The 130,850-nt window shown below is 38.7% G+C and overlaps 20 protein-coding genes and 2 long non-coding RNA genes across 32 annotated transcripts; 9 read left to right on the top strand and 13 right to left on the bottom strand.

The window, feature by feature from the left end:
* Positions 1–4,982: 4,982 nt before the first annotated feature.
* Positions 4,983–6,018, bottom strand: LOC133739553 (fasciclin-like arabinogalactan protein 3). Its single transcript, XM_062167338.1, has one exon. It carries the CDS (start codon positions 5,943–5,945, stop codon positions 5,118–5,120), a length of 828 nt encoding a protein of 275 aa, XP_062023322.1. The 5' UTR covers positions 5,946–6,018; the 3' UTR covers positions 4,983–5,117.
* A 15,685-nt stretch (positions 6,019–21,703) lies between these two features.
* Positions 21,704–23,503, top strand: LOC133738024 (uncharacterized). Its single transcript, XM_062165464.1, has one exon. It carries the CDS (start codon positions 21,704–21,706, stop codon positions 23,501–23,503), a length of 1,800 nt encoding a protein of 599 aa, XP_062021448.1.
* Positions 23,504–24,390: 887 nt separating this feature from the next.
* LOC133735442 (uncharacterized) lies at positions 24,391–25,142 on the top strand. Its single transcript, XM_062162843.1, has one exon. The coding sequence runs from the start codon at positions 24,392–24,394 to the stop codon at positions 25,094–25,096; it is 705 nt and encodes a 234-aa protein (XP_062018827.1). The 5' UTR covers position 24,391; the 3' UTR covers positions 25,097–25,142.
* Positions 25,143–34,933: 9,791 nt separating this feature from the next.
* Positions 34,934–37,695, bottom strand: LOC133739107 (uncharacterized). The gene is made up of 4 exons (XM_062166829.1): positions 37,310–37,695; positions 36,589–36,682; positions 36,117–36,176; positions 34,934–35,299 (listed from the first exon to the last, which is right to left on the bottom strand). Exons 1-4 carry the CDS (start codon positions 37,594–37,596, stop codon positions 35,219–35,221), a joined length of 522 nt encoding a protein of 173 aa, XP_062022813.1. The 5' UTR covers positions 37,597–37,695; the 3' UTR covers positions 34,934–35,218.
* A 1,271-nt stretch (positions 37,696–38,966) lies between these two features.
* LOC133740153 (glycosyltransferase BC10-like) lies at positions 38,967–43,001 on the bottom strand. Of its 4 annotated transcripts, none has more exons than XM_062168071.1 (11): positions 42,854–43,001; positions 42,064–42,532; positions 41,520–41,618; positions 41,315–41,439; positions 41,138–41,209; positions 40,959–41,049; positions 40,154–40,234; positions 39,956–40,015; positions 39,726–39,848; positions 39,601–39,639; positions 38,967–39,359 (listed from the first exon to the last, which is right to left on the bottom strand). In XM_062168071.1, the coding sequence occupies exons 2-11, from the start codon at positions 42,466–42,468 to the stop codon at positions 39,231–39,233; spliced, it is 1,224 nt and encodes a 407-aa protein (XP_062024055.1). In that variant the 5' UTR covers positions 42,469–42,532; positions 42,854–43,001; the 3' UTR covers positions 38,967–39,230. The 4 variants fall into 4 exon arrangements, with proteins under 4 accessions (XP_062024055.1, XP_062024056.1, XP_062024058.1 ...); XM_062168072.1 differs by having other exon boundaries at positions 42,064–42,539; XM_062168074.1 differs by having other exon boundaries at positions 41,315–41,415; positions 42,854–42,996.
* A 3,705-nt stretch (positions 43,002–46,706) lies between these two features.
* LOC133738476 (probable plastid-lipid-associated protein 8, chloroplastic) lies at positions 46,707–48,628 on the top strand. The gene is made up of 4 exons (XM_062166030.1): positions 46,707–47,018; positions 47,224–47,347; positions 47,778–47,957; positions 48,202–48,628. Exons 1-4 carry the CDS (start codon positions 46,722–46,724, stop codon positions 48,399–48,401), a joined length of 801 nt encoding a protein of 266 aa, XP_062022014.1. The 5' UTR covers positions 46,707–46,721; the 3' UTR covers positions 48,402–48,628.
* Positions 48,608–49,446, bottom strand: LOC133738025 (uncharacterized). The gene is made up of 2 exons (XM_062165465.1): positions 49,204–49,446; positions 48,608–49,026 (listed from the first exon to the last, which is right to left on the bottom strand). The coding sequence occupies exons 1-2, from the start codon at positions 49,444–49,446 to the stop codon at positions 48,853–48,855; spliced, it is 417 nt and encodes a 138-aa protein (XP_062021449.1). The 3' UTR covers positions 48,608–48,852.
* A 53-nt stretch (positions 49,447–49,499) lies between these two features.
* Positions 49,500–52,169, top strand: LOC133738477 (putative RNA methyltransferase At5g10620). 3 transcript variants are annotated; one of them, XM_062166031.1, is made up of 9 exons: positions 49,500–49,635; positions 49,954–50,005; positions 50,107–50,138; positions 50,226–50,368; positions 50,600–50,666; positions 51,034–51,111; positions 51,269–51,414; positions 51,514–51,586; positions 52,033–52,169. In XM_062166031.1, exons 2-8 carry the CDS (start codon positions 49,954–49,956, stop codon positions 51,551–51,553), a joined length of 558 nt encoding a protein of 185 aa, XP_062022015.1. In that variant the 5' UTR covers positions 49,500–49,635; the 3' UTR covers positions 51,554–51,586; positions 52,033–52,169. The 3 variants fall into 3 exon arrangements, with proteins under 3 accessions (XP_062022015.1, XP_062022016.1, XP_062022017.1); XM_062166032.1 differs by having other exon boundaries at positions 49,541–49,635; positions 49,894–50,005; XM_062166033.1 differs by lacking the exon at positions 49,500–49,635 and adding an exon at positions 49,671–49,796.
* Positions 52,170–52,437: 268 nt separating this feature from the next.
* Positions 52,438–56,530, top strand: LOC133738474 (cryptochrome DASH, chloroplastic/mitochondrial). Its single transcript, XM_062166029.1, has 13 exons — positions 52,438–52,840; positions 52,989–53,128; positions 53,231–53,428; positions 53,524–53,649; positions 53,783–53,857; positions 53,974–54,090; positions 54,180–54,226; positions 54,501–54,577; positions 54,811–54,886; positions 55,027–55,096; positions 55,242–55,365; positions 55,544–55,593; positions 55,923–56,530. The coding sequence occupies exons 1-13, from the start codon at positions 52,447–52,449 to the stop codon at positions 56,139–56,141; spliced, it is 1,713 nt and encodes a 570-aa protein (XP_062022013.1). The 5' UTR covers positions 52,438–52,446; the 3' UTR covers positions 56,142–56,530.
* Positions 56,531–56,727: 197 nt separating this feature from the next.
* On the top strand, positions 56,728–61,204 carry LOC133738970 (pentatricopeptide repeat-containing protein At5g24830). 3 transcript variants are annotated; one of them, XM_062166675.1, is made up of 7 exons: positions 56,728–56,991; positions 57,075–57,220; positions 57,334–57,519; positions 58,149–59,746; positions 60,106–60,291; positions 60,401–60,542; positions 60,655–61,204. In XM_062166675.1, exons 1-4 carry the CDS (start codon positions 56,986–56,988, stop codon positions 59,584–59,586), a joined length of 1,776 nt encoding a protein of 591 aa, XP_062022659.1. In that variant the 5' UTR covers positions 56,728–56,985; the 3' UTR covers positions 59,587–59,746; positions 60,106–60,291; positions 60,401–60,542; positions 60,655–61,204. The 3 variants fall into 3 exon arrangements, with proteins under 3 accessions (XP_062022659.1, XP_062022657.1, XP_062022658.1); XM_062166673.1 differs by having other exon boundaries at positions 56,731–56,991; positions 57,325–57,519; XM_062166674.1 differs by having other exon boundaries at positions 56,731–56,991; positions 57,325–57,519; positions 60,157–60,291.
* Positions 61,205–62,152: 948 nt separating this feature from the next.
* Positions 62,153–66,153, top strand: LOC133739166 (uncharacterized protein At2g24330-like). Its single transcript, XM_062166896.1, has 6 exons — positions 62,153–62,405; positions 62,494–62,773; positions 62,983–63,127; positions 64,294–64,403; positions 64,829–65,252; positions 65,424–66,153. Exons 2-6 carry the CDS (start codon positions 62,507–62,509, stop codon positions 65,714–65,716), a joined length of 1,239 nt encoding a protein of 412 aa, XP_062022880.1. The 5' UTR covers positions 62,153–62,405; positions 62,494–62,506; the 3' UTR covers positions 65,717–66,153.
* Positions 66,154–66,553: 400 nt separating this feature from the next.
* LOC133739165 (ubiquitin carboxyl-terminal hydrolase 26) lies at positions 66,554–74,097 on the top strand. The gene is made up of 15 exons (XM_062166895.1): positions 66,554–66,786; positions 67,182–67,279; positions 67,376–67,972; positions 68,522–68,777; positions 69,023–69,765; positions 70,148–70,256; positions 70,482–70,660; positions 70,870–71,154; positions 71,222–71,429; positions 71,917–71,988; positions 72,294–72,524; positions 72,620–72,883; positions 73,033–73,174; positions 73,391–73,601; positions 73,771–74,097. Exons 2-14 carry the CDS (start codon positions 67,200–67,202, stop codon positions 73,483–73,485), a joined length of 3,261 nt encoding a protein of 1,086 aa, XP_062022879.1. The 5' UTR covers positions 66,554–66,786; positions 67,182–67,199; the 3' UTR covers positions 73,486–73,601; positions 73,771–74,097.
* Positions 73,769–75,125, bottom strand: LOC133739168 (guanine nucleotide-binding protein subunit gamma 2-like). Its single transcript, XM_062166897.1, has 4 exons — positions 74,797–75,125; positions 74,640–74,692; positions 74,496–74,540; positions 73,769–74,407 (listed from the first exon to the last, which is right to left on the bottom strand). Exons 1-4 carry the CDS (start codon positions 74,983–74,985, stop codon positions 74,326–74,328), a joined length of 369 nt encoding a protein of 122 aa, XP_062022881.1. The 5' UTR covers positions 74,986–75,125; the 3' UTR covers positions 73,769–74,325.
* A 1,467-nt stretch (positions 75,126–76,592) lies between these two features.
* On the bottom strand, positions 76,593–79,380 carry LOC133741426 (cysteine-rich repeat secretory protein 38-like). Of its 2 annotated transcripts, none has more exons than XM_062169322.1 (5): positions 78,139–79,380; positions 77,690–77,875; positions 77,388–77,476; positions 77,009–77,216; positions 76,593–76,866 (listed from the first exon to the last, which is right to left on the bottom strand). In XM_062169322.1, exons 1-5 carry the CDS (start codon positions 78,989–78,991, stop codon positions 76,622–76,624), a joined length of 1,581 nt encoding a protein of 526 aa, XP_062025306.1. In that variant the 5' UTR covers positions 78,992–79,380; the 3' UTR covers positions 76,593–76,621. The 2 variants fall into 2 exon arrangements, with proteins under 2 accessions (XP_062025306.1, XP_062025307.1); XM_062169323.1 differs by having other exon boundaries at positions 76,711–76,866; positions 77,047–77,216.
* A 1,470-nt stretch (positions 79,381–80,850) lies between these two features.
* Positions 80,851–83,219, top strand: LOC133738625 (uncharacterized). Its single transcript, XM_062166200.1, has 4 exons — positions 80,851–81,307; positions 81,392–81,700; positions 82,266–82,458; positions 82,644–83,219. Exons 1-4 carry the CDS (start codon positions 80,954–80,956, stop codon positions 83,069–83,071), a joined length of 1,284 nt encoding a protein of 427 aa, XP_062022184.1. The 5' UTR covers positions 80,851–80,953; the 3' UTR covers positions 83,072–83,219.
* A 2,172-nt stretch (positions 83,220–85,391) lies between these two features.
* LOC133741447 (cell division control protein 48 homolog C-like) lies at positions 85,392–90,632 on the bottom strand. Its single transcript, XM_062169339.1, has 10 exons — positions 90,415–90,632; positions 89,800–90,320; positions 89,476–89,613; positions 89,079–89,189; positions 88,848–88,952; positions 86,597–86,662; positions 86,412–86,476; positions 86,133–86,328; positions 85,846–85,992; positions 85,392–85,743 (listed from the first exon to the last, which is right to left on the bottom strand). Exons 1-10 carry the CDS (start codon positions 90,545–90,547, stop codon positions 85,645–85,647), a joined length of 1,581 nt encoding a protein of 526 aa, XP_062025323.1. The 5' UTR covers positions 90,548–90,632; the 3' UTR covers positions 85,392–85,644.
* Positions 90,633–102,682: 12,050 nt separating this feature from the next.
* Positions 102,683–106,097, bottom strand: LOC133735938 (uncharacterized). Of its 2 annotated transcripts, none has more exons than XM_062163380.1 (3): positions 105,485–106,097; positions 103,355–105,243; positions 102,683–103,007 (listed from the first exon to the last, which is right to left on the bottom strand). In XM_062163380.1, the coding sequence occupies exons 1-2, from the start codon at positions 105,838–105,840 to the stop codon at positions 103,362–103,364; spliced, it is 2,238 nt and encodes a 745-aa protein (XP_062019364.1). In that variant the 5' UTR covers positions 105,841–106,097; the 3' UTR covers positions 102,683–103,007; positions 103,355–103,361. The 2 variants fall into 2 exon arrangements, with proteins under 2 accessions (XP_062019364.1, XP_062019365.1); XM_062163381.1 differs by having other exon boundaries at positions 102,683–103,016.
* A 1,012-nt stretch (positions 106,098–107,109) lies between these two features.
* On the bottom strand, positions 107,110–115,442 carry LOC133736535 (protein arginine N-methyltransferase 1.5). 2 transcript variants are annotated; one of them, XM_062164058.1, is made up of 23 exons: positions 115,213–115,440; positions 112,954–113,071; positions 112,324–112,433; positions 112,068–112,157; positions 111,911–111,976; positions 111,730–111,809; positions 111,563–111,638; positions 111,366–111,452; positions 110,892–110,976; positions 110,466–110,557; positions 110,310–110,345; positions 110,142–110,210; positions 109,982–110,050; positions 109,825–109,878; positions 109,636–109,710; positions 109,372–109,464; positions 109,175–109,278; positions 109,000–109,048; positions 108,824–108,910; positions 108,606–108,711; positions 107,951–108,038; positions 107,610–107,703; positions 107,110–107,531 (listed from the first exon to the last, which is right to left on the bottom strand). In XM_062164058.1, the coding sequence occupies exons 1-23, from the start codon at positions 115,348–115,350 to the stop codon at positions 107,448–107,450; spliced, it is 1,950 nt and encodes a 649-aa protein (XP_062020042.1). In that variant the 5' UTR covers positions 115,351–115,440; the 3' UTR covers positions 107,110–107,447. The 2 variants fall into 2 exon arrangements, with proteins under 2 accessions (XP_062020042.1, XP_062020043.1); XM_062164059.1 differs by lacking the exons at positions 107,110–107,531; positions 107,610–107,703 and having other exon boundaries at positions 108,016–108,145; positions 115,213–115,442.
* A 408-nt stretch (positions 115,443–115,850) lies between these two features.
* LOC133740146 (uncharacterized) lies at positions 115,851–118,035 on the bottom strand. Its single transcript, XM_062168064.1, has 4 exons — positions 117,877–118,035; positions 117,700–117,793; positions 116,962–117,176; positions 115,851–116,386 (listed from the first exon to the last, which is right to left on the bottom strand). The coding sequence occupies exons 2-4, from the start codon at positions 117,787–117,789 to the stop codon at positions 116,086–116,088; spliced, it is 606 nt and encodes a 201-aa protein (XP_062024048.1). The 5' UTR covers positions 117,790–117,793; positions 117,877–118,035; the 3' UTR covers positions 115,851–116,085.
* A 3,660-nt stretch (positions 118,036–121,695) lies between these two features.
* On the bottom strand, positions 121,696–122,764 carry LOC133738044 (uncharacterized). The gene is made up of 4 exons (XR_009859927.1): positions 122,704–122,764; positions 122,518–122,602; positions 122,310–122,408; positions 121,696–121,820 (listed from the first exon to the last, which is right to left on the bottom strand). It is a non-coding gene; the product is annotated as an uncharacterized LOC133738044 (long non-coding RNA).
* A 193-nt stretch (positions 122,765–122,957) lies between these two features.
* On the bottom strand, positions 122,958–125,765 carry LOC133741433 (uncharacterized). Its single transcript, XR_009861916.1, has 8 exons — positions 125,615–125,765; positions 124,861–125,039; positions 124,597–124,709; positions 124,330–124,500; positions 123,682–123,810; positions 123,450–123,550; positions 123,251–123,368; positions 122,958–123,038 (listed from the first exon to the last, which is right to left on the bottom strand). It is a non-coding gene; the product is annotated as an uncharacterized LOC133741433 (long non-coding RNA).
* A 1,939-nt stretch (positions 125,766–127,704) lies between these two features.
* LOC133738026 (uncharacterized) lies at positions 127,705–129,525 on the bottom strand. Its single transcript, XM_062165466.1, has 3 exons — positions 129,433–129,525; positions 128,556–128,770; positions 127,705–127,981 (listed from the first exon to the last, which is right to left on the bottom strand). The coding sequence occupies exons 1-3, from the start codon at positions 129,523–129,525 to the stop codon at positions 127,705–127,707; spliced, it is 585 nt and encodes a 194-aa protein (XP_062021450.1).
* Positions 129,526–130,850: the final 1,325 nt, after the last annotated feature.

Consider the following 130,850-nt stretch of genomic DNA (forward strand, 5'->3'; position numbering starts at 1 on the left):
GAGTCTGAAATTTTGAGATGTTGATGTCAGTTGCTTGTTCTAGAGAGTCAGTGAGTCTCTGAATTGATCTGTTTAGCTTTACTGGAGATGATATTGTTGGTTACTTTTACTATTATCAAGGAATGAGTGACTCCGATTTCGTGTCTGTTTACTTGATTTTACTTTTCAATAGGCTATGCGTTTGTTTATGTGATCTGCAATTTTGGTCTTCAGTTTTAATTGTGAAAACTTGTGTTATGGTTCAATTGTGAAGATTCTTTGCATTGTGATTTAATTCCTTATCTCAGTGGACATTTAAGTTTTCATAAATGTGTTTATGATTGAACTGCGATACTGTGGTGATTGTTAAATCAAATTGACTACATGAGTGACTTATGTTCATATGTTGTTGTTGATAAGGAAGAAGGTTGAAGAAGTTCAGAGGGTTAATTGAATCTATGCCTTATCTTCTCCAGCAAATATTGTCGTGTCCTGAATGTGAACACTACTTCTTTGGTCAAATAGAAACCATTGGTCTTGAAAACTCTGAAACTCGGAGGTGTTAGCTCTCCTGCCTCTCAGTAATCTCTATTTTCTGATTTATATTTTGATATGTGAATTCAGGTAATTATTTACATGTTAGATGTAACTTTTTCATATTTAGTTTATGGGTAAATCCAAAATTTGTTGTTTGATTGTTGATTTTTCTGATATTTGTTCAAGTCAGGGTGTCAGTGTAAGATCTTAAAAGTTGTCTTTTGTAATTCATCAAGTGTTATTCTACAGAAGTGGGACTGGAGATCTGTTGAAAGAAAAGCTATAGGATTTTTCTAGTGAAATTCATGAATACTTATTCCTCTCTCAACTATCACTTAACTAGTATTAAACTTATGAAACTTAAACTTTTTCATACAACTATATTAGGTTACTTGTCACTATCTTCGTTGTTTTTTATCATATATGTAGGCAACCTATTGAGATTCAGCTATGTGCAGTTTCTGGGAAGGACTACTAGTTGGCCAGTAACAAGAATGTCTTAGCTATTTGATTCTTCGTCTTATATTGTCTATATGTATGCACTATTTGTTATGCCTTTAGGTAATCACCCCCCTTCTTGCTGTTTAGTTTATTGATTTGGTTAAATACTTTAGGTATCAAGATACTTGTTTTCGGCTCTTGTGTCTTGCTAGGATGTGGTATCAGCTCCTAGACCGAGTTGCCCTCATATTAGGAGAATAACAGCTACAAGAGATAAGGAGGATAATGCATTGGAATATGGATTGCCATCTTCTCACACTATATACACAGTTTGCTTGTCTAGGTGTGTACTTTTTATCTTGTCACATAAATTCAGCTACGGAAACTAAGCAGCACATTATAGAAAGCTCTGCTTTGATCATAGACCTTTAGGCATACTTATTGATCAAACTATTCAAATTTCATTTGACATTATATGTAGGCTGCTGCTTGCTCATGAAAGTTTTGGGTATATTTTCTGAGGAGTCTGGAAAATAGCTTGTTTTGGAGATAAATTATCGATACGTGTATATGCAAATTTGAACGATTGCTATATGAGTTACTTTACTGTCATGTATATACTAAACATTTGCTCATGGATGGTGGTTGCAGATACCTTTTGCATTGCATCCTATCTTATGCTCAGAATGAAGAGGCCTATGTGAAATTTGCTAGATTTGCTCTTGTTTGCTTGCTCGTTGGTCTCATTGGTTTGGGTAAGTTTATCATCCTTTTACTAGTTTATGGCATCTTCTTTAATTATTTTATCTCAAACCAAAACTGAACTCATTTTCCCTTAATATTAAGAATTTATCTTGGCATGCACAGTCCTGTTGATATCATTGGTGGGCTTGCTGTTGGTTGGCTGATCCTTTCCTTTTGGCTTACTGTTCATGAATATGTCGATAGTTTTGTAGTCTCGGGACAAAATGGTATGGCACACTCCTAGTGATTTAATTACTATTATATATATCTATTATATATATGCTCTTGATAGCTTGATTGTTACAACCTAGAATGCAAAAGGACCTAAATTTAGAAGAACTAAATAATTCAAAAAGAAGCTAAAACACTGTTGGATGGCAGCCAAAAGTGGTGACCACAAAAATTGGAAGACATGCATTTTATACTCAATCTAGCTCCTTATATTAATGTATTCTTATTCAATTTTTTAATAATAGCTTGCAAGGTGAGCTTTGGGGCTGTACACGTTTCTACATTGGTGTGGCTGCTGTTGGGATTGAATGCATGAATCCCCTTTTCTTTTTGGTTTAAGATTCAATGTTCAAGCTTTGTGAACCCTTTTTAGGTTATGATGACTACTTTGGTTTAGATTGTTATTAGCTTACTTTGTGTCTTTTCCAGCTAGCTCACCTTCTGACAATACTTAAATATGAGGGAAGTACATGCCCTTGTTTTGAATTGGTTGAAGGATCATGGGCTTGCCACCTAGCCTGTTTCATATGCTTTCAGGGGTGTAATACTTTCAACTACTTTGTTGGATTGGAAGGATCTGTTACCTAGGTGTTTGTTAATCTTACTGCTCTGTTTACTTATTTATTTATTTATTGTTGCTCCTACTCAGTCTCATGCTTTTCTTTTCTTTTTTCAACTTATTTTCTTTGTGGACTCCTTGCTGCTGATTTTATATAGGTACTCTTTTTTTTTCATTTTATTTAGCATAAGTCTCTTTCACTCCTCAAAACAAAAAATATAACGATGAAAAACGTTTCTCTATCTTCTAATTGAACATGCAGTCATCATGTTGAGTCTTGTATGAAAATGGTATTCGCTTTTGCTGTGTCTTGTATCTAGTTCTCAGGCAGAGGATTGAACACTTGGTCTTCTATCAACAAAACAGAAAGAAACAAATGTATTAATACTCAAATAGGTATTTGTTTAGTGACATGACAGGTATATATGGAGATGTCCAGGTATATATGGCCTACACATTTGTATTTGGAAAAGTACATTGATCCCAGAACAGTGCTTAACTACAAATACTTTCTGTTTCTGATTTCAGCTAGCTTGTTATGCGCTTGCTGAAGCTGCTCTGGCAACAACTAATTGAATGGATTGTGTTTATTCTGACCACAGCACTGGATTATGTCAGGAAAGTCCAAAATGCTTGAAATTTTGGTTGCTTGAAACTTTTTTTTTTTTTTATGACATGGTTGCTTGAAACTTTGGTTGCTATTGTTTTGCATGTATTTTGGTGAATGTCATATATCTAATTTTGGTTGCTGTTGGTTGCTTGGATTATGCTTATTGAAATTTTGGTTGTCAATTACTAAGTGGCATATATGTAATGCTCAAATTACAAATTTTTGTCAAGGTTGTCCAGAATACATAATGTACAATGACAACTATAGATTCTTTTCTGCAATTTTGTCCATTATTAAGTGCAAACCATTTTGTTTTAGTGGGAGAGAAGAGGAAGGCAGCATATCCCAGGAAGATATGGATGTGGGAGTGGGCAAAATTTATGGTCAAGACATATATGTAAGCATTGTGCTGGACATATACATATATATATATATATATATGTATATGTCCAGCACAATGCTTACATATATGTCTTGACCATAAATTTTGCCCACTCCTTGACCATATATATATATATATATTTTTAGTTCAGTTGAGACTTAATTTGTTCTTTAGATTTGGTTGGACATGAGTTGGTGCTAGTACTTTGAATTGATAATGTAAGATTTGTGAGAATGATGTATGAGAATGTAGCAAATGACATTGGAACTTCGAATTTCATATCTGCCTATTACCATATCAATTGTGCAGATTCAATTCCAACAACATTTATTGGATTAGTAACTGCTGTTGTAGTGCAAACTATCACACAACACAAAAGTTCAAAAAGGCATTACACATATTGTCTGAGGAAAATTCAGACAACACTTTTATCTAGCAACTTGTCATATTAAAGCTATTCGGACAACAAGAAGGAAAAATAAGTGTGGTATGAGATTCATTCAAGGCAACAAATGCATCAAAGTCAATGTTATCTTAAATAATATTCAGACAACATTAACATCCTCAAAAATGTTATATAACGTTAAATTCAGACGACAAGAAAAAACAATGTGTGGTTTGAAATTTATCCAAGACAACACATGGATCCTAAATATTGTCATATGAATTGCATTTCAGACAACACTGAAATCCAGATAACTGTTATCTTAAATGAAATTTAGACAACATAAGGAAACTAGAAGTGTAGTCTTCGGTTCATGCAAGACAACACCATCTTCGAACAAGTTGATATTTGAACAGCACTTGACACAACATCAGGTAATCAAAAATGCTTGTTTGAGTTTTACTTCACACATCATATTTCTTACATTATTGTCGTTGGAGATTTTTAACAGACAACACAGCCTTGGAAAGATTGATGTGCTTGATGAATTTCACTCAACACCCAACCAATAAGCTGTTGTCTGATTTCATACACGACAACAGACTACCGCCATGAATCAAAATTTGGTAAATTTAGACAACATATATTTAGGTACACATGTTGTGTGAATGACCAGAGAGACAATTAAAAAAGAATGTTGTCTGATGGGGGAGATCAGACGTCATGCCAGTTTACAACATCTCCATTTTCATTCAGACAACAGGCTTTTGACTGTTGTCTGATTCACTTTGTGTAGTAGTGTCTTGTCATACATTATTGACGAATGTTAAAAAGCAAATGAGTTTCTTGTATGTTGTTGTTATAATGTTATTCCTTTGTTTCAAAAATCTAAAAAGAGAGTTCATGAGGGAAGAAATCATCTTTAAGGGACCATGAAATGCCCAGTATGTGTTCAGGATGCGTTCGAGCAAATGTGCTTACGTTTTTCTTTTGTTTCTTCTGGTGTTATAGAGGTGCATCGAAACCTAGTGTATGCATCATAGTATTATTATCATACTACGTCCATTGTGGTTTGAAGTTTGGTTTGTTTGTTTGTTATGTATTGTACGAGCAATTAATGAATTAAACGCCTTCTTCCATTTCTATGTCTTGAGAAAAGTTGCATTTGCCTTCTAAAACATAATTCTTGCATGAAAACAAGGTACGTTCTCTTCCCGTTTTCTTCTCAATTTACGGGGAGGACCTCAATTTAAGCCAAAAGTGAAGCCAAACCCATTACGAGCCCGGCACCAAGAGCCATCTCGACACGCGAAGCAGCCGAGGGAGCAGGAGCAGTAGCAGATGGTTTCTCTTTCTCTGGTGCTTTCTCTGGTGATTTCTCTGGTGCATTCTCTGGTGCTTCTGTTGGTGAGTCTTCGGGCTCTGGTGGCGATGAGAAGTCTGTTTCGTCATCTTCAGATGGTGCCGGAGCAGCAGTGTCATCATCTTCAGATGGTGCCGGAGCAGCAGTGTCATCATCTTCAGATGGTGATGGAGCCTTCTTGGGGGCGCTTGCAGAACCAAGGTCAGGAATCTCAATAAGAGAACTGACTTTAAGCACAGAGATGTCAGAAGGCTGAGAAGTGACAGACTTAATAAGCTTGGAATCCAGGTTAGCACCCTTGACTGCTGACCCAAAAGCGATCTCTCCTTTGACGAGGCCGAGTTTAATGAATCCCTGTTGGTTCTGAGCCTTGCCTGTGGCTTGGAGCATTGTGGTCACGGTTATGGGCTCTTTTTTGACCGTTCCTTTTAGCTTCTGCTCATCGAAGTAGTCGAGCACCACGTGGGCGCTCAAGAGCATCTTGACCTCATCGGGGGACACATTGGAGAGGGCGGAGACACCACCATTGCCAACTGCGAGGACTGTGATGGATTTGCGTTTGTTGATTTCATCGGCGAGTTTGGTTTCCTTAAGGAGCTTGCTGAACTCGCTTAGCTCGGAGTCCTTCTGGAGGAGCTTCAGGATGTCGAAGGCCGAGGCCGATGCAACCAAACAGAAAGCGAGGAAGATGATGGAAGAGGCTTTCCTGTCCATCTTTAATTTGTGATGGCTTCCCCTGCTTTATTTGGTGCTTTGAAAGATGAGGTTTAGCGTTTTCTTTCAAAGCCTGGTTACTGCAGAGGGGTTTGGGGGGAGTTAAATATACTCCAAAACAATGGGTGGGCGTTAGAGATCAAGAGTTTAGGAGGGAATTTCTCCTTTCCATTCAAAACTAGCCAATATTAGACATGCATTGTCCAACAAAGCTGCTAAATGCTATCCTTTCTAAATATGGATACCAGTAATCATTAAGAAGGTTTGTTTTCTCTGCAAGTTTTTCGCATATACTAAAAAAAACCATTTGATCAACATACATAAAATTTAATGAAACTTAGTTGATCCAATGATATTTCTCTCTCCACAAGAAATTAAGTTTCAATTTTTCCTCCTCAAAAAAAGAAAAGAAAAAGGAAATACCTAAAAGTTATTCATGTTCAAGTAAATCCAGAATATGTGTCTGGCTCAAACTCAAGTAACCTTGACCTAGTTGTAATAGAGTTTAGAATTAGAGATATTCTGGGAAATATTCATAGATATCCGATTAATTGTTCGATTATCTTTCCTTATTCTGGGAAATATTCATAGAGAATTGAGTTATCCTTTCATTGAGTTATCCGATTAATTGTTCGATTATCTTTCCTTGTACAACTCTGATTCTATGTCTTGTAATGCTCTATATAAAGAGGTCCCTGTTATCAATGAAAGGATAACTCAATTCTCTCCAAAATTTGGTTTTCCTTAAACACGTTATCAGCACGAAGCCCTAACCTTGAAACCCTAAATTCGTAGCCTTCAAACCCTATCAGACAAAGCCTCATATATTGAAGCCCTCAATCCCAGGATTCTAGAACCTGGGGCGGAACTACCAGAACTGGTCGGAAAACCACCGAACCGGCCACCGGAAGTATCTAACCAGCCTTCCAAGAAGAAAAAAAGGGATCCCTGCACCGGTTCACCACCTTCCGGACCTCCGATAGCGACCAAATTTTGCCACCAGCAGCGCCTCGATCCCAAGATCCAGGAATCGGAAACAGAACTCTAAAAACCAGTCTAAAAGCTGTTGAACCGGACTGCAGAAAAACCGGCAGAAGAAAGAAAAAAAAGGAAAAGAAGGCAGCCCAAAGGCCCACTGCCATGTCATCACCGGATCCGCTGCCACATCAGCATGGACCCCACTTCCACGTCAGCAGCCAGACCCCACTGCCACGTCAGCAGCGGACCCCAGCGCCACATCAACATCGGTTGACCGTTTCCGGTCAACTTTCCGGCGACTTTTCCGGTCAAATTTTCCAGCGACCTATTTCAAGGTATTTTTTACTAAAAGTTCCCGTTTTTGAAGTTTTTATTTCTTTTCTCTTTTTTTCTCGGGGACTTGCAAACTCCCTTCTTCTACCTCCCTTTCTTCATCATAGGGGAGACCTAATTAAGTCGAACTGTGGGGGTTCATGCTCACTCCAAGCTTGGAGCTTGTTGAGATCCAAACTTAGAGTTTGTAGCGAATTTATGATCGACTACTTATGTCATTGTTTCGATCTAATCTAATACCTCTTGGAATTGAATTTCTTGGAAGCGATTATGCTCAGAAATTCCTAATTTCTTGGAAGCGATTACGCTCAGGAATTTTATATGTTTTCGTGGTAGCTTTTTCGCTCTGAAACTAACCATTTTTCTTGTTCTCTTTCAGGATGAGTAACCTGAACAAATTGGACTTTGCTTCATTGGGAACAACTGGCTCTGGATATCACAGGTGGGTTCGTGATGTCCGCCAGCATCTCAAGGCAGATGGAATCCTGGATATGATTCTCGAGCCTAGCCAGGACGTGCTAACTGTTGAGCAAGCTCAAGCTTTGAAAGCAAATAGAGCAGCCTTCAAGGAAAATAAGGCGAAAACCATCATCCTAATGACTCGTCATATGGATGAGTCGCTCCAGTACGAGTGTATGAATGAAGAAGACCCCAAAAGGATGTGGGTCTCACTCGAAGAAAGATTTGGCAAAGTCCGTGACTCCCTGCTTCCTGACCTAGAAGTGAGATGGCATAGCCTCCGCTTCTGTGATTTCAAGTCAGTTCTTGACTACAACTCGGAAGCACTTCGCATTAAATCCTTAATGGAATTCTGTGGTAAAGAGATCACAGATGCGATGTTGATTGAGAAGACTCTCTCTACCTTCCCTGTCTCTGCATTAGTGGTTGCTAAGAACTATCGAATCGATGTTACTGCAGGACGGATCACAAGGTTTCATGAGCTTATTGGAGCTATGAATGTCGCTGAAAAGCATGACAACATCCTTGTGAAGAACTATAATTCGAGATCCGTAGAAACAGAGCTTATTCTGGAATCCAATTCTAGTCGCACCCCTAAGAGATGGAGCCAAGAGCGAAACCCTAATCTTAGGGATACTTCTGGACGTTCTGGTCCATATAATCGCTCTACTTGGGAAGGTAACTGCCAAAATAGGCGAACACGAAACCGAAGAGATCAACGTGGAAAGAGAGAGGGAGGCAACGCCTCTGGCCATGTTGGTGGCGCCACCAACACTAGGAGCCATCTAAATGACGCTTTCAAAGCTCCTCAATCAATGGAGTCTGAGCGAAGAGATGTATGTTCTCGATGTGGAGTATCCGATCATTAGGCACACATTTGTAGAGCTCGTGAAAAAATTGTCACCGCCTACAAAACATATTGTGAAGCAAGAGAAGCTCACTATGTGGAACAAGAAGATCAAGAAGATGATCTAGAGTGAAGGGTTGAAGACTACAAATCTGGCTGGGATCAATAGATCGTCAATTCTGTTTAAGTCTTTATTTTTCTAAGAGATGTAATAGGCAATTGCCATATACTTTGTAGTAAATGCCATTGGTTTAGTTTTTCTTCACATAGGCTCATCCAAAATAAGTATGATGTCTAGGAAGGTTTTGAGATAAGTGGTACTTAAGCGAGCTTTGCTCCACCGACATCTCTCTACTCACCTGGTCATATTTATTTTAGAGTTACCGAAAGAAGTCAAACGACTACCTTTGTTTTGCATTAGCTAGCATTTGGATTAGATTCTCCTAATGGTTAAGAGACAATGATGTACTCTGTTGGCTTATGAATAAAATTTCGAGTTCTTTTCATTATGACTCCATTTTGATTCTGAGCATATTAGTTTGTGACTACGATGGTGTAGTACCCCGGAAATTCATTATTATTTTTTGAGAATTTTCCGGAATTTAATTAGTGGTTATTGGACTGTTTCATGGCTCGTGGATGGAGCGGAAATGTTTCGGGCGAATAATTATTCAAGAAGCGTCATTTTAGGAGGGGCGCAAGGGTTGACTTTTTATTCATTGAGTTTCTTCGAAAACTTCATTCACAAAAGTCATAGAGCGCGTCGATACGAGTTCGTGGACATGCGGAACACGGAAATCAGAGTTCATATGAAGAAGTTATGGGCTTCGGAAAATTTTTCCATTTTAATATAAAGGACGAATTTTTGCAAAAATTGCAAAGAAGGATAGATTTCCAAATCTGGAAACACGCCCCTCTTTCTCTCTCCCCTTCGCCGGCGTCGTTCTCCACCTTCCGGCCACCATAGGACATAAAAAAAAGTGGGTTTTCTTCGCCTCGATCTCCTCTACAAGTTTGTGGAAGAAATTCACCGAGATTCGAGCTGTGGAAGGGGAATCATTGATGAGAAGAAGCCGCGGCGGAGCTGAAATAGCCTTGATTGGAGTCGACGATTCCGGCCACCATAGCAGGTGTTTCTTGAGGGGTTTTGTAGCCCAGAGGCTGGGGAAGGTTTCTCTCAAGGTGGGTTGCAGCGATTTCACTTGTGGAGGACGAATCGAAGCTTTGAAGATCTAGGGTTCAATCGGCTCTGATTTGTTCTAAGGTAAAATTCGATCGATTGGCTTATTATTTGACTTTGGTGTAGTTATGAAAGTTGTAATTGGAGTTGAGATGAAGAACTTTTATGTTGGAAGTTTTGTTAAATTCTGACTTTGGGCCGACGGCGGCGCCGCCACTGTGGCGGTGTTTTCCGGCAGGTTCCGGCCACCTCTGGGGCAGTTTCTGCTCATTGTGATCTACTCGTCGATACGAGCATTTCGACATGTAGATTGTAATTTTTGGAGATCGTATGAGCATGTTAGGGTTTTTACAGTTTCGAACCGTTCGATTATTCGATCCGTGAGGATTTGAGTGTTCGATCGACTTGTGGATTTGACATATCAATTGTAGAAATATTTCGGAGACTTTGGGTGGTCTCCGATGTGGTTTCGCCTCTATTGGCGTCACTTTTGTGGTTTTAGTTCAAAACGGGGGTTCGGACTTTAATCACTTTGTGATTCGTGCACTGAATCGAGACCGTATGTGTTTAGGTACTTGACAGGCTTGTGTTGAGCGGATTGCGGCGATTTGTGCTTGTCTTGGTTAGCGTGTGAAGACTCAAAGGGATTCAGAGGTGAGTAAATCTCACGATATTCGTTGTGAGCATAATTACCATATTGTCTTAGAGTTATTAGGTTAACTATGACTATAGTTGGTATTAGTGGCATTCCTGAGTGGATGACTACGTATATATATATTTACGTGAAATATATATATATATATATATATATATATATATATATATATATATGTATTGGTAGCTTCGTTGTGATGTGAATAATAATTTAAATGAGTTCATTATTGCTCGAGAATGGTGAAATTGTGTTTTGAGTTGTGATTGTAGAATTTCATGTGTTGAGATACCATGAGTCTAGTATGACCATCTTAATTGAGATTTAAGATATGGTAGCTTGTGTAGGAACATCTGTGTGATGAATCGATGACATTAGTGTGATGAATCTCTGTGATGATTGTCATATAAAGCTTGTGTAGGAACATCTGTGTGATGAATCGATGACATCAGTGTGATGATTGTCATGTAAAGCTTGTGTAGGAACATTTGTGTAATGAATCGATGACATCAGTGTGATGAATCTTTGTGATGATTGTCATGTAAAGCTTGTGTAGGAACATTTGTGTGATGAATCGATGACAACATTGTGATGAATCTTTGTGATGATTGTAATGTAAAGCTTGTGTAGGAACATCTGTGTAATGAATCGATGACATCAGTGTGATGAATCGTTGTGATGATTGTCATGTAAAGCTTGTGTAGGAATATCTGTGTAATGAATCGATGACATCAGTGCGATGAATCTTTGTGATGATTGCTATCTGTGTGATGACTGGCGAAATCTGTGTGATGATCAGTTGGATGATTGCTATCTGTGTGATGACCGGCGAAATCTGTGTGATGATCAGTTGGATGATTGCTATCTGTGTGATGACCGGCCAAATCTGTGTGATGATCAGTTTGACGATTGCTATCTGTGTAATGACCAGCGAAATCTGTGTGATGATCAGTAGGATGATGTTTATCTGTGTGATGACCGGTGAGATCTGTGTGATGACTGCTCGGTAGCGGAGTTGAATTGTTATTAAGTTAACAAAGATCGAGAGGATTGCTGTGATGGTCGGAGCTACCTACGGATGTCAGAGTGTGGGGTTATGATGATTACTATGACGTGACCCCTATTATCAATGAAATGATGACTCAATTCTCTCCCAATTTTGGTTTTCCTTAAACAATTCCATCTTTTTTTATTCTTTTTCGGCCAAATGATACATAAAATTGGCTAGCACCATTTGGTCTAGTGGCATAAGTCTCCCCTTTGTAAGTGGGAGGTCGTGAGTTCGACTCACAATAGACTAGTTGTTGTATCTGATCCAAAAAAAAGTGACACATAAAATTATTCCGGCAGATTACCAAGATGTGTCGCATAAAAATGACACAAGAAGTTGTGTTTGTTTTTAAGTTTCTACGAACAGTTGAGCATTTGTTAAAATAACGCTAGAAATGTGTGTGCATTTTCCGTTAATCTGCACTAATAATGAATATGTCAATGTTCCAAAGGTCACTCAAAACCTATTCTCTAAACATAGTATTTCCGTTGTTGTCTTCTCCACTATCCCTCTCTACATCTTTTAGTCTTCTTCCACATTATAAACCAAGCTAAGTTGTTAATTTTCAAACTCAGATAAATAGAAAAATGAGTGCAAAAGGCTCTTCTTCCATCCTCCTGGCTCTATTCCTTGCCTTCATGATCTCGGCAACCACAGCGTCCTTCAATGAAGATCGCATCAAAAGCAATTCCATTGAGCAATCATCCACTCATGAAGAACTCGTCAAAAGCAAAATCACTGAAACCTTGTCCAATCAAGATCTCCTCAAAGATCAAATGCATAGAATTGCCGGAGTGCCAGCGGCAAATGCACCAAAGATTGATGATGCAGTAGCCGGATTTTTCAAGTCTACTTCGGCACCTCCCACATTGCCTGGTTCCGAACTTGATGATTATGAAGAGATCTACCCTCCTAAGGCTTCGCCACCTAAGGATTCATCGAGTCAGGTAGCTTCAAGCGTCCTGAGTTTGGGGGTGGTGATTGGGCACATCACATTTTTGGTGGCTTTGTAAGGTATATAAATACTATATATGATATTATAAAATAGAAATGGTACAAAAAGGAGACGGGGTGAGAATTGAGAGAGCCTCATTCCCCCAAACTGAAAGGGACTTTATATAATGTTCATCCTTGATGAACATAATACATAGACAGTTACTGTTCAATGTGATCACTACAGTATTTCTGTAAGAGAGTCATTATTCCTAACAAGGATGAACTATATATATCCTCTCATAAGAGGACATCAACCACATAGCACATTCAAAAATGATCTACAGCATTCAAATGAATCAATTTACTTGTGAAGGAAATCTTCTCACATTTCCAAGGGTATAATAGTTTCCCATCTCTGATACATGTAAAGCATAATCAACTCTAGAATCAAACACAGAGGCAGCATATATAGAACCACAAAGATTGGGAACTAGATTTGAATATCATACTATATATAAAAGTATCCCCATCTCTAGTACTTGATTGCCTTCACGCACTAAAAAAAAGGTATGAATGAATTATCCTAAATGTACTTGTTTGCAATGGCTAATCATCTGAGCCTCTCAAAATTGACCAGACCAATGCCCCACCAGCCGTTAGAAAAGGGCAAGAACAATTAATGCAGATGATCAGGAGATCGATCAGTAGTATAAATTTTCTACTTTCAATGCAGCAAATCAAACTTGCTTACAACAAAAATTTATTTCCATTCTGATATACAACTCCACTGGTATGCAATGCTTCACCTCATTCATTAGAGTGCAGTTGCAGCTGCAACAACCGCCTCCACGTCTAGATCCTCCAAGTCTTGATATGGTTCCTTCATGTCCTGCAAAAGAAAACCAATAAATTACACAACTCAGAACAGGTAAAAAATTTCATAAGCCAATAACATAATAGTCAATCAACAAAATGGCCGTTGTAACCTGCGACTGCTTTAAGGTCATGAATTTCTAGGGTTTCGTTGACTGCACTTCACATGGCTGCCACATCTGTGATCTGTCCTTGGACTTTCTTGGATGAAGGGGCCTCAACAAAGAGATCCTACGCATCTGTGGTTCGCCCGTCTTCCATTCCCATTGTGGATTTACCAGCGCCGGTTGTACAGGATGGGAAGACTACTGTTATGATATCTGAGGAAGCCTATCAGTCTGGGCTGGATAAGTGTAAGCACATGTTGCTTGGTCGCCTGCAATTAGCCTTCGGGGATAAGCCGTATTCTCCACCCGATCTGCAGCGTAAGCTTGGGGTTATTTGGAGTGGTCTAGGTAGTTGGACGATCATCCCAATGGAGAAGGGATATTACTCGTTCAATTTTGCCTCTGCAGATTCACTGGCTAGGGTTTGGGCACAAGGTGCTATCGCTCTCAAGACTGGTACGTTGAGGTTTATGAAATGGGTTCCGAATTTCTCCCCGGCGAGTCAAAAGAACACGAATGCGCAGGTGTGGGTTAGATTTTGGAATCTAGGGCTGGAATTCTGGGAAGCACGGACGTTATCTGAGATTGCTAGTGGTATTGGCGCTCCCGTGAAAATTGACCCCAACACTTTGGAACGCAAATATGGTCTGTTTGCTAGGGTTCTTGTGGACGTTGATCTCTCTGCTGACCTTCCTTTGGAGGTTGTGAACAAGCGTAAGAATGGAGAAATTTTTGTGCAAGCGGTGGATTATGAGAAGCTTCCTGACCTTTGTTCCCATTGTGGTAATGTGGGACATCGTATCACAGATTGCAAATTTGTACTAAATCCCTCTGCCAATGAATCTAATGATTCAAGGTATGTTCGCGGACGGTCTCGAAGGCGTGGAGCTAAACAGTCCCGAAAGAGGGTTGTTTCCCAGGTGTATGTTCTGAAGCAGCGCCCCAGTAAGGAGATTATTGTTCAGGCCACTCCTACTCCGATTATGGACGATGGTGAAGGCCCTTCTTTTGTGCAGAAGTCGCCAATTGTTCAGGAAAATCATGATACGGATGGCGTGGATAAGTCGTTGTGTGATGAGATTTTAGCACAACCTAATGAGGTTAGGTCAGCTGTGAACTCACTTTTGCAGCTTCCTCTTGAGCAAGAGGACGCACTGATTTCCGCTCCCGAAGGTTGCATGAGAGATGAGGCTAGTGGGATGGAGCTGGTTGTTAGTACTGTGAGTGTACCTATTGAGGGTGCAACACTGCAGGTGGTGGATAATGTGGTTCCCCAGGTTGGTGATCTTCAGGAAACCAGAGGTTTTTCTCCGCAAAGAGGAGCCACGGGAGGGGGAACTCTACTTGATAGTTGGTTTGATGAAATTGAACGGGATGTTCAGGAGGGTGAGTTTACAGTGGTTCAGTCTAAAGCTCAAAAGAAAAACCAGAAGAGACAAGCGGCTTTGGCTTCCAACAGAGAAGCTTATCTTCATCGTTCTAAAAGTGTTCCTCAATGAAGATTCTCTATTGGAATTTGCGGGGTATTTTTAATGACCCCACTCAAAATGCTCTTAGAAAGTTTGTTATGGATAATAATCCTGATGTGTTGTGTATTTCGGAGCCTTTTGTCTCTTTTGATTCGATTCCGCTTAGTTTTTGGAGGTCTCTGAATTTGGTAGCGGTGTGTACAAATGACAGGGGTTCTTCTATTCCTAATTTGTGGGTTCTCTGCAAATCTTCTATACATCATGTGGTTAACGTGCTTTCTAGGTCTGATCAACAAGTCTCTATTCAGGTGACATTTGATTAAGTTAATTGTGTGCTAACCTCTGTCTATGCTCGTACAAGTATGGAGGATCAGCGTCGTCTCTGGATTGATATTGCTTCTATTAAGGATAACTTTGTTTCTGGACCTTGGATTGTATTTGGTGATTTCAATGCAATTCTTGGGGCTCATGAGAAAAAGGGTGGTGCGCCAATTTTTCAGCGATCTTGTGAGGAGTTCCAAGCTATGTCTGATATCTGTGAACTTATTCATATTGACTCTAAAGGGGCTGAATTTACTTGGGTTCGTCGGAGAGGTGTTAGGGGGAATGTAGAGGTAAGACTTGATTGTTGTCTAGCAAATCTCGCTTGGATGGATAGCTGGGATACGTTTGATTGCTGCACCTTACCACAGATATGCTCTGATCATAATCCATTACTTATGTCTTTTTCTAATGTTTTTGGGGCACATCAAAGTCTATTTCGGTTTCGGAGAATGTGGTTAGAGCATGGTAGCTTTAATGGGTTTGTCAAGCAATGTTGGGATGCAATTACTATGCACGGATGCCCTCTTACAATTTTGCAACATAAATTGAGAGTTTTGCGTCGAGCACTTCGGTCTTGGAATTGGGAAGTTTTTGGTAATGTTCACAGGCGTGTTGATTCGGACCTTGCAGATCTAGGTGCTCTTCAAGAACATATTTCTATTACTGGGGGTTCTGATGCAGATTTTACCAAGGAATGTGAGCTTCAGGCAAACTTGACTGAGTCCATGCGTTTACAAGAGATGTTTTGGAAGGAGAAATCTCGGTTGCGTTGGCTATCAGAGGGCGATCATAACTCATCTTTCTTCCATGCTATGTGTCGGGTGTGACTCTCTCATTCTTCCATCACTCTACTTAGAGATGGTGATCAGTTTTTCAGGATCCACTTGCTATTCAGAATCATATTGTAGATTTTTATTCGAACCTCTTTGCTAATCATGCAGATTGTTATGATTCGGGTCTCATTAGCCGTGGCATTCCTTCTTTAGTAACTGTTGAGGAAAATGAGGCGCTAACAGCTATTCCATCACCAGAGGAAATCTTCTTGGCAATGAAGAATATGGACCCAGACAGTGCACCTGGACCTGACGGTTTTAATGGACATTTCTTTGTTTCTTGTTGGGAGATCGTGGGTGCATGTGTAATTGAGGCAGTTCAGTCTTTTTTCGAGCATGGTTCATTGCCACCTTCTTTTAATTCAAGCTTGATTATTCTTATTCCCAAGATGGATCATGCAGACTCTATTAAGCAATTTCGGCCTATTGCATTGGCCAATTTTGTATTCAAGATTATCCCAAAGATTATCTCTATCCGGCTAGCTTCCATTGCTTCACGGATTATTTCTCCTCAACAACATGCTTTCGTTCCAGGGCGGAACATAGCGGCCTGCATTATTACTACTTCAGAGGGTATTAATCTATTGGACTCCAAATGTCATGGTGGAAATGTTGCAATTAAAATGGATATTGCCAAAGCCTTTGATACTCTTTCCTGGGATTTCATTTTGAAGGTTTTGGAGGCCTTTGGCTTTCACCCTATTTTTGTGCATTGGGTTAAGGTTTTATTGAATTCGGCAAAACTCTCTCTGTTAATTAATGGGAGGTCGGTGGGTTATTTTTCTTGTGGCCGTGGAGTGCGCCAAGGATCCTTTGTCCCCTCTTCTTTTCTGCTTGGCAGAAGAGGTTCTTAGTAGGGGTCTCTCTGAGTTGTTGAGTAGTGGTCGGTTGCACCCTATTTCTTCCCCAAGGGGGGCATTGGCTCCTTCACATGTTTTATTTGCTGATGATGTGATAGTTTTCTGTCGAGGAGATAAACGCAGTTTGGAGTTGGTTATGACTTTCTTTGAGGAGTATGGGGTTAATTCAGGGCAAAGAATTAACAAGTCTATGTCTCAGGCTTTTCTTAGCAGACACATTCTTTACCGAAGGCATTCTATTAGTAGTTCTCTCAGCATTCCTATTGGGGAGTTTCCTTTCTCTTATCTAGGTGTGCCTATTTTCCGTGGGAAGCCTCGTGTCTCATATTTCCGGCCTTTGGTGGATAAAATTCGGGTGCGTCTCTCTAGTTGGATGGGTTCTCTACTCTCTATGGCAGGCCGTCTTCAATTGTTAAAATCGGTTTTTAACAGCATGCTTGTTTATAGTTTCCAAGTGTATGAATGGCCTATTTCTTTGTTGCGTCGGATGGAAGTCTGGTGTCGCAATTACCTATGGTCTGGCTCTATTGATAAGCGTGGTATCCCTTTAATTGCTTGGAAAACTTGTTGTTCACCGGTGGAGGAGGGTGGGCTAGGCCTTAAGCAGTTGATTGTTCTTAATTGCTCTCTCCTTCTTAAGCGGAGTTGGGAGGTTTTTTCTTCTCCTTCATTGGGTAGTTCTTTTCTTCGAGGTCGGTTTTGCCGTAATGGAGTTTTGCGTCGTTCATATGCTAGTTCCTCTATCTGGCCGGGTGTGAGGCGCTTCTGGGATCTAATTCAGGAGAACTCAAGGTGGATTATTGCCTCGGGTGAGAAAATTTCTTTCTAGCGAGACAATTTTTTGGGAAAGCCTCTTCTCCATTTTTTTGAGCCTCACACAAATATGTCTACTATTGCTGATGGGTTGGTGGCAGATTTTATTCATAATGGAGCTTGGAGTTTTCCTGCGTTACTCCAAAATCATTTTTCTGACTTGTGTGAGTTAATTAGAGCAATGCCTGTTGCTATGGTTCCTAACAAACCTGACAAGTTGATTTGGTCTCCATCCTCTTCTGGTGAGCTAACAACGAAGGAGGCTTTTCATTTCCTACGCCCACATCTTCCGCTCACAGATTGGGTAAGCTTATTTGGACAAAATTTATTATTCCTAGAATCTCTCTTCATGTGTGGAAGGTCTTACGGGGTAGGGTGTTGTCAGAGGACTTGTTGCAGCGTCGTGGTATTTGTTTGGCTTCTCGCTGTGTTCTTTGTGGTTTAAATAAAGAGTCGTTGATTCATATTTTTATGACTTGTCCATTCTCTGCTTCGTTATGGGATAGCTGGGTGGCAGTTTTTAATTTGTCCTATATGCCAGCTTCATTGTTGGATTTATTAAACCTGGGGTGTGTTGGTCGTAGCTCCCAAGTAAAGGAAGTTTGGCTTATTTGTTTTACCACTACTTTGTGGTTTATATGGAGAGCTAGAAACAAAATGAAGCATGCTAATTGTGTGGTTACTGTGGATCGAGGCCACGAAGAGGTTAATTATGGGTCATGTTCAAGCTGCTAGTAAACTAGCCACAGGGAGTATGTATAATTCAGTGGTTGAGCTTCAAATCTTAAAATTTTTTGGGCTTAGTTGTTGTCCTCGTCAGACTCCAAGGATTGTTGAGGTTAATTGGATTCCTCCAATTATGGGCTGGGTGAAGATTAATACAGATGGTGCATGGCAACGTGTTTCGGGAAGAGCAGGTTGCGGTGGAGTGTTTAGGGACTATCAGGGCTCTTTTATGGGTGCTTTTGCTTCTAATCTTGAGATTCCTAGTTCCGTCGATGCGGAGATCATGGTGGTTATTCAGGCAATTGAGCTTGCTTAATTGGGTTAGGGAGTGGAAGCACATTTGCCTTGAAGTTGATTCAGCTATGGTACTTAATTTCCTTCGTGCACCCCATCTTGTTCCATGGAGGTTCCGTGTTGCTTGGGATAATTGTTTGCACCGTATCTCGCAAATGCAATTTAAATATTCTCATATTTTTAGAGAGGGAAATCAGGTGGCAGATGCGCTTGCTAATGTTGGTTTGTCATCGTTAGGCTTGGTGTGGTGGAATGAGGCTCCTCCTTTTCTTCTGGATCTTTGTCGACAAGACTCACTTGGTCTTCCCAATTTTCGGTTTATTTGAGTTGTAGTTTTCTTGTCGCTTTTCATCTGTTGATCGACTAGGGGTTAGAACTTAGAACCTCTTTAGCATAGCTTTTCTATTTTTTGGCTAGGGGTATGGGCGATGTCCTCCCTTCTTCTGTTTGTATCATCCAGCTCTTTTAATAAATTAGGTTGGGAGGCTCTGCTCTCTCCAATCATATTTTAGCCAAAAATAAAATAAAATAATAATAAAACCATCCCCATTCACAAAAAATTTGGATGTTATCTGTTACTTATTAGTTTAGTTTCTAGGGTCAATTTTGTTTCTGTATCTATATTTTCTCCATTATTATCATGAAGTCTCTGAGTCCAGCTGAGCTTTAAGCTTCACCGTCGCTCATCCCACGTGTCATACTTGGTTCGAGCACCAACTACTTCCCGTACTTCAAAGGAAGTCAAAAGTCAACCTTGTCTGAGCATAGTTGATCAAACTTGACTCGAGATTTATTCAAACCAAGCTTAAGCACTCTAGTACTTGATTTATTTCATTCAAATCCTACTTAACTAGTTCATGTTCATGCATATCTTTTCCTCCTCTACGAACACAACCCAACACCAATTGTCACATGGTAGATTGTTTTAAAAGCCCAGCCTACTACAAGGATAAATATTCACTGTGGGTTTATTAAACCATGCCTATGGTTGAAGAATATCGCTATCTTTTCTTTTCATTAGCATCCAGAAGAATTCAATTATTATCAACATTTTTATCATGCCTCTCTTGTAGGATGGAAAAACATATACCAAAATATTATGAGGATCCTCAAAAATATACAAAAAGTCTGGAAAGGAAGATGCATAAATAAGAACTCAAAAGCATTTAGAAATATAATTCTCTAATAATAGGGTGGTGTAAGAATTACCATAAGATGGATGATTCCAGCACCAACTACTTCCCGTACTTCAAAGCAACCCCTTCTTGGCTTCTTCTTTCCAAAAAAAAAAAAAACATTTCCTTCTTATCTATTCCTTTAGAAAAAGAAAAAAAGGTTAATTCACTAATAATGCCTCATTCGATTAATTTTTTATTTTTTTTTAGAAATAGATAACTTCATTAATTTATCCATGGCCAGAAGGCACATACATCACATGTTGTTTCATACCAACCGTACTAGATGGCACAAACCGCTAAACAAATGACAAATGACCCTCATTGTAGAATACGCACACTTATATTTATGTGCCTAGACAAATGAAACAAAATCCAAACTATCTAAGTTCTTGCTATAGCAACCCTAATCGCCTAGAGACCTCAATTGGTGTACAACTAGAGAAGCTAACTTACATAGCACCATACTCTAACTCAAATGCTAGTCACAAAAGCAGGAAACTAGAGTTTCCTTTTGCCCTTTTCTTTAGGGCAAGCCTCTTGAAAATTGAGCAGAAATTCAACCACAATGTCTCCTGGATCCCAAATCCAACTCATAGGAGAAGTTAAACCCAACATATGGGCTAAGTTGGGCCCAGCAGCATCCCAGAGTCCCGTTGCAGTCGTCGGCCATCGCCGAATACAGTTGTCATCCGTACATAGTACAGCCACCATACCAACTATCTCCAAACAGCCAAACCAGCGATTCCGAGCAGCCAAAAAAGCGACTCTGAATAGCCAAGCCAGCGCTACCAGCAAATCAACCCAAAATCCAAGCAACTCCGGCGCCACATGCATCCAGACCACCATCGTTGACCACACCAGCAGGTTCGGCATCAAACTCCTCAGAGCTATCCACCGAAGCAGGACTTTGCCACCGCTCTGCAGCGCAGCCACCAGCAACCTTGTCCCACCATCAAAGACCTGCCAAACCCTAAAGGAATGATGCCCCGATCCATACCAGATCCTAGATCTCCTCCTCAGACTATTCACGAAGCCGTTTACGTCTCGGCCGGATAATGAAGAGGATCGCTGCTGCACAAACCGCAACCCACCAATCCTTGCACCGAAAATGGAACCGATCCGCCGCAAGGCAAAATCATTGAGAGCAGGGGCGTAGCTACAGTAGGGCCAGAAGGGTCAATTGACCCTTCTCAATTTTCCAAACTAAGACATGATTGGTTGATCATTATCACATATACATATATATATCATATTTTAATCAATTGATTGACCCTTCTGACAAGGAAAAAAAAAGTTTGTTTAAATATTATGGAAAATTCTGCTATGCAGATCTGTGAAGAGAGACAAAGTGGACTAGCACGTGCTTGAGAAGTGAAGGATGGGAATCATTTTCAACCGCAGGATGTGAAGTAGAGGGCAATGAATGGTGGCTAAGCAATCTGCATAGCATGCAGATCTGCACGGCAGCCAAATCCAAATATTACATCAACTTGGACACAGTTTCCTTACCGAAAAAACCTTGGACACAGTTCTCCTACTCCTAGTCACCCACGTTCTCCTATTTTTTAATACATCTTTCTAAATTCCTAATCCCTTCTTGATTGGTTTCTCCCATTACTGTCCCAATTTGGACAGAATTCTATCTCCCACGTTCTACATATATTTTAATATATTTTCCTATTCAATTATTGTTTTCTCCAACATATGTCTATATATATTTGGCCTTGTATAGTTTTTTTTTTTGTCTCGTGGTCATGCTCTCAAGTTGTTTCCTTTCATAATCATCTCCCTCAATTTTCTCCCTACGAACGGCAAGCGAAGTCTCCATAATTGAAAATTTGGAATATGAAAGCCTTTTTAGAGAGGTATCATAAGAGAAAAGCAACCGAACAGTTGACACCACCTGAAGCTCCTCAAATAAGAAACACATCCAATGATGGTACTTCAGAACATCATTCTGAAGAATTGAACTTGACAAATCAGTTGGCACCCCCTCAATTCCATCGGACAAATAATGCATCTGAAGATATTGGTACTTCAAAATATTCTGTCAATGAGATTAATATAGAAGATCTTCCTGGAGATCCTGGACTTCGAACTCCGATTTTAGAGTACCATCCTAATGTTCGAGATCGAGTGCGAAGACATTATTTACTGCAAGGTCCTTGTCAACCAAAAAACTATAATTTTCCTCAAACAGAATTTAGTGGTGTTAAGCGAAGGTTTAACGTCAATTGGTTTAAGGATCATCCTAGTTGGTTGGAGTATAGTATAGAAAATGATGCTACATATTGTTTGCATTGTTATCTTTTTAAACCAAATATTGGAGACCAAGCAGGTGGTGATGTATTTGTTGGTACGGGGTTTAATAATTGGAAGAAAAAAGACAAGCTTAAAGATCATGTTGGAGGGATCAATAGCGCTCACAACAATGATAGAAGAATGTGTGAAGTTTTATTAAATCAAAGACAGCATGTTGATACAGTTTTGGTGAACCAAACACAACAAGATCGGATTAACTATCGCACTCGTTTGAATGCATCAGTTGATTGTGCTCGTTTTCTACTACGACAAGGATTGCCATTTCGTGGTCATGATGAATCTGATTATTCAAATAACCAAGGAAATTTTAGAGAGCTTTTGAAGTGGCATTCTGATAAAGTTGATGATATAAAAAAGGTTGTCTTGAAAAATGCTCCAAGAAATCATCAATTAACATCACCTGATATTCAACATGATATTGTCAAGGCTGCTGCAACTGAAACTCTCAATGTCATAATTAGTGACATTGGTGACGCATTATTCTCTATTCTTGTTGACGAGTCTCGTGATGTATCAGGAAAAGAGCAAATGGCAATTGTATTGCGATATGTGAGCAAAGGACAAGTAATTGAGCGTTTTGTCGGTGTTAAACATGTCACTGATACTACTTCTGCATCACTGAAGGCAGCCATTGATCAATTCTTTTCAGAGAATGGATTAAGCATATCTAGCCTCCGTGGTCAAGGTTATGATGGAGCTAGTAATATGAGAGGAGAATTCAATGGTCTAAAAGCACTTATTTTAAAGGAGAATGGATCAGCTTTTTATGTTCATTGCTTTGCTCACCAGCTTCAGCTGGCTATTGTGGCTGTAGCAAAAAATCATATCTTAATCTCTAATCTCTTCATGTTTGTTAGTAATCTGGTGAATGTTGCTGGAAGCTCATGTAAACGTCGTGATTCTCTTCGAGAGAAACAAGTCGCCAAGATTATCGAAGAACTTAATATTGGTTCTATTTTAAGTGGGAGGGGCTTGAATCAGGAAACCACCCTAAAGCGAGCTGGTGATACAAGATGGAGCTCACATTATGGTACTTTGATTAGTATCATCAACTTATTTCCATCTTTAGTTGAATTGCTTGAAGAAATAAAAGAGGATGGATCATCTACAGATCAGAAACAAGATGCAAGCAGATTATTAGACTCATTGGAATCATTCGACTTTGTATTTAGTCTGCATTTGATGAAGGTTTTGTTGGGGACTACAAATCAATTATCACAGGCATTGCAAAGAAGAGACCAAGATATTGTGAATGCAATGAACTTAGGGGGGTGTATTCAATTAAGAGTCTACAAGATTTGTTTGTATTTTAGAAGTCTATAGGTATTCAATTGAGATTTTAAACAGTCCTTTAAAATCTTGATGTATTCAATTAAGATTTAAAATTATCCATTTAAATCTATTGATATTCAAAAGTATACGGATTTTTAAGGATTTCATTAAATGCTGGATTTTGGAGGATTTTATAGTGCTTTTTATACATATCAAAACTCAAAAACAATCCAACCACTTCCCAAAAGATTTTGATGGATTCTTTCTCACTCAAAAAATGAAGAACTTCTTCACCCAAAAAAACTAAAAAAATAAAAAGCAGGTCTCAATAGGTGACACTCATCCATTTTGTCCTAGACCTATTTTCCCACTATCTTCCTCTGCCTCTGCTCTCATCTAATAATTTTTTATTTATTTTTATCACTATAGCTCTAGAAGCCTTAATCCTTCTAGCTAATGAAGCTCACTTTCAATGGTATTATTAAGATGATACATACACACATGATTCTTTTGTAAATTAGATATGAAATAAATTATGTCATTAGTTTACTACTTTATTTTTTGTGTAACATTTTGACTCATTAATTTTCTCTTATTGTTCATATATCATTATACACAACATAAAGAATGGTAGATTGCCATACTTTCTTGTCATTGATATAGCATTATAGTTGGATCCATACATGCATCCATTGCTTAATTAAAGAAGAAGAAGAAGAAGAAAAAAATAATTAACCTACCAAAAACATCATAATGATTTGTAAAATCTAAACAAATACTAGTAAATCAATCCATTAAAATCAATCAGAGTCCATATAGAATTTAAACAATCCGTGGATTAAGTAAATCCATGGATTATAAAAACTCAAACAAAGTCTTTTAAAATCTGAATTGAATACACCCCCCTTAGTTAAAGTGTGTAAGGAGCAATTGCAAAATATGAGAGACAATGGATGGGATTCTCTTCTTAGTCAAGTTGTTTCATTTTGTGAAAAACAGGAGATTGATGTTCCTAACATGGATGATGTTCCTTTTATTCCAGGAAAATCACGGCGTAGAGCTCCAAAGGTCACTAATCTGCATAGGTATCGAGTTGAATTATTTTGTGCAGTCATAGATATGCAACTTCAAGAGCTAAATGATCATTTTACAGAGACTACTACCGAGCTACTTCTCTGTATGGCATGTCTTAATCCATCTAATTCATTCTCAGCTTTTAGCAAAGAAAAATTGATTCGGCTTGCTCAGTTTTATCCTAAAGATTTTTCTGCAGTATCTCTCTTGGCTCTTGAAGATGAATTGGACACTTATATATCTGATATGCGAAGCAGTAGTGTGTTTACACAATTGAAAGGAATTAGTGACCTTGGAGAAAAAATGGTTGAGACACAGAAGGACAAGGTTTATCCATTAGTTTACTTGCTCATAACATTGACGCTAATTCTTCCAGTTGCAACTGCCACTGTAGAAAGAGCATTTTCTGCCATGAAGATCATAAAAAGTGATTTGCGAAACCGAATGGGAGACATGTGGATGAATAGCAGCATGATTACATATATCGAGAAAGAAATATTTGATGGTATTGATAATGAAACCATCATGAAAAGATTTCAAAATATGAGCAATCGTCGTGGACAATTGTAATTGTTTTAGAGAGACTTAATATTTTTAAGTATTATAATGATTTATAATTTTATATTATTTGATGAAGTTTATGTTTGTTTAATATTATTATTTAATTTCTGACCCTCCTAACTAAGATTTCTGGCTACGCCACTGATTGAGAGGAACCTTGAACTGGAGGTGCCGAAGACCTCCCTGGAAGCAGCCTACGGGAGGCTAGGGTTTTGAGAGGGCATGCTCTCGCTATAACATATACTCGGCTTTTTTTACCTACATTAATGGGGCTAGTACTCAGCAACTCCGCCTCATTCGATTAATATATGATAACTCATTGGGATGAAAAAACATTAGTCCTGGACATGCAATTACTATTTTGCTAGTAATGATCGATATTGTATAATTTCAATTTGCAGATGCTGAGAACCAAATGATGGTGCAAGTACTTATAAGATCATAGTTCACGCCGTCAGCATAGTTCTACTGCCTTGTGCATTAGCTTCCAAATATTTCCTTAAACTAAACATTTTCATATCCAATAGGAGAATAGCAGTATACAAAGCAAATTTGTGCACGTATCAAACCCGGTTTATCCCCCGTTTCTTATTACATGAGTAAAAGATTGCCAAATTCTAACATACAATTTGTGGCCAGAATTAATGCCATTCAGAAAACATACCTTAGTATCTATTTTCACATTCCATCCAGGACCAAACTCCAAAGCAGCTTTCAACTCATGTTCTCATCAGCCCTGGCCTTGAATAAGTCACTGGAATGCTTGCTAGAAAAAAGAAAAAGGAAACAAAAATAGTTCAAAAGGACGATACCATGCAAGTAGCAAAATCCAAGTAAAAAAAACAACAGCCAAGTGCAAGAGTCCCTACTAGTGCAGGGAAAATGGTGAAGCCTGTTTCCCCATTTCCCTAAGTAGCAACCCACACAATCTGACCCTCATACACATAGTATTCATATATAGCAAGACAGTATAATATCAAGTATCAAATTGAAACTTCAGTTATCCTATCAGAGCTAGAAATTGTTATAAGCATAAGGCCATTAGTTTTTGCTGTCTAGAGGATGGGATCATAGGTTCAGTAAATCAAAGTGTTTCCAGCAATGAGACTAGTCCATGAATACAAAATAAAACATATAGCAACAACACTTCAGTTTCTAATTGTATTTAATCACTGGTTTCTCTCGCTAACTGTTCGATTTAGAAGCTCTATCACAGTCCTGCAACAGTCATGCTTGTAAATATTTAGATGTGCACAAGTACAATGATAGGAGCATTATATGCGACGTTTTAAGTGATAATCTCTCTACATTTTACTTAGTTATTCTCCTAACATTATCATTTCTAACTTAGTTTTTGTTTTTAGGTAGTTTTGAGTTTATAAAGGCAGGCAAGGAGTAAATGGCGCAGAAATGAACAAGAAATTGAGAAATGAAGTTTTCTCAATCCTACTAGGAGAAGGAATCCTGAGTCAACTAGTAGGAGTGAGCTCGTGGAAATGATGACATAAAATGACAAATGACAGAATCTCAGTTGGATAAGGAAACCCATTCCTACCAGGAAAAGAAAACCTAACATGACTAGGAATACCTGTTACACAAGGAGAGCTTAGGAAGGTTCCAGAACGTCTCAGAAATGAAGAGTCCTAATTGGACTAGGAAACCTGTTGGCATTATAAGTCCTGATGATACTAGGATATGACTCAAGAATGTACAAGAATGTTCTAGAATATCAAGAGTTGGCGTCATAAACAAATAATGGGCTTTGAAGCGTCCAAGTGAAGAAGCCTGGTTCAAAGATTGAAGCATGTGACTTTCATGTGACCTTCTAGAATGCTCTTGAAGTTATTGAGGAATCCTAGTCCCATATTTATTTGTTTTGCCATGCAATATAGAGGAATATTCATGAAGAATTCGGCAATGAGTCATAAAGAGAGAGTTTCTAGGAAAATCAACTCTGTGTGCAATTTAGAAAAAAAAAAAAAAAAGAGAATAATTATCAATTTGGGTTTCCTGATTGTATATGAGTTGAACGAAGACCTCTTCCTTCAATGTTACATAGAGGAATTTCGGCAAACATATTCAAAGAAGATTCAAGATTGTTCTCTACTTCTCACGGAATATTACTATTGGTTGAATGATGTAATTGAAGTAGAAATTAATTAAGACTCTATGCTATGCCGTCCCCTATATATAGAGGCATTGTGAAGACGTATTACACATCACAAAATTCAGAATCAAAATCGCAATGCCTCCCCTTTCTCTCTCAAAGTTTCGGCAATCTTCCATCCTCCAAAGTTTGAAGCCGTGAAGCATCATCATCTTCCATAGCCGTATTCATCCTCCGTTCAAGCGTCCTTGCTGTAGCCATCATTCAAGTTTCCACCACCTTTGAAGCTTCTTGCGTCTTTAAAAAATTCATAAGTGTAACCATGACCATCTCTATTTTGTTTTCGATTTTCTTACTTTGTAAAACAATTTCGATTTTTATTTCTGTTTTAATTCAATGGATGTTGCGATTTCATGTGAGATTGAAAGTATGAATATGGATGTTTAATTTTCGAATACTATGAAGCATGTTTTAGGTTTTAAGTTTTCAAAACAAAAATTGAGATTTCAATATTGTTATGCATGTTTGTTGGTTTTGTGCGAATAACCCACCATTTACTTGTTTATTAATCTTTAGATGCATACTTATTGATGAGTATGTAATTGAATCCATATTAAGATATGCTAGCGTTCTAGTCTTAATAATTTAAACGGAAAACCTATAGTTCCTTAGGTTTTTTTTTTAATAATAATAATAATAATGTGTTTCATCAGTATAATTCCGTCTCATACCCTCAATTATACACATCCGAAGTGTTTCATCTTATATTCTGAAAAAAAATATAGCAATAATAATAATAATAACTTTTTCATCTCCATAGTTCCATCCCATGAAAATCCAAATTGTCATGCTCCACCCTCAATTTCTTGGTTGCCCTGCGTTCATTTTCACTTTGAACCACCAAGTCTCTCACATGATTATTCATAATGCTTTTCGTCCGAAGGCTCAAAGATTGAAAGGAGCCCTATGTATGCCACCAAGCTGTTCTGCAGCATCAGAAAGTGATGAGCCATGCGTTCCAGATTTGCTTCCTTCAGCTCCCTCTTCTTCATCATTTCCTTTTTCTCCTCCTGTTTCTTCCGCCACGCCTCGTGGACCTCCTTCTGGCGAGCGGCACTCTCTGTGGCCAGCTGCAGCGTGTCATCCTGGATTGCCACGCCCTCACCGGCAATCAGGACGCCGACGAAGGAAATCACAGTGGCTGGCTCCCAGAAGTTGGAATCCAGCACGAACGTTTTGATTGAAGCCGCAGTAGAACCAAGACGCGACATTGGGCTACGAGAGGGAGAGGGTTTACGAGAGCGACCTATAGTTCCTTAGGTAAATCAACAATGACCTTTGCATATAAGATTAGTGCTCTAACTTGTTATCTTTGCTTGAATTGATCAAACTTCCATGTGTGCTTAATGCTTTAAAAGTGTTTTTGTTAGTGATTAGCTACTACTCGTAATTGCATGCTTAATAGGGTTAACTATAGTGCGTTCATCTAGTTAATTTAATTAAGGGAAGTAAAAAGGATTTTGTATGCGTTCATCTCCGTTCTTGATTGATTCCTTGCTATTACATGTTTTGATTAGTGATTGATGTTTTGAAACCTTGCCAAAATGTTAATAGTGGTTAATTACATCTTTATTTCGTTCCATTCATCTTTATCTACTTGATTCTGTGTTTTGATGTGTCACTTGTATATTATTTAGTTGTTAGAAATACAAATTCTTCATCCCCTTATTTTTCGTAAATAACTTTGTGAATATCTATACTTTGTTTTATTTTATCTAACGTTTATTTTGTAGGAAGAACTCAAAAGTGTAACCATGACCATCTCTGTTTTGTTTTCGGTTTTCTTACTTTGTAAAACAATTTCGATTTTAGTTTTTGTTTTAATTCAATGGATGTTGCGATTTCATGTGAGATTGAAAGTATGAATATGGATGTTTAAATTTCAAATACTATGAAGCATATTTTAGGTTTTAGGTTTTCAAAACAAAAATTGCGATTTCAAATATTGTTATGCATGTTTGTTGGTTTTATGCGAATAACTCATCATTTACTTGTTTATTAATCTTTGGATGCATACTTTGATTGATGAGCATGTAATTGAATTCATATTAAGATATGCTAGCGTTCTAGTCTTAATAATTTAAGCGGAAAACCTATAGTTCCTTAGGTAAATCAACAATGAGCTTTGCATGATGAGAATTGAGATTAGCATTCTAACTTGTTATCTTTGCTTGAATTGATCAAACTTTCATGTGTGCTTAATGTGTTAAAAGTGTTTTTGTTAATGATTAGCTACCACTAGTAATTGCATGCTTAATAGGTTTAACTATGGTGCGTTCATCTAGTTAATTTAATTAAGGGAAGTAACAAGGACTTTGTATACGTTCATCGATATCTGTTCTTGATTAATTCCTTGCTATGACATGTTTTGATTCGTGATTGATATTTTGAAACCTTGTCAACATGTTAATAGTGGTTAATTACATCTTTATTTTGTTCCATTCATCTTTATCTACTCGATTTTGTGTTTTGATATGTCACTTGTATATTATTTAGTTGTTAGAAATACAAATGAATATCTATACTTTGTTTTATTTTATCTAACGTTTATTTTGCAGGAATAAATTCCCTTAATCATTCCCGATTGAGAAGTTTATTTTGGGTGGAAAAAAGTTTCTCTCTCTAGGAAAACCCTAAAGTCCTTTCGGCTGCGAGATCGTTTTCTCGTTCGGTGGCGCCGGACGTCCTGGCTGGCTTTGCCGGACCCTACGACGTTTGCTGGCTGCTGCCGAACGGGATGATTGATGGTATTTGTCCTGGGCTCCCATGAATAGGTGCTCGGGCTTGAGGTTTTTGTAGGATGGAGGGCCGGATCGGGGGGACGACACTGCAGCGCGGGGCTGTGTTTGCACGGGTCTGGTGGACCTCGTTGATGGTGGTGGAAGGTGCTACAGACGGCGGCATGGGTCGGGGTGCTGAATCGAATGGTTTGGCATCGTGGCGGCATGGGTCGAGGGGCTTCGTGGTGGCCAGGTTTTCGTGGGCGCTGGATCGACTGGGCGGCTTCACGGTGGCATGGGTCGGGATGAGTGTGGTTCGGCGGATTGTGGCAGCGGAGTCGGGCGGCGCCGTATCAGGGCTGCAGAATGGCTTCCGGGCGGGTCGGAGTTACCTTCTAGGCCTACTTTCCTGCTGGGCCTAAGTTTGGGTTCTTATTTGTTTGGCTGCTAGGCTTTCATTTGGGCTAGGGCTTTGGCCCTTGGTCCAACTCTATGTTTTTAGCCTTATTGTCTAATTACAATAATTTCCTTGTATTAGGAACCTAGTTTTCTAGCACCTCCAGCGTAGTACCAATGGAGGAAGCCGCTACCTCTACGAATTTGAATGTATAATGGGTAGGTCTATTTCTATGTATCACCGTGGGTACTACCACTATCTTCTTGTCTGTCTATTTAAATGGCAGCGGAACGGTATGTAACGGCCTATTCTGGCTTGTGATGAATGACAATCATTGATCGATTGATTCAAATAAAAAAAATCATTCCCGATTGAGAACGATACCCTACTTGCTCTTACTACATTGATAGGGTTTTAAATTGTGCGCTAACTTTGTTGCAGTCATACAAGTTCTTTATAGCTATAAAACAAGATGAAACAGTTCACTTCTTTTCATTTGGTTTCCTACAATTTCTTAGCAACCAAACAGAAGAACAAAAGATATGCATTGAAAAGTTCTAAATGCTCTTGGATGTATTTTCCCTTCAGCTAATCAACAAATGTTACTGACCAATTCGCAAGTAGTCCACCATGATCTTTCATTTCGTGTGAAAAGGCATTAGTGGCAAGAAGTAAGAAATTTTAAGGAGTGAAATGCAGTCTAAAAGAAATCAAGAGAAGAAAAATTGGGAAGCTAAAACAAAATAAGGTTGGCAGGTAATATTGGTTCGAATAGCAGTTGTGCCTATCAATGTTCGGCTGAGAAAGTCATGATCACCAAGATGTTAATGGAAAAGTAATCAATTTGTTTTTATTGCCTGATCTTCACCATTTCCAGGGTAGACTAGATTCTCATTCTCACATCCAATACATAATCTCACATCCAATACATATAAATCATAATAAACTGTAACGTCTCGATTCGCACCTCACTGAATCAACCACGTTACTGTGCCGCGGACCTTAGGATCATAGGCTAGGTGTGATCCTAGAGATACGCAAGGCATTGAAAATAAAGAGTTAGAATAAGCAAGTAGTACTTTTTCAAAATATATGAAATTAGAGTTGAAACGGAAGTGTTAACTAAAATTTTTGAGGTGATTTTAAGTCAAAAAACTTTTCAACGAAAACTGACAGAGTACCGAACAACCAAAATAAAGTATGATTGAATTACATTTAAGAGTGCAAGAAATCGGAACCTGAAAAATATTACAAATAAGTTATACATAAAATAAGTTGTTCGGCCCACCCAGCTCATTCCAATATTGTCCCGTTCACGTGCACAGTACCTGCATCCAAAACTGTTGTAGGGGTGAGTTTTCGTCCTCAATACTCAATAGGGCATTCACCTCGGCTAGATTTAAAAACACGTAAAAATGTGTGTGTGTGTGTGTGTGTGTATATTTCTGGCCAGTATTTGAAAACTATGTACATAGGTAAAAGTAAAGATCAAATCATAAATCATAGGATTAGTTTCGAAAACATATATGCAGGTCCAGAAAACGCAAACCTGATGACCGATCTCTATGCCAACTACACCCTTACCAAGATTAATTTCATAAACGGCAAGGAGTAGCGAGAGTGTCCATTTACGCCGTATCACCTAGAAATGGGGTCACACCTCACAGGATGTAAGACACCATACCGTCCATACAGCCCCTCCGGAGGTTTAGGGGATCGAAACCCAAGGTAGTCGCTATGCTCATCTCACTCTCAGGTCATCACAGGATACAGAAAACCATTGAAAACAAGCATGGCAATAAAATATCAAATCCTTCAAATTCATTATCATAGCATGCGATATCATTTATATATAAAAAAAATCATAACCGAGAGAGTCCCGAGTCACTCTACCTGAAATTTAAGCAGCTTTGACTCCATTTGTTTTTCTTAGGCCAACACAGAGGCGGAGGGAGGCAGGGGCCCAGTGGGTCCCGTGCCCCACTCACAGTTTCACCAAAAAGTTAATATATATATATATAGTATTAGTATTATATTAATATCAGGTTTTTAATACAGTTTCTACCTGAAATTTAAGCAGCTTTGACTCCATTTGTTTTTCTTAGGCCAACACAGAGGCGGAGGGAGGCAGGGGCCCAGTGGGTCCCGTGCCCCACTCACAGTTTCACCAAAAAGTTAATATATATATATATAGTATTAGTATTATATTAATATCAGGTTTTTAATATATGTTTGTATATTATTTTTTTTCACTTTCAGAAGCACTTCACGTGCTCTTCTTTGTTTTCTTTGTTGGGATTGTAGATTGTTTGAGGAAGAAAACGTGGGCTCCCACGTATTATTAAAAAAAAAATTCTATTATATCAATAACAGTGTGTGTATGTGTGTGTATATATATATATCGTCAAGTAACAATTCTCAATCAATTCTTTTGTGAAGAGTACTTCTTTTGATTCTTACTACTACTCTATTCTTCATTCAAATATGTTAAGATACTTTAAAAGAAAAGAAAATTCTGTTGCAGAGGAGTCATCGGGTATAAATACCTCATTAGATTCATCTCCCGCAAAAAAAAAACAAAGAATGATAGTAATTTAGAGAAGCCTTGTCCTGAAATTAATGAAACATATCATTCTGATCATAGAAATCGTCCTCCAATTTCAACTTATCATCCTAATGTTCAAAATGAAGTACGCAGATATTATCTACAAAAAGGTCCTTGTCAACCTAGAGCTCACGAGTTTACTGATGATTGCTTGATTTCATATATTGAGAAAGACATTTTTACTAGCATAGATAATGAGACTATCATGCAAGGATTTCAAAATATGAAATTTCATCGAGGGCAATTACCATTGTAATAAATAGAAATTACATTAAATATATATTTTGTTTTTTTTTTTTTTTTTGGTGCTCCAGTGAACCTAAATTCCTGACTCCGCCACTGGGCCAACACCACCAAATTTTCACGTTCCCGTCCTAATCCGACAATAATCATGTTAGAGTGGTAGAATAGAATTCAATGACTCTTAACAAATATTACCAAGTCCTTTTGGTTAATTTATTCCAAAAGTGAATTCCTTTTCTTTTTGGGTGCAATCCCTTCTTATTATTCTGGGCACCCAAAACCATAATCTATTAATCATTCTTCAATTCAAGCCAGACTTGCACTCCAGCAACCGAACTTTACTAGTTCATGCTTAAAGGAGATGTACCCAGACTAATTAATGACCACTTACTAATTTGCACCTGCACTTTAGTTGGTTTTTCAACCGGTCTTTGATTCAAGGTCAAGCTTAGACTTTGGCAGGTTCGTTATCATACAAAATACACAACCTTAGTTGCAGAAGTATTGCTTCAGCCATCCAACACCAACTTCTACCGTAGTTGGATTGGTATTGGTCCCAAACAATCAACTGACTTTCTGTAACAAAATTATAATCAACACACCAACCCAAAATTCTCAACAACTTAACACTTGGCGTATCATATATCAAATTTCAGAACATTACCTTTGTTGAGAATCATCAAGATAAATCCTTGTCCAATTTCTGATTTGAGCTTCCAAAGGTTCCAAATACATATTCAACGTTGCAGAACATGCAGATATTGAATTGCTCTTCTTGGTTACCCGAACAGAGAAGACCCAATGCCACTGTTTTCATCCTACTTCACAAGTTCTGCCATTATTCACAACCAAGCGTCAATATGAATTGAGGAACACACTTTATGCTTCAAACTAAGTAAGCGACAGCCAGATACAAGCCATTAATCACCCAAGTCGCCGTTGTGCACAGTGATACGAGCGGTGGCCGTTCGAACCCAAATCACCAATTTCCCAAATGATAACCGAAACTGACATGCAAGTATATATTCTTGTAGAGCTCAACGAGAAGATAAAGTTTCATACACTCAGTTGTCATGGTCGGTGATCGGAGTCGCCGGAAAATGTACCAAAACCGTTGGAACTTTCGGGATTCATTTTGCTATCGTGACGATTTGGTTGAGCAAGCCAAGTCCACTTTCAGCTTCTCGCCATCGAGTTGAGGAGAACGATCCGTGCGACACCGTGAATCGACCGGAAGGTGGAGATACGACCGGGTCGCCTTTTCGGGTGAACGGGTTGAAGAAATGGATTGACTGTATCGAGGTTTCTGGGTTAATCAATCTGGCTTGGGCATTTATATATCCCTCAATCAAATTAAAATCAAATGGTGGATAGCGTACGGTCCAGATTGCCCAACGTGATTTTTCTCTTCCTTTTCTTTATTTCTTGAACTTCCAAAATTCATAAGAAATTGTTCATGTGTCAAAAAAAAATTTAACAAAAATTTCTACAGACTCATCTCGATATGCACTTTAATAACAAGCCTCAAACTAGACATTTCCTCTCAAGAAAATTTCTGAAAAATATGTCCCAAATATCCTTAACCATTACCAATATAATAAAATTAATCACAAACAACTCTAATTCAACTTCTTCAAATTTTACGGGGTCTCACATAAACTCTATTTGGGAAAAAAGTTTAGACTAAAGCAAAGAGGGAGCATAGAATCAAAGATTGGAAACTAAATTTGGATATGATCATACTATTAAAGCACCTCTAGTACTTGATTTCCTTGGAGCACTAACAAAAGGTATGATCATAGATATCCTAAATGTACTTGTTAACAATGGCTAATGATTTGAGCCTCAACATTACAAAATCAATGCCCCACCGACCGTTAGAAAATGACTAAATGAAAACGATAGGATTAGTAGTTTGAAGTTTCTACTTTCAATGCAGCAAATGAAACTTGCTTACAACAAAACGATATTTCTACTTGCATGCCATGCATCACCTCATTCATTGGATCTTCTGAATTATATTGTCAATGACTTCCTGCATGTTCAGATCCTTCAGTGGTTTAAATGGTCGCTTCATGTCCTACAAAAGAAAACCCGTAAATTCAACTCAGAACAGGTACAGTTCTCCATAAGCTAATAAAAGAATGTTTGATCATCTAAACATGATAAGCCTGTCCCCATGCAAAAGAAGAATAGGATCACTCCTCAATTCATAAACATAAATGTAGTAACTCATCACCAAAGATAATACAAAAGGCAGATTATTATGTTTCCATTTCTGAAAGGCATCTAGAATCAGGATTGGTAAGAAAAAACCTGGACGAGTTACACAAGCAAAAGACTTAAATCTAATGAGCATTATATGGGATAGTCTTCATTCTGCTTATTCAGTCATCATTACTATTATTAAAGATGACCCCATTGGGATACAATTCTAGTTCTGCCAATGCACACAGATAGAAAAGCGTGCAGATTACGTGGATAAGTCTGCTGCAACACACAGTGATACAGCTTGACCGTAGAACATGTATCATGCAAAATAGCAGGACAGAAAACTCAATTCACATGTCATTCTATAGTATACATCTATCACATGAGTTAAGATAGAATAAAGCCTATGCTATTGGGATTCATTATCAGTATTAAACTATTTCTATAATTGAATAATATCTGTCTTTTCTTTTTATTAGCATCCGGAGAAGTTCAAATATTATCAACAATTTACATGATTCCTCTTCCCTAAGAGATCTCCTTTTAGAATGGACGAGCTCACTACCAGAATATAATGAGGATCCTCAAAAATGTACTAAAATTTTTATAGGAAAAAACATGAGCAATAATTTATGAGCATTTACAAATACTCTAATAATAGGATGGTGCAAGTCTGTAAGAGTTACCAAAAGACTGATGAACGTCTCAACACCTTCTTCCCGTATTTCAAAGCAACCCCTTCTTGGCTATTCCACAGGAAAAAAGAAAAAGAAAAGAGTAAGTTAGCTCACTAAATTGTCAGTACTTCGTTTCTCATTAGTGTATAATAAATCACGGAAATGAACAAACAGTTGGTCTCAGACATGCATTTACTACTTTGCTAGTGATAAACTGTATTGTATAACTTAAGCTGTACATGGTGCGAAGCACATGATGGCACGAAGATAAAAAAAAGTTTATACAATCAGCTTAAGCCCTACTGTTTTTAATGCATTAGCTTCCATATAGTTCCAGTACTTTTAGAAGTTGAAACTAAAAGCAAGTGTACAAAGCAAATCTACATGCATAACAAACTGAATTTATCACCCGATAAGGAAAAGATTGCCAAATTCTATTATACAACTTGTGGCCAGAGTTAATACCCTTCATCAATCATACCTTAACAGGATTAATTGTCACTCTGATGCCAGGCAGACCCTCCAGACTAGCTCTCACCTGATCAGCCCTTGTCTTGAATGAATTGCATTGCGTGCTAGAAAAAGAAAAGGACAATGTAAGTAGCTAGCAAAGGTAAAGCACCAATTGAAAGAAAAAAGGCTGTCAAGTGTACAAGGCCCTCGCTAGTGCAGGGTTAATGGATAAGCCTATCAAATTCCCCAGATATACAATTCAAGCAGCCCTTTGGGCTAAAGCCATAATGCTGTGTCAAAGCACACCCTCATACAAATAGTTTTCACATATAGCAAGTGAAACCTTTAGGTCTCATATAACAATTAAGCATCAAGCCGTCCATCAAGTATCAAATCGAAACCTTCACCTCACATGCATAATCAAAATCAAACAGCCCTGACATTTTCAAACCGAAGCAAACAAACCAAAATTCTAACCGTAACCCTTACCACACCATGTTCCTGACTTATATTCATTTCATGAACAAGAAATAAATCCGGTGATGCCCTATAAATAGGAAGAAGCCATACAAAATTGGGAAGGAATTTTATATGAAATTCCCCTAATTTTTTTTTTTTTTATAAGCATAAATTAAATCTGAAATTACTGTATGAACAAAATTAAAATAAAATACCGAATGTAATTTCTACAATTTTACCGATCTTTTTTCAGCAAAAATTCAAAAAACGAAGGGATAGAAATGCCTCACCAGCGCTCAATCACAATAGTCTTCATGTTCACCTCGTCGCCTTCTTCAGACTTGGCCACCTCGCCTTGCTCCGATTCGGCCTCCTCTTTCTTCTTGCTCTTCTTCCTCGCCGCCACAGCCGGTTTCCGAGGAACCGGTTTCACACTCTTACCATGACCTCCCTGAGTGGAGCTCCGAGTCTGCCGCCGAGCTGCGGCGTCTGAGGCACGAGTCACCATCCGAGTTGACTCGGCGGGGCTCTTGGCCGGCTCGGTTTCCTCGTCAGCCTTGCGTTTCTTCGGCGCCATAGTCACAGCTCGCAAACCCTAGCAGGCAAGGAGAGAAAGAGAGAGGTGGGGTGCTCAGCGTTTTGGGTCTGTTTGGCTGTTACTGTGTCTATCTCTCTCTCTCTCAGCGGAGGCGTGGTTCGTCCAGTTTATATATTTTTAATTTTTTTTATTATTGGGCTGGCCAAAAGATATTTTTTTTTAGTTTCCCGCGCTTTTGGGAGGGGGAGGTTGGACGAACGGCTAGGATTGGTTGCAACGGTGTTGGGATTGCCACTGTCGCCAAAGGGGTGTGGAGGGAGATGGAAAAGCCTTTTTTAGGGTTTTGGAGGCCAAAGTTAAAAAAAAAAAAAAAAAAGAGTGAATTCCGACCTCCTCTCGTATGGTGAGAATCTACTCCATAATTTTATTTTATTTTTGGCAATAAGGAGAAGGCAACGAGGCCCCATTGAACCACCACGTACTAAGAGAGTAAGAGCGCAATATAAAATCTCAATCCAAGCAGTTGGACCGCTTGCAAATTATGGAGGCTACAGACCCCGCTTGTCCCAAAATTTCCCACCTTAAAAAACTCGTAGGCATTCGCTGATGACTGCTTCTGGGCCGGTATATATTGCTCTCTTCTGCTTGTCAGTGTACTAGTAGAGTACTCATGAGCTAGCTCCACTGTATTTTCCGATAATGGATCCACAAGTACGTGTTAACCCGATTACTTACCTACAGAGACTCTTGAGATTGTTAGAGCTTGAACTTGGGTGGGGGTTCCACTCAAGCACTGGCTTTGCCAACCCCATGGCCGGTGACTCCATAACTTTCAAAGTCTTAATTTTATAGAACCGACATGCATGGCTCAACGCTATTAAACGAACAAACTAAAACTTTTACTTTGGCATGCATATGACGATGACCAAAGTATTTAAATCGAAAGCACATGCATAAACTAATTATAAGTATAACGCACCTCAATTGAAACTAGCTAGATGTATATTACCATGTAGACATGCATTATTCATCCAAGTTAACCGCAATTTCTATTCCTCTTTGATAAGCATGCAACTTTACAAGATTTTAGTGATCATATTGATAACTGTTTGATCATCCAACTTTATTCTTTAAGTATGTCCGCAAATTTGAATACAGTTAAGCACTTAAGCTCACTATACATGCATGAGCTCTCTCCTGGTCTATTGTGGGAGAGATTTTTTTTCCCTTCAAAGGCCCTATTGAATTCACTGCTAGCTTGTTCTTGTTTAGTAATTTCGGACCTTTAAGCCTACTTATTACCAAATGAAACAAAAATGGAGGCAAACAAAAAAACAAATTAAGTCGATCAGTTTCAAGAAGCTGAGCTGCTGAGGACTTGTATCAGAGTGGGATTAAGACTCTTGCTGTTTGGACACAAAAAATACAGTTTCATACTTTCATATATAACTTTTTCCTCTTTTTACAGATATATAAACATGAAATTGAATGCAATTCTAGTAATGCTAACAAGAAAAGGTGAACCAATCTACAAGAAGAAGCAGCAGTCTCTTTACCACCAATCCCGAGCCATACCCTGATAGCTTCGCTGACATGGCAAAATATTCGCAGCGAGGATCCAAAATGTCCGGCCACATGGCATGGTATAATTGGCCGACAGAGAAGAAAGAAATTCAAACTTTCGTATAATTGGAGAAAAGGTGTATCAGTTTCCCCAGAGTTTCAGGATAGAACTTTCTGGCAAATAAGAAACAGGGTCGCTTCATCCCATTCCACAGGCAAGGAGTCCTCAATACTGTTTTCTGCAGTAGTAAAATACAATACCAATGAAATTTTCAAGTTGGGATCACCCCAAAGGCATTGCCACAAGCTAGAAAAAAAAAAAAAAAAAACTTACCAACGCATAAGGGGCGTATACACCTTTTGTCTCACGATGCAAGCATCTGACACAGAAGGTGTATAAACCCGCTATATAAGTAAGTTTTTTTCTCAGCAAGCAAATCAACTTATTTGAATCAGTTTTTTCAGAAAGGTTAGTTGTACCGTTGCATCACTTGTCACATGTGTGCTATCAGCGATAGACTGAAATGGGGGCGAAAATGTGTTAATGAATGAATGGCATGTCACAGGAAGAATGAAGTTGAGAAAAGGGGTTCTTGAAACTATACCGTGATGTTCCTAAGAAGATCATAAGTAACATCCTGAGTCCTAAATGCTCTTGGATGCCATTTCCCTTCAGACCAATCAACAAATGTTACCGACCAATTTGCAAGACCAGCAGGATCTTTCATCTGCAAAGGCGTTAATTACTGGCAAGCATGAAATGGTAGGGCAGAGAAATTTTAGGGAGTAAGATGCAGATTTAACTGGAACCAAGAGAACAATAATTGGTGCTAACCCGAAAGAAGGTTGGCAGGTAATGCTCGTCCGAATAGCAGTTGCGGCCGTCCATGTTCGGCTGAAAAAGTCAAAAACATCATCACCAAGATGTTGACTTTAAAATAATCTTTTTCTTGTGACTCTATTAGTGAATACACATACAGGCTAAGACATGCACAGAAGCAAGAATTTAGTGTAGATAAAAAGAATAGATTACCCTGCAGTGAAGCTTGAACTTGGTATAGTATAGACTGTCTGCCATCATGACAATAGCATGTTGCCTCTTCATAGTGAACCACTGCAATAGAAAAGCGCGTTAGAACATTCCCTGTGATGATAAATCTGAACTGTCCTACCAGAACCTACGTCTGATGAATTAGCATAAAAAGTAAACAAATAAAGAGAAGCTCAGGTAACTTGGAAAGAACAGGCGAAAAGATTCTACGAAATAGAAGTATGCAATAAGAACTGCTTTTACAGCAATTGCCTAGTGTACTTCACTGCAAAACAAGTAAACAGATTCAGTAATTTCTGGTTTAATGAGGAGCTGCTGACAAAAAACATAATCCCCCATTCAGTAATATTCCCGACTCAAAATAAATTACACTTCACAATTACAGCCAGATCAAAATTGTAGCCAATTTAAAGTTCTGCAAGGGTCAAATCCTTTGTGTCTGACATAGGTCCCAGGTCACATAGATTCCTAAAATCCATTCTATGATGAGAGATATACGCATGATAAGTAATTTACAAATGAATTGGTAATTTAATGGAAAACTGCTTGTAAAGCAAGTAGTACATGCAAGCTTCTTTTATGGTTCCATATGGAGTCTGAAAAGGAATTATATATATATATATATATCCCCATCAATTAAGCATAAAAAAGGGATACAGATTATATAAAGTTTATAAGCCGTGAATGAATGTTTCATTGGAGCTCCATATATGCAGCAGTTCCAGAACTTAATAGATGATCAAATTTGCTCTCTTACTTGTGCATACGTTGAGGTAAGACAAAATACCTGTGAACCCTTTCGAAATTCGTGCTTTTCAACTTCGGGCATCATTTGCTCAGCATACCGTCCAGTTCCATGTGGACCGGGATCCACAAAACTAGAGGGAGAGAAATATGATAAATCAGATCAAAGTAAATACAAATTATCAACTACACCAGAATAAGAGCTTAGTATAGTTTGCTTACCAGTCTATAAAGCTGACATTCGTGTACATGAGATAATTATATACATAATCAAAGCTATGCAGTGGTATGCAGCTGGAAGGAAAATGTAAAACACAATCAATGAAAGGAACTTGCGCAATTTCATTATAACATCATCATGTAAAAGTTCGAAATGTTAACAGTTGACGATAAAATTACCTGTCAGACAGCAGAACGAAGTGTTGGTTATCAGGGTCTAAAAGTGCATTGGCCAAGAGTCTCTTTTCTGCCTCAACCATTGAAAATTTTCCCCAAACTACCTGATAATTTATTATCAAAGGCATCTATAAAGATTAAAGACATCCATCTAGCGATAAAGGACAAACTTTTGCTGAACTGTAACAATGCAGTGAGAGACTCCTACCTGTTCACTATGTATGTCTCTATCAACAAAATAGCGGCTCACATGTATTGGTTTCTGCTTAGATGCATGTACATAAACACTGAATTTGTCCTCATGGCCCTGGAAACCATTTCATTCTTGTTAGACTTTGAAAAAGCAAGTATGAAAACTGCACTTATATTTTACCATATAAAAAGTTGAACCTTTCTTTAACCAAACGCTAGATCATACTTCCAGTTCTCAGTACTAGATAGTGGAGAATATAATTCCATTAATTATCTTTGAATAGTAAAGGAGTAGCAGGACAGAGTATAGCCAGGAACACTATCTGTACCTTATACATATGTGTGTGACGTAAAGACAAGCTTCACAAATCATTCTTAATTAGGCCTTAACTTTATCTAGGCCATTATTGAAGTTTCCATATGCACATTCCACATTAAGCATGAGAAATGGAGTTTCAAGAGCTATGCATAGATACAAATGAACCGTGTTGTTTGTATTTAAGAGTTCAAAGCTCCTACCACCTGTCTATAATATAACACACAAGAGCCAGGAGCCTTACTTGAAAGAAATTTTCCCATAACTCCTCGAAAGGTAACGTGCCCGGAGTCAAAAACATGAAAGCGATTTTCGGGTTCTTCGACTGAAGAGGAGGCGTATTAAGAATTTCCTTAACTACAACTGAAGATGCAGTCTCATCGTCAGTTAGTTCCCTTGCAGGACTAGGTGGAGTCTTTCCAAATATCCCATCACAATTAGGAGATGAGAAGAGATAGCATGTCGTAGAGCTTTCCGACGGATAGAAATAAGCAGTAATCAGAAAAACGCAGAGAATACAAACCAATGCAATAATCCATCTTGGTCTTTTCATTTGTGAACGAGACCTTGACTTGGACATGACCATAATGTCTTTGAACAATTGTGGCCTCCATGCGCCACCTTTTTTCAATTGGGTTGAAGGCAACATCAAGGCACTTTTCGCATCCTCTGTTTTATTGTTCCCAAATTATACAACAAACTTAACCAATAACCTGAAAACTTGCAACACACAGACGCATGTCATCAAATACTTTCAGATTATAAAAACAACAATCACGTAATTAAATTAACTCATAAATTGATCACTACCCTTTTCACAATTTGTCTCAAAATCGATTCATTAACGTGGGTATCTAGCATTAATTTTGCATCAAAATGACCACATTCACATACCAAAATCTATGTCTATCAACCAAAAACAGAGAAGGGCAAAAACATAATGATCATACCTATTGAACCAAGCCAATGAATTGGGTACCAACAAAAACCAAAAAAAAGAAGCAATCTTTGAGAAGATGGGAGAAAATCAAAACCTGGGTTTGTACTTGGTGTGATCAAACTTCAAATGCAGATGATTGAGCGGGTTCGGCGGGTGTACGTGAATAAAATTTTGAGGCGATGCAAAATGAGGTGAGGCATTGTATTAGTATATGAATGATTTGATGATTATAATGACTACGCGTGAATCTCTGGCTCTAGATAATTGAACAATTTGGATGGTTCGAGGCCATGAACACTTCAACCAGCGATTTATGGCAACTTTCACACGTAATAGTAGTTTAATTAATATGGTTAAATTCCTAAATTGGGATTTGGGACTCTACTAACTCTCTTAAGTGTCTAATCTGTGATCCAAAAATGCATGTAAGATTGAGATTTTGGCAACGTTGTCAATTTCCTAGAATGGGATCGGACATTGGCAACTTACTTTCCTTCCAAGAATACCTTTGGACTAGGCCCAGGCTGTCCAATTAATCCAAATGTGACTTCATAGGAAATATATATTTGGTACACATACATGTGAATCATATCCAAATAGGAATTTGATTTATAATGTTAAATGTGAATGATATCCTAATCTGTATCAATGAGTCAGATCTCTGTTGTTAAATGTAAATCCTATACTAATACAACTGTTCTTTGTCACACTCCAACATTCAAGGTCAAATTGACTTTCCGATATTAATGAATGATGATATTAATTGTCACTATAGGAACGTGAACCCTCCATAAAGGCATAAATGACGTGGATCATTTTGTTTATAATTTATTATATCTGTTACCTTTTTTGAAGAATCTGTTGGATCACGGGATGAAATCTGCTGTCCCCAAAAATACTGTGCCAAACCAGTCCCCATGCATTCATTGGTCCACAAAGAATAAAATATGGAACAAAATATTAAGAAAATATTTTCTTAATCTTTATGGACCAATGAATGCATGGGGACAGGTTTGGCACAGGGTATTAGGGACAGCAGATTTCTTCCCGTTGGATCACTTGATGGTTAATTAGTAGTGGTATGGGTGAACTTTTCATGGAGAGGTTATTAGTTTGATTATTGTAATTGTCTATCAACAAGAAGATTGGCCTTGTAGAAAAATGTAGTAAAAATAAGATCCCGTCGTAAAGAGGAATAGGAAGATGTAGAAGAAAAAGAAGAGGAAGTGGTAGAAGAAAAAGATGACCACTGTTATTATAAATCAACTCCAACCTAACATAACTTGGCTCTAACATACTCAATAAAAGTGTAGCGTTTGAACTAAACTCAAAGTAATTTACTAAAATTGACAATGAGCTATGGTTACATATTTGTGGCACGTGAAAAGTACGTCTCAAATCACTATGTTGATTACATTGAATCTAACCTATTTTAGTTCCTAGTTGAAATTTACTAGGATTACAAATGTGTCGTTATTTTACTTAGCATGTGAAAACGTTCGAGGACAACACAATCTTACTAATTAACTTTATTATGACCAGCATGAGTTCCTAATGGTACATTAATACATCATTATCTCTCAATCAAAACCAACTAAGTAATAAAGTTTGAGGCAATGCAATGCAATGCGAACATAATATTTGGTGATTCCACCCCTAGCCTTCTTCAAACAATTATCTAATAAATTCACAAAACAATCAAAGAGTGTAACGTAGAATCATATATAATTCTTAACCGGCCCCTAAAGTTGGAAACTCTATTTTGACGAAGTTCAAGGGTTTATACACATAGTTTATAAAGAAAACAGGGTGGATGTATATATACAGGGTTGATGTATATATACTAAAGCATTTGTCTGCTTGTGCCAGAAACTTTATATGGTCGGGAGACTTAGCCACTAAGAAAATTGTAACGGTTTCCTGGCAACAAGTTTGTGCTCCAAAGATAGAGGGTGGTCTTGGGTTGCGAAGGCTGCAGTCCCTTAACAAAGCAGCTCTTTTGAGCTTGGGTTGGGCACTATCACATCAGCATCGCTATGGGAATATTTTTCTTGTCAACGGTTCTCTATATGTCATCAAATGCGGTATCGATATTTTGCCTCTTCTATCTGGCATGGTCTTAAAATTGCTCTTCCTCTAATTTTTCAACATTCTAGATGGTTAATTGGAGATGGAAAGTCAGTCATGTTTTGGTCAGATAAGTGGCTTGATATTCCTATTATTGATAAGCTTCAGGTTCATAATTTCCCTGTTCCTTTAAAGACTAAGGTTGAGTTGTTTATCTCTAATCAGCAATGGGTTTTGCCTTATGGATTTTCAAATATTTTTCTTGGTTTGGCGGTTGACATTACCAACCTTCCCCTTCCATTTGAACCGGAGAAGGATATTTTAATTTGCGAAAAATCAAGCTCAGGTACTTTCTCTTTTTCTGAGGGATATAATGTGGTTCGCTAATGTTTTGCTTCAATTGCCGATTTCACTACTATATGGAGACACTTTATTCCTCCCCGCTATTCCATGCTTGCCTGGCGTCTTTTTCATAATAGAATTCCTACCGATGAGCAACTTCAAAAAAGAGGCATCCTTACAGTTTCAGTCTGTCAGCTTTGCTCTTTCAGGTTTGTTGAAGACTCCACCCACTTGTTTGTGTCTTGTTCCTTTGCTCAACATGTATGGCAATGGTTGGCATGTTGCTTTGGTTGCTCCTTGCCATCTCATGGTACAATTGTTGATTTATGGAATAAAATCAAAGGTAAAACATTCTCACCTCAATTGAAGAATCTTTGGATAGCCAACTGTCTTTATGCACTCATGGCAATTTGGAAAGCGCGTAACAAGCTTCCCTTTGACAATAAGATTCCTTCTTTATTACGTGTTTTTCGCTCCATTAAAGCATGGCTTCGATTTATCGCACCCCATACACCAGGACACACAGTTGGTCTGTTGGATTCTCAGTTGCTTGTGGGTTTGGGTATTCACCCGATTTCACGAAGACGAGTAGCTCCTCGCTTGGTTCTTTGGCATCCACCAATTACTCCATGAATCAAACTCAACACAGACGGCTTAGCTAAGGGTAACCCTGGACCAGCTGCATGTGGTGGAGTTTTTAGGGATGAGAATGGTCGTTATCTTGGTGGATTTTGTCAAGGACTTGGTCATCAGACAACTTTTTTCGCTGAACTAATGGGTGTCATTATTGGAATTGAATTTTCTTTTCGTTTTGGATGGAATAACATATGGCTTGAAAGTGACTCCACTAGTACTGTTCTTGCTTGCATTGTCTCTTCTTCATTTGTCCCTCCTTGGCCTCTACGGATTGCTTGGTTGACTTGTTTAGCGCGTATCCGCTCGTTGACCTTTCATTGCTCTCATGTGCTCCGTGAAGGGAATACTGTTGCTGATAGGTTGACAAACATGGGTTTAGCATCCACTGCATTAGTTTGGTACGCAACCGCACCATCTACTCTATCTCATTTCTTGCTTAGGGATGATATGGGCATTCATGATCAGCGTAATGCTTGATTGGATTTGTGCTTTATTTGTTTCTCTTGTATTCCGGGGTAAGGTTTATGTCCCCCCCCTCATCTTTGTATTTTTTTTATTAATAAAATAAGAATAGGGAGACGAGCGGTAGGTTCCCAGAGTGTGGTAGATCATTCTTTTTCGGGATTGAGGGTGAGACTTGTTCTCTACATCGTCTGCTTCCGAGGAACTAATATCGCCTAATCATTTATTTGATTAAAAAAAAAAAAATACACATAGTTAATAGTTGTGTTTAGGGAGAGAAGAAAGAAGGATTAGTTTTACCCGCCAAAAAAGAGGTTTGTTTAGTACCTGTAACGATCAGATAAGGCTAAGGAATTTTAAGTTTTCAGACGTGGCCTAACCTCCACCAATAGCCAAAGCCAAACGGGTCCGACATTGATTCCGCAAGCCCACGTGGCATAATCTCATCAATTATCATGTACTCTGCCCCTGCAAAACCCAATCTGGTTTGGAAGCTCAGCATCATCAACTTCATGGCTGCTGCTCTCGCTTCTTCACTAGCCTTATCGTGCTCAACACTCAGAGGTGGCTCCGATCCCTCAAAACCCAGGTTCCCTAATCTCTGCGCAAAGCCCACTAATTTGGGTTTAGCTGTTTCGCCTCACTCTCATTCTCGTAATCGCAAAACGTTGAGAATCTCGGCTACTGTCTCGGTCTCTAACCCGGAATTACGGACCGGTCCCGATGAGCTCGCTGCTTCTATTCTCTCCAAGGTATGGACTCTCTTCAATCTCTTTTCGTCAATTACTTAGGTATGTAAATTAGATGTACGTAGGTTTAAAATGGCGGGTATTGTTCAGGTTGGTAGTTATGGAAACTCAATTCCAAGGTTGTTATGATTCTGCTTTTGAAGATTAGGAGGATTATGTTGATGGCTTTTTTTGCTAAGGTTTTTATAACTGGCGTCATTATGATCAGGTGATAGATTCGGACAGAGGAGTTTTGCTGGAAAAGGAACAACATAAGGAGGTAGCTCAAGTGGCCGAGGCATTGCAGAACTACTGTGTTAGTGAACCAGTGAAATGCCCTCTAATTTTCGGAGGTAAAATCCCTTGAGGTGTGGAGTTCTTCGTTGAAGTAAGACTAAGTAACTTTATGTCTACTGTATATATGCTGCTTTTATAAAGATGTATTCCACCTAGAAATCCTGATAACTGTCTAGGATTCTAAATTGATACAAATTAGTGGGAGAAGAGTAGAAGAGAAAGTTGGGAACTTTGGAGGGCTTCTGAAATATCTGTGTTTATGAACCCTTCCATGTGCAAACAGTTTAATATATGATGCATATGCTTTTCAGTCATGCCCGACTTCAACTTCTTTTAATCCATTGGTAGTTGTTCTGAAACATATGCCTAACTATTTGGTTAGTAACAAAATGGTACTGGTCATTACTATTAAAACCAGGGTATGCATTTTTCTGTTACTGGTATTCTTGTTGATCTCAGGATGAGTTTACCATGGTACTTTTGCAGATTGGGATGTGCTGTACTGTTCAGTGCCAACATCGCCTGGGGGTGGCTATAGGAGTACACTGGGCCGTCTTGTTTTTAAAACAAAGGAGATGATTCAAGTTATTGAAGCTCCTGACATTGTTAAAAACAAGGTGTCCTTCTCTGCTTTTGGGTTCTTGGATGGAGAAGTCTCTTTAACAGGTAGGCTGCTTGTAAGTATGTCATTCAACTGACCTTGTAGATTCAGTTACTAGTTTGATTTTCCGAGTGAATAGCTAGATAAAGGCTCAGTAACTAGGATCATTATGCCAGTAAATCCGAGGCAAATGTTTAACCTAGAGATGAAATTCTCTAAATAGAAGCGTCATATTTCCTACATTTTATGTTGGTCCTTTTCCCATTTGTTTTCTGCATAGATTGAGTGCTCTCATATCTGCATGAGCAGGAAAGTTGAAGGCTCTGGATGATAAATGGGTTCAAGTTATTTTTGAGCCACCAGAATTGAAGGTTGGAGCTTTGGGGTTCCGATATGGCGGTGAAAGTGAGGTGAAACTCCAGATCACATATATAGATGAGAACGTCAGGCTGGGGAAAGGCTCTAGAGGTTCACTGTTTGTTTTCAGAAGACGAGGTAAATCTAATTGAAGGGATCAAGAATCATTCTCCATGTAAATTAAATTGCTTCAATGCTGGTGGTATCAATGTTATTCAGTGTATAAAACTATAGCTTTTTCACAATTGCATTGCATTCAGCTGCAGAGCATGAAGATAATATGTCCAGTAGGATTCAGTGGTCGCTACAAAAAAATAACCGACAGGTTAAAGCAGACGCAGTTCAGTGTATCGATAAATGTAGGACCTTATGTTACTAATAGTCTTGCGCAATCTAGTTTTGTAGTTTGTTTTCTTCAATTTAAGCATTGCGAATCATGATCTTTCCTCAAGAGAGATGTCATGTTGTAATCAACATGACCAAGTGAGCATCCTAAACAAATCCTTACTTCTCATACAGATCTCTTGACAAAGCAATTTTCACTTCCAATTCTGATAATCAGAATACAATATTTTCAGCCGAACTGAAAATGCAGAAGGGATGTTAACCAGGGCCTACTTTGGGGATGTCGTAATGCTCAGATAGGTTAGCCAGATACTGATTGAATTCCTGAACCCGATCACGATGCGATTTCTTGGCCATTTGGGCAAGCCTTTGAGCTTGAAGCCTCTCTGCCTGCTCGAGATATCGGCTCTCCGATCCGCCGGTGTCATCTGATCAAAAACTCCAGCCTTCCCTATGTCGTCATCACCATCATTCTCAAATTGATCTATTGCATCTCCACCTATCATATCACCCTCCAAAAACAAAGGTATTGAATCTCCATTAGCAATACAAGATGTTGGAAACTTTGTTTACCTAGCTATAAATGTTAATACTAAACCCAAATCAGTTCCTCGTTTCTAAAACCTTCTTCTTCTTTTTGATCCCACCTTTCACGTTCAAGGCTTTGCCTTTCAGCTTCAGCTTCCCAATCACCACGTTATCTCGTAAGCAGACATTTTGCCAATCCCGAAAATACAATCGTCTATCTATTAGTTGTGCGAGTATATTATATATATTATATAGACAAGACAAGAGCCGGATCGAGGTTCTAGAACCGAGTCGAACTGTCTCCTCCGAGAACCGGTCAGTCATGGGCCTCTATTTCAATGGTCCATTGGGCCTCACTTATTATCCTTTTCGTTCAACCCAAAAGCGTTTCCAACGGCTACGCTCCAAACGTACAAGAGCAATCCGGAAATTCCAAGTGAAATTTTGCAGTCTTCTCGGCGGCGAAAAGCCAACTCGTAGAGCCAAATAAAGCTAAGCTACCAAAGAAGAGAGGTAAGTCCGGGTTTCAGTGTTCTAGTTTCTATATATTCTTAATTATGGTGGGCATGGATTATTTGAAAGCATAGAAAATTATTGTAATTTATAATATTTGCTATTGCTAGAGGCAGTTCCTGTGAATAAGGCACAGTAAATTTTCGTATGTAAAAACGCAGGTATTTTGTGTTGTATGAAATGAAAGAATGAACAATGCTCACATTTTTTTGAGCGAGGGACGCTTGCATATAGTACATTGTCTTCCTTTTTTTCCAGGGTTATTGTTGAAATTAGAGCTTTTAAGTACCGGTTTTTGCCTCTTTTTCGTTGTTACAGATGGTTGTGGTGCTTAGTGCCTCTGCTACCAATTTCTCTGCACTTCCTTCAGGTTACTGTTTTCTCGAAAGCCTTGCAGCAACTCTATCCTTCCTTATATACTTTATGAGTTTGGCAGGCATTTACAAACTTGATTTTGTTTCGGATTTTCAGGTAAAGGTTGCAAGTACACAGGTCAAGCAGTGGTGAGCTATCTCCATCTCAGTCCTGTTAATCCTAGTATCTGTTGGTTACTAGTTTTTGTTTCACTAAATGTGACCTGTGTTTGGCAGAGAGCACTTCCTATACGCATCATATCGGTGGGGAAAAAGAGATCACAAGGTGTACAACTCGTTGTGGATGACTACATTCAAAGGCTTAAGTTATACTGTAGTGTTGAGGATGTTCACATAAAGAACAATCCTAAGAATGCAAGGTACTTTCCATCTCTTTAGGGTTTAGATCTACAATCATCATAATCCTTGCAGTTAACTTAAACAGCTAGTTAAACAGATATCTCATAGATATTATAGGCCTCTTTTCAGCGAAGTTGATGTTAAGAAAGTGATAAAGTAATGGACACATGGAGGAAATAATCATATGTGCATGATTTCATTTGATCTTACATGTTTTTAGAGTTTAAATAGTTATCGTCTGTGGTTTTTAGTGATTGGAGGGCTCAGGTAGATCATGAAGACAGTGCTGTCATGGATCTTATCAGGTCCGATGATTGGGTACGGTCTCAGCATACGATTTGTCAAATAAATTTGTGTTGCTGTATTACTCCATTGTCCTACTATTACCCTTGACTAGGTCTTCTACTGACTACTGAGCCCAAACCAACCAAACTCTACTACCCTTTCTACTCATAAATTTATATGTCCACCTCATTGCAACAACTCATGTAGGATTCGAGAAAACAAAATTTCCAACTTAAATTATGTTAAAAGGTTGAATTTCTTTTACTAAATGTTCCTTTCTCAGATGCTTTGTAAAAAGAAACTGGGGCCATTCCATTTCTGTGTTATTCTTGAAAACTGCTATGACATATAAGCTAAAACGATTATACTTGTTTCTACATCATCAATCTTGTGGTCATAGGTGGTGTTGTTGGATGAGCGTGGGAAAGACATAGGTTCCATGCAGATGGCTGAGCTGATCGGAGATGCAGGGAATACGGTATGAATTATCTGTCATTAGTGATTTTCAAGAATGTTTTCTTTTTATATACTTGAAAGCTTTCCATTCTCAATGTATGTTGACCTGGCATGCTTAGCAGGACATTTTCTTAGGAACCTTGTTTTATAGGCCTTTTTCCCCCCTTGCTATTCTGTAGGGAGCTTCAAGACTATCATTCTGTGTTGGTGGACCTTATGGACATGGAAAACAATTGCGAGAGCGAGCTAACATATCTATCAAGTTGTCTTCTATGGTATTGAATCATCAAATTGCTATACTTGTTCTCGTAGAACAACTATATAGGTAACAGTACTTTGATCTGTTGCTGCATATGTTGACTAGCTCCCATATCATGGGGTTCCTGTTTAATAAAATGCTGGCATGTTTATTGGTTAACTTCAGGTCATGGACCATTCTGAAAGGTCAGAACTATCATCGCTAGCTTTCTTTTCCTGATCTGCACACTGCCACATAGGTATCATTTTCTTCTTATGCCACAGATATGAGTTCTAAAAGACCTTGTCTGCTTTTCTATGATTGTTTGTATGCTGTCTTGTTTTCTCCCATTAACTTTAAATAGCCGGTTTCCTTAAGTTACTAATTGATTGTTAATACAACTAAGTAGAAGCATTTGCCTAGGATATAGATCTTAGGGCAGTAAAAAAATTGGTTTCATTTGCTTCTTTTATGACTTAACTTGGTTCAATCTTCTCTTTTCTTCATTCAGTTTATCACATATGCATCTGTTGTGAACTGAGACAGGGTGATTAAAGCTTTTTAGACTTTCCATGGTGTTGTAGAATGTTCAGTTCTTAGATCTTGTATAACTTGATCTCAAAGAGATAGGGGTCGTGCTTTGGTTTATCTTTAGAACAGTGATTGCATTATGGAGCTTGACGAGTATTCCACATTGATTTTTAGGTAAAAGTATAGCCAGCTGCCAGGAGGAGCATTTCTTCCTAATCTTCAGACTAATAGATGTATTCAGATGTTCGACTGCGGCAACATAGAATGATCATTTTCGGTGTCTCCTTTCATCCCAGTTCAGCTGCCCCCAGTCATTCACTCACTTATTAAGTTTTGTATTTTGAATAGGTACTTGAATGAATGAAGAAGTTTCATGATAGTTAATTTCTCCAAATTTGATCATTCACGTTTTGAAATCGGAAACAGAGCGAAAGCCGTAAAATAAATATAGACTTACTGCCTCTATTAACGGAAATAACTGTCATTTCCCTCCACGGCTAACAAACATCCACGTTCCAAACTCTCCACTCTCTGCCACGTGTCAGCTTCCCAACTGCTCAAAACTCTCTGCAACCAACTCCATATGCCATGGCTGTTCTTCACTCCTCGCTCGCTCCGTACTCTCTCAAAAAGCTCATTCTTATCCCACATCTGAAACCCAGAAAAATCTGTCATTTCCAAGCCATGAGCTCCAGCTCCAGCTCCAGACCCGAACCCACTGCCTTAGTCCACAAGGTTCCGGGTCTGAACCCGGACGAAATGGACCGTGTCTCGGACCAAACCTTTCAGAGGTACACCTCCTCTTCTGTTAAGAGAAACGGCAATGGGGTCGCCATTGTTTGGTTTCGAAACGATCTGAGGGTTCTGGACAATGAGGCTCTCTATAAGGCTTGGCTTTCGTCCCGGGAGGTTTTACCTGTCTATTGCATCGATCCCAGGCTTTTTGGCTCTACCTATTACTTTGGTTTTCCTAAAACTGGAGGTACCAATTTTAATCTATCAAAATTGTTTCATCTTTCGGTTTCGTCCTTGAAATTTACTCATTTTGGTTTCAGCATTGATGTCATTACTTTTTAATGTGATATGAATCATGTGAGCTGAAAATGTTGTGCAATTTGGGTGTTTGGCAGCGTTGAGAGCCCAATTTCTTGTTGAATCCTTGGCTGACTTGAAGAAGAATTTAACGAAGCGGGGTCTTAACTTGCTCATTCAATATGGGAAGCCTGAGGAGGTTCTGCCTTCTCTTGCAAAAACTTACGGAGCTCACACAGTTGAGTGATTTCCACACTATTTGATTTAGTAGAATGATTTCACTGTGATTTTTCGACTTATTAAAGCAGTAGAGTGTTGGTATGTAATCTAATCTACTTAGGTATATGCCCAAAAAGAAACTTGCAGTGAGGAGCTGAGTGTCGAAAGATCAGTCAGCAAAGGTCTGCGGCGAGTGGTTTTACAGAGTCCTGCGAATAATCCCAATTTACAACTTATATGGGGCACCACTATGTACCACATAGATGACCTCCCGTTTGATACCAGTAGTTTACCGGATGTGTATACTCAGTTTCGCAAGGCATGGATATATCTGTCTAGTTCGTTGTACTTTGATTCAATTAAGTGATAGAGGTTTTCTTTGCTAGCTGTTATTGATGATCCAACAACTTGCAGTCTGTTGAAGCGAAATGCACAGTTCGTTGCTGCATTAGAATGCCAGCATCTCTGGGGCCAGCACCCAGCATTGAGGACTGGGGATGTGTTCCTTCATTGGATCAGTTTGGACTTCAACATCAAAATGTAGGTGTGATCCAGTATAGACAAAAATGTACATGGATAGGTCTAGTTTATGAAGAATGTGAGCTCTTTAAATGCAAAATTGAGACATGAAAATGACAATTTTTCCCTTTTGTTTCCTCTCGATGTGATGCAGGTAAGTTTAGGAATGAAGTTTGTTGGGGGTGAAAGTGCAGCATTGGGCAGAATAAATGAGTATTTCTGGAAGAAGGCAAGAGAACTCTATAAGTTATATCTATTAATGCTCCAGAAACCTTACATACTTAAAGGAACATTGATTATTGAGTAATTTGGTCTTCTTCTTAATCTCATGATCATGCATTGCAGCATCTGCTAAGTATATATAAAAAGACCAGAAATGGGATGTTAGGACCTGATTATTCAACAAAGTTTTCTCCTTGGCTTGCTTCAGGAAGCCTTTCTCCTCGTCTCGTACATGAAGAGGTAGAAATCCTTGATTTAGTTTCTTCTTTTGACTATATTACGCCAAACTGAGACTAGTTTTTGCATGTGATTTTAATTTATTCCTTAAGGTAAAGAGGTATGAAAAAGAAAGGCAAGCAAATGATTCCACTTACTGGTAATTCTCTTTCTCTCTCTAATAGAATGTACTCGTCTTGTTTGGATGAGAAAGTACCTGCCACTTTTCTCACTCTAGTGTTGTCAATTTAATAACTGATGATTCATTTTTGTTTGACGGAAGTAGAAATGTCTTGATACAAATTTATTGAACTGTCAATATGTCTCTCTCTCTTGGAGTGGTGATATAGATTCCATTTAACACACTATAAACCACTCTGCTGTTTTGAACTTTAGATCATCTTTCTTTCTTTAATCTATGTTAAATGTGACAGGGTATTGTTTGAACTGATATGGAGGGATTACTTCAGGTTTCTATCAGTAAAATATGGGAATTCTCTTTTCCATCCAGGTAATGATAGACTTTAGTTTATTGTTTTGACATTCAATCATGTAAAAGGATCAAGAAGTGGGAAAAATAAGTAGAGTTCTGTAACTTCTTTTAAGCGAAGAGCTCATTGCTGTGTAGCACAAGTGATCACTTGCTTGAACATATTATTGTAGTTACACTTCACATTACTTCTCTTTATTGGTACTCATGTCATTCTTTTGTCTTTTTTCTTTTTCATCTTTGCTTGGCTAAAGGTGGCCCAAGAAAATTGGAGCATAGATGGAGCCAAGAAAAGACTTTATTTGAGACCTGGAGAGATGGCCATACAGGGTACATTGTTTTGTTAGAGATTTAGATGTTTCATATTTGTGTGTACATGATCTGAAATAGAAATAAAGAATTCTTTGTCTACTAGGCTGTTGTAATTCTTGGACATTGGTAATGATATACAGAGCTTGTTGAACCTCTAGGTACCCACTCATAGATGCGAACATGAAAGAGCTGTCAGCCACTGGATTCATGTCAAATCGGGGAAGACAGGTAATTCAAAGTAAAGTTGCCATTACATACATTAGATTTCTGCATTAATACATCACAGCATCTTATTTCAGTCTTAATGTTATGATTTCCTGCAAATGTTGAATTAGTCTCGATGCTAACTAATAGTTCATCTATTATTGTACAGATTGTATGTTCCTTTCTGGTTCGAGATATGGGTATTGACTGGCGCATGGGAGCTGAATGGTTTGAGACATGCCTTTTGGATTATGACCCTTGTTCCAATTATGGTAATTGGACCTATGGAGCAGGTATTTCAAGTTCATCGTTTCATTTACCAATATTCATGATTGTTTCTCTTAATGCTGCCTGGATTAGTATTCCTCTATGTATGACCTACCATCTTAACCACCTTCTTCTTTTAAACTACACTCGGATGACCATGAATTATAAAACTAATCATCATTCTATTGTATTTATCTTGTTTAGGAGTTGGAAATGACCCCAGGGAAGATCGTTACTTCAGCATTCCGAAACAAGTAAGTACACTACTACATCGCTTCCTTTAATTTTTAACAAAGACTAAAGTAAGACCAAACTTTGAATGTCCACGCATACTGAAGAGATGCTTGAAATTTATGAGTCAATCTGGAGTGATCGAAGAAAATATTGGTATTCTTCCTTCTAACAGGGAAGAAATACAATACGGACACATTAGCTATAGTGACTATTTTCTTTCACTACTGTCTGACAGAAGACTGCATGAATCTAATGTGCTTGTGAGGTTTCAGATATTCAAGTCATTATGCTCCTAAGAAATGCTCCTGAATGCTTTAAGTACCTAAGAAATGCTCTTATATCTCTTCAGGCCCAGAATTATGATCCTGAAGGCGAGTATGTAGCTTACTGGCTTCCACAGCTACAATCATTTCCAAAAGATAAAAGGCACTTCCCTGGAATGGCATATATCAAGCAGGTTGTCCCTCTCAAGTTTGGTAATGCCGGTAAGTATCAAAACCACGACAAGACCTCGACTGCCAGAGGCAAAAACTTTGGAGGAAGACAAGCAAAAGGGTCCAGGAGATGAATCTGTGAAGATGGAAAAATATTGCACTACCTTATCCTTTTCAAAGAAAGAGAGAAATGAGGGTAATAGGGATTCTTTCTATTTCTGAATTTGGAGTAGGTTCACATATGGACGCATGCAAAATTGCTACAAAGTTTCAAGATTTGTATGGCATTATACTTATTTGTCATAGGGGAGTGATTTTGGCCTTCACTTCACACTTGCACCCTACTTTTCAAGTAAGTAAAAGTAGAACGCAAGTGGTAAGATATGTCGCTCGCCTAGCATATATGTTAGCTTTTATTTTGTGAAGAGTAATTATTTTTATTTTTTATTTTTTACACTTTCGTAGTTCTGACCATCACATAATACTCTGATCTAATATATTGCAAGTTGATTTGATTATTAGATGTGAGACATCTTACGAGAAAGAGTTAACCTATAAATTCAAGTGACACGATAAAGTTACTCTTTATTTTAACCCGACTGACACAATAACACGATATCTAGTCTTTATCGGATTGTATCATACTATAATTTTCTTTTTTACTTGAAAAATAAACAAAGTGAAAGTGAAACCAAAAGGGTAAAAATTGATGTGGCAGACTCGCACGGATTAATATATCGGAGTGGATCCAAAGGTCAGTATCGTTTTGGCGAACACCAACGCCGCCGGCTAGGGCTCTCTCTCTCTCTCTCTCTAAACGGCGTCGCATGGAGTAGAATATAATCCGAAGCTCACCCAGTCAGTAAGGTGATGAAGGAAGAAGAAGAAGAAGAAGAATCTGAAGCTCAGTAATAAACCAATCCCACATCCCACATCTTCTTCTTCTTCTTCCTCAAGAATCTTCACAGAAAGCCTACAATGGCGGTAAGTCTAATCTCGAATCTCTCTCTGCTTAACTTCATTTTGTACTTCATTTACATGGGCGATTGTTTGCTTGGGTGTAACAGTGTGCAATTGTGTGCGGAGAATCATCGCCGTCCCACATTACGCTTTTCCGATGCTTGAATCGAACCCTGGACTCTATCAAGGACAATATCGCTATCATCTTCGCTAACATTTTGGGCTGCCAAGCTAACACCGATGAAAATTTCAGGTAACTCACCATTTGGTTGCTTAGAAACTGAGCACTTTTTTTTTTTTTTTTGGTGTGATATGTATCTGATATTTTTTTTGTGCTTTTGTAATGTTTATATGAAGGAATTGTAGGAGTGAGGATCTAGTTCCATCTAGTTTCGAGGAATTGCTGGCAAAATGGGGTGAGGATAACCACTTGATTGATCAGGATTGGTTTTCGAGGAAGAAGAATGCCGGCAATGATCAGGATCCGCAGGCAGAGTTCAATGTGTTGGATACAATGCTGAAGGATAGTTTGGAGCGTCTGAAAACAATGAGGTCGAATCTAAATTTTGAGATTTTTATTTGTTGAGAGGAGTAGGTAGGTGAAGTAATGAGGCTAGTCTCATTGCCTCTGAATGTTTTATAGATAGAATCATAGGGTTGAAGTCTCGAGGACTGAGCTTACTACAATCGTGTGTGCACTTTGATAGGGCTATGGTACTTCAAGTCATTCGATGATGGTTCAAGTAAGCTGGTTGAGTTTGTTGTCACCTCTTTCATCAATTACAAATAGATCCTACTTAATCACTTTTGGTCACTTCTTGTTATACTGTTAACAAATCTTAGGTTGCTATATATTTGACTGGATGTGTATCTAAGATGTGACTCTCTTAGTCTCTTATAATTAGGGACCAGATATAGTCATTTTGTCTGAGACTTGTCTTCTCGTACTATTTAAACCTCAATATGTCAGTACTATAGATGCTCTAGTTTCAGTCGGATGAGAGTGCTTAGTTCCTTTTTTCTTTAAATTTTTTATTTTATTATTATTTTATGTTTGTTTGATGAAAGCAGTCGCTTAGACTAGTGAACTATTTTTTCAAAGAGATTGTTGGGTTTGGGGTCACATTTGTAGATATATATTTCATTGTTTATAACATGTCTAAACTATACGTATAATGCAGGGAATCAGTGGCAAAGATAGGTTTTTTGGGATGCACTTTGACAGCTAATTACTCAGAACACATGGACATCATAAGGGGTTTATGCGTTGATGGTAAGTTGGGGTCTGCCTTTTGGCTTCGGAGAAAGATGATGAAGAAAGGGATTATTCCAGATGTATCGACACATAATTATCTATTGAATGGACTGTGTAAAGCTGGCGACTTGGAGAAGGCAAATTTGCTTATCAGGGAGATGCTAGAAATGGGTCCCGCTCCCAACTGTGTCACATACAACACTTTTATTAAGGGTTATTGCCTTCTTGATAAAGTGGATAAAGCTCTTTATCTTTTCTCCACAATGGGTAACAGTGGTATTAGGCCGAATAGTATTACTTGTAATATTCTCGTACATGCATTGTGCAAGAAAGGTCTTGTGGAGAATGCTAGGAAGCTTCTTGAAGAGATATTAGATGATGATGATGATGAGAAAACAGACTCAGGTATAATCACCTTAACTACACTTATGGATGGTTATCTTAAAAATGGAAATATGGTTCAGGCACTTAGTCTTTGGGTTGACATCCAAAGGAATACCCAAGTAGATGTCATTGCTTATAATGTTCTCATCCGTGGATTTTGTTTGAGTCGGCAAATGAACCTTGCTTATGGATACTTCTGTGAAATGACCAAAAGAGGTTTACATCCTGATGTTTTTACTTGTAATACACTTATAAGTGGTCTTTGCAAAGAAAGAAAGTTTGAGGAGGCTTGTTACATCCATGGTATTATGCCAAGAATGGGAATTACTCCAGATAAAGTTTCATACAAAATAATTATACAAGGCCTATGTATCCAGGGAGATGTTGTCAAAGCTCATGAATTTCTTCTTAGTATGTTAGAGAAGTCGATGGTGCCTGAGCCTTTGATATGGAATTGTATTATTGATTGTTATGGAAGATATGGGGATCTTAGTAATGCAGTTTCTGTTAAGGATCAGATGTTTGCTTTTGGTGTTCAACCAAACGTATATACTTACAATGCATTGATCCACGCACAAGTGAAAGGAGGAAATATCATTGATGCTCTTTCTCTTGAAAAGGAAATGCTTCTGTCTGGTCTTTTTCCTGATGTGGTCACTTATAATATGTTGATAGGGGGAGCTTGTAACTCAGGGCATTTGGAATTTGCCACGGAGCTATATCATAAAATGCTGAAAATAGGACTTGATCCAGATATATATACTTACACTGAACTAATCAGAGGGAACTGCAAGAGAGGTAATATCAAGGAGGCAGAAAATGTTCTTGCGAAGATACAGGCATCTGGTTTGCCTATTGATGATGTTCCATTTCAGATACTTTTCAAGAAGTACTGCAAAATGAGGGAGCCTGATAAAGCATCTGGCATTTACGAGAAGTGGCTCGTGAGGAGGAATGAGTTGCCCTCTTTAAGAACTTAGGTCATGCATGCGTATTGTAACATTGTTTCTAAAGAACAGGGTTCCATTGTGGCAGACAAGTAAAGAGTTCGAGGAGCTAAATTCAACTGAACACCACCTGATGGAGGAGGTTTTCTGCTTGTGGCAAATTGGATTCTTTCTTCCTATGATCTCTCTGGAGGTATGTGTTTGCACAAATATTCTATCCACACTTTAGAGTTTTTTAAACTTCTGAATTTTTTTGAATTCTTATTTCTTTCTATTGACAAGTAGTCATGCTTTAGGTATGCCTAATTGTATCTGGTAATTCATGGAATGCTGGAAGAAAAAAAGAAAAAAAAGCTTTGGTCTGTGCTAGTTAAATTCGAACTTTAAAGATGTTCATCTTGTTGGGTGTTATGTTAACACTTGATGACTTATATTGGGATGGAAATGAGTTTCTGGGTCATTTTTAGTCGTCTGTCGTCTTGGGTTTGACGTTTGGGTTAAAATGTTGTTGAGGTATACGGCTTCTGACATTTCTGTTAAAAAATTCAACAGGATCATGCACTTAACAGGTCAGCTGATAGAATTCAGTATGTTGCTTCACAGCCCGGCTCCTAAAACTGGGACAAGACCTGATCATTCCTTTAATGAATGCTTGGAACGTCATATTAGGACAATCTCCTGCAGGATGGAGTATATTCAACAGGACTTTGATCAGAATGCTCAACCTATAGTCTTCAGGTTGGTTTATTTAATCGGTTTTCCTCCTGACCTACATATATCCATATAAACAACACAGCGTCTGTGCATATTTAACTTCTCCTTTTCTTTTCTTTCTATTGTCTTTCAGGCTAAGCAGATGGAACCAGTCAAAAGTACTTTCTGATTTCGATGATGGAGAAACCTATGATATATGTGGATGCCCAAACAGTCACTGACCAGTGTGGCAAGGCTTCAGAGCTCAAAAATTCAAAGCATGCATCTTCACTATGGTTAGTTTTATAGTCGAGTTCATCACTGAACAAAGATTTGATACTTAATCTCAATGTCCAGCAGAGAAAGTTTCAGTTTGTGGTTCAACACAATTGTTTTCAATATGACCAGGTCCAAGAGTAGAATAAATAAGAACTTGCCTGTCCACTTATTTGATCAACTAGAAGATAGGCCTCTTGCCTTGCTTGATGGGTGAAGAACAAGGTTGGCACTTTGATCATCAGAGAATTTGAAGCGAAAAATGGAGTCCTATGAAGGGCCAGAGATATACCCTAGTGGATGCCTTATAATTCATGAAGAAGCAAACTCGTACAGCGAAGCCATCTCATCCCAATTCAGATGCAAGGAGTGAAGCAGGTAGTCACTTGTCTGTGAAGACAAGGAAAATACAAAAGCACTGATGGTGTGGGGTAGAAAGTGATTAGTAAATTATTTCAGAAGGCGAGGTGAAATTTCATCCCGATTTACAACTTTATCTTTTGGCAAGTTTTCGAGCAGCTTCAGTTGGTTGAGGAAGCATGTTAGAATGGAGCGAAAATTAATTTGTGATGGTTTCTGAACTATAGCATATGACGTTGTATCTGATACAGTGTTTCTCCTTCTTTTTCGATCAGTAATAGTATCAACATGTGATCCATGACTGGTGATCGCATTGGTCAAATGCAGTGGGATGCTCCCATGATTGCTAAACTTTATAATAACAGAGGTGGAGGAGATCGAGTTGGTTGAAACTGCATGGGCAAAGCATTCTTTTATTCCTTGGAAGGCAAAGCATTAACACTTGATGCCTTATTGCAGCTACAAGAGAGGAAAAGAATACCAGGAAAAGTGAAGGAACAGCTACATGTCTATGCTAAACTTTCAGTCCTCCCGTAGAAAGTTAGAAAACGATTCCTATGTTTTTGTTTTTGTAACTTTCAAACCCAAGATTCTATTCTTTTCTTTTCCTTTCTTCACTCGGAAGGAAAACCTAGTTATTCTTTGCCCCCAAAAATTTGGAAATGAGAAATACAAATTTGATCAACCATATGTACGGCCATACTTGCTTCTCTGAAAAACGCTTAAAAGAGATAAGATGGTCATTGAAACTATTGGAAAACACACACCTAAGATGGTCTTATTGCCCATCTTGATCAGGGAAGAATCTCCTTCCATCACAATTGTGAGAATAATCAATAATGTAGGGCTTGTTCATTTCTGATAATCTACATGACTTGCTCAATCTAAAAAACAAAAATCGTCTAGTGTTTCAATTATATTAGCTAAACAGACGCTTTGGATGGACGGTTTCAATAACAGCCTATATTTTCATAATTAATTGGTAGGAAAAAAAGGGAAATCAAAAATGGATTGAAATTACATTACATGATTAGAGAGGACTCGTTACTTAATAATGACGGTTATTTATGACTAATTACATTTGGCGGCAAGAGCCAAGAGCCAAGAGCCAAAGAGGCGAGAGAGCGGGGTCCCCAAGCGTCGTGCCTTCCAAAGAGGAGGGTTTTAGCGGTGGGTCCCATTCCCACCGTGTATTCCGGCTCCGCGTTGGCGCCGAGCTCAAGCGCGTGAAACCAACCGCAAACTACTAAAAAGGAAGGCAACAAAAATAAAGGAAGCAAGGAAGGAAAGAAGGAAATCGAGAAAGCTTTTCCCCAACGATTTTTGGAAGAAGACCCTCCTTTCTCTTCTTTCTCGACACTCTCACTCCTCCACAGATACTCTCTCTCTCCTCTCTATCTCTTCCTTCATCTTCATCGATAATCGAAGCTCCGCTTTGCGTTCCCCTCACGTTCTTCTTCATCGATTCTCATCATTACTCTCTCTCGCTAAAGATCTGAATCAATCCAAGGCTTCTCGATCCGGTAAGGTCCCTATCTCCAACGACTTCCATCATCTTCTAGATCTGAATTTGCTTAATCTTATCTCTGTGTTCTGGTTGATTTGTTGCAGACAAGGAAAAGCAATGGCGGATGACAAAGGCCTTGAAGGCGACAAGAGCGACGCCCCCGCCCCCACCGCCGCCGCTACGCCTCCGGCGGTGCCGAAGAAGAATCGCAAGGGATTTTTTTCCAGAATGTTTACCGGCATGTTTCGGCACCGGGACGATTTCGAGAAGCGGCTGCAGTATCTCTCTAAGGAGGAGATTACTGTGGTCAATAGAATCAACAGGAGGGCTCTGACTCGGAGAAGCTTCACCAGAAACGTCATTGCATTCTCTATTTTTTTCGAGGTATTCCAAAATGTTGCTCTGCTTATATTAGGCACACGCTACCTGCGTTGTTTTGGCTCCATTAGGAATTCTGAAAATGCACCATTACCATTGTGAAATTAACGAGAGAAAAAATGAGGATAGGATGGTGTATGCTACTTACTTCTGTGTTATCTTCTGTTTTCGTTATTTTCTTACTGAGGATTGTGCTTTGAATCTTTGATATTCAGGTTATCGCAATTGGTTATGCTATAGCAACCACGAGAACGACTGACTTGGACTGGAGGACGAGGACATTTCGAATTTTGCCAATGTTTCTGTTGCCTGCTTTGTCTTCTTTTACTTATTCAACATTTATGAACTTCACAAGGATGCGTAAGTGTCTTAAACTTTCCAATTTGCTTCGTTTGCGTGAAGAATATTTTCGGTTTTATATTCATGTGACAGTTCTAATAACTGATTAGAACTATCTGGTTCCACGTTTGTTTGCATTTGTTAGGAGGCAACTTGACCTATTGATTCAGACTTGTGTTGTTCATTTCCTATTTATTTCTTGAGTTAGTTTGGGCTTGATTGTATATTATCTCTGAGTGTAGCTTCTCATTGCATTTGGAGCTGAAAACCTATTAACTGAATACCCCCTCATAGACATTTCCACCTTAAATTGTTGTAGTCATTTGTTAGATTACATTTGTTGAAAGTCACTTCATCCCTATATTTTAAACCTCTTCTGTCTTCCATGCTAAGGGATGTTTGAATTGTGTTCTGTAGTTTGTTGCATGGAATGAGCAAATCCTGTCTGAATTTTATTAAATGTTAGCTGTCTTAACTTTTAAAAGTTGTAAGATATAGTTGTGAGAACATTATAACATACTTGTGTTAAATAGTATGAGAATGTATAAACCACGTATGAGTTTCATTGGATGGAAAACAAGTGAAAGTTTGGGAATTTAGTTGGAAGTCATGAATGCAGCTTACAAGTTGTTGAACTGTGTAATTGGCCATGCTACTGGTAGTAGTTCATCAATGATACAGATCTATTCAAGTTCAGTACTGTTTCCAATATGCCCATATGGTCTACTAAAACAAAAATACACATATGGTACATATCATGCATATTTTTACCAGCAAAAGTCTCTTTCTGTCTGTCTCTGCATTGTTGAATGTCTTGACATTTTTTTATTTTTTTATTTTTCTGTTGTAAGTGTAAATTTACCAGCTTTTGTGCATGCATATATCATGGAGATGATGCAAAAGCATCAAAAATAAGGTTTTTAGGTATCTAAGATCACGTTGGTATTTTAATGGATCATCTGCCAAAAGTTAGAAACTGGACCTAATGTTAGTATTTTATCAGTATATTAACTAATTTGTTTTTAGAATACTTTAAATGGTTGGTGTGTGAACTGCGAACCAATTCTTTAGAGTGTACTGCAAAGGCATACTTGTTGGCTTTCTGTGTCTTTCCTATCTGTTGCCTTAGATAAGTGTAGGCTACTTTCTTAATGTTGAGGCATAACAATCTGATATCTCAATTATAGGTGATCGCAAAGATAATAAGACCCTGGAAAGGCTCCGGGCTGAAAAGCAAGCAAAAATTGATGAACTTAAAGAGAAGACAAACTATTACTCTACTCAACAGCTTATTCAGGTAATGATGAAAAGCAGCTTTATACTGCTTTTATTATATGTCCTTGCGTCTCATTATTGAACTTGTCTGGTGTTATTTGTAAGTTTGTTTGAAACTTTGAATTATTATCAGGTGAATGGTGTAGATCTTGGTGCATCATTTGCCCTTCATCTCATTTTGTCTTATTTGGCTGTTTTAATGGGTGTGTGGTGGAAGACTTCTATGATTTAATGGAAAACCAATAGTAGAAACAATTTGTAAAGCTTATTCCCATGATCATATGGCATGTTTCTATTGTTGGTGCTGAATGAGTTTGTGCGCTCCAAGAGCTTTGTCTTTAACATGATTGTGGTGCTCTTATGCTGGTTTCTTCGAGTAGTGGTGTACGTTTTTATTCACCTCCAATTTCTTTGGTTGTGCTTACGCCATGTTCTTTTTTTATGCAGAAATATGATGCTGACCCAGCAGCAAAGGCAGCTGCTGCAACTGTCCTGGCATCTAAGTTGGGTGCGGATTCAGGCCTAAGATTCCATGTAGGAGATGAATCTAGAGCTAATGCCCCATCTGGGAGAAGCAAGGATGTTGAACTTGTCCAGTCTGGTGAACTTCGAAACCGGAAAACAGGACTCACCAGATCTAATAGTACAGGGAGTACACAATTGCTTTTTTCTGAGGAAGAGACTCCTTGTTCTGTTGGGTCTGAGGGTCCCCAGACTGCTGAGCATGGTCAGCTGGTTGTTGCTCATCAGAATCCTCAAGCATATGCTGCACAAGATGGAAATTGGATTGCTCGTATTGCAGCATTACTTGTGGGTGAGGATCCAACACAATCTTATGCCCTCATATGTGGCAACTGTCATATGCACAACGGTAAGTCATCCACATCCTGATCCCAGTATGAGCACTTGCTTTTTTCGGTGTTTACTTGAAAGAAGTGAAGGAAAGTCTTGATTGCAGTGGTACCCTGCAGGCTGATGCACTCACTTTGTTGTTCCATTTCGTGGTTGAAGATACTGATCTGATATTCTTTTCTCTCTACAGGGCTTGCTAAGAAGGAGGATTTCGCATACATTACTTATTATTGCCCACACTGTCATGCTCTAAATAGGCCAAAGCATTTGGAAGGGGGTGTTACTGGTTCAGGCTCTCCTGATTCGGGATCTCTGACAGCAGGGGACAGGAGTGATGTAGCAAACCAGGCCAGTGATTCTTTGAATGACAGTGTCGTCACAGGTACCAGCTCAGTTGTAGCTGGTCCTGAGATTGAGCAAATAACTGAGAGGCTTGTGTCGGGTGATACAGATACAGTTAGTTTAGAAGAAAAACACGAGTAGGGTAAAGATGTTCTCTTTTTGGATTTAGGCCTTCTTTCCCCTTTGCTTATAGGTATGGGGGCTTTGTTTTCTGCTGGACGGATTTATGGGCTTGCCTTATATGCTTGGTGTGTACAAGAAAACGTTGAGATCTTAACCAAGAGACCTTTGGAGCTTTATGATCATGGATTACACTGGTTGTAACTTTGTACATCTTTTGAATTTTCATTTTCTGAATTTCTCGGTTCAGTTGTTTGAGCTGGTAACGGCGGGTAAATGGTATACTATCTAACTTTCCGAATTTGGAAACTAGAACTGATTGCTGTAATGCAATATTACGAAAGGAATGTCGCTTGAGTTATTCGGAGACTCTTACCTTTCCAAATTTGGAAACTAGAACTGATTGCTGTAATGCAAATATTATGAAAGGAATGTCGCTTGAGTTATTCGGAAACTTTTACCTTGGATTGGTTACCTTATTTACGGGTAAACTTTGCTGTTAAGCTCCACGGAAACGGTTACTCGTGCAGATATTAACGTATATTTTGAAAATTTCAGAATGTGTCAAAGAAAGAAGTGAAGACCTCGTTTCGACTTACGTCACGAGACCAAATGATCACGAAGCACATTCAATTCTTGAACTTCATAAAAGATTTTAATTAAAAAAAAAAAGTAAAAATGTAATTGAATGTTGTCAGTCAAACTAGTTGAACTACTGTAAAAGTCGCCTGAGATTCTGACTGGATCTTGACCCTTCACTGAAACTCGTGTCCCTCCCAAATTTTAACTTGGCAAGTAAAAAAATAAAACAGAAAAAGGGCGACCTTTCCTTATATTTGACAATTGACATGAATAAAACTCATAAAAACCAACAAAGGCAAAGCAAATGTGACCCCAAAATCAAAATCGAAGCTATTTCAATTCTCTCACGCTGACCTAAAATAAAAACCCCCAAAATTATATAAATTTTTTTTTTAATTTTTATTCCGATTTTCACACCAAAAACCGGCTCTTCATCTTCTCGAGCTTCAGCTACAATCAAACACAGCTTTCTTCTTCATCTTCGTCTTCTTCTCTCAAACCACAACCAGGTAGCTCTCCATCCATTCTTCAATATTTGTTTCTTGTTTATTATTATTATTTTTTTATGCTTTTACATACATGAATTTTATTCCGACTAGAATTTTAATATTCGTCGGCGATTAGCCTAATTTTGATCGTACTGTAGTTTCTAGGGTTTTCTCTGCGTTTGTGATTTTTTTAGCTTCAGAAAGTTTAATACGCGTTCCTCACTAGCTTTGAGAATGCACAATGGAAGTGTTTGCATCTGAAATTTATTGGAATGCGAGTTTGAACTTCAATTGTAATCACCCAGGGCACTACGAATTTTTGTGCTTTTCCATTCAAGCTTCTGTTTTTGTATCTGTATGTGCATATTCGATTAGTATCTGTAAGAATTCACGGTCTGAGTTCATGTCCATTTCAGGGTTGGTCGGTTGTTAAAATGAGCCGGCCAAGTACTCGGAGTAAAAACAAACGAAATAAGCAAGGGGATAATGGTGACACCACTTCTGAAATATTGCGGTAGGAGCATTTTCTTTTTATGCTTGAAAATTTTGTATCTTTTGCTTGATGTGCATCTTTTGATATGTTTGGATTCACAATGTGGTTTCGGTGTAGGAAAATTCATGCAACGGGTGAAATAACAAACCAGGATATAAACACACTGTATAAAATTTCAAAGCCGGTTTGTCAGGGCTGCCGTGTGAATACTAAAGACAATCCGAATTGCTTTTGTGGGCTAATTCCACCTCCTAATGGCAGTCGGAAATCTGGCTTGTGGCAGAAGACATCTGAGATTCTGCAAAACCTTGGCCCGGACCCTTCTCAGGATCTTCGTTCTTCTGATGACTGTCCTGCAGGCCTCACAAATCTCGGTGCGACATGTTATGCTAACAGCATACTCCAGTGTTTGTATATGAACAAGCCCTTTCGCGAAGGTATCTTCTTGGTTGAACCTGATGTCTTGGAACAACAGCCGGTGTTGAATCAACTTTCTCGGCTTTTTGCACAGTTGCATCTCAGCAAAATGGCTTTCATAGACTCATCCCCATTTGTGAAAACTTTGGAGTTGGATAATGGAGTTCAACAGGACAGTCATGAATTTCTAACGTTATTGCTGTCTTTGTTGGAACGTTGTCTAAGCCACTCTAAAATTTTGAAGGCAAAAGCTATTGTTCAAGATCTTTTCCGTGGAAGTGTGTCACATGTTACGAGGTAAGACTGAATATGTCATTAGTGTTTGTATATTAATTTGGCATTACTGTGAATATTATTCCTGGTTTTAATTGGCTAAAATGATAAAAGTGCTGGTGGCTGTGCATTTCCCATCTTTCTTGTTCATGCTAGCCCTTTGTTTTATCACAAATACTTGTCCCTAAACTATTAATACTTTTCTCTGAAAAGAATTGTTGAAGGTTCTGTTGTTCAGAATTTTCTAAATGAACTTTTGAAATTTCCACTCCTCTGGTCATTATGTGACATTAAATATACTGAAGTATGTTTAATTCTTTCTCAGGAACCTTTTTTTTAAAGATGGGAGGAGATAGTCATTTTTAATTTGTGTAGCTCTTAGTTTTGCTTTATTTCATTTTAAATACCAGTCAGTACTTTTGTAGTCTGGCAACAAAATTTTGACACGTGCTTCTGATAGAAGCAACTAAGCAACTCTCCAGTTATGCCTTCAGTTAACCTCAGATTGCTACTCCTTAGTTATATTCTTCTTCTTTCTAATTACAGTCATAATTCACACATATATGTATGTAGGTGCTCAAAATGTGGAAAAGACTCTGAAGCTTCTTCAAACATGGAAGACTTTTATGAATTGGAGTTGAATGTGAAGGGTTTGAAAAGTTTGGATGAGAGTTTAGATGATTACCTCAGTGTTGAAGAGCTTCAGGGAGACAATCAATATTTCTGCGAGTCATGTAAAACAAGAGTTGATGCTACTCGAAGCATCAAGTTGCGCACATTGCCTACTGTTCTGAATTTTCAGCTTAAGCGATGTGTTTTCCTTCCAAAGGTAGTTTATGATGTACATTTTCCATGTTCTAGCTAGAATGATTAACTTTTAACCCTTGAGAATGATCATTTATGTGCATGTCAATGAGCACAGAAAACCCATATAAGCCTATCCTTCAATACACATCTTGGCACTTATACAGAGGTTGAAATTGCAGTATTGTTGTTTATAGGTCTGTATACATTGACTTGTAGGAAATTTTATTTTTTTAATATTCTATTTTCTATATTGATTTGTGTCAGTAGACGACAACAAAGAAGAAGATTACATCTGCATTTATGTTTCCTGGAGTACTTGATATGAGGCAGAGGCTATCTGAGCCTTCTCAGATTGAATCAATATATGACTTGTCAGCTGTGCTGATTCACAAGGGAACTGCAGTTAACAGTGGCCACTATGTAGCACATATCAAGGATGAGAAGACAGGGCAATGGTGGGAATTTGACGATGAGCATGTCTCAAACTTAGGGACTCACCCGTTTGGAGAAGGGACTTCTAGTTCCAATAGCAAGCCTCTTAAACCTGAAGCAGTTAACCCATCTTGCTCAGAACAGATGAATGGTGTTTCTAATGGTGATAAGATGGATATTGATCACCAACAACCTTCAGATTCTATTACTAGTTGTGATGTGGAGACATTTTCATCAAGTGATGCATATATGCTGATGTATAATCTCAGGCATTCCTGGAAGGATAATGGGAAAACCCATGTTGAATGTAATGCCAATAATATGAAGATAGAAGATGATAGTGTTTCTGGTTCTCTTCCATTTAATCTTTGTGAAGAGATTAAAAGCAGTAATGCATTATATCTTGAATCTTGCCGAAAATACACATTTAAGAAGGAAGAAGAGATGAGTTGTATCAAAGAAAGAAGACAGGAAGTGCGCTCAATTTTGTCTGAAGCTCCTGTTCGATCACTTGAGGAACCATTTTTTTGGGTTTCAACAGATTGGCTTCGTCAGTGGGCTGACAACATTACTCCACCGTAAGAACATGTTTCATGTCGTTGTTTTATAAGTTGGAGTTCTCTCTTTCAAAAATGTTTCTTTCTGTTGTACATGCAAGTTCACATTCTTTAAATCTATAAATTTCCTTTGTGTTGGTAGTTTTCTGTTCATGCCGAACCTTTTTTATTTTATTTTTCTTATCGGAAAATAGGATTTGGGGAAAAGAATTAAACTACTGTTGCTAGGAATTTTACCGGCTAAAACATCACTGTGAACTTTTTCTTTCCCTTTCTTTTTCATATGTATATTTTAGTTATTAACTTGCTCTCTGCTACAGCACAATGTGAAGGTTTGTGTTTTGCAAATTTATTTATTTATTTATTCTTTTTGGCTTTTGACTCGCACTACGATTGCATGCAGTGTTCTTGACAACAGCTCCATCCAATGCATGCATGGAAAGGTTCCAGCATCTAAGGTTGGCTCCATGAAGCGGTTCTCAGCTGAAGCTTGGACCAAGTTGTTCTCTAAGGTAGTTGCTTGAGTGAACTTGCTTAATGTTGTGCGAATTTCTTGTTATGTTTATAATGACTTAACCCAGTAAATTGTATTGAACTCATGATGCTTTAATGAACCTATGGTCCACTGCCCGCCCGCCCCCCCCCCCCCCCCCCCAACTCCAACTGTGTGTGTTTCTGTTACACATCTGATAATTAGTGATGGTCTTTCTTGTTTGATTGGATGCTGACAATTTCAGCACAATGGGGGGCCAATTCTGACCAATGATGACTCCTGCACGATTTGCCTTATTGATGGGGCTCGAGATGTGGTCTCTGCTGACAGCTATAGGGATAGGAGAATATTAATGAAGCAAGTTGCTGAGGATGCCATTGCAGGGAGGTGTTCAGATGGAACATACTATGTTTCTAGATCATGGTATGACTGGAAACACTGTTGGGTTGCCCTTCACACTTCAACTTATGCTAGAGACATATAATATTGTCACTGGCTTTTCCTTACAAGTCAGTTGAGGCATCATAATATATATAATGATGGAGGCTGTCTAGTTCTTTGTGCTTTTCATGACATCTGCTTTTAAGACTCTTTTTGTTAGTGATTGTCGTAATTTTTTTTTTTTTTTGTAGGTTGCAGCAGTGGCTTAAAAGAAAAATTCTTGATGCTCCATCTGAAGCTGATGCAGGACCAACAGTTTCAATCAGGTGTCCTCATGGACAGCTTTTGCCTGAGCAAGCCCCTGGTGCTAAGAGATTGCTTATTCCAGAGATCCTCTGGCTCTTCCTTTATCAAGATGCTTTAACAGTAAAACCTGCTGAGGACCTGGGTTGTTCAACTTTTCTCTCAGACTCTCTACAGTGTTCTGAGTGCAGTGATGAACTATCTGAAGTTGCATGCATGGAGGATTCTTTAAGGTAACTTGAGCACACTCATACTTCAAAGCTTAATGTGTAATTGCTCTTACCATTTTGTATGCTGCAGATTGGTCAGGGAAAAACAGCGCCAGACTCATGATAAATTGGCTGCCGGGAAAAGTATTCCTCTTTCTCTGCATTGCAAGTATTACTTGATACCCTATTCTTGGCTTTCAAAATGGAGAACCTACATCAACGCAGCCGGAAGGAATATTTCTTCAGTAGAGAAACCGGAAACATTAGATGGCATCATGGATTTGATCAAGTGTGAAAAGGTAACCTGCAACTTTACGCGGCAATATTTTGTTCAACAATAGTCTGGTACCGCTGATAGAGTGTAATTGGCGATTTGCGGGGTTTTGATTTCTACTGTATTTATCAGCTTATTATACTGCTGTCTTTATGTAAATAGAAGGCCAATGAAATTTTGAGGGACCTCATCATTTTATGTAGATTTTTTATTATTTTATATATTTTTTATTATACTTATTATTTTTTTATTTTTAAACGTTTTAACACTGGTGTGAAGGCCTCTGTGCTAAATGGAGAGCCTCTGCACCAACACAAAAGCCCTGCACACCCTAAATTCTTGCCATTCTTAAGCTGCTATTTCTGATGAAATGGGAAATTTTCACTAGGTTTGATAAAACTATTGGGACATTTGAAATCTATTGTCTTTCTAATTCAATCTGCCTTTTTTCTGTGTTTTTAGTTATTTCTGTTATTAATATATATAAATAACCTCTTTATGCTTTCTTTCAGCACTCACGACTTCTAGAAAGGCCTGTTGATCTGGTCTGTAAACGTGGTTTGATTTCACAAAAGTCTTCCCCTGTAAGTATCTGAATACACGTCTTTGAGTGTGTGGGTGTGTGGTTTGGGCGGGGAGGGGGATGTCATGGTGATATTATTAGGTTTCTTCCTATTTCATATCTATCTTGAGAATGCAAAAAGTATGTTGACCATAATTCTAGAGAGATTGATGAGACATTTGTTGGGAAGAGAATGGTGAGGGAATGATATCATCTGAATTTGTTGTTTAAGCTTTCTCTGACTTTAATGATCAAAGTTTCAAGCTTGTAACTATTCTTATGCTATAGTGTTGGAATTCTTGCTTATTCTGTTGTCTTTGGATCTAGGTGGATGGGTTAATATTCATTACTGAGAGTGACTGGAAATCCTTCTGTGAGGAATGGCGTGGTATTGAGGAAAAAGGTGCATCTGCTGAAATCAAGTTAAGTAATACTGAAGGAAATAACTTGGCAGAGTCCTCTGATGATATGCAAATCTGTGAGGAGGACTTGAGTACTCCAAATCTCGTGAATAGTGAAGTTGATTCTAGATCGCTTGTGATTAGGACTTTCCCTGAGGTACAGGAAACTCTTTTTTTTTTTTTTTTTTTTGTATTGTGCTGCATAGTAGAGGGAGTATACTTTATAACATGATACTTGCTTCTTTTTGTTAGATATGTGAGGACTGCATTGGAGAGAAAGAAAGCAGGGAGCTAATGCGAAAGCTTGAGTACTGCAATGAGGATATATATGTATACTTGGTACATGGCAAGGAAGCTCCAAAATATATTTTACAAGCATCTGAGACTAGTTTTGATCCAGATCGCCGAGTTTCCAAGCGCTCTCGAAAGACAAACACCGGAGATCAAATAAGTTTGAAAGTCTCTGGTTCTACATCGATATACCAGTTAAAAATGATGATATGGGAATCTTTTGGGGTATGTTTGTAATGTTTCACATCGATATACCAATTAGAAATGCATTCTCTTGTCTTGTGCCACTGGCATTTTCCTCCTGTGTTTGAATAAGTTTCTCAATAATTTGTAATGTTACTGTTGGCATCTAATTACTAGTTTAATATATGCAGGTTGTTAAGGAAAACCAGATACTTCACAAAGGCACCCGAATAATTGATAGTGAATGTGCTACTCTGGCAGACTTGAACATATTCCCAGGGGATAAGCTTTGGGTGACTGATTCAGAAGTCCATGAGAACCGAGATATTGCTGGTAACTTAATTTTGTTTGTTACTACACTAGAAATAAGTGGAATGTGGTGCTTCAGATTATCCTTTATTCCGATTCCATAAATATTGCTCTGTCTGGATTAGTTGACGTGATGTAAATGCTTTGTTATTCACCAAATGTTTCTGATTGGTCTAATTGTGATGCATTGGTCAGTTTCAATTTTAGTTGTTAACATGAAGTTTGACGATGTTTCTGCAGATGAGCTTTCTGACCAAAAAATGGATGTTCAACACACTGAAGAGGGTTTTCGAGGGACACTTTTGACGACAAATATCCCATCCCAAGTTGTTTAAGAAGCATGTTTTTGCTAGTTAAATGTCAATATCCAGGGTTTTGTAAATATTGACTGAGGGGAGGTGACTTGAATTTTTAATCTTCAGACGGCATGTTGGAAGACCTGCATTTTTAGGTTAGTTGCAATCCTATTGTTGATCTTGTTTCTTTACAGTTGTGAAACTGGCTAGTATCAGTTTTTTTTATTTTTTTTCAAATTTTATTTTATTTTTTTATCAAACTTCTCTCCTTTGATTCATTCTGCAGTTCTTTCCTTAGTGACTATTTTTGCATTTCTTTGGCAGAAGCAGTTCTTGAACCTAGTATTGGTGAGCTTCCTGCACCTAAGAAGGCTGGTCCAATGTGTAAAGTAGATCGCCCTCTCCCTTCCCCTACCCCGTAAGAGGATGTGTCTCGTGGTCTGAGTGTTCTTGTTCTATCCAGTCCTGGTCATTTTTCTGTTCATAAGGATGTTAGCGTGCCTTTTTAATCTTTTGTCCAAATGTACATGTTGTGAAAAGTGTTTCGAGTGTGATGCTTCTTTATTCAGTAGCTAATAACTTCTGCGGTTACTCATCATTGTACCAGTAAGCCTTTGAGTATTAATAAATCGATTTTCATGTGTTAGTTCCTCCAGAAGGTTGATGAAAGCAATCGTGCACTGGTTTTATTCAATTACAGGAGCCAAAAAAGATCTAAATAGCCTCGTTCATAGGCAAAACTTCCCCGAATTTATATTTGCTGTTTTGTATCCCAATACATTCTTCCCAATTTGTTGTTCGAAACATTATGATCAAGGTAATGCAAAATGTACAAAAAATAAGAAGACATATTTGGGAGAGAAATTGGTTTGCCCATTCTTAGATCCAGCGATTGTTATTTCTGGTGTTGTGTGCTCCTCTGAACCACCTATCCCAGCCCGCTTCAGGTGCTCCTTTACTCCTGTCATTTCATATCATTCATCCTCATCTCTCAGTTCATCCCAGTAAAAGAGAAACACACAAGAAAGAAAAGAAACTAGGGTGATTACCATGGAAGCAGGGGATCAGAAACAGATTCAATGCTCGCAACAAGTCTGTTTGTATCAGAAGTTTAACGGAATCAGACCGTGTTTAAGTCTAAGAAAACAATGATGCATCATGATATCTTGGATTAGAAGCAAGAATTTGCTTACTCTTTGCAGACAAAGGAGGATTCGCCTACTGCTTCGAGCTCGTTAAGCTCTTCCTGCATCACAATTTTTTTTTATTATCGTAATTAAATTCCTGGATTCTCTAGGATTTATAGGATGGGAATATGGGTAGGTGAGGAAGAGGAAGTGGGGATTGGACCTGAATAATGTTGATTTGAGTATGGAGATGGGAAATAGCAGCAGCCATTCTATGCTTGCCTACAAAAGTCGGACATGGCGGCCCTGCTCTGATTCCTGAGCCTGTTGCTGCTGCATCTTCTCTCTTTGCTCCTCCTCCTCCTGATCTTCCTGGAGAAGATGATATGTTTTCCTCTTGCTGCTTATCCATTGACAACAACCAAGCTGTGGTTCAGACTTGAGACTTGAGAGGTATGACCTAGATTTATAATTGATTAGTGCCAATAGGGTGGGTGGAGATTGGAGAAAGAAAGAGAGAGAGATAGTGGACCTCGCTTGTTTTTGATGATTAAAGCAGTGTGGACATGGAACAAGAAACAAATAAAGAAAGCAATGAGAGTGGAGAAATTCTTAGGTGGGGGGGGGGGGGTTTCCCCCACCACGTGGCTTTAGGGTCACCCAATCAGAACAAAGAAATTTTTTCTTCTTTTCCAAAAATACCCCTGCTCCCTAAATGTACAATACCCAAAAGACCCCCTGCTAGGCAGTGATTGGTCTGCCGCATTGCCACGTGGTGCGGGTTGCCCCACGCAAGTCTTTCTCGTGAGAGTGACGAGTTTAATAATAGGAAGCGAATAGTCATAGATACACAATACATTCATACAGTGGATGGGAACTGCCATTATACAAAGTTTTTTTTTTTTTTTTTTGACGAAATCGTAGGCTTCGCGGTTGTCTTTTGCTGATTTTCAGTGCTACGGACCCCTGTCAAATCACGTAGAGACGGTAGAGTGATATTGTAATCTTTTTGTTTGTTTTAATTACAGTAATAATTTTTACCAATAAAATTTTGTTGGCTGAATATTTCAGATAATGATCAAAATTCGGTATATTGACAGGTTCAGATATTACCAAAAAAAAAAGACTACTGGCTAAAGAAATGAGAGAATCCAGTCAACCTAAATGTCAATATTTTCAGTTAAAACGACATTTTTTTCATGCTAAAAAAATCCACTCATTTCTTATAAACTCTTGGGTTCAATTTTGTGTCGTCACGATCTATTGGTTTCCTCAATTCTCAGTCTATCTTACCCCATAATTTTCTTTTTTAAAAATGAAATTCATTAAATCAATTAGTAATTACAATCACTTAGAATGACATTTCTTGTAAATTTGGGAGCAACAAATCATGCTCGACTCTCATTTAAATTCAATTTATGATTTGCGAGTACATATGTGGGTTATTTTATTAGCTTCATGTGGAGTATGGAGCACTTTCAACTCTACATTCCTGCTCAAAATCTCTCGAAATTTCTCTGTAAGCAACCCATACTAGAAAGGTCCATGTCTTATGAACTTCCTCATAATCTTTTAAAGTTCTAATCTTATGAATCTCTTATGTGGAATATGTTGATGTGCATGTTATGAGCAATAACAGCTGACAATTCATATAATTTTTTAATTTTCGGCGACGACTTCCATTGCAGACCGCAAGGAATTGGTGGATTTTGCAGGGATGAAGCTGCTGCATTTGGCACCTTAAGCTCAAGTCAGCAACCAAGCCATCAGATACCCAGCACCCAGCAACTCGGAAATCTTTAATTCTTCGATGGGAGGTAACCCATTTGGATAGATGAATGATTCTATTTCAATTAGAGTCAACAATCTTTTTTTGGCTTCTTATCATTTCAGAAAGAAGTCTGCATGACATCTGGTCCAAGATCAAATTAATGTAATTAGTAATATGGATACCACTTTGTATGATAACACATTCTACATGTTCCAATGAGGTCCAAGCTAATCTTTCAAAGATCAAGGTACTGATCTGATCGACTCTTTGTAATTGATCACTGAACATTCACTATATTGTAAATTAGTAACCAACAACTGTATAAACAGCTGTATACAGTTAGGTGAACAAGCAGGAATATGTTGGGATTCCATATTGCATCTAGTAATATGTTGCTGGTTTTTACATCACGATGAAAAAATTTAGGAGAAGCATTATGATGAAGGTAACAGAGTCCTCGTGCAGTGCCAACTATGATGATGTAGCGTCTATCCCAATCCAAACCTTCGCCCTCGTTTTGATCTACAAATGCATATATGAAAATACAGTTAGGTGAACAAGCAGGAATATGTTGCAGTAGCGTCCGTACTGCTCTAATGTATGATACACGTACAATTGCGCTAGTTGCATGATGATAATAAGTATTCTAAAATGAAAGACATACCAAATATGAAGCGATCAAGACTTTGATTTGGGACATACTCATATACAAGAACCCTTTCATCTCCTTCCACACTGAAATGCAGGAGCTTGACTAAATTGCCATGTCGAAGGTTGCCCAAAACTGCGACTTCAGTTGAAAAGTGTACATCTCCTTGTTCGTATTCCGTCGAGAGTATTTTCACGGCTATATCTTGGCCGTTCAAAAGACCCTGCAGAGGAAATATCAAAAGCCTTTTTACAGCTTTAAAAAAGATGATATTATGTGATGGATTAAAGGGGATTGAACAAGTTTTTAGAGATGTAACAAGATATTTATTGCAGGTGAAATTTTTTTCTTTTCTTTTCAGAATAAGACATAAAATCTACATTTTTGTAATTACCTTGAAAACAGGACCAAAGCCGCCTTGTCCCCGTTTATCAGCAAAGCCACCCGTGGCCAATATGACATCGTCATAACTAATCTGAGTGACTGCTTGGTAAAAATCAGGTTTGTTATCAGCTTATATATAAATCTAAGTTACGAGTCACAGCAGTAATAGGTTTCCAACAATCAAATTGTATTTCCTTATTAATTACAATATGTCACCTGTGGAAGTAGTAAAAACGAAAAAACGAACACTTAATCTCAACTTACCATATACCCTTTAGTCCTTTACTCTCAAAAAAAAAAAAAAAAACTTACCATATACCGAGGACGTCGTTTTAGGTGATTCAACTACCGAAGAACTTGCAGTTGTAATTTGTTCACTTGAGATCCTATCTACTCCGAGTACTCTCAAACAATAGCACATGAATAGCGACAAAACACCACCAACGATTGCCATAACGAGAATCATCACATTCCAAAGTTTTTGGTTTTTCAATATTCCTCCAAAAAAAAAAAATTAATCTTAGTCTGAAATCACAATCATGGGGATGAATCTTGATTTATTAAATCTACCCACTAGGTACTAGGTAGAACAAAACAATATTAATTAAACGATGCGCATAGATTACAGATAAAGAATTAAAAAGCATAATAGATCATGCAGTATATTAATCTAATTAAATTAGATCATAATTTAATTTCAGTGCATAATGGGTGAACATATAATATGATATTCGTAACGACAAAGAATATTATGTGTATACCTTGCGAAATACGTGTGGTATTGGCAGAGATTGGAGGAGGAGAGCTATGAGAGACAGGCAAAGGCAGCACAGTAGCAGCTTTGTCAAAGAAGAGAGACAGCTCAAACCTCAAATTGCAGCTAGGTATAACAAGCCTCCCCGTATCCTTCCCATCACAGCATCTTGGTATATACCAAAAGGCCTCAAGCAAGCACCTTTTGCAGTCTGTCTCCGACAAATCGGGTGTGCATTGGACAAGCGCATATATCGTCAATTGATTGGAATTCCGAGCAACCCTAACGCTGGCACTTCCTGCTGCAAACTTTCTAAGATTGCCGCCGCCTGCGGCCTCAGTCCTTAGGGTTTTCAGTAAGTTCTTGAGCTTCCGGTTGAACCCGGCAGCCACGTCATCACCGGACAATAGGCTCTCTGCCTTCCACAGAGAGAAGGCAGGAACGACTTCCGTGGAGCCGTGAAGGGAGCGGTTTGAGAAGCGAAGCATGCAGTTCTCGTACCACCCAATCGCCTCTTTCTCAGAGGGACACGCCTCTATGAGAAGATTTCTAACCCCATCCAGGCAGCTTCTGCAGGGATCGGGCTTAAGATCGCCTCTACAGAGCCCAATTGCGTGGGCTTTGTCAGGGTTTTGTCCTGCTGAGGTGTTGTAGAACCCATAACCATTGTCAGTGGAGGGGAGATCTGAGAGAGAATCTGATTGAGGTTGGCGTACGTGGTAGATGCTATTAGCAGTGTAGTTACCTCTGTTGCTGAAACAGCTGTGCAGAAAAGGGGGATGGTCTTCAGTTTGAGTTACTGTGCTGTTGATGCTCAGTAACAAATTGAAGAGGAGAGAAATGAAGAACCAAAATTTCATCTTGTCCAAGAAGAGAGGGACAAGGGAGAAACTAAGATCGATAGAAGATCCGAAAGAAAGCGATTCACTGTAGTAAAAGGCTTCGACAAACACTCAGATCTAAGCGTGGAGAAGAGATCTCTGATCTGGTAATCAGAGAGAGATCGATGGATTGAGGAAAGAAATCGATGAGACGAGATCGGTTGTGAGATTGATAAATATAGAGAGAGAGAGAGCTTGAGAGGGTTTGTTATTAATCCGAAATTGATCGAGAGATTATATGGAACGGTATAATCTCACGGCAAGACGACGATGAGATGAATAGAGTTGAAATGGTCAGTTTTGGAGGCCAAAGCTAGCTGTCTTTTGGTAATAACAAAGGGAAAAATAGAATTATCCACCAAGAGTATGGTAATGGAGTTTTCAGGGAGAGGTTTGCTGCATAATTAAGCCCCACTCTGGGAGGAACGTTGTGGTGCTCTCGCCAGAAGAATACTGTTACTTATACGTGGCATGCATGTATTGGTTATAAGACTTTTCTTCGCGGGCATTTCAAACCCACCTGCTAATTTTCACAAAAAAAAAAAAGGAAAAATCACTCATGTACTAAACAACTTTCATATTTTATCTAATATTCGTTTTTATTTATAGCAACAACGGCGGCGAAGTCATCGACGTTATAGATCATTATTTATTTTTTATGACTCATCTTAACCATTAATAGTCGTAAAATTTAAGGGAAAATTATCACTTTCGTAATTCAATTATGACTCAATTGATACTTTGGTTACTCTATTTTTAAAAATATCACTTTATTCACTCAAGTATAGATTTATTTTTCACTTTAGTAACTCCCATTAAATACTTCATTACACACCGTTAAAACTAAGGATATTTTGGTCCAATTACTAAAAATATCAAAATTTGGCTATACGTAATTACGTATTGAAGAAGCGAGAAGGATCAAGCTTAGTCTCTCATTGAGAATAGTATCTTTGAGAAAAGTTCAAATTTTTTTTTTTTTTTTTGCCAAAATATCTTAAAAATAAAAAGACAAAAAGAAGAATTCAGTACTCAATTTGACTAAAATGCCCTGAAAATATAAGTTATTTACAAGAATTTAACAATGGAGTTAGGCACAGTGAGAGACAGAGAGTAGAATTGAACAGAGAGAGAGAGAGACGTGCACACATAAAAGACAGAGATGTGAAATTGGGAAGCGATGAGCGGACGGTGGAGGAGAAGGGAAATTAGGAGAGGGTGTCAACATTTTTGTGAGGAAGGCGGGGTAACGTTAGAGAGATGGGTGTTTACATTTTCGGCTTTTGCCAATTAATAAGTGCGAGAGTGTCGACACTTGCTGCACACATTTTTCCTTCCTTTTTGTAGTTTCAACAAGGGGTTTTAGTTGTGAATTGTAATGGTGGGTTTTCTATTTCGTTCGGAACAACAACCTTAACTATAAGATAGGTGGCCACAGATCTCCGCCCCTTGTAATTTTAGTTTCATTAAATATATTGTTGAACTTCTAATTGCATCGTTAATTCTACCTTCATTTTCGTAGATACTCAAATACCTCTCATAAAGGAATTTTCGTTGGCAAATACCTCTCATAAAAAATAAATAAATAAATGAAAGACGATGCACATTTGCTAAATTCCTAGTTCCTCCGAGAGAGAGAGAAGCTCTTTTTTTTATCTTTGGTAAATTCAGTATTTCTTGGGGGTAAGAGGGAAATGGAGAAGGGCCATTTGTAAAAGTCTAAAGCAGGCCCTTCCTAAAGAGAAACAGGCCCAAAATGCGATAAAAACCAAAACCCAACACTGATTTTATTTATTATTATTTTTCATCAAGTATTTCCTGAAATCAAAAACTGAGCACCCAAATCCAAATCCTTTTTATCTCTGTGAGCAACTAGAGAGGTTTAGGGTTTAGGGAATGGTAATGCGGTCATTTCAGCGGTGAATAGGGAAAAGAAAGAAAATGGCAACAGCAGCTTCACTATCAACTCCTGCATCAAGAATCTTCTCTCTCTCTTCCTTATCACTCCGCCTCCGAAGCCTCACATCCGCCGCCCACAGTCTCAGTCTCAGTCGGAGCACCACTACCACCACGACTTGTAAGAAGAAGAAGAAGCAACAGCAGCAGAAGCAGAGAGTCGCCGTCAAAGAAAAGAGAAGAACTCGCTCCGACCGAGAGTTCGACATCAACCGTTATGGAGACTCCGCTTTCCACATCCCAGTCCTGCTCGGCGAAGTCATCGACGTTTTCCCGCCCTCCAAACCCCTCCGGCGTTTCGTCGATTGCACCGTCGGAGCCGCCGGCCACTCTTCCGCGGTCAGTAATTTTTACTTTTCTACCATATTTTTCGGTTGTAAATATGGATGGATTAATTAATGATACTGTTGATTACGATGGCAGATAATTGAAGGGCACCCTGAAATGCAAGTGTATGTGGGACTTGATGTTGATCCTGTGGCGCTTGACAAGGCTCGAGCTCGGATCAATTCTGTGTTGAACGACCCAAGTTCGACCCTGAAAGCTTATACATTTTTGGAGAATTTTAGATACATCAAGTCTTTGCTTACTGACGTGGATGAGACACTCCTTGACACCGGAATTGATGGCATTCTGATGGATTTAGGAATGTCGTCGATGCAGGTGAATGATCCTCAGAGAGGTTTCAGTGTGCTTGCTAATGGGCCTCTTGATATGCGCATGGATCCTCAGGTAAAATTTTGTGATTTAGCTCAAATGTGGATGTGGATGTGATGCCTATAACAAGAATGCCTTGTTATCAAATGTGTAATGGTCGTATGGATGGTTGAATGCTGTACCAATGGGTAGGGGTAGGTTCTGTTCATCGCAAACAGAGAAAGTATCAATAAGGCCACAGTTGAGCCAGATCAGGAGCAGCCTGGTTGTCCTCAGTCTTGCACCATGTTAACATATATGTGCCTACTGATTGGATGTGCCATTAATTCAATGAGGACTTAATATTTAGGACAAAGTTGGAAATGGAATGTTGTACTAGTCCCCTTTTAATGTGGGTTTGACAAGATTTGAAGAACCTGATTTCTATTCCCCTTATAATATGCACACCCAATTTTCCTGACCTCTGTCTTCATGTAGTATAGTCTTTTTTCCCTTTCTAAACACTCAAGTTCTGGTTTATAGTTTCTAGGATGAATGAAAATTTCTGGTCAGAATGACATGTATGATGCCTATATTTTACTGGCTGCGTTAGAATTTTGAATATTTGTCTTATTTAATTGATTGAATAGGGCTCTGACAGGCAAGTCTGAAGGCAGAAGACATTTTAAACTCTTGGCCAGAAACTGAGGTGGGGCGCATCCTGCGAGACTATGGGGAAGAAAGCAATTGGTACTCTCTTCAAAACAAAATAGTTAAAGCACGCTTACAAGGTGGATTGCATTCCACAGGTGAACTAGTAGATCTTATAAAATCTGCAACTCCTCTAAGTCGAGGTTGGTATCCTTGTCATTCACTATGTGCAATTTCTGTTGTCACTCTCACATTGTACTACCACTATAGTACCTCTGCTTGTTGATCTCAACAATGTGCGCCTTTGATAATTATATTATTCTCTCTCTAAAGAGTTCTGTAATAGGAAAAAGGTACAAGTAACTAAAATTAAACTTCATTGCAACAGAAGGGAGGCAAGGTTGGATTAAGACAGCAACACGGGTGTTTCAAGCTCTGAGGATAGCAGTTAACGATGAGTTGAAGACTCTGGAGGATTCTCTTTATTCATGCTTTGACTGCCTGGCACCGGGTGGTAGGCTAGCAGTCATCTCTTTCCACAGTTTGGAGGACAGAATTGTGAAGCAAACATTTCTTGACATCATCAACATCAAAGGCGGAGATGGGGACGCTTACATGATTGAAGAAAGAGAGCGGAAGCAAGATTTGAGAAAGATCAGAATAGACATTGATGAAGACGAAATGTGGGTCAAACAAATGTTACAGGGCTTGAGAGGAACAATTCTCACTAAGAGACCAATTACGCCATCTGAAGAGGAAGAGAAACTGAACACCCGGTGTAGGAGTGCCAAGCTTAGGGTGATTCAGAAGGTTTAATTCAGTTTGAAAGCCAATATATTTCTGAATTCCTGCTCTTTTATCCCTTTTTTTGCAACAATATCTCTTTATCTTTTACCCCATTATTTATTCCCATATGTTTAGGTTGGTGTTTTCATCTTACAAGCAATGATAAGTAATTCTCATACTTCTTCACCAGCCACCTTCGTGCATAGACCAACTCCTCTTTGTAAACAAGTCAATTGTTTGAGCCGTGCCATTGGTTCAGTGGAGTTGAGCTAAGAAATGCTAACATTCATACAGCTCAAACCAAGAAATGCTCATGTAACCTAATTATTAATTTTCTTCAGCATCACAGTTTGCAACATTAGGATGATTCAGTCACTTATTTCTTTATAGTTTTCCAACCATTAACTATAAACAATGAACGTTTAAAACTTAGCAAGCAAACAAACCCACGGGCTACCCGCTGGTATGGCTAATTGGTTCAAGTTCTACTCTACTCTAGAGTCTTAGGAACCGGGGTAGGCCACCATGGAAGAGAAAACGGGTAGTACAAATCCATCTCGGATCCCTTTACTGGACTCTCTGTAGTTGTCTCTAACGTTCCTCCACGAAGGTTGCATGCGATAATTTTACCGTATAGAGTCAAATACACGACATCCTCATTGTTTGGGTGGAAAGCTAGCACCATAAGGCCTCGTTTGTTTCGCGGATTTGAGGACTTGGGAAAGGAAAGGGGACCTCAATATCTTTGCAAGCTATAGTATCACGGTCGGCTAACCATTTTAGTTTGCCTTGGCTGCCCTTGACTACTTGTTTCAACTCCCTAACTCTAAATGGCAGCAGAACCTCATCGTGATCTCCAGGGAGAAATTCTGTATCCAAGCATAACAGCAGTCAGCAGACGCCCTCCGCTCACTCCTAGCCAGCCTCTTCCCCCTGTTCCATTTGAAAAATCCTCAGGCGTCTCAATGCAACGGTACTTAACAGTATTGGATTTGGACAGATCCAACTCAAGTACAAGGTCATTATGGCACCACAAGTACAACATTCCATTGTAAGCTACGGAAGATGTAGTTTTCCCAATGAGAAAGAATACATCACTAAAAAATGATGAAAATGGCCGAGAGCATACTACAACTATCTCTCTCCATTGACGGGTCTCAGAAGAGAAGATCTCGAAATGAAAGTTTGGATCTGATGAATTCGGTACTAGTCGCACAACCTTTCACTTATACTCGGCATTAAGGATGAAAGAATTCGTTCTAGTAGTAGTACTAGTCCCTTGTTCTTCATCTCCATTATGATCATCATTTGAGTACTTATAATATGGATCACAGTCAAAGGCCACAAGCGCGCGGTGATAGACCCGAGGGGTGGGAGGAAGAGGAACCCATTGTTTGGTTTTGGTGTATGCATTGCACAGGTAGTAATGACGTTGATAATGCTTGGTTGCGCAGCATAAAACCAAGTCATTATACGTCCCTATCACAACTGGTGGTACAACGGAACCTGGTTTGAGCACCCAGCTCATATAGTTGCTCCAGGGGTATTCTTTTGCTAGTTCTTCTATTTGTTTGAGTTGGTGATAACATGGGAGGAAATTAAGAGTGAAATTGCTTGCAGCTGTTTTGAAGACCGGATGATCCGACGTTATGATGAGAGATATTGGGTTGGTCATATCGAATAGAACTAGAGTTTGTTAGAATAGGGTTTTGCATTTGACGTTGGAGGCATAGATAGCGGCCAATAAAGGAAGGAGCAGATATGAGATTGAACCAAGGCTTGGACACAAGCTTGCACTGGAATATGAGTTTATTGGAGGGAAGCCGACACAGAATTTCAACCAATAAAACCTCCGGGAGATCATCAATCTTAGTTCTCAATAAAACTGCTTCGCCTGGCGATGATGATTTCAATCTTTTTAACATATTTGTATCCATCATCAACAGGTTAATTGACTGCGCTGTATTACTGATCTCTGCCCGATCCTGTTTATATATAGAGTCCATTTATTTGTTCCCACTAAGATACGGCTTCCTTAGCCAAATCATAATTGAACACGGTCTAATTCCTTCTACCTGAAATCGATTTTCACGACAGCACGATTCTAATATCTTTTTCTTTTATTAGAAGAGGATCGAATTGAGAAAAGTTCAATCAAGTAGTAAGGCATGGGACCAATAAGGGGTATCACTAGTAGATCTTATAAAATCTGCAAGTCTGCAACTCCTCTAAGTCGAGGTTGGTATCCTTATAAAATACCCGTCTCTAAATCTTCTCCACATCCTAGCCAGGCATTACTCCTTTATGTAAACAAGTCAATTATTTGAGCCGTGCCAGGGGTTCAGTGAAGTTCAGCTAAGAAATAGCTTTCTTTGTATAGATGACAATGAGTAATGCCATTGGCAGAGTATATCATGCTCAACATCATCAAATTCTACATAAAAATTGAAGTACAGGACACAACTTAAATGTTAAAATTAAAAACACCGTCCAAAAATTTGTTTCCCTCTCATAATTTCTTGTTCTGCTGAGTCTTATGTTTCATTTCCAGTGCTTTAGGCCTTCTCTGACAGTTAAAATCTCTTCCACAGGACGCTCATAACTCAACTTCTTGGTGCCGCGAAGTCCATGAATCCTTTAACACAGTGTTCACGGGGAGTCTTTTGTTCTTCCTCTCCAAAAGTCTGGTACCAACGAATTTTCTGCTCCAGACAAGAAACAAAAGGTTGAGTAGTTTTCCAGCCAAAAAGAGGCAGCATTGCATATGCTAATAATCAACCGTGACAGTACAATAATAACTTTACCTCGATGGATAATGGTGTGATTGTAGCTCGTGCTTGCTCAAAGTGAATATTGTTGATAATCGATGGTGGTGGTGCATCTGAACTCCCACCAGTTGCTATAAATTCCTCAAATGTCTCAGCTTTAGAAAGCTTAGAAGCTCTACTCATCTGGTAACAACGGACATATAGATGAATAGATGGGTCAGAGAATAACAAAACAGAAAGAATGGGATATCACCACTTCACCAGTATAATCAATCTTGAAGCAAAAGAACAGAAATGATCGAGTATTTTAGCACTAGACGAACCAGCATAGCAAGATCAGCTCCACTGAAGTTTTCACATCCTTGTGCAATCTCACACAGATCTACGCTGGGATCTATATGTTTTTTCCTTGCAAGAGCTTTCAAGATTGAACCACGCTCGTCTTTATCGGGCAGGGAAACAAGTATTTGTTTACCGAACCTTCCGGACCGTAACATAGCAGGGTCCATTTGATCGGGTCTGTCAAACATATAATAACAACTTGTAGGAAATGCAGACAGATAATCAACATAAAGACTGAAGAAATGAACAATGATTTTTACCTATTAGTGGCACCAATTATAAATACACCTTGCCGCTTCTCTCCACCATCAAATTCTATAAGAAACTGCAATTGTAAGCAGTCAGTTGATGTTATCCATAGATGAACAAAAACAATGAGTAGTGCATGTCTGGGACTCTGGATGATATTAAAATGGTTTGAGATTGCCTTTGAAGATTATTGTACCTGCTTCAATAGCCGCTGAACAACCCATGACCCTTCGCTCTCCTTATTAGTTGTTATAGAGTCCACCTGTCAATAATTAAGGGAACAAACTTTAAAGAGTTTGGATTCATAAAACACTTCTCAGACAGAAAAATTTGTTCTAGGACACCTGAGGACGCAAAATTAATTCAGGCCCACTGGTGTCTAATATTCGTTTGGATACCTAAAAGGAACTCACCTTTGTGTACAAAAGAGAGCAAAATAATCAAAACTATATTCACTTTTGTCTAGCTACTATATCACAGATCATTATTACTTTGGGGCCGCGACCACTTACCCAATTTCAGCATGAACATTGCCCACTTACTCCACCAAGAGTTTTTTAACCCTAATTACCCAATCTAACCTATAGTGACAGTTTTGCCCCCATATTAAGAAATTACAAAATCCCAGTCTTTATCTCTCTCCTCATACCAGATCCGATCACTCTCTCTCTGATATCTGATCCTCTCTCTCTCTGATCTCCGATCACCATATCCGGCTGCAACGATGGCGACGATGCCCTCCGTCGACAAGGCCGCCTGCTTCTCTCGGCCTGAAGACGACGACGCCGCCCTCCGTCGACCTAGCTGCCAGTTTCTCTATGGCCACCTTCGAAGTCATCAACGTTCAATTCTCTCCAGTCACCAGTTCGACTCGATTTCGTTTCCAGACCCTTATCTTCGAAGCCGAGTTCGTTTCCAGTCCTTCATCTTCGACGCCGAGTTCTTTTCCAGGCCCTATCTCTCTCCGCAACCGACCCGAACGCCAGATGTGGCTGACCCGAAATTACAGCGATCGGAGTCGGCGCTGGAGCTTCTTCAACCTCCAAGAGCGATCGACGACTTATAAAACGACCGACTCGTCGTCCAGACCCGAATGTCGACCGACGTATAGCCTTCAGACGCCGGAGACGAAGCCATGGTGCCGCCGAAGATGGTGATTGGGTGCCCAGAGCTTTACTGGGTGCCCAAATAAGTTTCTAGTTTTTTTTTTTTTTTTTTTTTTTGCTACCACTACATTTCCTGCTGGTCAAATTTTATTTCTCCAGTAGTGATTGCTTTTTATTATGATTTCGTTGGCAAGGGTGATCGGTCAAAAGAGTTGTTTTCTCTCACTATATGACTTCTCTCACTATATGAATACTTGTTATATGCTTGGTTTGATAATTTTTTGACTTGCCCAGCAAACTTTTTCAAAATTGACTTGGCAATAATAACATTATTGAGGGGCAATAATGTTTCTACTGGGGTAATAATCATATTACTGGGGGGCAATAATATGATTATTGAGAGGCAATAATATGATTATAAATTGATCAATTGTGCCTGTAGTGTATTCATTTTGGTTTTGGGAGTTTATACAATTCACTAGGCGGCAAATAATATGATCACTGGGCAGCAATAATATGATTATTGGGAGGCAATAATATGATTACTGGGGGGCAATAATATGGTTACTGGTATTATTAGGGGGCAATAAATTCAGACTCCAGAATCCGGTCACCAGTCCGGTAGCCGGATTCCGGATTCCGGTCACCGGAGTCGGCGGCCGCCCACTGGCTACCGAAGTCCGGCAAGGTGGAGGATGACTTCTCCCTCTAAGTGAGAAAGAATGAGAGGGCAAAAAAGTCCCAAAAATAAATAAAAAGAATGAAAAAAGAATTAATTGAGTATTAGGGAAATAATCCAGTGTTTTGGGTAAATGGGGTTTTTAAACAGTTGGTGGAGCAAGTGGGCAATTTTCATGCTGAAATTGGGTAAATGATCATTTCCCCTATTACTTTCTTAATTGCTACACACACACGTATTCTGTTTTCCAGTAAACTTATAGCGAAAGTATCATGTTGAACATCGCATATCAGTGCTGCTCGTAACAGACGTGCTGTGTCCATCTTCAGAAAGAAAGATCATTGAAAGCGTCTAAAACAGTAAATTACAGTATAACTCCAAAAATTATCTGATTGGGGATACTTTTTTTTTTTTTTTTTTTTTTTCTAGGGATAGAGCATTAGACCAACTTTTCAATCACATTTCGACATCTCAACCGTTCAGCTTTTAGGTCCTAATGTATAGATCATTTATGCAAATTATATATATATATATCAGAAGTTTCATCCCAGAAATACCAAGTTATTAAGTACATTGTTAGATACAGTGAAATAGTAAAGATTTATAGGGCCTGTATATAGAAGCAATAGCAAGTTAACTGTCAAAAAGAGAGAACCACAAACCTCATCAAAGAAAAGTATACATGGCGAACACATCCTTGCACGGCTAAATATTGTCCGAAGTTGTAGCTCACTTTCTCCAACATATTTATTCAAAAGTTCAGGGCCCTAATAGAAATCAAATAGATTCTTTAAATTATGCATAAACATTCACTGAAATGTATGATGCAGCAACTAAATAAAGTAACGTAACAAATTTTAAAATACCGATTGAAGCATGCATACATGGCCTACCTTAATGTGAATGAAACTAGCACCAGCCTCATTAGCAACGGCCTTTGCTATCAGTGTTTTACCACATCCTGGAGGTCCGTAGAGCAGAACACCTGTCTCTAAGTCGTCTCCCTGAAAACGAATAACTTCTTAATTACTCCATTATTTGTAGACAAAAATAAAAAGAATATATTAAATTCAGTATACAAGCAGCTTTTAAAAGCAGTGACTCAACAATGTGATCATATTCATTTTACCAAAGATGCAGTTTACAGAACAAAAATCAATTGAGGAAAAAGAATGTCAAGGACACGGCTCTTTTGACAGAGTGAGAGAAATCATGAAATATCTGGAATGCTAAAAATGAACACCCATACATGAAAAAGAGAGATCATAAATGAATGAAAAAATGGATTACCTCATAGAATGAAGGGTATTTAAATTCAAGAAATTCCTGCTTTAATGAATCCTGCCCACCAACATCCTCCAATTTCACATCAGGAATTGCATTGAATCCTTCTCTTTTTAAAGAAGGCTGAATAGCTTGAACTGCTTCCTGTAGAATATCACATAATAATAACATCTGAAAAACAAGTAAAACGAAACGGGAAAAGAAAACAAGAGGCCTATAGGATCATAAAAAAAAAATAAAAATTGCAGAGTATTAACTAGAGGATAAGATAGATATTGACAAGAGTAGGAAAAATGATCAGAAGTATTAAGGAAATTAATATCAGATCACCTCAAAATCATTCATAGAGATGGAGTAGTTTTTCATTTCTTCAGGCGCATATATAGACCTATCAGCCTTGTTGTTGTTTACAATCCTATTCTCAGCAATCTTGACAGCCTTGATGACCAGTGTTTCCAAATCAGCTCCAACAAACCCTGATGTAGCCCTGGCTAGTTTATGAAGATCAAACGAACCTTCAAGTCTTGGATGTTTTAGAAGCAGAGAAAGAATGTGGAACCTGGCCTTTTCATCCGGAGCGCCTAAGACAAACTCAAGGTCAAAACGCCCTGGCCTCCTTAGAGCAGGGTCAATGGCATCAGGCCTATTGGTAGCTCCAATCACAATAACACAGCCAGATTTTGAATTCACGTTGTCCATGCAGGTCAGAAGTTGTGCCACAATCCTCTGCTCCGCTGCTTTTAAATCCTCTCTTTTGGAAGCAATCACATCAATCTCATCAATAAACACAACTGACGGAGCAGTCTGATGAGCTTTATGAAACAGCCTTCTTATCATGTCTTCAGATCCACCTAAAATTCAACCGTAATTATAATTTATAACAAGCTAGCAACTATCAACAATCCAAAGCGAACAAACAGATGAGGGATTGACACACACACATACCTGTGAAGCTGGAGACGAGTGAGGGGGCTGAAATCTTGTGGAAGGTATAGCTAGTTTCATTGGCAATAGCATGAGCCAATTTAGTCTTGCCACAGCCTGGTGGTCCGGACAGCAATATTCCAGGCATCGGCATTGGCTTACCTAGCAGGTAAGCTCCCAGCTTATGATTGCTAAAAGGCACAATGACAGGCACGGACACAAGGGTGTGCTAAGGTATGCTGCAGCACACCCTAAGATTTTGGGGGAAAAAAATTAATATATGTATAGTTGTATACCGAAGTAGCTCCAGACTTTCGCTTCTGGACGTCCACAGAGCTAGTTTGGGGGGAAGAAAAGTCAACATATACATAATTAATATATGTATAATTAACACTCTTGAAAGAACCTTCTTGTTCCCACTGTTGTTCATCACCCATAGTTTTGGTTCTTCTATAATTAATATATCATTTTCTCTCTTTCTCTATCCTCTCTGTGCTCTCGTCCTCACAACCTTTTCACCCTTTTTCTGTTCTGCGTTTCTCAAGCTCTGAGCCTCAGACTCTCACCTCTCTCTACCAAGTCACTCTTATCTCCTCTCCTCAATAATCTGCTCTCATCTCTCAACCTTATTCAGGTATTAGTATTACACTTTAACTTCTCTTCTATAATGAAATTTTTTTACGAAATTAGAATGTAATTTAGGTTAGAATTTGAGTATTTCTAGATTTCTTGATGTAAGCAATCAAATCTATTGATTTCTAGAAAAAGATATTGAATTTGTATTATTAATACCCAATTGCTCATGATAGTGGCAATTTCTTTATTATGTTGATTGTTTGAGAGTTAAGTTGATTATACTTTTGATTGGGTGTTTTTTAGCTTTTGAGTAAGTTAAATTTGTTTTCCCTTGTGGTGGGGAGGGATGTGGTGGCCTAGTGGGGTGCCCGGGTGTGCTCCTTGTATATTTGAGTTTGACTTAAGTTACAATGGCCAGCAACTTAAGATTGGTTGTTTTCATGTTTTCTTTTTTCTAGGTTTTGTTTTTAATGACAGATCAATCTCAAAATCCTAAGCCACGAAAAGTTCAGAAGAAAGTAAATTCATATTTTCTGAAAAATGATGTTGTTATGGGTGATATTCCAAGTTCGGTTGTGGAAGAACCTTCTTGTTCTGTACGAGTTGAGTCTCATGAAATTGATGTTAATCACATTGAACGTGATCCGGGAAAACGCCCTGCAATCTCGTCATATCCTATTAATGAGCGTGATGAAGTTCAAAGAAAATATATGAGTTTTATGCTTCAGGTAACCGAAGAGCACAACTTAAGTAGTTGAATTTGTATTGACATTGAATATTTAACTTTGAATTGCTTCAATTTTCTATTGTTAGATTTGGGTAACAAAATGCATCTTGTGGATCATATTTTGACAAGTGTTATGCAATTGAGATATTCCATCAAAACAAAGTAAACTCTGCCAAATTTTTGAGAATAATTTTTCTTGCCAGCATAAGGTAAATTTAGCACACCTCAAATTTAATTCCTGGTTCCGTGCCTGCACAATGACCTCCTTGTTGAGCTCCTCTATCACCTTGTCTATGCCTCCAAAGTCACTGAACCTCACAACCGATGGCCCTGCCTCCTCGGCATCACTCTTGTCTGCTTCTCTCCCACTTTCGGGAACGGCTTGCTCCGATTCGACATTCTTCCTCACCCTCTTATTCTTCTTCTTCTTCTGGTTCAATTCCCGGTAACTCGCTTGCAGTGACGAACTTAACAAATCAGTACATTCAACGGATGAAGACCCTGCCTCGTCGTCATCAATATCATCACAGGAGCCGTGATTAATCCTCGGCCTTTTGGCCCCAACTCCTCCAAGTTGTTGTTGGTTCAACTCCTTCATCATATTCTTCTTGGTCTTCTGCTTTAGACGGCTGGTTCTCTTGAGCTCTATACGTTGACGACTGAGGGCTACGAGTTGGGCTCTCCTGCTTTGAGCACTTCTTCTTACTTGGCTCTTGTTTCCGTCGGCCATAGCATAGCGATCCAGGCCGGCTTATGCAAACTGAGAATTCAGAGAGAGACTTTATATAGGCTTCGCCGAGTCAGCCCTCAAAACATTTAGCACTGTAAACGCACTTATTCACGTTATTGCCACAACCTATATATGGACTCTCTATTGTACTGCCAGCCCATTAAGAGAGACTATGGACTCTATGGACTTTGGGTACGTAATGGAAAGTTTGCAACATCAGGGTGATTCAGTCACTATCAAAAGAAATAAATTTTCCAACCATTAACTATAAAACAGAAAATAGTAGCCTACCTAAACAACATGCTTTAGTGAGATACACAACAATTTCTGTGAATGTAGGTATCTGGTTTGATTTGAGTTAGTTATCATCATCTGCAATTTTTATTTAATTAAATTTGTATGTTTTTATCATCTTTGATTATAGTTCGGTAAATTGAGTACGACTTTAATTTTACATTTCTTTCAAAGATATTGACATTTTTACTTGAAATGCTTTTATCTTTTGTGATGACTTACTACTATTAATCCTATATATGTTGATATAATTTACAATAATAGCCAATTGCAGCCAAGACGAGCCAACAGAGGATAGCTCCGAAGATCTAATGTAAAACTGTCAATTCAAATTAGAAATGTAATATATTTTGTTAAAACTAACTATTTTTGTAACGAACCTTAAAACATAATGTTGGTTAGAACTCAGAACAACAATTTTTTTGAAAAATTTAAAATGTAAATAGATAAGCCTAGTTAGTATAGCGGCGGCTATGGGAGTGGTCAAATTCTGCTGGGCTCTTTTGCTTAGAATTTCAATTCATGAAATATGCAAATATACGAATGTTTCATAAACTCAGTGTTTTATTTAAAAACTTGGCAAGTAAACAAACCCGCGGCATCGCAGGTATAGCTAATTGAACTAGTTCAAGTTCTACTCTACTCCAAGAGTCTTAGGAACCGGCCGGGGTATGCCACCACGGGAGAGAAAACAGGTAGCAGTGTTCCCTCGTCATTCCCTTTACTGGACACTGAAGTTTTCTCTAACGTACGTTCGTCCACGAAGGTTGCATGTGATAATTTTATGGTAACGAGTCAAATACACGACATCCTCATTGTTTGGGTGGAAAGCTAGCATCTTAAATGTGTACGGTGGGCTGACATCAATATTTTTACAAGCTAGAGGAACACTGTCGGCTAACCATTTGAGTTTGCCTTCGCTGCCCTTCACAACTTGTTTCAACTCCCCAACTCTAAATGGCTGCAGAAACTCGTCGTGATCTTGAGGGAGAAGGTCTCCTTCCCTGCTGAACCGCAGACGTCCTCCGCTTACTCCTAGCGAGCCTGCTGCTGGACTATTAAAACCCTCAGGCGGTTCATTAATGAAACGGTACTTAGCAATATTAGCTAGTATTGAATTTGGGCATATCCAACTCAAGTATAAGGCCATTACTGCTCCACCAGTACAACATTCCATTTTAAGCTACATTTTAAGCTACGTAAGATGTTGCAGTAATCCGATTGTAATCATTAAAAATCGCAAATGAATAAAATGGCCGAGGGCATACTACATCTATCTCTCTCCATTGACGGGTCTCAGAAAATTAAGAAGATCTCGAAATGAAAGTTTGGATCAGATGAATTCGGAACTAGTCGCACAACCTTCCACTTCTACTCAGCATTAAGGATGAAAGAATTCGTTCTAGTAGTGGTACTAGTCCCTTGTTCTTCATCTCCATTATGATCATCATTTGAGTACTTATAATATGGATCACAGACAAAGGCCACAAGCACGTCGCGGTGGTAGACCCGAGGGGTGGGAGGAAGAGGAACCATTGTCTGGTGTATGGATTAATTGCAGAGGTAGTAATGACGTTGATCATCCTTGGTTCCGCAGCTTAAAACCAAGTCATTATACGTCCCTACCACAATTGGTGGTACAATGGAACCTGGTTTGTACTTGTCCCTCAAAAAGGGCAATTGTTCGGCTAGTTCTTCTATTTCTTTGGCTTGGTGATAACATGGGAGGAAATTAAGAGTGATCGAAATTGCTTGCTGCTGTTCTGAAAACCGGATGATCCGACGTTATGATGAGAGATAGTACTGGCTTGATTATAGAGTTGTTAGAATAGGCTTTTGCATTTGACGTTGAAGGCATAGATAGCGGCGAACAAAGTAAGGAGCAGATCTGAGATTGTACCAAGGCTTGGACACAAGCTTGCATTGGAATATGAGTTTATTGCAGGGAAGCAGACACAAAATTTCAACCAATAAAACCTCAGGGAAATCATCAATCTTAGTTCTCAATAACTCTGAATCTAATGATCGTCTTTCTTCCATATTTTTATCGATCATCAACAGGTTGACTGCTGTATCGTATGTATATGCATGCCACTTTATTATTCAGTTGGCAGGCTGTGATACCATGAAGAATTAACTATTAATTGGAACTGAATGATGTCTTTTATTGATTATTGAATAAAGGTATATATATAATACAACTATGCTGCTATATACAAGTTGTAGTGAAATAAGAACTCTAAGATCGATTACAAACATTAGAGATACTTATGTTAGCTAGCTTAGACTTATCAACACACAGGACGTACTCATCATATCCACAACAGAAGATACGGACAAGTCAGTTAACACTGGCCGATCCCAGGGCCTTGGCCCGTCTGTATATACAGTCCATTAATTTGTTTCCCAGTGAGATACTCTGCTAATCAAGGTTATTTAAGGCCCTTATTTAATCTTATCAAGACTAGTCCGTTTATTTGTCATACTTGAACACGGCTAATTTCTCTACTCTAAAACCTGAAATCCTTTCACGATTGCAAGTTTGCAACATATTTTGATTTTCCTTGATTCCCAAGCATCTATTAATGTCACAAACTTTTAAAATAATAATCTAATTTCTTCGAGATGATTATCATCAAGGGTCAATTTCATTGAAATATTTAATGTATTTTTTTTTTTTTGAAAAATAATCGTCAAGTCATTAATAATTCAACAATTGTTTAAGGACAAGCATAAATTAACAGAGAGATAGAGAGAGTAATGTTGCAGAGAGAATGGAGATTCAAGTGTGTTTATTCATCTCATTCAAGGAGGTATTTATAGGAATACAATTGAGGTGTGAAATGCTTAAAGAAATGATACAACTTGGATGACAGCTCCATTTCTAGCTTTCTCATGTGGCATTGTGGCTGTGATGATAGAGATAACCATGCTTGTTCCCATTTGGCATAAAGCTCATCATACAAGTCACTATACCTATCTTTACACTTAAGCATCTCTCTATATACTCAAGTATATATATCCTATACATGAAATAGACATATAAACTATGACAACAATAATCATGTATACTACAACACTCCCCCTTGGATATTTCATGTCAATAGTATTGTCTAGGCCGTGCGCTTCGAAATTGCCTCGTTAAAAACCTTGCCAAGTAATAAAACCCTGTGGGAAAAAACAACCTTGGTCGAAGGAGAAAAAGAGCACAACGCATATATGTTGAATCAAAACATCTTCAGGATGTAGTATAAGTGGGGCGACCATGCTAAAGATGTGCCTCGTTAAAACCTTGTCAGGTAATAAAACCCAGTGGGACAAAATAACCCTGGACGAAGGATAAAAAGAGTACACGATGGTCAAGTGGGTATGCTTCTGGATACTCCCCCTGATTTCAACATCTCCTTTGTGTCTCCCAAACGTGGTGCTTCTCTCGTTGCCTCATTAAAAACCTTGCCGAGTAATAAAAACCCTGTGGGACAAAAATAACCTCGGTCGAAAGGGAAAAATAGCACAACGCACTCTTCACGTTTTGAGACCATATATGTAGACATCTCCCCCTCTGATTGATCTTTGAGGAGAGTCTGTTATTGCTGATTTTATGCTTGATGTTGTCGCTTTTGATGCAGTCTTGCTTCATTTGTTTCAAAATAAGCAGCATTATCTTAAATGCTTGTAGGCTCATCTGTGGTAGACTTCAAACCACAACTGTTCGAACATGCGTAACTATGGATCTAGTCCATATACATTCACGAACTACTTCGTGAAGAGCAATAATCTCTGCATTGTTCGAAGATATAGCGACTAAGGTCTATTCTGTAGACCTTCAAGATATCGCGGTCTTTACCCATGGTGAACACTTCACCAGTTTGGGAAGGCCTTTATATGGGTTAACAGATACCCAATATCAACAAAACCTTCCAAAATACCTATGTCGTTTTGGGGTAGGGATAGAAAACACATGCCAGCGTTTGGCGGCGTTTCTGGTGTGTGATGGGTCTGATTCCATCATCTCTTTGTAGGGATAGAATAAGCCCATATCGATCGTACATCTCAAGTATCGAAAGATATCAATCTAATGGCGTCGCGTTGGCGTAGAGCTATACCTTTAGCTAACAAGTTTTTGTCAAAATGAGATGTCCAGTCTTGTGCATTGAGCTAAGTACAATAATGCGCCTATTCGCACTTCTGCCTCTTGCACATCTTCGTCTGATCATCCTTCAGACGAAGAGGATCCTTTTCAGGATCAAGACTACGAACGATCATGGGGTGCTTGAAGGCTTGACCTTTGTCAAAATGCCTAAGCATCTATCAACACGGTGCTCAAGTTCCAAACTGAGGCATAATTGTGTTCCCCCAAAATCCTTCATCTCAAACTCAGATTTCAAGTGTTCAGCGGTTTCCCTTAACTCTTTAAGGGCTTCTAATGAAGATCATGTCCAACATGAAAAACCGCGATAGAATCCGAAACTTGTTTATGGAAACGCGCGGGCATATCCCTTCCCAATCAAGTAGTCACTTTTAGTGAGCGTTTCAATTCTATTGCAAACGCGCTCCGTGGTCTAGAACCACTTGATTTGGGTAACTAAAGTTTCACTATGAACTTTCATGTATATTCCGTATCTAGATCCCCATAGAGATACGTAGTGACCACATTTATAAGCTGCATGTTCAGTTATTTGGAAACTACCAAACTGACAGGGTAGTGGAGTGCAATGACATCCATTACGAGAGAATATGTCTCATCGTAGTCAATTCCAGGGCGTTTTGTGAGAAGCCTTGCGCCATAATGCGAGATTGCCATCTCTTTTTCTCAACACGCTTTCTAACGAAGACCCATTAGTCAATAGGTTTTATGTAAGGAGGTGTTGGCATCACTGGCTCAAAGACCTTCCTCTTCGTTTAACCTGGATCACATCTTTCCATTTAGGCCAAATTTCTCTACGTTGGTATTCATGCTTCAACGGAGCGTGGTTCGATATCATCAATCTCAACAAACTCATGCGCATCAAAATGCGCATCTACATCATCAATTATGATGGAGTTTCTATTCCACGTCTTATGTACACTAGTGTAATTTTCATAGAGCTCTATATTCTCAGGAATAGGTTCTGACGTTGAGGCGTCCCCCAACGATAACCATAATCCAGAAGATACTCATGAGACGGATGTTGAGTGTCGATGATCTAAGGATGCCAAAATATCCTTCGAATCCACGGGCTTCCCACGCATCCTAGCTGGGGCCATGGTCTGTAACGCCAGAGTGCCACTTTCTATGGCGTTGGCGCCTTGCCTACCTCTGTGTAGGGTGGCGCTACGTCCTCTTATAGGGACGTCCTTCCTTGCAGGCATTTTTGCAGTAAATGTGTGTGATCTCGTCACTTTAATAGGGATCGAGATGAGACATAGTGGGGACAGACCACGACAATTCCTGTCGTTCCTGCTGAACATTCGTGTTCTTATCTCCCCCTGACGACGGGAAGACTGTCTCATCAAAGTGACATCCGTAAATCAGACGGTAAGGAGATCGCCTTGCAAGGGCATTAAGTGGCGGACGATTGTTGGAGTCTCAATTCCAACTAAGTTGCTCACTTGTTTTTAAGGACCTACCATAGGCGCTGTGGCGGCGCAATTGGCACATAAATGGCTCACATTGGCACATAAATGACTCACTCGAATGTGCGTAAGTACAAAATATTTGTACCCAATCACTAGCTGTAACGCAGGGATACATTGAGTGGCGGTAGGTCATAGAGGAATTAGCATAGTTGTATGCGATATTGCATCACCCCAAGCGGATATAAAAAGATTGGTGCGCATCGCCAATGTCTGAACTACCATCGTAGTTATGTCCGCGAGACCTTTTGGGCGTGTATATGGGAATGTGATGTCCAACATCAGTCCCTTTGCAATAACCATCGAAAGTCTTCGATGTAAACTCTCTAGCATAGGCAAACCCAATTGACCTAAGGATGACGGGGGGTGAGCCCGTTGTCATATGATTTGTGCTAGGAGTATAGCATACGTAGCTTTTACGAGTGGATAATAGCACAACACGTGATCAGTGTGTTTGCGTGTCAACCAACATCATGAGATATTTAAACGTCCGCAAGTTGGTTGAATAGGTCCACAAATATCACCTTGGATTCTTTGCAAGGATTCTTTGCAAGAATGGTATATTTTATTTAGTGTCCTTTGCATCGGATGGTCTCGATCCTATCTTTGCTAAAGAGCAAGCTTTGCAAAACGAAGTAACTCTTTGGACCAATCTTTGGTTCGTACTTCTTTTTGTTTTTGAGGAATGGATGTTCGTGAAGTCTTTAATATACGGAACATCATATCACGACCTGGATATCCCAAACGGTCTTGTCAAAGCCTATATGTGTCGGAATCCCATAAGTCATCTCTTATGACATGGTTTGATTCAATGGCTCGAATAGTGGTTGCATACAACCCACTAGAGTGACACATAAGTTTCTCTAATACTCGTTTATGTCCGTAGTCATTAGAGGTAATGCAAAGGAATTCTTGTCCATTCTCACAATGTGTTTCCACATGAAAACTATTGGCTCTTTATATAAAGTTCGGAATTTAACACATGTCCATGACATTGAATAATAATGCGACACTTTATTAATAAGGAAAATAGCCAATGATTACATCAAAGTTTTCCAAAGTCTATTCCATAATAAAATCAAACTTTAGACAAATTGTAGTTACTCAATCCGTTTGGTAACTCCAATGAAATATGACCAGGAAAGTAGAGAGATGTTGGTAGAGCGAGGCTCGCTTAAGTACCCCGATCTCAATTACTTTCCTAGACATCATACTACATTGGATGCGCCACATGAGAAAGAGTTTTAATACAATTGTCATTTGACTAAGGCACATTTGCCATTCTTGGAAAATAGAAAGGACTATTCTAATCAAAGTCTGCGGCATCCTCGTGCTCTTGATCTGCAGCTTTGAAGTCCTCAGTGGTGAGAGTGATATCTTCACCATCTTCATCTTCAGCAAGGTTGGCTTCTTGCTCCCTTGTTTCCCTGTACTCCTTGTAGCGTGCAGCTAGTTGAGTACTTGCCTGGCATTGCCTAAACCAATGCTCGGTTGAACCACATCGATGACACATGTCATTGTGGTTGCCTCCCTTGATTTGAGGTGCAGGTGGTGCACGTTGTGGATATTCCCTGGGCGGGTTGTTACTGCTACTACCACAGCGTATGGTGCGACCTCCACGGCCCACAGTGTTACGGCCCATGGTTTTGTTATATCCACCTCTCCCACGTGTGTAGTTACCACCACGTGTGCCCGCACTATAGTTGCGGCTGCCTTCTTTGTTGGGGCGGTTATATGGACCCGTTCGTCCTTCATGTCCCCTGTTATTAGGGTACCGCTCCTTGCGCCCTTTCTTGGGTGCATTATAATTCGCCTCACGAACGCTTTTGGTTCCAACGGGCCTTGAATTATAATTCTTTACAAGGATGTTGTCGTGCTTCTCAGCTACCGACAAAATATTGATGAGCTCATTGAACCTTGTAAGTCGTCCAGCATTAAATTCAGTGCGATGCTGCTTTGATAGTATAATTGCTTGGACGGGGAAGGTGGAGAGAGTTTTCTCAATTAGCTCTTCTTCTGTGAGAGGTTTTTCACAGAACTTAAGCATGGCCTTTAGGCGAAGAGCTTCTGAATTGTATTCAGCAACAGACTTGAAGTCTGAGAAGCGTATATTGTTCCACTGAACCTTCAAGTCAGGGAGGAGGGAATCTTGGATATTACCAAAGCGCTCTTCTAGCGCTGCCTATAGGTCCCTTGCATCTTTGATGGACATATACTCTAATCTGAGTGCTTTGTCCATATGGCGTCGCATCAAGATAATTGCTTGTGCATGCTTTATGGATGTTCGTTGGAACACAAGGCCCGCAATTGGTGCCTGTATGATGGGCAATATCCCTTTCGATGTGAGATGGTTCTCAACGTCGGTTTTCCAGCCATGGTATTCCGAGCCTGTTGAGTCAAGCATTGGAAAGTCGAGTCTAGGTTCATTCGACATCCTGAAAAATAGGAAGAGAAGATATATTAGTTTCGGAGTTTAAACTTCCACGAAAAACTAAAATAATAAGATTTCCGAGCTATGCTACCAAGAAATCAATTTCCAAGAATAATTGGATTAGACCAAAACAATGATGTTTGCGGACGCTCTTAGTCCGAACATTATGAACACTCTTAGTTCATTGATTACGAACGCTCTTAGTTCGTTTAGCGTGAATCCCCACGATTCCGCTTTTAGTTCAAAAATCGATGCTTGCGGACGCTCTTAGTCCGAATATTATGAACACTCTTAGTTCATAGATTACGAACGCTCTTAGTTCGTTTAGCGTGAATTTCTATAATTCCGCCTTTTGATTACAAGTCCCTGAAAAGAAGAGAAAATGAATACAAATTCAAAAACAGGAACTTTTAATAAGAAATACCTTGAAATAGTGTCGCCGGAAAATTTGTCCGGAAAAGGTTGTCGGAGGTGACTGAAAAAGTGAAAAGTCGCTGAAAATTGTCCGAAAAGTCGCCGGAAAAGTTGTCAAAAAGTGTCCGGAAAGTGGCCGGAAAAGTGTCCCGAAAGTCGCCGGAAAGTTGTCGGAAAAGTGCCCGGAAAGTCGCCGGAAAAGTGTTCTGAAAGTCGTCGGAAAAGTGTTCCGAAAGTCGCCGGAAAAGTGTTCCGAAAGTCGCCGGAAAGTTGTCGGAAACTGGCCCTGCAGATCTGTCGGCAGATCTGTCGGCAGCAGCTCGGCAGCTGCTCGGCAGGTGCTGCCCAGCTGCTAGGCAGCTTCTCGGCAGATGCTGCGCAGGGGTCTCGGCAGCTGTCGGCAGGTGCTGTCGGCAGGTATCGGCAGGCCTCGGCAGGAGCTGTCGGCAGGTCTCGGCAGGAACTGTCGGCAGGTATCGGCAGGAGCTGTCGGCAGGTATCGGCAGGTCTCGGCAGGAGCTGTCGACAGATGCTGCGCAGCTGCTCGGCAGGTCTCGGCAGGCCTTCGGCAGAACTCGACAGCGGTCCGGCAGCGGTTCAAAACTTCAGGCAGCCGGTTCGGGCGGTTTCCGACCGGTTCTGGCGGTTCTGAAACCGGTTCTGGGCTTCTTGGATCAAGGGCTTTGATATGTGCTAGGGTTTGGAGGTTTTTTGTAGGTTTGGAAAAATGGCTTTGATCGGATTATGAACTTCCTCTATTTTGACAATTTCGATTCTAATTCTAGAGCAATTTCGTGCTGATAACGTGTTTAAGGACTAAGATAGAGAGAGTAATGTTGCAGAGAGAATGGAGATTCAAGTGTGTTTATTCATCTCATTCAATGAGGTATTTATAGGAATACAATTGAGGTGTGAAATGCTTAAAGAAATGATACAACTTGGATGACAGCTCCATTTCTAGCTTTCTCATGTGGCATTGTGGCTGTGATGATAGAGATAACCATGCTTGTTCCCATTTGGCATAAAGCTCATCATACAAGTCACTATACCTATCTTTACACTTAAGCATCTCTCTATATACTCAAGTATATATATCCTATACATGAAATAGACATATAAACTATGACAACAATAATCATGTATACTACAACAACAATGACTCATCCTCGCAGGCTACGTCAGAATAGAGTCATGCAAGGCTAGAGTAAAACAACTTAAATGTAGCTACCCTATGATGAAGCTATATAGCTATATATCATTTATATCTCAAGCTATATATACCCTAGCACAACTCCCCGACTCCAAAGCTCTATAAATGACATGAACTCTATAATTTAAACTATACCCTAGAATCTTCATAAAATTATGTTAGTTGAGATTTTGTACGTACCAACACATTCTAGGTTCCAACGTAAATTTTTCAATTTTCCTCATGATCTGTTTAATATCCAAGTAGGCTCAACTTTCTGCGACTTTCAATCACTTCAGGAATTTCCAGACAGAAGATAATTCTCCTCGGCAATCTAACAAACAAAACAAACTAATACATAATCTCCAGCGTCTGTGATTCATCAATTACTCATACAAATTATAGTTATCAACGCATTCCAGGCCTAGATCAGATGGCCGAAAAAAATATTAAAAGACCACCTCACACAATGTGATTTTAAACTGTAGTACATGATCTCGTACAGACCCAAGATACACAGTAGAATTCAATATGCCAACGATACAGTCATCCACAACTCCATCTCTGTCACCAGGGGCACAAAGTGCAGCTCTCAACAGTACACGATTTGATTCAGTTACAAAAGCTTTGAGGTAACCTGAAACAACTTCAAGCAAATGAATGTTATATTGTGATAATAAAACATTTAGTTCAGAAATAAATGAGCAGCAAAGGATCGAACATTGATACAAGGAAAAGAAGACTCGGGGCTGACATTCTTAGACTACAAATGCAACCGATAATAACATGACCGCACACATTTCTATTGAATAAAAGTTGTTTTGGATGTTTGAATGGGAACCTAAAATATTTGTAATAGTTTGCTGATATGATGCACCTAGTGCAATGAAGTTTGCATGTGATCCCTCAAAGCGTACACATAAAAATCAAAAGCCTTCCAACAAACAGTGAATGTTAAGATAGACAGAGGATAGTACAACATACCATAGAATCAGTCACGATGCCTGGACCGACCGTCATTGTGCTTGACATTCTCATACCTTCTTCTCTCACTTGATCTGGAATCCTGTCTATCTCTCTCAATCTCCTTATTTCCCTGTTGTTCCTCCAGTTTTCCATGTCTTCTGTTTCTACGCTCCCCTTCATCTTCTCCATGCCTTCTAGACTTATGCTCCTCTTCATTATGTCTGTCAGTTTCATGCCTTCTCCTCTCACTTGATCTGGACTCATCGTATTTTGCTCTCTTGTAATCCATATGTCTATCCCTCTCAATATCCTCATTTGCCCCTTCTTCCTCCCTAGTACCACGCTTTCTATTTCCAAGCTCCCGTAATAGATCCATATGTCTATCCCTCTCAATATCCTCATTTGCCCCTTCTTCCTCCCTAGTACCACGCTTTCTATTTCCAAGCTCCCGTAATAGACCTTCCCTGGGCCTTCTATAATCATGATCCTCTTCATCTCTTTCATTCTTCCTTCCTCTTTGCATTTCACCCTTGTTGTGCCTTCCACGTCCTCCATCACCCTCTTCAACCCTTCCAGGTTTCCTCCCAATATTAGTATCATCACCATTAGTATCATTCCTGCCACTTCTTCTACTCTTTTCTGTCATTGCACCTCTACTTTTTCTGGATCTTTCATAGTCAGAATCACTATCATACAATTTTCTGCTTTTTCCATTGTCGGCTTTCTCCACATTAAAATCAAAATCATCTTGATCTACCCTGCGGCTGACCTGCTGATTCCTTTGCTGCTCAACTTGGCTACTTTTCCTTTCCATTCTGCTGTCAAAATCAGACTCATCCCCAGAGTCATGCCTTTTGTTTGGTTTCACATGTTGTTTGCCCTTTTCAGTTCTGCTCTTTGGCAGTTCTTCAGGATAACCAGAATCATCATCTGAATCATGCCTCCTACGAGGTTGTTGGAATTTCTTGACTTCCTTTGTGGATCTATCCTCGGCATCTTCACTGGCAGCAGAATCATCAGTATCATCGTTTCTGCTTTTACTATGCTTCTTTACAACCTTCCTCTTCTTGTCAACATCATCTTCAGAATCATCTTCATCTGAATCATGCCTCCTATGAGGTTGTTTGGATTTCTTGACTTCCTTTGTGGATCTATCCTCGGCATCTTCACTGGAAGCAGAATCATCAGTATCATCGTTTCTAGTCTTACTATGCTTCATCACAACCTTCCTCTTCTTGTCAACATCATCTTCAGAATCATCTTCATCTGAATCATGCCTCCTACGAGGTTGTTTGGATTTCTTAATTTCCTTCCTGGATCTGACCTCCGCATCATCACTGGTATCAGAATCATCAGTGTTATTGTTTCGGCTTTTACTATGCTTCTTTACAACCTTCCGCTTCTTGTCAACATCAACTTCAGAATCATCTTCTTCTGAATCGTACCTCTTCTGCCGTTTTTTGTATTTCTCAACTTCCTTTTTCGATGTATCAACTTCAGAATCATCTTCTTCACTGCTGCTACTTCTACTCCGACGCTTTTTCTTTTTATCAGGTTTCAGAGGGCTACCACTGCTATCTGTATCGGAAGAATCATCCTTATGCCTTCTCTTCCTACTTTCTTTCTTTTTGTTCCTCCTAGATTCTTTAACCCTCTTTTTCTTATCTTTCTCGACCTTGTGCTGATCCTCCACAGATTTCTTCCACCCAGATTCTCTGTCCAAAAACGAATGCTCTTTCCTCTCATAATGCCTGCTATCATCATTCTTCGGACTAATGATTAGTCCATCCTCGATCTCCTCAGTATTTGTTTCTGTAGCTTCAGGTTTTAGTTTCAAAGCATCTCTTAAGTTGTCCATCTGCTTCTGCTTCCTCGCAGCAATTTGGTGGGTCTGTGTATCTGAAACCCTGGTTGAAGTAAAAACAAACCAGCGATGATAAGGGTCACTATCAACAAATCTACCCCTATATATCATATTATCAAGCAAGGTGCAACAAAACCTTACATGAATAAGAACAGAGACTGCCATGATTTAAATTACTTTTAAGCATTAAACTATACGAAAACAGATTAATCAAGAACAAAGGCACTAGAATAGCTAAACTAGTTTAGAGAAGATTAATGAGGAGGAGGAGAGTGAGAAATTACTTGTTATCTCCAAGAACAAAGGCAGTGGGTCCACCCATGTCCTCGGAGGCGGCGGCGGCTTCGAGAGTGCTCCTGGCCTGGGCGAGCTTGTCAGCAATCTCAGCGTCGGTGAAACCCTGATCGGTGAGCTTGTCCTCGAGGACGACAAGCTTGAGCTCAATCTGGCGCTTGCGATCATGCTCAAGGATGTCTCTGTTGGGCTTCTTGGAGACGCCGGCCATGCCCTGGTCGCCCTCGAAGCCTCTGGAGTTCTCGGCGACCTTGCCAGTCTTGGATTTGATGAAGAACTTGTTCGTCTGGATATAGCCATTGGTTCCGGACCCTCTCGGAGTCTGTAACCCTATTCCGTTGTACATATTATAATCACCTACACTATCCAAATCGCAATCGAAATCTCAATACCACAACAATCGCCGAAACCCTAGATGGAAAATTACCAGACCTAGACCTAGACCTAGATCGAGAGAGGAAAACTAAAGAACGAGAGGAAGGAAAAAAAAAACGAGAGGGATTTGGATCTCTCTCTCTTTTCGTATGAGAGGCGGAAGAGGAAAAGATCTAAAACCCTTAGGAGATTTGGATTTGCTTTTGTCGCACTCCCAAAGTCCCAATGGCCTCTACGTAATATTACCAGCCTACATCCATATATATATATACCTGAGAAAAATCCTATATCAGTCCGGCTACACTAAGGACGTCCTTACCTAGCCTTAGGTACGGATTTCCGGTTTTCACCCACTTTCCGATCACATTTTCACATCTTAACCGTTCAGTTTTTAGGTTCTAATGTATAGATCACCTCTGCAAATTTTCAGCCAATTTGGTGATCGTTAAGGCATCAAAAACTGCAATTTACCATTATAAATACGAACGGTTCCGGTTCGACAGATTTAGTCCGTTCGTGTAAATTGCAGTTTTGGACGCCTTAACGATCACCAATTTGGCTGAAATTTTGCAGAGGTGATCTATACATTAGGACCTAAAAACTGAACGGTTAAGATGTGAAAATGTGATCGACAAGTGGGTGAAAACACAAAATCCGTACCTAAACCTTAGGTAAGGACATCCTTACCTGAGAAAAATCCTATATATATATATATATATACATCTCTCTCCCCTGTAGGATCTTTTTTTTTTTTTTTTTTTTTTGAAATGAGGATATTATTGTTCTTTATAAAAGAAACCGTCACATAATAGTTTATGATTTGTTTAGTGTATCTATAAAATTACAAGAGGAATAAAGTCACTAGCTCAGACATTTCAAAACAAGGTCATTCTCCTCCATATTTTCTCCTCTTGCAAGAAGAACCATTTCTCTAACTATGTGCTTACCAAACCATTGGAAACTAAGCACTCTTTTCCGAGCCTAAAATTAGTGAAACAAACAAGGCCATGTAGATATGTGTGTGTGGAACAAGAACGAGCTGTAGTAAAATAGAGGCAAGAACTCTGATTTCCGAACAAGATGCTTATGTTATTCATGATTTCGGCTGCCAACTCTGAAAAATTACATGCGTTTGTGATGCCTATTGTGTTTGTGTAAGACACTATTGGTCTTGTAAGTTGTAACGGTGGGTGTGAAATATGAGTCTCATAATGGGCATCACCGTTGCATTTGGTGAAGGCATAGGACAATAATTTGCTAACAAAGGTCCAATTTTCCACCATACTACATGAAATATATTTATGGATACAAGCAACAATGGTCAAAATCATAGTCAACATACTATGGTACAAACTATTGGATATATATTATGAATACAAAGGTATAGCACTTCGGGTGCAAGCTTTCGCCAGCTTTGGGGACTCCCACCCAAACTCACTCGCCACCAAGAATTCTGGTGGGGTATATATTTATCTATTAGTTTCCATCTCTGGGCAGATCAAGCAAAACTTCGCTCACTTGGCATGGATAACAGCCTTTGCGCCGTCTTCATCCTCCTCGCAAATAATTCAGACTTGCCTAAAGGCCAACCCAGTAAGAACGACCATTGCTGTTGTGAATGGATGAACTGCTGGGTGATGCCACACCCCATTCGTACCAGACCTGAATCACATTACATAGGATCACATTAAAAACTCATTACTCATCAAAAAACATCAAACTCAGACACAGTTTAATCACCTTGGTAGGACTACAACAACGCCAAAAATGCACTTCGAGAGAAGAACCAGGACGCAGACAAATTGGTGTCCTTAATGGAAAAAATATGGGAAACCTGAGAAACACAACATAGAGGGTCATCAATGCAATGATTTGAAGAAGGAAAGTCGTCCATTCCAGATTCATCGTGATGACAACCAAGCATATAGAACATAGCCACTGATAGAATACAACAACACTGACCTAGGGAGAAAGAGGTGAAATAATTTCCACTGAATTCTTAAAAGTAGATGACTGATTCTAATAACGGAAAAGAAAAAGGCAAGCACAGAAGATAGCAAGCTTCAAGCCCAAGAAAATACCAGCTAAACATGTTTGGTGTTGATGTTGATGGCTCAATGCCAAGATGAACTTCTTTGTACAGTATGGAATCAAAGTAGCCAGCAAATCCTAAAAGCCACAGGAAAAAAGTCAGCAAGATATCTTGATATATCAAATTCTATCAATGACATGATGAACTTCTTTGTACAGTATGGAATCAAAGTAGCCAGCAAATCCTAAAAGCCACAGGAAAAAAGTCAGCAAGATATCTTGATATATCAAATTCTATCAATGACATGAGCATCAGTAACTCTATCCAAGCACATACAGATTCAGATGGTTCATTGGTCTACTTGAAAGAACATAATTAGTTGCAATCATAAAGGTGTGCAGTAGGGTAAAACCATCACATTAGAATTGTTGTACGTTTTTTGCTCTCTTTCCATCATTCGTTTGATCCTCCTAGATGGTAAATGATGTTGTCATTATAATTCTCTTATTATATTTTTTCTTTAGGCTATAACTGATATGACATCATACAGAGACGAAGATGAAATTGATAGCAAACAATTGGCCCTTCAGTGTTAATTTGATTTTAACATGATTCATGAAAATATTAAATTACATCACACAAGTCGTTCAGATGTCAGCCACACACAATCAGAGAATTTAGCCACACTAACAAGCAACACATACCATGAACCATAGCAGACCCAGTATCACCAGGTATTTCAAACTTTAACTTCGTGTAGCGGCTATTGCTTTTGTCAACTGATCGGTTTGGATGAGTGAACGTGAACACCTATTTATTGGAAACAATATCAGATAATAAGAACCCTAGACAAGGGTCAAACGGAACACAAACAAGTGAATTAAAACTAATATCAAAAAATGAGCCGTGTGGAAAAACTCACAGGTTGAGGAGGAGCCAGTCTTGCAATGTTGTGCAATTTAACAACATAAGCAGTTTCAAAGTGTGCAACATCTTTATGCGCCTTAACCTGCAAGAAGCAAAAATCACGACTATGAAGTCCACAAAAGTCCGAATCAGACAAACTAAGACATGTTGGAGAAAAAGATGTGAGCATACATCATTGTAAAGTTTTGAAGCAGTCACCGGATGGATGAAACTCGTATACCTGAAAAGAGGTATATCAGATTTTCAGATAACCAGAGTTGTGAAGAAATCTGAATAATCTAACAAACTATTGAGCAGCTCCGAAGTGGGCAACACTTCAAGAGAAAGAAATCAAAAGTTTACATACGATGAAGGTATTGAGATTCCATCTTCTTTCAGAAATTTCTGGGCTCCATCAAGACACTCAGGAGACAGCTCATTATCACCAAAAGAACCCAATAATTCACTAACCTGATGCAATTGAAGGCAATATTAGTATCACAACAAATAAGTCAAAAAAAAAAAAAACACAAAAAATGACCAACCATAAGAATACTGGCTTACCAAAATGTCAGCTTTCTCAGGAGCATCCCAATGACGCATGTCGCTTGAAATTATGGAAACAATGTTTTCCCAGCCCTCTAGTTTAACCAAGCTCTGTTCCAACAAAAACACAACAATATATGAAATGTTGCACTGGCACAGAGAAAGTCTACTTCAAACACTTGCCCCCCATATAATAATAGCAGCAAGATGGCTTGCTCTACCAGGAATATTAACTTGCAAGTTATCAAAGTTCAAGTTGCAATTGGGAGAACTTAAACTCACATGAAGTGTAACTACTGCATTTGGATTTTTTTCCACAGCGTAGACTTTAAGCCTGCGCCCAGTTTCTTCAGCTGCCTATACATGAACAGAAGAAATAGAAATGTTAAAATTATCCCCTCCATGTAGAATCCAGTCTGCATATAAAGAAAATATTCCAAAAACAGGTATGTAAGAGACTGAGGGTGGCACCTGCAGTGACGCCCTAACTAGTGGTCCACGCCCTGCTCCAACAACCATTAATACCTTGCCACAAATGGAAAATTCACATAAGCAATGCCACAACCTTCATATCTATGAAATTTAATAAATAACCATGAAACCAAATTAGTACAAGTAAGCAGCTTACAGTGGTTACTGTAGAAGACTTTTCATCTGGAACCCTGTCCTGTAAAGCTTTAGCAATTGCCCTTTGGTACTAACAGAAACAAAATAACATGTTACATAAAGCTCTTCAAGAGGATACAAAATAATTAAAACGATTATTACATCATTTAATTAACCAGTACCTGAATGTATTTTGTTGTATCCTTTTCAAATGTCTCATAAGTCTGAGCCTCTAGATTATCCATAAGTGGCTGCATTAGAATATCGAATTAAATCACTAGATACAATTTTAAGAATGAAATCACTAATGGAAAAATAATACAAGAGAGCAGTAGGCAAAGAAAGAAAACCTGTAAAGGTGACTGCAAGAAATCCCTGTAACCAAGCTGGCATAAGATATTGAAAGAGTCAAACAAAGATAATAGCTGGGGGAAAATGTACATTCCATATACATGCGCACAAATACACACATACAAATGCATACAGAGAGAGAGAGAGAGAGAGACCTCAAACCGTTCTTGCTCAGGAAGAGGATCCATCCTTTGGTAAAGAAAGCCAACATAATCCAAATAAGGTCTCAAGGGATGTTTCTGTACACCTGAATGCCAAGAATTCTTTAGAAAAGGAAATATGAAAAAAATGGAACTGAACATCTATGCTTTTTTTTTTTTTGGACGAATGAACATATATGCTTAAGTTAATAAAGCTTTCATTTATGAAAACATTTTATAACAATTCTGAAAATTTCTTTTCTGAAAATGCTAATGATAATAATTAACAGGCAATCAGAAGCACTTCTGAAAAAATTGGTGTCAATATAGAGGCTTTAGCTTTTCTGGCTCATCCAGTCAATTTACTTTTTCAAGGAAATAGTATATGCTTCAATAACAGTATTCAGGATGATGCATTTGTAAGCTGAATATAAGTCTTACCATCAACATTGTTTTCATTATTATTTGCAGCTATGTCTGAATTCATCTTGGTAAGACAGTGTACAGATTGTCCTGATAGAACTATCTGAAAATTTTCCATGACAAAGATTAGTAAGGTGACAATAAGATTAAAAGCACTGATAAAATTAAAAATAATCGGGTCACATTTAGTTGGGTAAATAATAGACAATGGCCAAGGAACCAATTAAAGGAAAGAAAATCAGGTCATATGGCTTTGATATATTCACTCAAACAAATACTTTTGCCTCAAAACCATTATGCAAACAGGTAGGACCCATCCAATTTCATTCTACCATGGTCACCAATGACACATTCTAATTTATCGTACTAAGATAAATCACTCAAGACATTTTCCTTCAAGGTCTAAAGTACAGGGTTGTGAGGTGATTTATACTGCAACTGCAGGGAAAGAGAAGAAACCGTAAATACCGATGACAACTTATTCACAAATACCTGTATAGAATGATTGAAAAACCCAGACACTAGCTTTTGGTGACGCTTTGACAGGCATGGATAACCTCGTGGATTTGTTAGAAAGGACTGGAAAATCAACAAGAACATTGTTACAAAATTGGGTAACCATTGAACCACCAAGCAGCAAGTAGCCTGTGCTGTTCATGAAAAACCAACAGTCTAAAGCATATGATTACATCAGTACAGAATATGGCTGCTCGGACGGACTCCCCAAACCAACGTCCAAGTGAATTTGCAGAAGGTAGTGAACTCCTAATGAATACAAAAAAATTATCAAACTTTGGAAACCATTAATGATCACAATTTAGTCGAAATATATGAGGATGGTCAATGTGGAACTTACGAAACATCAAGGACAACTGATAATTGACTGTGATGTTCACACAGCAGACGAAATGAATTCCAAGTCTCCCAAGAATCATCCTGTGGGAAAAACAAAACACATACCATGTTTACCATCTGAAATGCCAAACAGCAGCAGCAGCAACAACAACAACAACAACAACAACAACAAGGGAACTCACCAAATCATCAGAGTTAACAGAAACCATGTAATTATCAGTCTTGACCAAAGGAATCCGAAGCCACAACTAAATAACAGGAAATGTGATTAACAACAAATTCGAGAAATAGAAAACACAGGTGTAAAATTATAAACAGGTTATGACAACCAACACTCACCTGCATACTTTGTAGACCCTGTAATATCTGATTTACACACCTAGCATAGTTAGCACAGGTCTTTCCCTTCGGAGAGGGAAGAAGACATGCCTGCACCAAGCAATACATGACAATTAAAATGTCAGCACAGAACATAGATTCAGTAATCAATTTCAAGACTAATTTGGCATAGAAAAGTACACACAGGAAACATTACAACGTGTCTTGTTTAAGCAAAGCAAAAATTTTGACGAAAAACTGCTCAGATTATACAGACCTGCAGGGACAAATGAGATGCCCATGCTATCTCCTGCTTCAAGGTAATTTCTGAATCGCTTCGGAGGATCTCGTCTTCTGAATCCAAGTCAATCCAGGAGCTAATTTTTCCTGAAAAAATTTCAAGAATCCACAATCCACTATGAGGAGGCAAGGTATTAGTATGCAAGGCAAAGTACGGTTAAAAGTTAAGGGAACAAAAGCCAGAAGGACAATTAATTAACAGATTCTCTTTTCGTGCAAAAAAAAACAAGTAAAATCGATAAAAAAAAAATTGGCTTAAAACAGCCAAGAAATCATTCAGCATAGTGCAGATAAATCCCACAAAAATTATCCAGAAAAGGTAGACTTAGACAGACAATAAACCAGAAATTGGATAGCAGAAGCCAAGAAATTGTGCAGGAAATTCCGAAATGTCACACAGAAAAAAGAAAAGGAAAAAAAAAAAACACGCACACAAAAAAGTTAGACATAAACAGCTTCCATTAGCCAGTAGTCTATCACACGAGAATTAACACATAAAACAAAGTGAGACAGTCACAATCAATTCTAAAGGACATTTAAACAAAACGAACACATAAAAACAACAAACTTTGAGAATGCAACAGTAAAAATCTGTAAAAGTTCTTACCCACGACATGACTGCTCCATTGGGCAGGGCTCAAAACCAAGTCTGACCCAGCAAATGGAAGAACACTAGATGCACCACCATTCTTTTGCATTAAGCTTGGCCGATAAGCAGGATCCATCTATAAAATGAAATTAAACAGGAGTCACTACCCCTTGCCGGATTCAGATGACAAATGGAGAAAGAATATAGAATGAAGGAACATAAACAGGCAAAGACCTTAGAGACGCAAACACAAACTGGATATGGGTCAGAATATTAAAAATGAGGCATTTAATGAATAAAGCACCAATGCATGGCAGGGAAAATGGTCGGAGCAGATTATTTGAATATTTTCAAAAATATGAACTTAAGAGCTTATGAGAGGAGCCGATTGGGGATAGTCTAGCAATTTTTCTCTTGAAGTGGTAACAAATTGAACCTGTTTACCACCCAACTAGGAGTAGAAGTATTGACAATGTAGTTAATAGCCTAAAGGTGAAACCAGATATATGCTTCACTATTAAAGGTTACCAACAAAATGTTATTTTGGGTGAGCTTACTGACCATCCACACAAAACAACAGCCATCACTGACCATGTGTAATTGGCTAATTAGCCACCAGGAGCGAGCAAAATTTTTTGTTTCATCTGACTTAGCATCTTTATCTATAAAAGAAATTGAATAAATAAACCTGTTGACCTCAAAGAACTCAGAGCTCACAAGGATAAAAGAAGTACAAGGGTACCAAAAATTGAACAATGTAGTTAATGACCTAAAGGCAAAGCCAAAGTTATGCTTCGCTAGTAAAGGCCACCAACAAAGCGTCACTTTTGGTGAGCTTACTGACCATTCACACAAAACAACAGCCATCTGGCTATATGTGACTGGCTAATTAGCTACCGGAAGGAAAAAAATGCACAATGGTCCACGAAAAAAGTAGAGGCCACACCATAAATACATAAAAAGAAAACTATACATGTATAATCCATATTTTTGGAATAATGTATAATCACCAACGGTATAGAAAAAAATTTGGAAACAACTATGCAAGTCATACCAAAAATTATTACAGGTTCAGGGTACAATCTATTATTAATTTTTTAGTAGAAAATGATATCAATGTAGTTAGTAGCTGTAGAGTGAAGCTGCATAGTAGAGCAGCTGCAACAGACTGCCTCTAATTCAGCATTTTTATAGGTGAGCTTACTGACCATTCACACAAATAGAGCAGCTTTGCAGCTAGTATGTGACTGGCTAATTAGCCACCATAAAAGCATTAGAAAATGCTTAATAGTCCATGCAGTAAGTGGGGGAGACGCCATACATGCATGAATTACTACAAACAAAGTTACAAAATCAATGCAAAATCTTAAATACCAGACATATATTTAGAAGGAACAATGCAAGCCATGACCCCAAATAATTGATAAAACATTAAACATATACTATTTAATTCAATCATTTCCAATTATCTTTTGAGTAGATATTCCCATGAATGTAGTTAGTGGCTGTAGAGTGAAGCCGCATAGTAGGGCAGCTGCACCGGACCGCCTCTAACGCAGCGTTGTTATAGGTGAGCTTATTGACCATTCACATAAAAGAGCAGCTTCGCAGCCAGTATGTGTCTGGCTAGTTAGTCACCATACAAGCAAAATGTTATCAACACACAACATGAGCTAGAAAAGGACACCACAAAAGCTTAAATTGCTGCAGAAAAAAATCAATGCATAACCATCAACCCTGTCTAGACCAAATTTTAGAAACAACCATCCAAGTCATAACTAAACACTAATTAACTCGTGAACATGAATGTAGTTAGTGGCTGTAGAGTGAAAGCGCATAGTAGAGCAGCTGCACCGGACCGCCTCTAACGCAACATTGTTCTAGGTGAGCTTATTGACCAATCACATAACAAGAGCAGCTTTTCAGCCAGTATGCGACTGGCTTGTTACTCACCATACAAGCATCAAAAGTTAAACATTACCAAAAATCCACCATTTCTAACAACTAGCACTCAATGAGGAAAACCTAATATTCAAATCAAATCCTAATTGACTCAATGACATGAATGTAGTTAGTGGCTGTAGAATGAGAGCTCATAGTAAAAGCAGCCGCACCGGACCGCCTCTAACAACTTATTATTCTAGGTGAGCTTATTGACCATTCACATAATAAACAGAGCTGTTTTGCAGCCAAAATACGTGACTGGCTAGTTAGTCACCATCAAGCAGCATCAGAAGGAAAATGAAATCGGAAAAGGAATGGAAGAAGATTACGAACCAGAGTAGCGACGACGAAGTCGAAGGAGCCATGGGTGAGATTGAAGGCGAGGACGTTGGGCATGTCATCGCTGAACTCCGTCACCACGCCGCAGTAGCGAGACTCGCTCTTGTCACCTGGTCTTTCCCCAAGAGGCATTTTTGGTACTACTGCTCTACTTCCCTAAACCCTAAGAGAGAGAGAGGGACTGAGAACTAGAAAGGGTTTAGGAGAGGTTTTGATTGGAGGAGGCTGCGGAGCTTTAAGGACTAGGGTTTTGGATGCAACGCAATTTTGACGGGGTTGCTTTGGTAATTTTAACCCGTCGGGGTAAAAAGCCCCATTTAATTTTAACTGAAACGAAGGGTCTATTGGCATGCGTCCTTTACTTGGAGTAAGAGTTTTTTTTTTTTTTTTTTTCTGCATTACAAGTAAGAACGCATGTCATTAGTAAATGAATAAAAAGGGCGTCATATCCTCTCACAAGGAACTGTAATTGTTCGAGAACGCATTTGCAATGGTGAGGCCGAGTCACTGATTTTTCGTGTTTAGTTGCTCGCAATTTTGTTAGATGCGGTCATGAAATTAGTTTGTCCTCAAGTTTCGAGTTTAACAGAAAATGAAAGGCAAATGTAGCAGAAATTAAAAGCCAACAACAATGAAGGAAAAGTTTAGAGACGTAAAAAAGCTTATTCATGCTCCATACCACTGAGTTCATAGCCACAAGGAGACATAAAGTGCATATCTAGCTATCTTCAATTTTATCTACATTCAATTACACTGCATAAAGTTGCTTGATTCACAAGCTTATGAGCATAGAATTGAAAATGGAAGAGAACCTAAACGAAAACGGAATGGCATTCATCCGAGCCCTTCTTGCCAAGGCAATAGACTTCAAGCACTACCTTTTACAACATGTTGTCCATAATCAGCTCCATGTACGTCTGTATACCCACTACCCTTGACATCCTTATCCGACTCCTCGAAGTAGTCCTCTCGGGCATTGTCGGCCAGCATGAGGGCAACCAACCAGAAAAGGGATGAATCAAGGGATACAAAAGCACCGCCACCAAGGAGACCGGTCTTAGCAGTGGGGCAGTCTGTTTTAAGATTGTGATGGACATTTCGTGATAGATGAAGTTGCTCCGTTATTGTAGTCCACAGCAACAGAGCTGCAGCTAGTCCTGCTGTAAGCCTGTGTAAATCCACCACCGTCAAAGAAACACAATTAGAAAGATGATCAAAATTATGGGCAGAACTACCTATGCATAACAAAACTCTAGAAAAAGTGTAAGCTAAAACAAATCATTGACCAAACATTATCTGAAGTGATTGTGAACTTGAATCATAGATATCATGTTCAAGATGGATGTCATAATGCAATGTATTTTGCACAATAGGTCTCATTCTTCACACTCCTTTACATGAGTGAATTGCTATGTCATCTATTGCAGCAATTCTAATGATGTCTTTCATGAACCAGATCCATGCTAGGGTTCCTTGAAAGTCCTATCACCAGTTCCTAGTCATTGATAAAGTACTGGCAGAGCACCCCATTTTATTAAGTTGACTAATCTACTGCAAAGCGAGATATGTTATCCTCTTTCAAAAGTTCATCCCCCAATTAATGAACGATGCACTAATAGAGAATTCTAGCAGAAGGATATGTAGGCGGTGAAAACTGAAAGGCTGGATATTTCAGGGCCTCATAAAATTCATAGATAAAAATGCTCATATCAGACAAAACTGCAGCGTAAAAACAACACTCACAAAGAAATGTTGAAGAAGACAACGAAACTCTTGCTCCGGAACAAAGCAGCTTGCGGAAGGGACTTCCCTTGATATGGGTAAAACAGTGACAAGAACCCAACCACTGTAGATACAAGGAGAAATGCAAATGACAGATATCCCAATGCCACCGAAGGATCAGAAGGATACTTGCAAATAACAACATCTTTCCATGGCACTGGTTTTCCAGCTGCCGGCTGCCAATAAGTCAAAACAAAGTATCCAGTCATTAGCCAAGAACACGAGAATACGAGTAAAAACTCAGCTAAAAAGGGCTTTACAGGATGGGACTCAGTTTCTGCTCTAATTTTGACTCTGATATATATTCCAACACAACTATTCCTTTGTTTAAAGGATTGAATCAGCAATACTCAGTCACGGACTGTTAACCGGAATCTATCCAGGTCACCAGTATTCTTTTTATTCAAGACATGAGTGATTGATGCAGTACCCGAAAGGAAAAAGACTGTAAAGTATAACACTAATTTGCTCCAGTCTACAATCATTAAAATACACAAAAAGTCCAACCTCACAGGGATGGAGCACACTCAAAATTCAAAGAATCTTTGATGTTGAATAAATCATGGTAAACAACTAATCCCTAAGAAAAACAAAGCACCATACACAAAGTAATATCATGGGATCAAATTTCCAATGAAAATAATCAGTCTTTGTGATATAACAATCAACAATTTGACCCACAATCTCATGCATAAATACCTTCTTGTTTTCCGCAATAATCCCGAAGATGAAAGACAGTACACCAAAAAAGGCCACTATCACAGCCATCTGCTTCACCGTCACAGCCATCGCCCTGAAATGAAACCCCAAACAAACAAAAAATTCAAAACTGAAACCACACAAAACGAACAGAATTCATCTCCATATACTAATTACCTGGGGAAATTGGATTCGATTCTGAAAAGAGAGAGGAGTTGGGAATCTATCTCCGTCTGTGAGAATCAAAATTAAAGGACCAAGACCCCTGTAGTTGTATAGGTAATAGATGGAGATTCTAACTAGTCAATAGCTCTTTTTCCTCGAATCTCTCCTACTTATCCGGCAAACAACCAATGCTGCTTCTTTGGCGCGTTGGTTAGCAACAAGAATCTGGACCGATTGATGAGGATTATTCATGATCCGACGGTTGCTGATGAGTGTCGTGGACGTTTAGGACAGCAAAGTCCAGCCTATAGCGTATTGGAACGTTTGCACGAAACATTGACCAGATTCATTAGCTTAAAACGGAATTTAAGCTTGTGATTAACAATGGAAAGTGCATTAAATAGATTCTATTAAGTATTCAACAATACAATTACCGGATTCATTAATTATTGATGATTCTTGTACATTTTTTTTTTTTGATGCACTTGGAATAAATTTGATACTGTATTCATATGGTACTGGTATTATTTCATTAATGATGATTTAGGACTTGTGGTTTGAAAGATTACAACTAGTTTCTATCGTTGAAATTATCAAACTATGTATCTTTTCGTTAAGAGGCCTTTGTTCTCGGAGGTTGTTGTAGAATATGTCTTACGGGCCTCAATATGCCCTAAACATTTTCACAATTTTGACTAATTAAACGGTGTAGAGTTCTATCGCGTCTCAGCCTAAAAAGTTTATTCACTACTCTTGCTAAATCTCTTATGTTCTACATAATATATGGCACCAACATATTTGTTTAACATCAGCCGGTAATTAAGCTCGTATATTTTGTGTGATTTCTCCACAATAGTGGCACTAATGAATTTATTTAGGCTTGTATATCTTGTTTAATTGGTGTTTGTATCAAAATATAAATTTCAAGATTAAGCGTTCATCCAAGTGTGGCTTCTTAAAAATTATAGGAATTAAGGAAAAAAAACCCTATGAGAGCAGCGCCGCTCTTCCTCAACCCTAGCCCACCGAGGCTAGGCTATCTACCTCCGGCCACCAACAGCCGATCTCTAAGCCAGCCATGGCTCTGGCCATTACACAGCAACAAAGGATGGAATATGATGGTGCGGGTTCCGACTCAACACCATGGAAGTGCAGAGCAACCTGATTGCCCTCTGCCTATTGCTTTACCTGATCTGGGGAACCTAGTCTTCTCCGACGAAGGACGGAACAAGATCGATCAACCCTAAATCGAGGCACTCCTTGTCAAGATGATCTCGATCAGATCTGGCGCGGGGTGTTGGGATATGGGCGATCGCATTGGAAGTCTACTAGGATTGCGCCCTTGGCCTCTCCTCCATCATCGATGGCAACCTATTCCAATCTCTTTGTCATCGGACTCATTGAGCATGACGGCTACTGTCTCCTCCACGAGGCCAAGGCTAGGCCTCTCTCAATCCCAATTTGCTGCTGAAACCCTGGTTTTAATGGGGACTGTGGATCGATCTACTTCGTCCTGGCCAGGGACGTCAAGGCGAGGTGAGATGCTCCGCTTGGGCGCTGCCGGCGGTGAAGCATGCAGAGATGGAGTGGGGCTCTCGATTGCGGTGGTGCACAGTGGTGGATGGCTCCTGCTCTGGTGGATGGTTTTAACACTATCGACGCTGGTGCTGTTGATTTGGCTGATCAAACTCCTCATCCAGCCTTTCTCGTCAATCTGGTTCCGATCAGATTCGATGTTCACTGACTTGGGCGGGGATGTCCTGATGGTGCAACTGTCTCTGTGGTTGCACTTGGTGGTCGTCGCAGCGTCAGGTGGCACTGGAGTCCGAGGCACGGAGCTGCTAGAAGGTTGCACGGCGCCGAGATTGGCTGGGCCTTTTGGGCTTGCTTACTCTTTTTGGGACTGGGATGAGGTCTTTGGGCCTTATCTTGGGCCTCATGAGGAATGGGTCAGCCTTCTAGGGCTGAGTCTCATTTAGGTTTTATTTACCTAGCCTATTTACTTGTCTTTGTAACATAGTTTATAGGCTTTCTTGAATAAGTGAGCATGGGTACCGTCAAATGATCGGACCTAATCTATGTATCGCTGTGGTTTTACCACAAACTCTTTATCTGCCCAGAGATGGTAGAGGGAGGATATGTAATGGTCCTTTCTGGCCTGAGTAATATTAATATATCGACATGATATTTTTCAAAAAAAAAAAAAAAAAAAGTGTGGCTTCTTATTTTCTTTTTATTCTTTAAGTTTATAAAATTGATTTTCTTTCAGTATTTTTTTTTTTTTTTTTGTCATATCCTACAAAGAAACAAGAATAGGCGGACATCAGCTAATTGTTATATATTATTTAGAAAACTATTGTTAAACCAAATAGTCCACCCAAAAAAACATCCCAAGCTTTCACATCGAACTAATCCGACGAAAGAATTATGTTGTCATGCATCAACTCAAGATAAAAAAGCTACCTTAAGTAAGAATTAATATTTTTCAAAAGCACTAGACGTCGAAACCCCAAACTGAACAAAGCACAGCCTCACACTACCTAATAATTCCTAAGCATATATACACAAACATAATGTATATACTAAAACAATAAAACTCGACTTCATCTCATAACTCATTAGTGTAGGAGCCTTAAAAAAGCAAAAGCATTTTAGACATTAACGCAAGATCAACACCTAAATTAACATTAATATGTACGACCATGCATGCGGCTTGTTCACTACCCTACTGGGAGCTAATCTCGCTGCTGTCATCGTCTTCAAGTGCCTTGGTATGTCCAGCTTCAGCTTTCACTACTACACAAAGTGAATCAGACAACAGTCTTTTGACTGTTGTCTGAATGAAAATGGAGATGTTGTAAACTGGCGTGTTGTCTGATCTCCCCCATCAGACAACATTCTTTTTTAATTGTCTCTCTGGTCATTCACACAACATTTGTACCTAAATATGTGTTGTCTAAATTTACCAAATTTTGATTCATGACGATAGTCTGTTGTCGGGTATGAACTCAGACAACAGCTTATTGTCGGGGTGTTGAGTGAAATTCACCAAGCACAACAATCTTTCCAAGCCTTTGTTGTCTGCTATATATTTTCAACGACAATATTGTATGAGACCTGATGTGTGAAGTAAACATCACACAAGCATTTTTGATTACCAAATGTTGTGTGAATTGAAATGTATTACAAATATCAATTTGCTCGATATGGTGTTGTCTCGGGTGAACCTCAGACTACATCTTCAATAACCGTATGTTGTCTAAATATCTCTAAGATAACAATTATCTAGATTCCAATGTTGTCTAAAATTCAATTAATATAACAATATTAATTAAGCATGTGTTGTACCGGATGAATTTCAGACAACACATTTTTTTTTTCTTGTTGTCTGAATTAACAGTTATATAACAAGTTTGATGATACTGATGTTGTCTAAATGTAATTTAAGATAACATTAATGTTGATGAATTTGTTGTCTTGAATGAACCTCAGACCACAATATTCTTTCCTTGTTGTCGGTGTTCCTTTAAGATGACAAGTTGGTATATAAAAGTGTTGTCTGAATTCTCCTCAGACGATAAGCTTTATTTGGACCTTTCTTTTGTGTTGTGTGATAGTTTGCACTACAACAGTTACATTCATATATATGTTGTTGGACTTGAGTTTGCACAATTGATCTGGAAATAGGCAGATATGAAATTCAAAGTTGTCATTTACTTCATCATTCTCATACATCATTCTCGCAAATCTTACATTATCAATTCAAAGTACAAGCATCAACTCATGTCCAACCAAATCCATAGAACAAAGTTTCAACTGAACTAAAAAAGAAGATATAGCTCCATAAGTACCAAGCGCAATGCTTACATATATGTCTTCACCATAAACTTTGCCCACTCATTTCTGACCACATCAATATCTTCCTGGGTATATGTTGCTTTGCCTCTTCTCTCCCACTGAAATAAATTAGTTTGTAGTTAGTAATGGACAAATTTGCAAAAAGAATCTATAGCTGTACGTCATTGAGCATTATGTATTCTGGACAACCTTGACAAAGTTTTGTAATCTGAGCATATATGCCACTTAGTAATTGACATCAAAATTTCAATAACCATAATCCAAGCAACCAACAGCAAATGCAGTTATTATATATATGACATCTTCACTAAAACACATTCAAAACAACAACAACCAAAATTTAAGGGATTTTGGACTTTCCTGACATATCCAAGCAATCGACATTAACCAAAAAATTACATATACATGTCATTGTTCAACAAAAGACATGTAAAACAACAGCAACCAAAATTTCAAGCATTCTGGACAACCTTGACATAATCCAAGCAACCAACACCAACCAAAAGTCATATGCACCCAAACACATGAAACACAATAGCAACCAAAATTTCAGTAACTATATTCCAAGCAACCTCAACTAGTATTACCTTGGTGAAAAAATCTAAGCTCTTATCTTCCACTATTTCCTTCATATATCTCATTACATAATATCCACAGTCTTTGTCCGTCTTTTGCTCAGGAATACCCTAAAAAAAGTATATTAAATACCAACAATGGGCAAAACTCATTCGGGAATAACCAACTTCTCGAACAAAAATTATAAAAACTGTTTCAAAAAAAGTTTCATAATCATACCGCACAGTTTTTCCAAGTAGTTGTCTTTCTGCCCTGCCTCTTGAGTTGAGCATTATGTATTTTGATGCCAAGGACAATGAGAAAACTGCATCATTTATTCCAATCTAATATAAAATCAGGTCTCGAACTATCAAGGCGAAGATCTATTCAGATATATAATCAATTACTCTAAGACTGATACTCTACCTTCTCTTCCAATTTTCTTTCAATGAACAAAACCAGCTGCTTCAATTTTTCCAGATATGCTGGCAAACAAACATAGTGGTTACAGTCATTAAGGTAATTTCATAACCAAGTTGTGTCATTTAGTATTTAGAGAAATAGCTTTTGTAAATTTAATAAGAAAACTGAATTCTAAATCTTAGTAGCAACAACAAGTCTCAACTTGCAGCAAGGAAACAATGGAATATGGAACATGTGGGTTCTTGAAATGAACCATACCTAAGATATAGCTGTAAAGTGTATTCGCCTTTGGGCAGTTTTGAAGAGCTTGGATAAGCTTCACCCGTTGCATATACACGCTGTTATTGGAAAGTGAAGAAGGTAAGACATGATATGGAAAAAATATTTTCAACAACTTCCAAAGCATTGTAATAGTGCATAAAGTATACAGAACAGTTGAGGTATACATTTAGAGCCACCAATTAATATTTGGGATGAACAACTACATCCCCAACTCCCTAATATCAAACAATTTAAAATTAAATAAAAATATAATAAAATTCAGAGGTACCTTGTTTGCATCAGAGATCATATAAAACTGAGACTCAAATTTAGTATCATATATGCGATTGTTAAGTAATGGAACTTGAGGTTTTACTTCAGCTCCATCTTCCAATTTGAACTTGTAACTGAGGAACCAGAAGAAGTAAGGGTCTACAACTATAAAACATAAAATGTAGCCAATTTATAAATATTAGTCCATAACTCACGTTAATGTCAGCGCCAAAATACGTTTTTCTGAGGGTAGTTTGTCACGATCTGTTGGAAGAGAACAAAGTTCAGCAGCAACTGGTCGATATGGAATTCTGATCTGCAAGTTGAAATCAAAAGGGAAAAGATACCATGTTAGAACACAAATATACCAAGAAGCTAGATAAGAGAAAAACATACATAGCCACCGTCATATGCTATTGTGTGTGTTAGGGGGGGGGGGGACTTCACCCTACTTAGAGTAGCAGCAGGTGCAAGTTTCTCGGATGCTAGTAGAGCTTCAGCTTCAATTCTTACTGGTGCCTCACTTCCATCAAGCACTAGTTCCTCTTTATTAACATTAATCCCATGAAACACAATCTAAAAATGTTTACAAACCACATGTAAGGCTCTCCAATCAAGTTAATTTTACATAGAATTCCAAGATTCCAAAACTTCATTTTCAAACAATCTACAGACATCACATCACATCAATGGCAATAAATTAAATTAAATTGTTTGCATGTGTCTCAGATTTGGACCTTACAAAAATGTACAGGAAAAAAGATTGCCAAAGAAAGATGTCTGAGATATATTTACCAAAGGATATGTAAGATAATATTACCACCAGTTTTAGAATTGAAATGAAATATATTTGGTCAAGTACAGCTCCTCAAATAATATGAGAATCAACAATATTTTCAACAGTACAGTAGAAAATGAAATACCATACTAGTGAACTTTGGCCAATCAAACTGGTACTAAATAGACAAGTACAGAAAGTTGACCACAAGAAAAATCATGGATCTTCAGTGAATGTAAGCAGCTAAGAAATAGTGGAAAGTAAGATTAAAGGTATCTGTATATTAGATATCTTAAGTCTAGATATAAACAGAATACCTCAAAATCCACACAAGTTGTTTCGTTGCTTCCTATGCCACTTCACCAAAACTGAGCTATAGCTAATTCCATTGTCTGACCACCCACAACAGGAAATGAAAAGCTTTTGGCAGCAGGTGAAGAGAATGTTACAACACTCTCCCACTTACGAGGTCTTTGTAAGGGACAAAGCTGTGCATTGCAAGCATGTCAGAAGCAGGCTTTTTAACCAAAAAAAAGAATAAGCAGGCTTACACAATCTGATATAAGTTGAACCGCATGCTTTACCTGAACAGAGTCAACAAAAAATCTTCGTGTTGTATCAAATCCTGATGTTTGCATGGTTGCTTCAACCCATGTGGCACCAAGAGGTACTTCAATAAATCTCCTTTCTATGTGGCCTACAAGAGTAGCGTTGCACCATCAGGAGAAGAGATAAATTTCGGACACCAGTACCATATGACAAATGTCAGCCAATTGGCCCAGTTCAAAACACAAGTCAACTATTGGTAACAAGAAACAGAGAAGAGAGGGAATTAAAGGTGTGCATACCTGGCAAAAAAGACAATTTCGAAAATGAATATAGTGGAGGTCGACTTATGACAGTGATTGGCTTTGTTATAGTAATTGGGATTCTGAAAAGAGGGCCGCGCCAAGGTGCTTTGCAATCAACACCATATAGTTCATAATAGTGCAGACCTTCACTAAGGTTGGTAGGATTTACAACTATGCTGAAAAGAAGGGAAAGAAAACATGTAAATTAATATTCGCAATAAGGTAACACAAGTTAGCCACAGATACAAAAGCCAAAAAGGTATAAAATGTAAAGCTCGTAGAAGTAGAGAATCTAACAAGTCAGAAGCGTTCAAAATCTCAAGGCAGGAACAACAAGAGTAATAGAAGATGCTTATGCGAAACCAAACTTTCTTGCTCCATTCCATGTGCATGCACAAGTGTCACGTACATATTTCCAAATATTTTATGAAAATGAAGCTCAGTTCCAGAAACTTTTCTCAAAAGTAATTGGCCAAGTCATTTTCAAAAACAAGGAACACCCAGACATATCGCCAAACCAAAAAACACTTATACCAACCACATACAAGAATATGACGACATGCAAAGAGCTTAGATCCATGCATGCAACAACATAATAACAAGTTTGTCAGTTTAATAGATGAAGAAAAACGAATCATAAAAAGAATGGCCTAAAAACAAGTGACCAGTATAACTTGACTATATATGTGTAATGTATTAAAATAAATAATAAAAAGTAAAATAAAAGCAAATAGAAGTAGAGCTAACTAACTTGAAGCTACGGCCATTATGAGTAAGAAGGAGAAACTCAGGAGCTCTCACAACTGCGTTGTCAGTGGAATATAACTCAATACACTCCTCAAAAGGAACCAATTCTTCTAAATTACTCGCACCCTCATGAAATTTTGGTTCAACTTGCACTGTCCACTGTTAACAACACTACTTTAGATATAGTAGCAATTGCAAAATAGGACTGAAAAAAATGCTGCCAAACTTATCTAAGAAGAAGTACATAAAAAAAATATGATCCTTGTAATAAAAGGAAGGTCACCACAATACTATGAATATATGAAGTATTGTGTGACCATATGCTTAAAGAATTTTGAAATAGCATCACACATATTAAGCCGAGAGTCACATAAATATTAAGTTTTATGACACGTATATGTAAATTCCAACTAATGCGAGTAGGTTACCGAATCGGATGTGTCATCTTGTCAATCTCCTAGAAGTCCAATGATGGATAGCAGCAGACCCTTCTAAAATCTCTAATATCTACCGGAAGCCTAACAGCTATAACTACAGTCAGGTCAGGTATACCAATGGTTCAATCCTTCTATAATGATTCTATACTTTTAGGTGTGTCTGATGATAACTTTGACATACCTAAACTACCAAAAATGCAATACCTTTTTTCTTGCTGGTGCAGTGCAGCAATGGATGTAAAAATGCTCAACTAAAATGGAAATTCAGGAGAGGAGCAACACAGATTTGCTGCCTCTGTATGGGGGAGGAGACACAGGAGACTAATTCAATTCCTTCCCAACAACCCTTTGCAGCTGTATATAAGGCAACAAAGAAGATGTCCCTTCCAAGTGAGTTTGAACGACAAAAACAACATAACTCAAATTGGGTTCCACCCCTACAGCTCTTAACCAAGATCAGAGGCAAGTATGAGGACATGAAACAAATCTTGAACTCCAGCCTCCAAATCCCCAGCTGCTCTAGACTTTCACAACCTTCGTACTCAATAAAACCAGATATTTGAAATGCCAATTGCAGGGTGAACCTTTGATAATCGTTTCCCAAGATTAGAGAACCAATCTTATCCAATCTCATTGAACACATGATTCATGCTAATGGAATGGGAAATGTCTCAAGATTAGGGACTCACCTACATTCTGGGGTCTTGGTCTAGTAAAAGCAGTTAGAAACAAACATCACTATGAGCATTTACAAAGACAGTAACCAAACAAAATCAGAACAAGAAGATGAAGACAGACCAGAGGAGAAGAAGAGAGACAAGTCGGCTATCCTTCTTTACCCTTTGACCTCCCAAACACCACTCAATTCACGTTATAACTAGAACAAGCAATGACATCAACATCTCAAAATCTCAAACTCAAATAAAACCCAAACCTAATCATACCCAACAAACCCAGATTGAAAATTTCCAAACCCTAATAAAACAAAGGCCTAATTAAAGAGGGATATAGTACCTGTAGACTAATCGACCAGAGTTGATGCGGCCGTAAGCTTCGGCGACTTCGAGCTCAGGCAGCGGAGAGAGTAAAGCACCTGGGTAGCAACTAAGCTTCGGCGACTTCGAGCTCAGGCAGCGGAGAGAGTAAACCACCTGGGTAGCGACTAAGCTTCGGCGACTTCGAGCTCGACCAGGTAGCGACTTCGAGCGGAGAGAGAGTGAGAGTGAGAGGCGGAGAGAGAGTGAGGCGAGAGCGAGAGAGAGTGAGGTCTGGTTTCGATAGGCTGCTGAGATGGTGAGATGGTGAGAGCAAAAAGGAGGGAGAATGACCTAATTTCTTTCAAGAAACGGAGGCAAGTTTTTGGCTTCGATACGACCAAGGAAGGAGATCTGCTAGCTCAAAAGGATTTGACCGATTTGTGTTTTGGGCTTTTGGCTACAAAAAATAAATATAAATTAAACTTTTTGGTTTTTTCTGATTTCTCAGACAACACATGTCCTAATAACTGTTGTCTTACAGTTATCAATTTCACCAAACTCCAATTGATTACAATGTGTTGGCTGAGTTTGAGAAGAAACGACAAGTATAACTAATGTGTCGTCTGACTAACTCAGACGACACCAAAATGTCGTATGTCGTCTGATACATGTCGTGTGATTCACTTTGTGTAGTAGTGTTTCTCAATGTGTTTAGGTTTTTCGACACTATCCAATTCTTCAAAGTAGTCTTCTCTTGCATTGCTAGCCAAGATGAAGCAAACTGACCACAGTAGCGATGAGTTGAGGGACATGAAGGCTCCTCCGCCGAGAACACCAGTTTTGGCAGTTGGGCATGTGGCGCTGTGGGGATCTTGATTCCCAATAATGTTATAATTTGGGTGATGATGCGTCGCTACAGGCCACAGCAACAATGCAGCTGCTAATCCTATTGTACCCCTGTGTTTGTTCATATCAAAACGACATGATAATCAGCCAAATTAAAGAGCAAGAAATTATCAAAAACAATACAATACAGGTTCACTTTCAGTATGAGATCGATTTCATAATCAGCGACGGAAAAAAAAAAGCACTATATAGAGTAAATTGGATTCGTGATTCGAAGCTAACCACCTATTTAGACAAAAATGCACCGTTTTACATAATCATTTTATAGGTTCCCTCAAATATCATTTTTGCAACACTCAAACGGTTTGAAAATCGTTTAAATGTAGAATGTTGTCATGCAAGGTAAAATAACTATGTTAAACGGCTAACAATTCCGGAATTGCTATAATTTTTAAAAGAATGATTTTTGAAGAGAGATGCGTGAAAGTATGCCGTAGGCTCGAACAAATGAATAGCTTGGTATTATAAACGTACGGTCTTTGCCCTAAAAACGTTAGTCTAAAAGTCCTCTCAAAATAAATGCTAGGTAGTTAACCTTAGGTACTCTAAGTAAAGCATAGAATGAGAATCCATATTCAAGAATGCTTTTATGAGAGAAGAATGAGAGCTAGCTAGTGTGACTTACAGGGTAATGGTGAAGAAGGAGAAGAAGGTAGAGCACTGGAAGAAAACAGATGCGGGAGCTTTTCTGCCTTTGTAGCTGTAAAATATAGAGAACCAACCAACCGCAGAACATAGCAGAAGAAATCCAAAGGATAGCCACGCATAAGCAAGCGTTGGATCAGATGGGTACTTGCAAATCACCATGCCTTTCCCTATTATGGGAACTCCAGCTGCAGGCTACAAAACCCAGGAACAGAAAATTACACTTAGCAAATTGAGACTTATATCTGCTCGGTTATCAAAGATGATCACCCAAAAACATATTCTACGTGATACTAAATAGTATGTGGTTCCTTTCAAAAAAAAAAAATAGTATGTGGAGCTGGAAAAAAAAAAAAAAAGGCTAAATACTGATTACTACCCTGTAGTTTGGCTCCAAAATCAATTCAGTCCCTAAACTTCTAATTTCATCAAGAACACCCCTGCACTTTCAATTTTGATCTAATAAGTCCAATTTATTAGACTTCCGATAATTGAGTCATTTAACTTGTTGACGTGGCTCATATATGGCCTATGTTTTATGATGTGGTGTTGAGGTGGCCTGCATAGTCAATTTAGGAGTGAGATGCACTATTAGAAATCGATCAAATAAATAGTTTTTCAACAAATAATCCAACTATAACTTGAACCCATAACAGAATATTAACGAATTGGACCTATTAGATCAAAATTGAAAGTGCATGGGTGTTTTTGATGAAATTTGAAGTCCAGGGACTGAATTGATTTTGGACCTAAACCACAGGGTAATAACCAGTATTTAGCCCAGAAAAAATAGTATGGTTAAATTGCTTTGAATGAACTACATTCAATCGTGGATTCATGGGTTTATAGATACATACCTTCTTAGTTTCAGCGAGAATACCAAACACAAACGAAAGAATACCAAGTGCTGCAACAAGCATAGACATCTTCTTCATAGTAATAACTGCCATTGCCACTACCCTCAAATCAGACTACTCTAACGATGGAATCTCCTGCGCGCTCTTCTCGGTTTCGACAATATTCTCACGCTATAAAATTGCATGATTTATATATATAAGATAGTAATTAAGAACAAGTAGTATCCCAAACAAAGTGTACAATTTGAATCAGAGAAGGATTCCATCTTAGTTGAGAATTGGAGAGAGTTCCGATCAGGACCAAGTAGGTAGGAATTTTTATTTATTTATTTATTATTATTATTATTATTATTATTATTTACTTTTTTTGGTAACGGCCCAAATTCATAGAAGTCGTCGGTGGCAATGCTCATATCTTAGAGCAACTCCAACAGCTTCCCTATAATTTCTGTATAATAGGGAAGCAAAAGTTAAAGCTTTAGCATCTTTTTCTTCTCCAACTCCAATAGATTCCCTATTTTACAGCAATCTCTAAAATCTCCATATTCTTCCTTAAAATTTTAGAGATTGCTGTAAATATAGGGAATTTGGTTTTCTCTTTCCTCACTTTCCCTAAAATAGGGAAAGTTATAGGGAATCTGTTGAAGCAAAAGAGGTTATTTTTTCCCTAAAGTGGAGGAAAATCAAAATATAAGGAAGCTGTTGGAGTTGCTCTTAGTAACTTTAGCTTCCTACCTGCACTGGGATTTAAATTCTATATATAATTAAGCCTCCAGATCGTGACACGTATTGCACTACTAGAAAATAGGGCTAAGGGGACACATATGTTGGGACAAATGGGCCAAAACTAATAAAAGGTACACTTGTGCTCATATGTGCCTATTAAAAATTTTAGGCACACAATAAGTGTCCCCATTCAAAATTTAGCCCCACAAATCCACAATACGTCCTTTTTTTATTGGGGTTGAGCCCGTTTGCCCAAAAATTCATGGTATTTTGCCCATTTGATCCATCTTCTTTGTATTTTGCCCAATTACACAATTGTTAGGGGAAAAGACTCATAAGGGTAGTCCTTTCTAAAGTAGTGCCTAGTGTATCCTATGCTGACTTTTGGGTCCAAAATTCACTTTTTTCTTAACAAAACCTATTCAACTTCTGAGAAAAACAAAACTAGCCTTCAACATGCCCAAGTTTTTCACCTAACGGTTACTTTAACAGGCGGAATCACTGCTGCTTGTTTCTATCCTAAGCTGAGGCAAATTTTTTCAAGCTAAAAGAAATCTGAACTTAAAGAGAGTATATGATACTGGCCGAACATAATTGATAGAAACATAAGATAACTTGCTAATTTAAAACTTGATGAAGTGGGGATACACACTGAAAATATTTATTAAACATAATTACAAGCTAAGAAGTCA

Source organism: Rosa rugosa, chromosome 3, assembly GCF_958449725.1.
Source record: "Rosa rugosa chromosome 3, drRosRugo1.1, whole genome shotgun sequence".
Taxonomy (NCBI): domain Eukaryota; kingdom Viridiplantae; phylum Streptophyta; class Magnoliopsida; order Rosales; family Rosaceae; genus Rosa; species Rosa rugosa.

Bases quoted from the DNA above. Each gene is read 5' to 3' on its own strand.
- LOC133738024 (XM_062165464.1), top strand. From the start codon at position 21,704: ATGAAAGCCTTTTTAGAGAGGTATCATAAGAGAAAAGCAACCGAACAG.
- LOC133739553 (XM_062167338.1), bottom strand. From the start codon at position 5,945: ATGGACAGGAAAGCCTCTTCCATCATCTTCCTCGCTTTCTGTTTGGTT.
- LOC133739168 (XM_062166897.1), bottom strand. From the start codon at position 74,985: ATGGATAAGCAGCAAGAGGAAAACATATCATCTTCTCCAGGAAGATCA. The intron at 74,693-74,796 runs GTCCAATCCCCA...ATTGTGATGCAG, and splicing joins CTCAAATCAACATTATTCAG to GAAGAGCTTAACGAGCTCGA. The intron at 74,541-74,639 runs GTAAGCAAATTC...TGATACAAACAG, and splicing joins TCCTCCTTTGTCTGCAAAGA to ACTTGTTGCGAGCATTGAAT.
- LOC133735442 (XM_062162843.1), top strand. From the start codon at position 24,392: ATGAGAGACAATGGATGGGATTCTCTTCTTAGTCAAGTTGTTTCATTT.
- LOC133735938 (XM_062163380.1), bottom strand. From the start codon at position 105,840: ATGTACAACGGAATAGGGTTACAGACTCCGAGAGGGTCCGGAACCAAT. The intron at 105,244-105,484 runs GTAATTTCTCAC...TACTTCAACCAG, and splicing joins TTTGTTCTTGGAGATAACAA to GGTTTCAGATACACAGACCC.
- LOC133741426 (XM_062169322.1), bottom strand. From the start codon at position 78,991: ATGAAATTTTGGTTCTTCATTTCTCTCCTCTTCAATTTGTTACTGAGC. The intron at 77,477-77,689 runs GTAAGTTTTTTT...TTTACCAAGCAG, and splicing joins AACGACGTCCTCGGTATATG to TCACTCAGATTAGTTATGAC. The intron at 76,867-77,008 runs GTATGTCTTTCA...ATGCATTTGTAG, and splicing joins TCTTGATCGCTTCATATTTG to ATCAAAACGAGGGCGAAGGT.
- LOC133738025 (XM_062165465.1), bottom strand. From the start codon at position 49,446: ATGACTGACCGGTTCTCGGAGGAGACAGTTCGACTCGGTTCTAGAACC. The intron at 49,027-49,203 runs AACTGATTTGGG...TGGAGTTTTTGA, and splicing joins AGAAGGTTTTAGAAACGAGG to TCAGATGACACCGGCGGATC.
- LOC133738476 (XM_062166030.1), top strand. From the start codon at position 46,722: ATGTACTCTGCCCCTGCAAAACCCAATCTGGTTTGGAAGCTCAGCATC. The intron at 47,019-47,223 runs GTATGGACTCTC...CATTATGATCAG, and splicing joins CTGCTTCTATTCTCTCCAAG to GTGATAGATTCGGACAGAGG. The intron at 47,348-47,777 runs GTAAAATCCCTT...GTACTTTTGCAG, and splicing joins ATGCCCTCTAATTTTCGGAG to ATTGGGATGTGCTGTACTGT.
- LOC133738625 (XM_062166200.1), top strand. From the start codon at position 80,954: ATGGCAACAGCAGCTTCACTATCAACTCCTGCATCAAGAATCTTCTCT. The intron at 81,308-81,391 runs GTCAGTAATTTT...TTACGATGGCAG, and splicing joins CCGCCGGCCACTCTTCCGCG to ATAATTGAAGGGCACCCTGA. The intron at 81,701-82,265 runs GTAAAATTTTGT...GGGCTCTGACAG, and splicing joins ATATGCGCATGGATCCTCAG to GCAAGTCTGAAGGCAGAAGA.
- LOC133736535 (XM_062164058.1), bottom strand. From the start codon at position 115,350: ATGCCTCTTGGGGAAAGACCAGGTGACAAGAGCGAGTCTCGCTACTGC. The intron at 111,810-111,910 runs GTGAGTTCCCTT...TTTTTCCCACAG, and splicing joins CTGTTAACTCTGATGATTTG to GATGATTCTTGGGAGACTTG. The intron at 109,465-109,635 runs GTGAGTTTAAGT...TTGTTGGAACAG, and splicing joins ATGCAGTAGTTACACTTCAT to AGCTTGGTTAAACTAGAGGG.
- LOC133738970 (XM_062166673.1), top strand. The intron at 57,221-57,324 runs GTAACTCACCAT...GTTTATATGAAG, and splicing joins AACACCGATGAAAATTTCAG to GAATTGTAGGAGTGAGGATC. The intron at 57,520-58,148 runs GTCGAATCTAAA...CGTATAATGCAG, and splicing joins GAGCGTCTGAAAACAATGAG to GGAATCAGTGGCAAAGATAG.
- LOC133738477 (XM_062166031.1), top strand. From the start codon at position 49,954: ATGGTTGTGGTGCTTAGTGCCTCTGCTACCAATTTCTCTGCACTTCCT. The intron at 50,006-50,106 runs GTTACTGTTTTC...TCGGATTTTCAG, and splicing joins TTTCTCTGCACTTCCTTCAG to GTAAAGGTTGCAAGTACACA. The intron at 51,415-51,513 runs GTAACAGTACTT...GGTTAACTTCAG, and splicing joins CTCGTAGAACAACTATATAG to GTCATGGACCATTCTGAAAG.
- LOC133741447 (XM_062169339.1), bottom strand. From the start codon at position 90,547: ATGCCGATGCCTGGAATATTGCTGTCCGGACCACCAGGCTGTGGCAAG. The intron at 89,190-89,475 runs GTAATCCATTTT...ATTCGTTTTCAG, and splicing joins AATACCCTTCATTCTATGAG to GGAGACGACTTAGAGACAGG. The intron at 85,993-86,132 runs GTTCGTCTAGTG...CGTTGTTACCAG, and splicing joins GAGCTGATCTTGCTATGCTG to ATGAGTAGAGCTTCTAAGCT.
- LOC133738026 (XM_062165466.1), bottom strand. From the start codon at position 129,525: ATGGCAGTTATTACTATGAAGAAGATGTCTATGCTTGTTGCAGCACTT. The intron at 128,771-129,432 runs GTATGTATCTAT...TGGGTTTTGTAG, and splicing joins TTCTCGCTGAAACTAAGAAG to CCTGCAGCTGGAGTTCCCAT. The intron at 127,982-128,555 runs GTAAGTCACACT...GAACAAACACAG, and splicing joins TCCTTCTTCACCATTACCCT to GGGTACAATAGGATTAGCAG.
- LOC133739165 (XM_062166895.1), top strand. From the start codon at position 67,200: ATGAGCCGGCCAAGTACTCGGAGTAAAAACAAACGAAATAAGCAAGGG. The intron at 69,766-70,147 runs GTAAGAACATGT...GATTGCATGCAG, and splicing joins GCTGACAACATTACTCCACC to TGTTCTTGACAACAGCTCCA. The intron at 71,989-72,293 runs GTAAGTATCTGA...CTTTGGATCTAG, and splicing joins TTTCACAAAAGTCTTCCCCT to GTGGATGGGTTAATATTCAT.
- LOC133739107 (XM_062166829.1), bottom strand. From the start codon at position 37,596: ATGGCGCCGAAGAAACGCAAGGCTGACGAGGAAACCGAGCCGGCCAAG. The intron at 36,683-37,309 runs GTGAGGCATTTC...TTCTTTTTCTAG, and splicing joins ACTATTGTGATTGAGCGCTG to CACGCAATGCAATTCATTCA. The intron at 36,177-36,588 runs GTATGATTGATG...CCTGTGGAATAG, and splicing joins TGACAATTAATCCTGTTAAG to CCAAGAAGGGGTTGCTTTGA.
- LOC133739166 (XM_062166896.1), top strand. From the start codon at position 62,507: ATGGCGGATGACAAAGGCCTTGAAGGCGACAAGAGCGACGCCCCCGCC. The intron at 64,404-64,828 runs GTAATGATGAAA...TTTTTTATGCAG, and splicing joins CTACTCAACAGCTTATTCAG to AAATATGATGCTGACCCAGC. The intron at 65,253-65,423 runs GTAAGTCATCCA...TTCTCTCTACAG, and splicing joins CAACTGTCATATGCACAACG to GGCTTGCTAAGAAGGAGGAT.
- LOC133738474 (XM_062166029.1), top strand. From the start codon at position 52,447: ATGGCTGTTCTTCACTCCTCGCTCGCTCCGTACTCTCTCAAAAAGCTC. The intron at 54,578-54,810 runs GTAATGATAGAC...GCTTGGCTAAAG, and splicing joins GAATTCTCTTTTCCATCCAG to GTGGCCCAAGAAAATTGGAG. The intron at 55,097-55,241 runs GTAATTCAAAGT...ATTATTGTACAG, and splicing joins TGTCAAATCGGGGAAGACAG to ATTGTATGTTCCTTTCTGGT.
- LOC133740153 (XM_062168071.1), bottom strand. From the start codon at position 42,468: ATGTTGCCTTCAACCCAATTGAAAAAAGGTGGCGCATGGAGGCCACAA. The intron at 41,050-41,137 runs GTAAGCAAACTA...CTCTCCCTCTAG, and splicing joins AATGTCAGCTTTATAGACTG to TTTTGTGGATCCCGGTCCAC. The intron at 39,849-39,955 runs GTTAGCACCAAT...ACGCCTTTGCAG, and splicing joins ACCTGCCAACCTTCTTTCGG to ATGAAAGATCCTGCTGGTCT.
- LOC133740146 (XM_062168064.1), bottom strand. From the start codon at position 117,789: ATGGCTGTGACGGTGAAGCAGATGGCTGTGATAGTGGCCTTTTTTGGT. The intron at 117,177-117,699 runs GTATTTATGCAT...ACTTATTGGCAG, and splicing joins TTATTGCGGAAAACAAGAAG to CCGGCAGCTGGAAAACCAGT. The intron at 116,387-116,961 runs GTGAGTGTTGTT...GGATTTACACAG, and splicing joins GTCTTCTTCAACATTTCTTT to GCTTACAGCAGGACTAGCTG.